At 39.2% G+C, this 144,179-nt stretch overlaps 1 protein-coding gene across 1 annotated transcript; it reads right to left on the bottom strand.

Annotated features, from left to right (window-relative positions):
* Positions 1 to 54,479: 54,479 nt before the first annotated feature.
* On the bottom strand, positions 54,480 to 55,229 carry SPIN4 (spindlin family member 4). The gene has a single exon (XM_068962918.1). The coding sequence runs from the start codon at positions 55,227 to 55,229 to the stop codon at positions 54,480 to 54,482; it is 750 nt and encodes a 249-aa protein (XP_068819019.1).
* Between the last annotated feature and the right edge of the window lie 88,950 nt (positions 55,230 to 144,179).

Genomic DNA, 144,179 nt, shown 5'->3' with positions numbered 1-144,179 from the left:
GGTGCCTGCTGATGTAGCCATACTCATTCTTCACGTTCAAACCACTTGACGGAGCCTCACACCCTCTTACTAATGACCTTTTTCAGCACCTTTCACTTGGCACTCATGGCGGTGGCCTTGGGGATTGCATCCCCACTGACATTGCTAGCATCTAGGGCTAGGGGTGGGTCTCTGCCTCCAAAGGATGCCAGGTGTTTCTGTGCTGCTTTAGAGGAGAAGGGAGCGGCCAACTCTGTGGGAGTGGCTTCTCCCACCTAACTCACTTCTTGCCCTCCTTTTTCAGAGAATCAGAGGGAAATTTGCCCCCCGCCCCCCCCCTCCCCTGCGAGGTAGGAAGGAGGGGAGTGGGGTTCAGGCTGGAGGCAGAAACCTTTCTTTCAGAAGTTTGTTGGTTAGGTCCAAGGGCTCTCTGACTTTAGTCTGAGACTCTTGGAGGGGTCTGTGGCATTCCCAGGGACAATGGGACACAGACCTAACAATGGCTACCACAGGCATGGTGACATCTCAAGGGGTGAGGGTGGGTCCTAGGCGGGGCTCTAGCTAGTGGGCAAGGCAAATGCACTGCCCAAGCCTCCTGCCCCCATGTCACAGCACCTCCTGGTTCATGTTGGAGAGGAGGCACACTTGAAGCTCTAGGGAGGGTTCTTGAACACCCTCTTGCTTGCTTGAGTGAATGTCAGGAGAGGACTCACTTTCCACCCCACTTTCTTGGTTGGGGGGATTCACAGGCTTTTAAGGGCATTCTCTTAATATTGTCTCACAAATTCATGGCCTTTTCCCACTCCTGCTGTGTTTCCTTTGTGCATCTCGCGTTTTGTGTAATGTGAGAGAGATGACAAGTGCATGATTTCAAGACCCACTCGAAGAAACCTACTGTGTTTTTTGTTTGTTTTGTTTTCGTCTTCCTTCAGAGAGATAAAGGAAGGCTGCCAGGCTGAGAATACTAGTACTGACAGGACAGTCACCTCGCTCAGGTTTATACAGACTAGTGTTCAGATTGGGTTGACCTAAAACAGACTGTCAGTTGTTGCTACAACAAAAATGAGTTTACGCCAGATCAGTGAAGAATTGCAATATATGGTCTGCAACTATGGTGAGCCACATGCAAGTCTCCCTAACAGGGAGATGATAACGTTTAAAGAAGGAAAGAGGAAGTTAGAAAGTCTATATTAAGCAATGTGTCCATGGGAGGCTGAGGGTTTGAAGTGTGGTTGTTTTTCATTGACTAAGTCCTGACAGTCTTTCATTGGCTGAGCTCTTGCCATTCAAAAAGAGGAAGTCTTTCTTCTTTCTGTTGGGCTCTCCTGTCACCTCTGAGAGTTCTGCCTTCTGGTCTCCCAACTCTATTTTAATAGAAGTTTCTCTTTACTAATTTTTGCAGTTCTTCCCATTGGTCAAGATCTTTCTCTGAAAACATCACTGATCAAGAGTCAGATTTTTCAGTTTCAACAGTTTTTGCCCTCACCATCAGTGCAAGAAGAACTATCCCTTGGTGTGATATCCCATGTTAGAGTGAAAGTACACAGTTTGCAAGCATAATGAAGTTACATTTGCAAAACAAGGAGGTGTAAGAGGAATAACTCTCAGGCACTTTTTACCTAAAGTTCCTGTTATCAACATCATAGACATTGGAGATCATCTGAAGCATCATGCGACCATCAGACGTTTGGCAGATAAATTTTCAACACACCTAATCTGAATATCTTGGGAAAGCTGTCTTATCAGATATCTTCTATTTCAATTTCAGAAAATCTTTACTTTCAGATCACCAGATGAAGTACAGGTCCAGTCAGGATTGGTTCTTTCATTAGGTGTATCATGTGAGTCTAAGAGACTATTATAATAGTTGGTGGCACAAGGGTTGTTTAGCAGTCGCTGATAGGTGCCTTTCCAGCAAGGTTGAAGAAGGTCCTTCTGGAAGTGTTTCTTCCAGTAGAGGAATTCTCCAGGTTGTAAGATGTGTTGAACTATCAGAGCACCTCTCCTTTTATCAGTCATGGGTCAAAAGAGGCAGGAGACATGTGAATATCATTTGACTATCTCAAAGGGCAAGAGATTATGTGTTCCAAAAGGGGTGGATCTGTGATTCAACAAGCTCAATGAGAAAGCTTTTGGCGAAGATAATTGGAGAGCTTCAACAAATTTTGCTGAGTCTTAAGAAATGTCATTAGTGCATTTGACTAAACCAGAGGACAAAGGGTGGTAAGCACAGTGAAAGTGTTTTAAAGCTAGCCAGAGTAATTGACCAGCAAAATGGGGGCCTCAATCATTCTGAAGTTTGAGAGGAGTTACCAAGATAGGGATAACCTTTTTAAAGAGGACTTTTGTCACAGAAGAGGTAGTAGCCTGTCTGCAAGGGAAGGCTTCAGTCCAATGTGAAAACCTATGTAGATATGACTAAAACATATCTGTGACATGGGGAAAGTTGCAAAGAATCCTATTTCCAGTGTTTAAGTGCTCAGTTAGGCAGTTAAGAATGTCCTAGAGGAGTACAGATAGTCTTCTCTGGGTTGAATTTTGGATACGTGGGACAAGTGTATATTCAAAAATGATATACAGGTAACCCCTCGAGGAGGGCATGGCAACCCACTCCAGTATTCTTGCCTGGATAAATCCATGGACAGTGGATCCTGGCAGGCTGCATTCCACTGAGTCTCTAAGAATCGGACACAGCTGAGTGACTAACACTTTTAGTTTTATGCTGGTGGATAGCTCCTCAGCCCTCAGATCATGGCTTAAATTTTACTTCATCAGATAGGTTTTCTGTTTTCTCTTACTTCCCCATTTAAGTAGGTTTATTCTCCTGTTGCTCTGTCTTGATATGTCATGTACATTTCCTTCATGGAACATTTTGTTCTAGAATTTCCCAGGTGACTCTGTAGTAAAGAATCCACCTGACAGTTCAGAAGATGCAAGAGACACGGGCTCGATCCCAGGGGTAGGAAGATCTTCTGGAGTAGGAAATGGCAATCCACTCCAGTATTCTTGCCTGGAAAATTCCAGATAAAAAGGATCCTGGTGGGCTACACTCCATGGGGTTTCAAAGAGTCAGATATGAATGAGTACACATACATGTTCATTTGCAGGACAGAAATAGATGAAATATAGCTCAGAAAAAAAATAGAAAAATAAGTGAAATAGTTTTGGTTTCTCAAAAAAATAAATAAAATTGACAAACTCTGAGCTAGATTGACTAATAAAAGAGATGATGCAAATAGCATCAGAAATGAAAGAAGAAACAATACAATTGATAATGCATATATACAAAGGATCATAGTAGACTAAGATTAACAATACATGCATGCTTTTTTGCTCAGTCATGTCTAACTTTTTGCAATACCAGGGACTTCAGCCCGCTAGGCTCCTCTGTCCATGCAGATTCTCCAGGCATGAATACTGGAGTGGGTTGCCATGCCCTCCTCCAGGGGATCTTCCAAACCCAGGGTTTGAGCCCAGATCTCCTGCATTGCAGGTGAATTCTTTACTGTCTGAGCCATCAGAGAAGCCCAGGAATACTCGATTAGGTAGACTGTCCCTTCTCCAGGATATCTTCCATACCCAGGAACTGGACGAATCTGGGTCTACTGCATTGCTGGCAGATTCATATAGTGTTACAAACACAAAATCTACCAAGACTGGAATCATGAAGAAACAGATCATTTGAACAAATTTAAATCTAATAAGGAGATTGGGTTCATAAGGAAATTGCCATGCCCACCCTTACACATACAAAAGACCAGGACTAGGTGGCTTCATTAGTGAATCCTACTAAACTTTAGTAGAATTAACAAATTCTACTCAACAAAAATTAATGATAACGATTCCTGAAAATTGCAGACAAGAGAATTCTGTCAAATTGTCGTGAGGTCAACCTTACTTTGACACAATAGCTGTTGAGGCCAATACAAGATAAAAAAAGTTACACACCTATATCCCTAAGAAATGTACATGCAGATATTCTCAAAAACATTGGCAAATGAAATGCCAAAGCACATTCAAAGACTCTACATCGAGGTCATATGAGATACGCTCCTGAGACTCAAAGATGGCTCATCATACCAGTCTCAATAAATGCTATATACTGCATTGACGAGTGAAAGATAGAAACCATAGCATCACCTCAACAGATGCAGAAGGAAAATCGTCTGTTAAAAATCTACATCCTTTCATAGTAATATCTCTCTACGAACTAAATATAGAAGGAATTAACCTAGACATGAAAAAGGACATATATGGCAACTACACATCCAACACCATACTCAGTGATTCAAATCTAAAAGTTTTCCTCTAAGATCAGAACAAGAAAATGGTGCCCTCCTCACCACTTCTCTTCAATATAGTATCTAAAGTCCCACCCAGAGTATGCAAGCAAGAAAAATAAATAAATAAATTCTGGGACATCACAGCCTACTGCTGCACTTGGTTTCTGGGTGATGGGGAACTTGTCCATTCTTTATGTAAAGTTATAACTGAAACTCAATAAGCTCAAAATGACAAACTGGTTTAGTGTCCAGATACTCAAAAGGCTTTTAAGGCTCTTCAAAGAGCCTGAACTCTGAATGGAACTGAATTTCTGTTATTGCTTTCAGTTCAGTTCAGTTCATCACTCAGTCGTGTCCAACTCATTGTGACCCCATGAATCTCAGCATGCCAGGGCTCCCTGTCCATTACCAACTCCCGGAGTTCACTCAGACTCACGTCCATCGAGTCAGTGATACTATCCAGCCATCTCATCCTCTGTCATCCCCTTCTCCTCCTGCCCCCAATCCCTCTCAGAATCAGAGTGTTTTCCAATGAGTCAACTCTTCACATGAGGTGGCCAAAGTACTAGAGTTTCAGCTTTAGCATCATCCCTTCCAAAGAAAATCCCAGGGCTAATCTACTTCAGAATGGACTGGTTGGAGCTCCTTGCAATCCAAGGGGCTCTCAAGAGTCTTCTCCAACACCACAGTTCAAAAGCATCAATTCTTCGGTGCTCAGCCTTCTTCACAGTCCAACTCTCACATCCATACATGACCACTGGAAAAAAGATAGCCTTGACTAGATGGACCTTTGTTGGCAAAGTAATGTCTCTGCTTTTGAATATGCTATCTAGATTGGTCATAACTTTCCTTCCAAGGAGTAAGTGTCTTTTAATTTCATGGCTGAAGTCACCATCTGCAGTGATTTTGGAGCCCCCCAAAATAAAGTCTGACACTATTTCCACTGTTTCCCCATCTATTTCCCATGAAGTGATGGGACCAGATGCCATGATCTTCATTTTCTGAATATTGAGCTTTAAGCCAACTTTTTCACTCTCCGTTTTCACTTTCATCAAGAGGCTTTATGGTTCCTTGTCACTTTCTGCCATAAGGGTGGTGTCATCTGCATATCTGAGGTTATTGATATTTCTCCCAGCAATCTTGATTCCAGCTTGTGCTTCTTCTAGCCCAGCGTTTCTCATGATGTACTCTGCATATAAGTTAAATAAGCAGGGTGACTAGATACAGCCTTGACGTACTCCTTTTCCTATTTGGAACCAATGTGTTGTTTCATGTCCAGTTCTAACTGTTGCTTCCTGACCTGCATACAGATTTCTCAAGAGGCAGGTCAGGTGGTCTGGTCTTCCCATCTCTTTCAGAATTTTCCACAGTTTTATTGTCATCCACACAGTCAAAGGCTTTGGTATAGTCAATAAAGCTGAAATAGATGTTTTTCTGGATCTCTCTTGCTGTTTTGATGACCCAGTGCATGTTGGGAACTTGATTTCTGGTTCCTCTGCCTTTTCTAAAACCAGCTTGAACATCTGGAAGTTCACAGTTCACATATTGCTGAAGCCTGTCTTGTCTTAGAGAATTTTGAGCATTACTTTACTAGCGTGTGAGATGAGTACAATTGTGTGGTAGTTTGAGCTTTCTTTGGCATTGCCTTTCTTTGGGATTGGAATGAAAACTGACCTTTTCCAGTCCTGTGGCCACTGCTGAGTTTTCCAAATTTGCTGGCATCTTGAGTGCAGCACTTTCACAGCATCATCTTTCAGGATTTGAAATAGCTCAACTGGAATTCCATCACCTCCACTAGCTTTGTTCATAGTGATGCTTTCTAAGGCCCACTTGACTTCACATTCCAGGATGTCTGGCTCTAGATGAGTGATCACACTATCATAATTATCCTGGTCGTGAAGATCTTTTTTTGTACAGTTCTGTATATTCTTGCCACCTCTTCTTGATATCTTCTGCTTCTGTTAGGTCCATACCATTTCTGTCCTTTATCAAGCCCATCTTTTCATGAAATATTCCCTTGGTATCTCTAATTTTCTTGAAGAAATCTCTAGTCTTTCCCATTCTGTTGTTTGCCTGTATTTCTTTGCATTGATCCCTGAGGAAGTCTTTCTTATCTCTTGCTATTCTTTGGAACTCTGCATTCAGATGCTTATATCTTTCCTTTTCTCCTTTGCTTTTCACTTCTCTTCGTTTCACAGCTATTCGTAAGGCCTCCCCAGACAGCCATTTTGGTTTTTTACATTTCTTTTCCATGGGGATGGTCTTGATCCCTGTCTCCTGTACAATGTCACGAACCTCAGTTCATAGTTCATCAGGCACTCTATATATCAGATCTAGGCCCTTAAATCTATTTCTCACTTCCACTGTATATTCATAAGGGATTTGATTTAGGTCATACCTGAATGGTCTAGAGGTTTTCCCTACTTTCTTCAATTTAAGTCTGAATTTGGCAATAAGGAGTTCATGATCTGAGCCACAGTCAGCTCCTGGTCTTGTTTTTGTTGACTGTATAGAACTTCTCCATCTTTGGCTGCAAAGAATATAATCAATCTGATTTCAGTGTTGACTATCTGGTGATATCCATGTGTAGAGTCTTCTCTTGTGTTGTTGGAAGAGGATGTTTGCTATGACCAGTGCATTTTCTTGGAAAAACTCTTATTAGTCTTTGCCCTGCTTCATTCTGTATTCCAAAGCCAAATTTGCCTGTTATCCAGGTGTTTTTTGACTTCCTACTTTTGCATTCCAGTCCCCCAAAATGAAAAGAACATCTTTTTTGGGTGTTAGCTCTAAAAGGTCTTGTAGGTCTTCACAGAACCGTTCAACTTCAGCTTCTTCAGCGTTACTGGTTGGGGCATAGAGTTTGATATTGAATGGTTTGCCTTGGAAATGAACAGAGATCATTCTGTAATTTTTGAGATTGCATCCAAGTACTGCATTTCAGACTCTTTTGTTGACCATGATGGCTATTCGATTTCTTCTAAGGGATTCCTGCTTGCAGTAGTAGGTATAATGGTCATCTGAGTTAAATTCACCCATTTGAGTCCATTTTAGTTCACTGGTTCCTAGAATGTTGAGGTTCCCTCTTGCCATCTCTTGTTTGACCACTTCCAATTTGCCTTGATTCATGGACCTGGCATTCCAGGTTCCCATGCAATATTGCTCTTTATAGCATCGGACCTTGTTTCTATCACCAGTCACATCCACAACTGGGTATTGTTTTTGCTTTGGCTCCATCTCTTCATTCTTTCTGGAGTTATGTCTCCACTGATCTCCAGTAGCATATTAGGCCCCTACTGACCTGGTGAGTTCCTCTTTCAGTATCCTATCATTTTGCTTTTTCATACTGTTCATGGGGTTCTCAAGGCAAGAATACTGAAGTGGTTTGCCATTCCCTTCTCCAGTGGACCACATTCTGTCAGACCTCTCCACCATGACCCGCCCATCTTGGGTGGCCTCACGGTCATTGCTTAGTTTAATTGAGCTAGGCAAGGCTGTGGTCCTAGTGTGATTGGATTGACTCATTTTCTGAGTATGGTTTCAGTGTCTCTGCCCTCTGATGCGCTCTTGCAACACCTACCATCTTACTTGGATTTCTCTTGGACGTGGAGTATCTCTTCACGGCTGCTCCAACAAACACAGTCACTGCTCCTTACCTTGGACAAGGGGTATCTCCTCACCGCTGCCCCTCCTGACCTTGAACGTGGAATAGCTCCTCTAGGCCCTCCTGTGCCCACACATCCACTGCTCCTTGGACGTGGGGTTGCTCCTCCTGGCCACTACCCCGGCCTCAGAATGGGGTAGCTCCTCCCAGCTGCTACCCTGACCTCGGTCTGGGGTAGCTCCTCTCTGCCGTTCCTGCACCATCAGTCTGGCACTCTCAGCTGCTGCCCCTGACCTCAGATATGGGGTAACTCTTTTTGGCTATCGCTGCTCAGGCATGGGGTCCTCCCAGCTTCTGCCCCTGACCTCGGACATGGGGTAGTTCCTATTGGCCGTGCTAAGTGCTCTGGTTGCAGCCACAAGGGCTAAGTGCTTTACTAGTGCCTAAAGCCCTTAAGTTTACTAATGGGCAAAATCTTACTGTACTGACTTCTCATGATGTAAGTGGAATCTTAAACTTAACATTTAGATGACGGAGAGTTGGCTTCTTTAATATTAGTCATTGTTATATAACTCAAATGTCAGCTTTTAAACATATATTATGGAAACTCTAGGAACTGATTCTTGTTCCAGCCTCTGAGTCAAATAAGCCACTGTTTGAGCCAGGAAGAGAGGTCCTGATAAAGACATTGGGACCTGGGGAGCAATCTCTCAAGCTCCTCTGGGAAGGCCCTTTCCAGGTTATTTTCTTCCCCCATGGCTTTCAAAGTGCCAGGAATTAATCAGTGGGTGTACCAAAACTCAGGTTAAAATGTGACATCCTGACCCCTCAGGCTAAGCCATGCCATTTTAAAGTCTTTATTCTCTATGCTTTTACTCTTCACTTTTCAGATGGGACTGATAATCTATATGTGCCTGCTTCTGCTCACTCCAGAAATCCTGAGTCTGTCATTTGACTGTCAAGCCAACGCCTTCCCATCCTGGGCTCATTCCTAAGCCACATACCACAGTTGGTCTAATTACTGGTTGTATGGAGCCCTCCGCTCCTAATTAGTTGAAGGCTTCCTGTAGTGGGCATCTCCACTTAAGGGAAATGACTTTCTCCAAGTCTGTGACTACCTTTCACAACAATCATATGTGATGCTTCTTCTTAATCTGATGACATCTAACAATCCTAAAATAGACAGCTGTAACACTTTGTACCTTAACTATGGACATAACATGACTTTTAACTTTGATTATACTTTGTTTAACAACTATTTTGCTGCACATACAAAGACAAATGGGTCTAGATCTGATGATTTGTTTTATTTTATTTTTAATTGAAATTTTTATTTTTACTTTATTTTATTTACAATACTGTATTGGTTTTGGCATACATTGACATGAATCTGCCAGGGGTGTACATGAGCTCCCAAACATGAACCCCCCTCCCACCTCCCACCCCACATCATCCCTCCGGATCATCCCTGTACACTAGCCCCAAGCATCCTGCATCCTGCATCGAACATAGACTGGTGATTCGTTTCTTACATGATAGTATACATGTTTCAATGCCATTCTCCCAAATCATCCCACCCTCTCCCTCTCCCTCTGAGTCCAAAAGTCTGCTCTACAAATCTGTGTCTCTTTTGCTGTCTTGCATACAGGGTCATCATTACCATCTTTCTAAATTCCATATATATGTGTTAGTATACTGTATTGATGTTTTTCTTTCTGGCTTACTTCACTCTGTATAATCGGCTCCAGTTTCATCCATCTCATTAGAACTGATTCAAGTGTATTCTTTTTAATGGCTGAGTAATACTCCATTGTGTATATGTACCACAGCTTTCTTATCCATTCATCTGCTGATGGACATCTAGGTTGTTTCCATGTCCTGGCTATTATAAACAGTGCTGTGATGAACATTGGGGTACATGTGTCTCTTTCTATTCTGGTTTTCTCGGTGTGTATGCCCAGCAGCAGGATTGCAAATTTTATTTGCAATCTTTTAAGGAATCTCCACACTGTTCTCCATAGTGGCTGTACTAGTTTGCATTCCCACCAACAGTGTAGAAGGGTTCCCTTTTCTCCACACCCTCTCCAGCATTTATTGCTTGCAGATTTTTGGATCACAGCCATTCTGACTGGTGTGAAGTGGTACCTCATTGTGGTTTTGATTTGCATTTCTCTAATAATGAGTGACATTGAGCATCTTTTCATTTGTTTGTTAGCCATCCGTATGTCTTCTTTGGAGAAATGTCTATTTAGTTCTTTGGCCCATTTTTTGATTGGGTTTATTTTTCTGCAATTGAGTTGCATAAGTTGCTTGTATATTTTTAAGAGTAGTTGTTTGTCAGTTGTTTCATTTGCTACTATTTTCTCCCATTCAGAAGGCTGTCTTTTCACCTTGCTTATATTTTCCTTTGTTGTGCAGAAGCTTTTAATTTTAATTAGATCCCATTTGTTTATTTTTGCTTTTATTTCCAGTATTCTGGGAGGTGGGTCATAGAGGATCCTGCTGTGATTTATGTCGGAGTGTGTTTTGCCTATGTTCTCCTCTAGGAGTTTCATAGTTTCTAGTCTTATGTTTGGATCTTTAATCCATTTTGAGTTTATTTTTGTGTGTGGTGTTAGAAAGTGATCTAGTTTCATTCTTTTACAAGTGGTTGACCAGTTTTCTCAGCACCACTTGTTAAAGAGATTGTCTTTACTCCATTGTATACTCTTGCCCCCTTTGTCAAAGATAAGGTGTCCATATGTGTGTGGATTTATCTCTGGGCTTTCTGTTTTGTTCCATTGATCTATATTTCTGTCTTTGTGCCAGTACCAGACTGTCTTGATGACTGTGGATTTGTAGTAGAGCCTGAAGTCAAGCAGGTTGATTCCTCCAGTTCCATTCTTCTTTCTCAAGATTGCTTTGGCTATTCGAGGTTTTTTTGTATTTCCATACAAGTCTTGAATTATTCGTTCTAGTTCTGTCAAAAATACCGTTGGTAGCTTGATAGGGATTGCATTGAATCTGTAGATTGCTTTGGGTAGTATACTCATTTTCACTACATTGATTCTTCCAATCCATGAACATGGTATATTTCTCCATCTATTAGTGTCCTCTTTGATTTCTTTCATCAGTGTTTTATAGTTTTCTATAGATAGGTCTTTAGTTTCTTTAGGAAGATATATTCCTAAGTGTTTTATTCTTTTCGTTTCAATGGTGAATGGAATTGTTTCCTTAATTTCTTTTTCTACTTTCTAATTATTAGTATATAGGAATGCAAGGGATTTATGTGTGTTGATTTTATATCCTGCAACTTTACTATATTCATTGATTAGCTCTAGTAATTTTCTGGTGGAGTCTTTAGGGTTTTCTTTGTAGAGGATCATGTCATCTGCAAATAGTGAGAGTATTACTTCTTCTTTTCCAATCTGGATTCCTTTTATTTCTTTTTCTGCTCTGATTTCTGTGGCCAAAACTTCCAGAACTATGTTGAATAGTAGCGGTGAAAGTGGTCACCCTTGTCTTTTTCTTGACTTTAGGGGAAATGGTTTCAATTTTTCACCATTGAGGATAATGTTTGCTGTGAGTTTGTCATATATAGCTTTTATTATGTTTAGCTATGTTCCTTCTATTCCTGCTTCCTGGAGAGTTTTTATCATAAATGGATGTTGAATTTTGTCAAAGGCCTTCTCTGCATCTATTGAGATAATCATATGGCTTTTATTTTTCAATTAGTTAATGTGGTAAATTACATTGATTGATTTGCAAATATTTAAGAATCCTTGCATCCCTGGGATAAAGCCCACTTGGTCATAGTGTAAGATCTTTTTAATGTATTGTTGGATTCTGATTGCTAGAATTTTGTTGAGGATTTTTGCATCTATGTTCATCAGTGATATTGGCCTGTAGTTTTCTTTTTTTGTGGCATCTTTGTCAGGTTTTAGTATTAGGGTGATGGTGGCCTCATAGAATGAGTTTGGAAGTTTACCTTCGTCTGCAATTTTCTGGAAGAGTTTGAGTAGGATAGGTGTTACCTCTTCTCTAAATTTTTGGTAGAATTCAGCTGTTAAGCCATCTGGACCTGGGCTTTTGTTTGCTGGAAGAGTTCTGTTTACAGTTTCAATTTCTGTGCTTATGATTGGTCTGATAATATTTTCTATTTCTTCCTGGTTCAGTTTTGGAAAGTTGTACTTTTCTAAGAATTTGTCCATTTCTTCCACGTTGTCCATTTTATTGGCGTATAATTGCCGATAGTAGTCTCTTATGATCCTTTGTATTTCTGTGTTGTCTGTTGTGATCTCTCCATTTTCATTTCTAATTTTACTGATTGATTTTTCTCCCATTGTTTCTTGCTAAGTCTGGCTAATGTTTTGTCAATTTTATTTATCCTTTCAAAGAACCAGCTTTTGGCTTTGTTGATTTTTGCTATGGTCTCTCTTGTTTCTTTTGCATTTATTTCTGCCCTAATTTTTAAGATTTCTTTCCTTCTACTAACCCTGGGGTTCTTCATTTCTTCCTTTTCTAGTTGCTTTAGTTGTAGAGTTAGGTTATTTATTAGACTTTTTCTTGTTTCTTGAGGTATGCCTGTATTGCTATGAACTTTCCTCTTAGCACTGCTTTTATAGTGTCCCACAGGTTTCGGGTTGTTGTGTTTTCATTTTCATTAGTTTCTATGCATACTTTGATTTCTTTTTTTTGATTTCTTCTGTGATTTGTTGTTTATTCAGAAGCATGTTGTTCAGCCTCCATATGTTGGAATTTTTAATAGTTTTTCTTCTGTAATTGAGATCTAATCTTAATTCATTATGGTCAGAAAAGATGCATGGAATGATTTCGATTTTTTTAATTTAACAAGGTTAGATTTATGGCCCAGGATGTGATCTGTCTTGGAGAAGGTTCCGTGTGCACTTGAGAAAAAGGTGAAATTCATTGTTTTGGGGTGAAGTGTCCTATAGATATCAGTTAGGTCTAACTGGTCTATTGTATCATTTAAAGTTTGTGTTTCTTTGTTTATTTTCTGATTAGTTGATCTGTCCATAGGTGTGAGTGGAGTATTAAAGTCTCCCACTATTATTGTGTTATTGTTAATTTCCCCTTTCATACTTGTTAGCATTTGTCTTACATATTGCGGTGCTCCTATGTTGGGTGCATATATATTTATAATTGTTATATCTTCTTCCTGGATTGATCCTCTGATCATTATGTAGTGGCCTTCTCTGTCTCTTTTCACAGCCTTTGTTTTAAAGTCTATTTTATTGGATATGAGTATTGCCACTCCTGTTTTCTTTTGGCCTCCATTTGCATGGAATATGTTTTTCCAGCCCTTCACTTTCAGTCTGTATGTGTCCCTTGTTTTGAGGTGGGTTTCTTGTAGACAGCATATATAGGGGTCTTGTTTTTGTATCCATTCAGCCAGTCTTTGCCTTTTGGTTGGGGCATTCAACCCATTTACGTTTAAGGTAATTATTGATAAGTATGATCCCGTTGCCATTTACTTTACTGTTTTGGGTTCGAGTTTATACACCCTTTTTGTGTTTCCTGTCTAGAGAATATCCTTTGGCATTTGTTGGCGAGCTGGTTTGGTGGTGATGAATTCTCTCAGCTTGTGCTTGTCTGTAAAGCTTTTGATTTCTCCTTCATATTTGAATGAGATCCTTGCTGGGTACAGTAATCTGGGCTGTAGGTTATTTTCTTTCATCACTTTAAGTATGTCTGGCCATTCCCTCTGGGCCTGAAAATTTTCTATTGAAAGAACAGCTGTTATCCTTATGGGAATCCCCTTGTGTGTTATTTGTTGTTTTTCCCTTGCTGCTTTTAATATTTGTTCTTTGTGTTTGATCTTTGTTAATTTGATTAATATGTGTCTTGGGGTGTTTCGCCTTGGGTTTATCCTATTTGGAACTCTCTGGGTTTCGTGGACTTGGGTGATTATTTCCTTCCCCATTGTAGGGAAGTTTTCAACTATTATCTCCTCAAGGATTTTCTCATGGTCTTTCTTTTTGTCTTCTTCTTCTGGGACTCCTATAATTCGAATGTTCAAGCATTTCATATTGTCCTGTAGGTCTCTGAGTTTGTCCTCATTTCTTTTAATTTGTTTTTCTTTTTTCCTCTCTGATTCATTTATTTCTATCATTCTATCTTCTATTTCACTAATCCTATCTTTTGCCTCCATTATTCTACTATTTGTTGCCACCAGAGTGTTTCTGATCTCATTTATTTCATATTCATTTTATATTGACTTTTTTAAAATTTCTTCTAGGTCCTTGTTAAACCTTTCTTGCATCTTCTCAATGCTTGTCTCCAGGCTATTTATCTGTGATTCCATTTTTATTTCAAGATTTTGGATCATTTTCACTATCAATATTTGGAATTCTTTCTCAGGTAGATTCCCTATCTCTTCCTCTTTTGTTTGGTTTGGTGGGCATTTCTCCTGTTCCTTTACCTGCTGAGTATTCCTCTGTCTCTTCATCTTGGTTATATTGCTGCGTTTGGGGTGGCCTGTCTATATTCTGGTAATTTGTGGAGTTCTCTTTATTATGGAGTTTCCTCACTATGGGTGGGGTTGTATCAGTGGCTTGTCAAGGTTTCTTGGTTAGGGAGGCTTGTGTTGGAGTTCTGGTGGGTGGAGCTGGATTTCTTCTCTCTGGAGTGCAATGTAGTGACCAGTAATGGGTTATGAGACGTCAGTGGTTTTGGAGTAACTTTGAGCTGCCTGTATATTGAAGCTCAGGGGTGTGTTCCTATGTTGCTGGAGAATTTGCATGGTATGTCTTGCTCTGGAACTTCTTCACCCTTGGGTGGAGCTTGGTTTCAGTGTAGGTATGGAGGCATTTGATGAGCTCCTATCAATTAATGTTCCCTGGATTCAGGAGTTCTCGGGTGTTCTCAGGATTTGGACTTAAGCCTCCTGCTTCTGGTTTTCAGTTTTATTTTTACAGTAGCCTCAAGACTTCTCCATCTATACAGCACTGATGATAAAACATCTTGGTTAAAGATGAAAAGTTTCTCCACATTGAGGGACACCCAGAGAGGTTCACTGAGTTACATGGAGAAGAGTAGCGGGAGGGGATAGTTAGAGGTGACTGGAACGAGATGAGGTGGGATCAAAAGAGGAGAGAGCAAGCTAGCCAGTAATCACTTCCTTAGGTGCTCTCCACAGTCTGGACCACTCAGAGGTATTCACGGAGTTATACATGGAAGAGGAGAGGAAGGAAGTAGACAGAGGTGGCCAGGAGGGTAAAAGAGGGAAATGAAAAGGAGAGAGACAGATCCAGCCAGTAACCAGTTCCTTAAGTGTTCTCCCCTGTGTGGAACACACAGAGATTCACAGAGTTGGGTAGAGAAGAGAAAGGGGAGAGAAGAGACAGAGGCCACCTGGTGGAGAAAAAGGAGAGTCCAAAGGAGGAGAGAGTGGTCAAGACAGTAATCTCACTCTCAAGTAAAATTGGGTAGTGAAGTTTGGGTTTTTAAATGTACAAAATTGACAACAAAAACCAAAAAGCAAAGATTAAAAATCTAAAGTAGAGGTTGTATTTTCAAAAACACAATATTAAAGAAAAGAAGAAGAAGAAAGGAAAAACAACAATAACAACAACAACAAAAAACAAAGCCACAAGAATTATTAAAAAACAACAACAACCACACAAAGACTATATATGGTGTTTGCTTTAAAAAATAGGGGTTTTTTTGAAAAGTAATAGTAGGTTATAGAAATAAAAATTAAAGGAGAAATAGAGGACTTAACAATTTTAAAAAGTTAGAAAAAAAAGAAGAAAAAGAAAAAAAAAACAACCACACAACAACATCAACAAAAGACAAAAAACAACAAAAAAAGGAAAACAAAACAAAACAAAAGAATGATTGTAAAAATAGTAAAGATATATCTGACCCTTTCTCTGGTGTTGTGGGCAGTGTGGGGTCAGTTCCAAGGCGGTTCTCTTTGTTTATCTTCTTCTGTTTGCTGGTCTCTTCAGTGTCTGATTTCTGTCCTGACACAGGGCAGGTGGTGGGGGACACATGTTTGTGTTTTTTTTTTAGGCTCACTTGTTCAGTCGTGCTGTGGGGAGGGAGAGATGCTGCAAACAAATAACTCTGTCGTGTGCACGCAGTGTCTCAGCCCCGCTGGGCCTGCCCCTGCTTGCAGTGCACAAACCACTCAGGCTCTATGTTGCTCCACTGGGAACCATCTGAGGCCGGCCCTAGGCTGCATGCACCTCCCCGGTCTAAGCCGCTCAGTTTTGGTGCTCAGGTAGCCTTCAGAGGTGCAGATTCGGTTGGGACTGCATTTTGTGCCCTTCCCAGAACCGAGTAGCTCAGGTGTTTGGTGAGCGCGGTCGCTGCAACTTGTCGCCTTTCCCGTCTCTGCTGCTCAGTTTTCTGGGTGTACCTCTGGCACCCCTTGTGAGGTGAATGCTGACTGTCCAGAACCCCCAGAAGTCTTAGCAAAGAAGCCTGATTGCAGTTTGGTAGGTAAAAATCTCTCCAGGGCTGCGATTGCCCCCTTCCAGCCCTTACGGCTCTGGCTGCCTGTCACCGGCGGAGGATGGTCTGCAGCCAGCTAGTTCTGTTCTGCCCTTTGTTCTGTGTGCGGTCCTGGCAGTGTCTTATGTTCGAGCTTTTCGCGTGGTAGCTATCCCACAGTCTGGTTTGCTAGCCCAAGTTAGTTCGTTCTGGTTACATGCCGGGTGTTCCTGCCCGATTCTTAAAAGCGCTGCAGCCCACACCTCCCGCACCTCTCTGCCCTGCCCCCACTTGCTAGTGGCGGATGCAGGCATTTGCACTGCTTTTCCGCTGAGGGAGTTACTGTTGGGCTTGTAATCTGTTGGTTTAAATTATTTATTTATTTTTCCTTCCTGTTATGTTGCCCTCTGTGTTTCCAAGGCTCGCCACAGACTCGGCAGGGAGAGTGTTTCCTGGTGTTTGGAAACTTCTCTTCTTAAGCTCCCCTTCCTGGGATGGGATTCCCTTCCCAGGGTGGAGCTCCCTCCCCACCTCCTTTGTCTCTTTTTTCATCTTTTATATTTTTTCCTACCTGTTTTTGAAGTTAATGATCTGCTTTTCTGGGTGCCTGATGTCCTCTGCCAGCATTCAGAAGTTGTTTTATGGAGTTTGCTCAGCGTTGAAATGTTCTTTTGATGAATTTGTCAGGGAGAAAGTGGTCTCCCCATCCTATTCCTCTGCCATCTTAGGACCGCCCTAGATCTGATGATTTTTTACCTGATGTTTATCAAATATGGGGTGAGGTCATATGGCTAACTCCTGAAAATAGACACCTAACATCTAGTGCTATGCTGGAAACAAAAAGAGCCTCCCCAGAAGTTAGCTGACAGCTTAATTATAATGACTAGAACAAATTAGGGGTTTTGCCTCAAGAAATATGCAATTTAATCATTCCTGTGTTTTGTAACCCCAGTTCAGGTCTTCCTTTTGCCTGGCCAAGCATTGATTGGGACTGGATCCCTCAGTCATGCTTGCTTGCTCCAAACAAGACCTACTGTATATGTGGCTGTTACCTATAGGTGTGGCTTCCCCCTGGCTGGATAGGGAGTTGTACCCTGGGTCTAGCTTTTATTCATGGCTTCATATTTTCAGAGATTCCAAAGAAGCCTGCTAATTTGCCACACCTTTGAACTCATTGGATAAGGCCTGTATTTCACTGGTATGATTACTTGGCAGCAATGTTCATTCCCTCTCCCAGAAATACAGATGTTATGCTACAAGTTGATGTCCTGACTAACTACTCAACAAGCCTTACAAGATTCTCAAAAAGCTATTTCAGCCCTTAAGTTAAATTAAGTCGCTTGCTCAGTCGTGTCCGACTCTTTGCGACCCCATGGACTGTAGCCCACTAGGCTCCTCCGTCCATGGGATTTTCCAGGCAAGAATACTGGAGTGGGTTGCCATTTCCTTCTCCAGGGGATCTTCCCGACCCAGGGATCGAACCCAGGTCTCCTGCATTGCAGGCAGATGCTTTAACCTCTGAGCCACCAGGGAAGCCCATTTCAGCCCTTAATGCTGAACAAATACAAATTAGAAGGGTGTATTACAAACAGACTGGCCTTAGACATTGTAACAGCCAAACAAGGTGGAACTTGTGTCATTATTCATACTAAAGTGTGTACATATATACTAGATACGAGCATTAATGTTACACATTTTACTAAACACATGAACATGATAATTCAGGCTATGGATACTCCTAAAGCCTCATTCGCTTCACTTTGGGAGATGCCAACTAGTTCCCCATGGTGGAAAGCTATCTTAATTGTAATAATTCTGACTGTTGTTTTTGCTGTTTGCTCCACGTATCTGTAAATTTCTGGCTGGATTTGTTTCTAGCCACATGAAACCTTTTAAGCTACAAATGGTTATCCAAACTCCAACCAGCACCACAGCTTCCTCCAACTGCTACTTGGGGCCTCTGGATGAGAGACCCTCAACCTGAGGGTTAGGAGAATATGTTCCCTTACCAATTTAGGGATGATGCCCCTTATCAGCTTGGAAGCACTTATGGAATGAGAATGCCACCCATTTCCCGAGGCAACATAATTCTCCTAAAATTTGGGGGGGAGGATGAGAGGGTAACAAGTAGGAAGTTCTGAGGACTCCAAGCAGAAGGAGAAAGTAAATTGCAAGTGGCAGACTTTTTTCCCCTTCTCTGTTGACAAAACCTGTTCTTCCTAAGACTAACCCCCCCCCTTTTTTTTTTCTTTTCTCAAACCTTGGGCTGATAATGGCTCAACAAAACAGTATTCATGCCAATTGTTTTATGGCCAGGGGATTACACACCTTGTGCCATCCTATCTGAAAAATGCATATTGTGGGAGAGGGGCCTGGTGAAACTCTATCAGCCATGAGATGTTTCTCCTATCTGATTAGCAGCTCACTAACAGACCTAAAATTCAATGTTAAAAACTAGAACGTGGGCACTCTTTCTGTCCCCTTCCGATTTCTATGTCAGAATCTTTCCTTATCTCTATTATACTTTAATAAAACTAGGCTATACAAAAATTCCAACTAGTCAAGCCTCAATTCTGACAGATCAGAATCCTCTCTCCCACAGGTCACAAATTCTGGCATAACACACGGTTCACAGCAGCGACCTCTCACTACCATGGTGATGGTGATGTCTCAAGGCAGTGGATCCTAGGTGGGAATTGAGCTGGAGTACAGGACAAATGCACTTTGCCCTGAGCTCCTGTAGTGACACCACAGTACCTGCTGGTTCATGGTGAAAAAGAGGCAGACTTGTTCTAGTGAGGGGTCTTGAACAACGTCATGCTTGCCTCAGTGAACGTGAGGAGAGAACACATTCGTCCTTGGTTGGGGAGATTCACAGCCCTTTAAGGACACACTCTCAGTTCAGTTCAGTTCGTTCACTCAGTCGTGTCTGACTCCTTGTGACCCCATGGACTACAGCAAATCAGGCCTCCCTGTCCATTGCCAAATTCCGGAGCCTACCCAAACTCACGTCCATTGAGTCGGTGTTGCCATCCAACCATCTCATCCTGTCATCACCTTCTTCTACCACATTCAATCTTTCCCAGCATCAGGGTCTCTTCAAATGAGACAGCTTTTCGCATCAGGTGGCCAAAGTATTCAGCTTCAAAATATTCAGCTGATGTTGAGTTTCAGCTTCAACATCAGTCCTTCAGATTCAGGACTGATTTCCTTTAGGATGGACTGGTTGGATCTCCTTTCAGTCCAAGGAACTCTCAAGTCTTCTCCAACAACACACTTTAAGAACATCAATTATTTGGTACTCAGAATTCTTTACAGCCCAACTCTCACATCCAAACATGACTACTGGAAAAACCATAGCCTTGATTAGACAAAGTAATGTTTGAAAAAGTAATGTTTCTGCTTTTTAATATGCTGCCTGGGATGGTCATAAGTTTTTTTCCAAGGAGTAAGCGTCTTTTAATTTCATGGCTGCAGTCACCATGTGCAGTGATTTTGGAGGCCCACAAAATAAAGTCTGTCACTGTTTCCCCATCTTTCCATGAAGTGATGGAACCAAAAGCCATGATCTTCATTTTCTGAATGTTGAGCTTTAAACCAACTTTTTCACTCTGCTCTTTCACTTTCATCAAGAGGCTCTTTAGTTCTTCTTCACTTTCTGCCATAAGAGTAGTGTCATCTGCATATCTGAGGTTATTGATATTTCTTCTGGCAACCTTGATTACAGCTTGTGCTTCATCCAGCCAAACATTTCTCATAATGTACTCTGCATATAAGTTAAATAAGCAGGGTGACAATATACAACCTTAACATACTCCCTTTCCTATTTGGAACCAGTCTTGTTCCATGTTCAGTTCTAACTGTTGCTTCCTGACCTGAATATAGGTTTCTCAAGAGGCAAGTCAGGTGGTCTGGTATTCCCATTTCTCTCAGAATTTTTCACAGTTTATTGTGATCCACACAGTCAAAGGCTTTGGCATAGTCAATAAAGCAGAAATAGATGTTTTTCTGGAGCTCTCTTGCTTTTTTGATGATCCAGCGGGTGTTGGCAACTTGATCTCTGGTTCCTCTGCCTTTTATAAAGCCAGGTTGAACATCTGGAAGTTCACAGTTCACATATTGCTGAAGCCTAGCTTGGAGAATTTTGATCATTACTTCACTAGCATGTAAGATGAGTGCAATTGTGCAGTAGTTTGAGCATTCTTTGGCATTGCCTTTCTTTGGGATTGGAATGAAAACTGACCTTTTCCAGTCCTGTGGCCACTGCTGAGTTTTCCAAATTTGCTGGCAAAGTGAGTGCAGCACTTTCACAGCATCACCTTTTAGGATTTGGAATAGCTCAGTTGGAATTCCATCACCTCCACTAGCTTTGTTCTCCATGAGCTTCCTAAGGCCCACTTGACTTCGCATTCCAACATGTCTGGCTCTAAGTGAATGATCATACCATCGTGATTATCTAGGTTGTGAAGATCTTTTTTATATAGTTCTTTTGTGTATTCTTGCCACCTCTTCTTAATATCTTCTGCTTCTGTTAGGTCCGTACCATTTCTGTCATTTATTCAGCCCATCTTTGCATGAAATGTTCCCTTGGTATCTCTAATTTTCTTGAAGAGATCTCTGCTGCTGCTGCTGCTACTAAGTCGCTTCAGTCGTGTCCGACTTTGTGCGACCCCATAGACAGCAGCCGAGCAGGCTCCCCCGTCCCTGGGATTCTCCAGGCAAGAACACTGGAGTGGGTTGCCATTTCTTTCTCCAATGCATGAAAGTGAAAAGTGAAAGTGAAGTCGTTTGGTCATGTCCAACTCTTCATGATCCCATGGACTGCAGCCTACCAGGCTCCTCCATCCATGGGATTTTCCAGGCAAGAGTACTGGAGTGGAGTGCCATTTCCTTCTCCAGAAGAGTTCTCTAGTCTACAATTCTATCGTTTTCCTCTATGTCTTTGCACTGATCACTGAGGAAAGCTTTCTTGTCTCTCTTTGCGGAGTTCTTGCCGAGCTAGAAGAGGAAGTCTTTCTTCTTCCTGTTGGGCTCTAATTTAATTTCTGAGTGCTCTGCCTCCTGGACTCCCAATACTATTTCAATGGTAATTTCTCTTTATTAATTTTTACACTTCTCCCTTTTTATTGAGGTCTTTCTCTGAAAACATCACTGATCAAGAGTCAGATTTTCCAGCTTCAGCTGCTTTCCTGATCCTCCCCCAGTGCCAGTAAAGACCTTAGTTAGAGTGAAAGTGCATAGTTTGGAAACATATTGAAGTCACATTAAAGTAAGTGGAGGGGTAAGAGGAGAACTCTCAGGTATTTTTTATCTAAAGTTCATGCCGTCAAGTTCATAGAGAGTCCTTCTAGAAGTATTTCTTCCAAAAAAGGAAATCTCCAGGTTGCAAGATGTGTTGAAATATCATGGCACCTCTCTTTTTATCAGTTGTTGGTCAAAGAGGCAGGAGCAAAGTGGCCTTCCCGTGACTACCTCAAAGGGCAAAGGTTCATGTGTTCCAAAGGGGGTGGATCTGTCTTTCAGAAGGACCAATGGTGATGCTTTTGACCAACGTAATTGGAAGGCTTCTACAAATTTTGCCAACTGAGTCTTAATATCTGTCATTAGTGCATTTGTCTTAACCAGAGGACTGAGAGGTATAAACACAGTGAAAATATTGTAAAACTAGCCGAAGTAATTGACTACTAAAATGGCTGCCTCGATCATTATGAAATTTGAGAAGAGTTTCCTAGATAGGGATAAACTTTTCCAAAAGCACTTTAGCCACAGAAGAGGCAGTAGCCTGTCTGCAAATGAAGGCTTCAGTCCATTGTGAAAATATACTGACTATGACTAAAACGTATGTATGAGGTGGAGGAAGTTGTAAGGATTCCTATTTCCAGTGCCTGAATGCTCCATTAAGCAGTTTAAAATGTCCAGGACGAGTACAGATGGTCTTCTCTGGGTTGTACTTTGTACAAGTGGGACAAGTGTATATTCAAAGAAGATATACAGGCAATCCCCTGGAGGAGAGCATGGCAACCCACTCCAGTATTCTTGCCTGGAAAACTCCACATACTAAGGAGATTGCAAGGCTATAGACCATTGGGTGGTATAGAGTCAGATAAGACTGAGCACACATGCATATTCATTTTCAGAACGGAAAAAAATGAAATAGAGACTAGAAAAACAATAGTAAAATCAATGAAAGAAAATATACTCTTTCTCTTTCTCAAGAAAATAAACAAAATTGACAAACTCTCAGCTAGGCTCACTAATAAAAGAAGAGAGATGATACAAATAAATAAAATCAGAAATGAAAGAAGAGGAAACACTGATAAAGATGGCGGAGGAATAGGACGGGAAGACCACTTTCTCCCTCACAAATTCCTCAAAAGAACATTTCAACGCTGAGCAAACTCCACAAAACAACTTCTGTAGGCTGGAAGAGGACATCAGGCAACCAGAAAAGCAGACCATTGTCTTCAAAAACAGATTTTTAACCTTTGCTCTTAGGTTTTTGTTGTCAATTTTGTACATTTAAAAACCCAAACTTCACTACCCAAGTTTACCTGAGAGCGAGATTACTGGCTTGACAACTCTCTTCTCCTTTGGACTCTCCTTTTTCTCCACCAGGTGGCCTCTGTCTCTTTTCTCCCCTATCTCTTCTCTATCCAACTCTGTGAATCTCTGTGTGTTCCAGACAGTGGAGAACACCTAAGGAACTGGTTACTGGCAGGATTTGTCTCTCTCCTTCTCATTCCTCTCTCTTATCCTCCTGGTCACCTCTGTCTACTTCCTCCCTCTCCTCTTCCCCATATAACTCCATAAATACCTCTGAGCGGGCCAGACTATAGAGCGCACATAAGGAAGTGACTACTGGCTAGCTTGTTCTCTCCTCTTTTGATCTCACCGCATCTCATTCCAGTTACCTCTAACTACCCCCTCCATCTTCTCTTCTCCTTGTAACTCAGTGAACCTCTCTGGGTGTCCCTCAATGTGGAGAAACTTTTCATCTTTAACCTAGATGTTTTATCATCAGTGCTGTATAGATGGAGAAGTCTAGAGGCTACTGTAAAAACAAAACTGAAGACCAGAAGAGGGAGGCTTAAAACCAAAGCCTGAAAACATTAGAGAACTCTTGAATTCAGGGAACATTAAGCAATAGGAGCTCATCAAATGCCTTCATACCTACACTGAAACCAAGCTCCACCCAAGGGCCAACAAGTTCCAAAACAAGACATACCACTCAAATTCTCCAGCAACACAGGAACACTCCCCTGAGCTTCAATATACAGGCAGCTCAAAATTATTCCAAAACCTTTGATGTCTCATAACCCATTACTGGTCACTCCACTGCACTCCAGAGAGAAGAAATCCAGCTCCACCCACCAGAACTCCAACACAAGCCTCTCTAACCAAGAAACCTTGACAAGCCACTGATAGAACCCCACCCACAGTGAGGAAGCTCCATAATAAAGAGAACTCCACAAATTACCAGAATATAAAAAGACCACCCCAAACGCAGCAATATAACCAAGATGAAGAGACAGAGGAATACTCAGCAGGTAAAGGAACAGGAGAGTTGCCCACCAAACCAAACAAAAGAGGAAGAGATAGGGAATCTACCTGAGAAGGAATTCCGAATATTGATAGTGAAAATGATCCAAAATCTTGAAATCAAAATGGAATCACAGATAAATAGCCTAGAGACAAGGATTGAGAAGATGCAAGAAAGGTTTAACAAGGACCTAGAAGAAATTAAAAAAAGTCAAAATATAATGAATAATGCAATAAATGAGATCAGAAACACTCTGGAGGCAACAAATAGTAGAATAATGGAGGCAGAAGATAGGATTAGTGAAATAGAAGATAGAATGGTAGAAATAAATGAATCAGAGAGGAAACAAGAAAAACGAATTAAAAGAAACGAGGACAATCTCAGAGACCTCCAGGACAATATGAAACGTTCCAACATTCGAATTATAGGAGTCCCAGAAGAAGAAGACAGAGAGAAAGATCATGAGAAAATCCTTGAGGAGATAATAGTTGAAAACTTCCCTACAATGGGGAAGGAAATAATCACCCAAGTCCACAAAACCCAGAGAGTTCCAAATAGGATAAACCCAAGGCGAAACACCCCAAGACACATATTAATTAAATTAACAAAGGTCAAACACAAAGAACAAATATTAAAAGCAGCAAGGGAAAAACAACAAATAACACACAAGGGGATTCCCATAAGGATAACAGCTAATCTTTCAATAGAAACTCTTCAGGCCAGGAGGGAATGGCAAGACATACTTAAAGTGATGAAAGACAATAACCTACAGCCCAGATTACTGTACCCAGCAAGGATCTCATTCAAATACGAAGGAGAAATCAAAAGCTTTACAGACAAGCAAAAGCTGAGAGAATTCAGCACCAACAAACCAGCTCTCCAACAAATTCTAAAGGATATTCTCTAGACAGGAAACACAAAGAGTGTATAAACACGAACCCAAAACAATAAAGTAAATGGTAACTGGATCATACTTATCAATAATTACCTTAAACGTAAATGGGTTGAACGCCCCAACTAAAAGGCAAAGACTGGCCGAATGGATACAAGAACAAGACCCCTAGATATGCTGCTTACAAGAGACCCACATCAAAACAAGGGACACATACAGACTGAAAGTGAAGGGCTGGAAAAAGATATACCACGCAAATAGAGACCAAAAGAAAGCAGGAGTGGCCATACTCATATCTGATAAAATAGACTTTAAAACAAAAGCTGTGAAAAGAGACATAGAAGGCCACTACATAATGATCAAAGGATCAATCCAAGAAGAAGATATAACAATTATAAATATATATGCACCCAATATAGGAGCACCGCAATATGTAAGACAAATGCTAACAAGTATGAAAGGGGAAATCAACAATAACACAATAATAGTGGGAGACTTTAATGCCCCACTCACACCTATGGACAGATCAACTAAACAGAAAATTAACAAAGAAACGCAAACCTTAATGATACATTAGATCAATTAGACCTAATTGATATCTATAGGACATTTCACCCCAAAACAATGAATTTCACCTTTTTTTCAAGTGCTCATGGAACCTTCTCCAGGATAGATCACATCCTGGGCCATAAATCTAAACCTGATAAATTCAAAAAAATTGAAATCATTCCAAGCATCTTTTCTGACCATAATGCATTAAGATTAGATCTCAATTACAGGAGAAAAACTACTAAAAATTCCAACATATGGAGGTTGAACAACACACTTCTGAATAACCAACAAATCACAGAAGAAATCAAAAAAGAAATCAAAATATGCATAGAAACGAATGATAATTAAAACACAACAACCCAAAACCTGTGGGACACTATAAAAGCAGTGCTAAGAGGAAAGTTCATAGCAATACAGGCATACCTCAAGAAACAAGAAAAAAGTCAAATAAATAACCTAACTCTACAACTAAAGCAACTAGAAAAGGAAGAATTGGAGAACCCCAGAGTTAGTAGAAGGAAAGAAATCTTAAAAATTAGGGCAGAAATAAATGCTAAAGAAACAAAAGAGACCATAGCAAAAATCAACAAGGCCAAAAGCTGGTTCTTTGAAAGGATAAATAAAATTGACAAACCACTAGCCAGACTCATCAAGAAGCAAAGAGAGAAAAATCAAATCAATAAAATTAGAAATGAAAATGGAGAGATCACAACAGACAACACAGAAATACAAAGGATCATAGAGACTACTATCAGCAGTTGTATGCCAATAAAATGGACAACGTGGAAGAAATGGACAAATTCTTAGAAAAGTACAATTTTCCAAAACTGAACCAGGAAGAAATAGAAAATCTTAACAGACCCATCACAAGCACGGAAATTGAAACTGTAATCAGAAATCTTCCAGCAAACAAAAGCCCAGGTCCAGACAGCTTCACAGCTGAATTCTACCAAAAATTTCGAGAAGAGCTAACACCTATCCTACTCAAACTCTTCCAGAAAATTGCAGAGGAAGGTAAACTTCCAAACTCATTCTATGAGGCCACCATCACCCTAATACCAAAACCTGACAAAGATGTCACAAAAAAAGAAAACTACAGGCCAATATCACTGATGAACATAGATGCAAAAATCCTCAACAAAATTCTAGCAATCAGAATCCAATAACACATTAAAAAGATCATACACCATGACCAAGTGGGCTTCATCCCAGGGATGCAAGGATTCTTCAATATCTGCAAATCAATCAATGTAATTCACCACATTAACAAATTGAAAAATAAAAGCCATATGATTATCTCAATAGATGCAGAGAAGGCCTTTGACAAAATTCAACATCCATTTATGATAAAAACTCTCCAGAAAGCAGGAATAGAAGGAACATACCTCAACATAATAAAAGCTATATATGACAAACCCACAGCAAACACTATCCTCAATGGTGAAAAATTGAAAGCATTTCCCCTAAAGTCAGGAACAAGACAAGGGTGTCCACTTTCACCGCTACTATTCAACATAGTTCTGGAAGTTTTGGCCACAGCAATCAGAGCAGAAAAAGAAATAAAAGGAATCCAAATTGGAAAAGAAGAAGTAAAACTCTCACTGTTTGCAGATGACATGATCCTCTGCATGGAAAACCCTAAAGACTCCACCAGTAAATTACTAGAGCTCATCAATGAATATAGTAAAGTTGCAGGATATAAAATCAACACACAGAAATCCCTTGCATTCCTATACACTAATAATGAGAAAGTAGAAAAAGAAATAAAGGAAACAATTCCATTCACCATTGCAATGAAAAGAATAACATACTTAGGAATATATCTACCTAAAGAAACTAAAGACCTATATATAGAAAACTATAAAACACTGATGAAAGAAATCAAAGAGGACACTAATAGATGGAGAAATATACCTTGTTCATGGATTGGAAGAATCAATATAGTGAACATGAGTATACTACCCAAAGCAATTTACAAATTCAATGCAATCCCTATCAAGCTACCAGCCATATTTTTCACAGAACTAGAACAGATAATTTCAAGATTTGTATGGAAATACAAAAAACCTCGAATTGCCAAAGCAATCTTGAGAAAGAAGAATGGAACTGGAGGGATCAACTTGCCTGACTTCAGGCTCTACTACAAAGCCACAGTCATCAAAACAGTATGGTACTGGCACAAAGACAGACATATAGATCAATGGAACAAAATAGAAAGCCCTGAGATAAATCCACACACATATGGACACCTTATCTTTGACAAAGGAGGCAAGAATATACAATGGAGTAAAGACAATCTCTTTAACAAGTGGTGCTGGGAAAACTGGTCAACCACTTGTAAAAGAATGAAACTAGATCACTTTCTAACACCGCACACAAAAATAAACTCAAAATGGATTAAAGATCTAAATGTAAGACCAGAAACTATAAAACTCCTAGAGGAGAACATAGGCAAAACACTCTCCGACATAAATCACAGCAGGATCCTCTATGATCCACCTCCCAGAACACTGGAAATAAAAGCAAAAATAAACAAATGGGATCTAATTAAAATTAAAAGCTTCTGCACAACAAAGGAAAATATAAGCAAGGTGAAAAGACAGCCTTCAGAATGGGAGAAAATAATAGCAAATGAAGCAACTGACAAACAATTAATCTCAAAAATATACAAGCAACTTATGCAGCTCAATTCCAGAAAAATAAACGACCCAATCAAAAAATGGGCCAAAGAACTAAATAGACATTTCTCCAAAGAAGACATACGGATGGCTAACAAACACATGAAAAGATGCTCAACATCACTCATTATCAGAGAAATGCAAATCAAAACCACAATGAGGTACCACTTCACACCAGTCAGAATGGCTGCGATCCAAAAATCTGCAAGCAATAAATGCTGGATTGGGTGTGGAGAAAAGGGAGCCCTCCTACACTGTTGGTGGGAATGCAAACTAGTACAGCCACTATGGAGAACAGTGTGGAGATTCCTTAAAAAATTGCAAATAGAACTACCTTATGACCCAGCAATCCCACTGCTGGGCATACACACCGAGGAAACCAGAATTAAAGAGACACATGTACCCCAATGTTCATCACAGCACTGTTTATAATAGCCAGGACATGGAAACAACCTAGATGTCCATCAGCAGATGAATGGATAAGAAAGCTGTGGTACATATACACAATGGAGTATTACTCAGCCGTTAAAAAGAATTCATTTGAATCAGTTCTGATGAGATGGGTGAAACTGGAGCCGATTATACAGAGTGAAGTAAGCCAGAAAGAAAAACACCAATACAGTATACTAACACATATATATGGAATTTAGAAAGATAGCAATGACGACCCTGTATGCAAAACAGGAAAAAAGACACAGCTGTGTATAACGGACTTTTGGACTCAGAGGGAGAGGGAGAGGGTGGGATGATTTGGGAGAATGGCATTCTATCATGTATACTATCATGTAAGAATTGAATCGCCAGTCTATGTCTGACGCAGGATACAGCATGCTTGGAGCTGGTGCATGGGGATGACCCAGAGAGATGTTATGGGGAGGGATGTGGGAGGGGGGTTCATGTTTGGGAACACATGTAAGAATTAAAGATTTTAAAATTAAAAAAAAAAAAAGTAAATACAACAGACCATAGTTGACTAAGTTGAACAATGTGTGTGGTGTGCTAAGTCACTCAGTCATGTCCAAGTCTTTGTAATGCAATTGGGTGCCACCCATCAGGCTCCTCTGTCCATGGGTATTCTTCAGATAAGAATACTGGAATGGGTTGCCATGCACTATTCCAGGGGATCTTCCCAACCCAGGGATCGAACCCAAGTCTCCCACATTGCATGTGGATTCTTCACAAACTGAGCTACCAGGGAAGTCCAATATGAATAATAAATGCCAACAAACTTAATAATCTAGTGAAAATCATATAGTGTTACAAATATATAATCTACCAAGACTGGAATCATGAAGAAATAGAACATCTGAATAGATTTAAATCTAGTAAGGACAATGAATCCATAATGAATATTCCACATCCACCTTTGCACACACACATGAAAGCCTAGGACTAGGTGGCTTCATTAGTTAATTCTACTAAATATTTAGTGGAATCAGTGAATTATACTCAACAAAAAATAAAGATAAACCTTCCTAAAAATTGAAGAGAAGAGAATTCTGCTAAAATTATCCTGAAGTCAACCTTCCCCTGACAAAATAGGTGATGAGGCCAATACAAAAAAAGAAAAAATGTTGCATACCAATATCCCAAGAAGTGTACATGCAAATATCCTCAAAAATATTGGCAAACCAAATTCAACTGCACATTCAAAGAATGTACATCGAGATCATGTGAAATGCACCTGTGGGATGCATGTACAGATCTCAATGATAGCAATACACTGCACTGACAGAATAAAGAATAGAAATCATAGCATCATGTCAAAAGGTGTAGAAGAAACATCTGTTAATATTCTACATCTTTTAAAATAATAACTCTCAACCAATTAAGTATAGAGGTAATGAATCAAGACATGAAAAAGGCCATAGATAACAGCTACACATCCAACACCATACTCATTGATGCAAATTTAAAAGCTTTTCCCCTAAGATCAGATCAAGAAAAAGGTAACCTCCTCACAATTTCTGTTCAATGTAGTATTAAAAGTCCCATCTGGAACAACTAGGCAAGAAAAATAAATAAATTGGGAAGGAAGAAGTAAAACTGCCTCTGTTTGTAAATGACATGAGAATCTATATAGAAAATCCTGAAGACTAAGTCCAAAATATATCAACTAACATAGAAATTCAATAAGTTGCAGATTAAAAACAACAACATGGAATAATCAGTCCCATTCTACACTAAATATGAAAAATATGAAAGAGAAACTAAGAAAGTAACTCCAGAATTTCCCTGTTGGCTCAGCGGTAAAGAATCTCCCTGTCAATGCAGAGGTAGGTTTGATCCCTGGTCCAGGAAGATTCCACATGCTGTGGAGCCACTATGCCTATGCAATGGAACTATTGAATTTGTGCTCTAGAGCCTGGGAACCACAGTTGCTGAACACATGTGCCCTAGAGCCTATGATCTGCAACAAGAGAAGCTACTTCGATGAGAAGCCTGTGCACCAACTATAGAAGAGCCCATGCAACAATGAAGACCCAGCAGAGCCATGAATAAATAAATAAAATTATTTTTAAAATGTATCTCAATTTACAATACAGGCAAAACAATAAAATTTTTAGGAATGAATCTAATCAAGTAACTGAAATACTGTTCATTGAAAATAAGTGGGAAAGGACATATATAAATTGAAAGTTTTCTTGTATACTTAGATTGGAATAATTAATAATGTTAAGATGTCTGTACTATCTAAAACCACCTACAGAATCAATGCAATCCTTATCAAAATACCAATGGCAATTTTCAAAGAAATTTTTAAAAAATCTTAAAATTCACATGGAACCACACACACAAACAAAAGAATGGCCAAAGAAAACTTAAGAAAGAATTACAAATTTAGTCATCACACTCCATGATTTCAAACTATTTTACGATGCTATAGTAATCAAAACAGAATGGTACTGGCAAAATTGAAAGAGACACGTGTACCCCAATGTTCATCGCAGCACTGTTTATAATAGCCAGGACATGGAAACAACCTAGATGTCCATCAGCAGATGAATGGATAAGAAAGCTGTGGTACATATACACAATGGAGTATTACTCAGCCGTTAAAAAGAATACATTTGAATGAGTTCTAATGAGGTGGATGAAACTGGAGCTGATTATACAGAGTGAAGTAAGCCAGAAAGAAAAACACCAATACAGTATACTAACACATATATATGGAATTTAGAAAGATGGCAATGATAACCCTGTATGTGAGACAGCAAAAGAGACACAGATGTATAGAATGGACTTTTGGACTCTGAGAGAGAGGGAGAAGGTGGGATGATTTGGGAGAGTGGCACTGAAACATGTATACTATCATGTAAGAAATGAAGCGCCAGTCTATGTTCAATACAGGATACAGGATGCTTGGGGCTGGTGCACGGGGATGATCCAGAGAGATGATATGAGGTGGGAGGTGGGAGGGGGGTTCAGGATTGGGAACTCATGTACACCCGTGGCAGATTCACGTCAGTGTATGGCAAAACCAATACAGTATTGTAAAGCAAAATAAAGTAAAAATAAACATTTTAAAAAATAAAAAAAATAAAAATAAACATTCATAAAATGAAAAAAAAAAAAAAAGACACGTAGACCAAAGGAACGAAATAGAGAATCCAGAAATAAACCCAACTGATCCTTGAAAAGTGCATGAAGAACACACAATGGGGAAATGGTTACTTTTTAATAAATGATTTTTGGAAAACTGGATATATGAATGCAAAATAATTACACCAGACCCCTACATTATCCTACTGATAGAAATTAACTTGAAATGGATTAAAGAGGTATATGTAAGACCTGAAACTGTAAAACTGCTGAGAAAGCACAGGGGAAATTCTCTTTGACATTATTCTCTTGTTTTGCTTTCTATTTCTTTTTTTTTTAATTGAAGAATAGCTGGTTAACGCTATTATACTATTTTCACATGTACAACACAGTGATTCAATATTTAGATATTATACTCCATACAAACTAATAAATATATATGTATATATCATTATATTATATATAGGAAGAGAAGCGGATGACAGAGGATGAGATAGTTGGATGGCATTATCAACAGAATGGGCATGAGTTCAAGCAAACTCCAGGAAATAGTGAAGGACAGGGAAGCCTGGCCTGCTGCATCTATCATGACTTAGTGACTGTACAAAAACAACAACTAGGACTTCCAAAAATATATTGATACTAGTGATGAGAGGGGCACTCTTCTTGATCCTGATCTTCAAGGAAATGCTTTCAATTTTTCACCATTGGGAATAATTGTTGCTGTGTATTTCTCATATATGGCTTTAATTATGTTGATGTAGATTCCTTCTATGCCCTTTTTCTGAAGATTTTTTTTTAATAGAGGGGTGTTGAATTTTTTCAAAAGCTATTTTCTGCATCTGTTGAGATTATCATATATTTTTATCTTTGAATTTGCTAACATGGTGTAGCAGATTGACTTATTTGCATATGTTGAATAATCCTTACATTCGTGAGATAAATCCCACTTGATCGTGGTGTAGGATCATTTTAATGTGTTGTTGGATTTTGTTTGCTACTATTTTGTTGAGGACTTTTGCATTTATGATCATCAGTGATATTGGCCTGTAATGATCTTTTAATGTGTTAAATCAGTCTGGATTTGGTATCAGGGTGATGGTGGTCTCAGAAAGATTTTGGGAATGTTCCTCCTTCTGAAAATCTTTAAAAGTGTTTGAGAAAAAAATAGATGTTATCTCTTTTCTAAATGTTTGATAGAATTAGCCTGTGAAGTCATCTGGTCTGGGGCTTCTGACTGTTGGAAGATTTTTGAGCATAGTATTTATTTCAGTCCTTGTGATTGGTCTGTTCATAATTTTTATTTCTTCCTGATTCAGTCTTGGAAGGTTTCACTTTTCTAATAATTTTTTCATTACTCCAGGTTGTCCATTTTATTAGTATATAGCTTCACATAGTAGTCTCTTATGACCCATTGTATTTCTGCATTGTCTCTTGTAACTTCTCCTTTTTCATCTCTAACTTTATTGATATGAGTCTTCAACATTTTTTTTTTAATTAGTGAGTCAGGATAATGGTTTGTCAAATTTGTTTATCCTCTCAATGAACCAGCTTTTAGTTTTATTGAATTTTGCTACTGCTTTCTTTGCCTTTATTGCATTTATTTTTGCTCTAATTATTATGATTTCTTTCCACCTAATAATGTGCTGTGTTTTGTTGTTGTTGTTCCTCTTCTCGTTGTATTTAGTTTAGGTCTAAGATTAGATTGCTTATTTTATATTTTTTTCTTTTTTCTTGAGGTGTAACTGTATTGTTGTATACTTTTTTCTTAGAAGTGCTTTTGCTGCATTGGGTGTGATTTAGGTTGTTGTACTTTCATTGTCATTTCTTTCTAGGTATTTTTTTTTTTAATTTCCTCTTTGATTTCTTGAATAATCACATGGTTACTTAGAAGTATATTGTTTAACCTCCATATGTTTCTTTTTTTTCAGTCTTTTTCCCCCCACAATTGCTAAACTCATAGCATTGTAGTCAGAAAAGATGACTGATACAATTTCAATTTTCTTAAATTGACTGATACTTGATTAATGACTCAGGATGTGATCAATCCTTGAGAATATTCTGTGTGCTCTTGAGAAGGCTATACATTTCACTGCTTTTGGATAGAATGTCTAATAGATATCAATTAGGTCTGGTCTAATGTTACATTTAAGGCTTGCATTTCCTTATTAATTTTCTGTCTGGATGATCTGTCCGCTGGTTTAAATGAGGTGTTGAAGTCATCCACTCTTAATTTGTTACTGTTTTAGCTTTTTATATTTCTTAGCATTTGCCATATGTATTGAGGTACATAAATATTTACAATTGTTTTTTCTTCTTGTCGAATGGTCTATTGATTATTGTGTTGTGTCCTTCATGTTTCTTGTAATATTCTTTATTATAAGTCTGTTTAGTCTCATATGAGGGTTACTGCTCTTGCTTTTATTTTTTATTTTTTATTTCTGTTTCCATGAATATCTTTTTCTGTCCCTTCACTTCCACTCTGTGTCGATCTGAAGTGGTCTCTTGTTAACAGCATATATATGAGTCTTGTTTTTGCATTTTTTCAGATAGTCTGTGTCTTTCAGTTGGAGATTTAATCTATTTACTTTTAAGATTATTATTATTATTATTATTATTATAAAAGTCCTGCTCAAAATTCTCCAAGCCAGGCTTCAGCAATACATGAACTGTGAATTTCCAGATGTTCAAGTTGGTTTTAGAAAAGGCAGAGGAGCCAGAGATCAAGTTGCCAACATCTGCTGGATCATCAAAAAGGCAAGAGAGTTCCAGAAAAACATCTATTTCCACTTTTTTGACTATGGCAAAGCGTTTGACTGTGTAGATCACAATAAACTGTGGAAAATTCTGAAAGAGATGAAACTAGCAGACCATCTGACCTGCCTCTTGATAAACCTGTATGCAGGTCTGGAAGCAACAGTTAGAACTGGATATGGAACAACAGACTGGTTCCAAATAGGAAAAGGAGTGTGTCATGGCTGTATATTGTCACCCTGCTTATTTAGCTTATATGCAGAATACATCATGAGAAATGCTGGGCTGGAGGAAGCACAAGCTGGAATCAAGATTGCTGGTAGAAATATCAATAACCTCAGAGATGAAGATGACACCACCCTTATGGCAGAAAGTGAAGAAGAACTAAAGAACCTCTTGATGAAAGTGAAAGAGGAGAGCGAAAAAGTTGGCTTAAAGGTCAACATTCAGAAAACGAAGATCATGGCATCTGGTCCCATCACTTCATGGCAAATAGATGGGGAAACAGTGGAAACAGTAGCTGACTTTATATTTCTGGGCTCCAAGATCATTGCAGATAGTGATTGCAGCCATGAAATTAAAAGACGCTTACTCCTTGGAAGGAAAGTTATGACCAACTTAGATAGCATATTGAAAAGCAGAGACATTACTTTGCCGACTAAGGTCCGTCTAGTCAAGGCTATGGTTTTTCCAGTAGTCATGTATGGATGTGAGAGTTGGGCTATAAAGAAACCTGAGCACTGAAGAATTGATGCTTTTGAACTGTGGTGTTGGAGAAGACCCTTGAGAGTCCCTTGGACTGCAAGGAGATCCAACCAGTCCATCCTAAAGGAGATCAGTCCTGGTTAGTCATTGGAAGGACTGATGTTGAAGCTTAATCTCCAATATTTGGCCACCTGATGCGAAGAGCTGACTCATTGGAAAAGACTGTGATGCTAGGAAAGATTGAGGGCAGGAGGAGAAGGGGATGACAGAGGATGAGACGGTTGGATGGCATCACTGACTCAATGTACATGGATTTGGGTAGACTCCGGGGGTTGGTGATGGACAGGGAAGCCTGGTGTGCTGTGGTTCATGGGGTCACAAAGAGTCAGACACGACTGAGCTACTGAATTGCACTGAACTGATGGAAGATAAACAATGTGTTTCTCAATAACCAAATCTTTGAAGAAATCAAAAAGAAAATCAAAATATGCATAGAAACAAATGAAAATGAAAACACAACAACCCAAAACCTATGGGATTCAGTAAAAGCTGTGCTAAGGGGAAGATTCATAGCAATACAATTTTCCCTCAAGAAACAAAAGAAAAATCAAATAAATAGCCTAACTTTACACCTAAACCAACTAGGAAAAAAAGAAATGAAGAACCCCAGGGTTATAGAAAGAAATAAATCATAAAAACTAGGGTTTAAATAAATGACAAAGAAACAAAGCAGACTATAGCAAATAACAACAAAATTAAAAGGTGTTTCTTTGAGAAGATACATAAAATAGACAAATCATGAGTCAGAGGCACCAATAAAATAAGAGAGAAGAGTCAAATCAACAAAATTAGAAATGCAAACTGAGAAATCACAACAGACAACATAGAAATATAAAGGATCATAAGAGACTAGTATCAGCAACTATATGCCAATAAAATGGACAACTTGGAAGAAATGAATGAATTCTTAGAAAAGTATAACCTTCCAAAACTGAACCAAGAAGAACTAGAAAATCGTAATAAACCCATCATAAGCATGGAAATTGAAACTGTATTAAAAAATCTTCCAACAAACAAAAGCCCAGGACCAGATGGCTTCACAGCTGAATTCTACCAAAAATTTACAGAAGACCTAACACCTGTCCTACTCAAACTCTTCCAGAAAATTTCAGAGGAATGTAAACTCTCAAATTCATTCAAAGAGGCCAACATGACCCTAATACCAAAACAAACAAAGATGCCACACAAAAAAGGAAACTACAGGCCAATATCACTGATGAACATAGATGCAATAATCTTCAACAAAATTCTAGCAAACAGAATCCAACAGCATAGTAAAAATATTATACACCATGACCAAGTGGGCTTTATTCCAGGGATGCAAGGATTGTTCAATATTCACAAATCAGTCAATGTGATACACTACATTAACAAATTGAAAGATAAAAACCATATGATTATCTCAATGGATGCAGAGAAAGCCTTTGACAAAGTTCAACATCCATTTATGACTAAAAAAAAAAAAAAACCTCCAGTAATCAGGTATAGAAGGATCATACCTCAATATAATAAAAGCCATATGTGATAAACCCACAGCAAACATTATCCTCAATGGTGAAAATTTGAAAGTGTTTCCCCTAAAGTCAGGAAAAAGACATGGGTGCCCACTCTCACCACTACCATTCAACAAAGTTTTTGAAGTTTTCCCCATAGCAATCAGGAGAGAAAAATAAATAAGAGGAATCCAGATTGGAAAAGAAGAAGTAAAACTCTCACTGTTTGCAGATGACATGATCCTCTACATAGAAAACCCTAAAGACTCCACCAGAAAATTACTAGAGCTAATCAATGAATATAGTAAATTTGCTGGTTATAAAATTAATACCAAGAAATCCCTTGCATTCCTATACACTAACATTGAGAAAACAGAAAGAGAAATTAAGGAAACAATCTCATTCACCATTGCAACGAAAAGAATAAAATACTTAGGAATAAATCTACCTTAAGAAACAAAAGACCTATATATAGAAAATCATAAAACACAAATTAAAGAAATCAAAGATGACACAAATAGATGGAGAAATATACCATGTTCATGGATTGGAAGAACCAATATAGTGAAAATGGGTATACTACCCAAAACAATCTACAGATTCAATGGAATCCCTATAAAACTATCAACAGTTTTTTTTTTTTTTCAGAGAACTAGAACAAATAATTTCACAATGTGTATGGAAATACAAAAAAAAAAAAAAAAAAACAAACCTCGACTGGCCAAAGCAATCTTGAGAAAGAAGAATGGAACTGGAGAAATCAACCTGCCTGATGTTAGACTATACTACAAAGCTACAGTCATCAAGACAGTATGGTACTGGCACAAAGACAAAAATAAGATCCATGGAAGAAAACAGAAATGCCAGAGATAAATCCATGCACCTATGGACCTTACCTTTGACAAAGGAGGCAAGAATATGCAATGGAGAGAATATAATCTGTTTAACAAGTGGTGATGGGAAAACTGATCAATCGCCTGTGGAAGAATGAAACTGGAACACTTTCTAACACCATACACAGAAACAAACTCAAAACGGATAAAAGATCTAAATGTAAGACCAGAAACTATAAAACTCCTAGAGGAGAACATAGGCAAAACACTCTCTTACATAAATCATAGCAAGATTCTCTATGAACCACCTCCCTGAGTAATGCAAATAAAAGCAAAAATAATCAGATAGGACCTAATTAAACTTAAAAACTTTTGGAATCTGTGGGAGAAAGTGAGGGTGGGATGATTTGAAAGAATAGCATTGAAGCATGTATATTACCATATGTGAAATAGATTACCAGTTCAAGTTTGATGCATGAAACAGGGCCCTCAAACCCAGTGCACTGAGACAACCCAAAGGTATGGGATGGGGAGGGAGGTGGGAGGGGGCTTTGGAGTGGGGGACGCCTGTACACCAGTGGCTGATTCATGTCAATGTATAGCAAAAACCACTACAATATTTACAGTAATTAGCCTCCAATTAAAATAAATTAATTTTAAAATAATTAGATAAATAAAAACTCCTGAGTCTCAACAAAAATAATAACAATGAAAACAACCATAACAAGAGAGAAGAAAAAAGATAGAAAACAAGAACAACAAAAACAATAAAAGGAAAGAAAATGGAACCAAAAATAGAATAAATCAAGACATAAAAATAATAGTAGATGTTTTCCTAGAGTCTGAGCTTTCAGTGTCTTTGCCCCCTCCTCCCTGTGAGTAGAAGGCCCTCCAATGCTGAACTTGGCTGTGGGGACAGCTCAGATTCTAATCTGTTCCTGTACCCATGTGTGCTTGCTTCAAATGTCCACAGCTGCCAGAGATATAGCTATTTCTTTTGTGGGAACAGTCATTGTCACTTTATAGGTTCCGTAGACATAGAGTCCTCCTAGCTGATAGTGTGAATTTAATCTGCCGCTTGTGCAGCTGATGGGAAAGTTTTCAATCCTCTAAATTAGTCATTCTGATCCTGGAGCTAAACTGTGGTTTTATCTCCACCTCTGCATACAGGCCATCCACAGACATCTGTTCCTGAGTTTGCCCTGGAGGACTTGGGGCTGGCCCAGTGAGTACAAACCATGTAGGTGGCACAGCTGCTTAGATCATGGGGACCACATCAGCATCAAATGCACAGGAAAGACAGCGACTATGAGTGCAAGAGATATGGCTCTATTAATAGCCTTTTTCCAGGAAACTTTTCTAGCCTCCAGTAGCAGACTCTCAAAGGGTACCCTTTGCTTGTCTCTTTCTCAGGGCTGCAGGCATGCACTGAGCAGCCCTGGCTGGTCTTTTTCTATTGCCCAAAGATAGGCCTGACTTGTCATTATCTATTGCTTAGCTGCCAGTGCTTGTTTTGGGAGAGAGAGGCTACAGTGTTCACTTCACCCCTTGCATGTGACTCAACAGTAGTGCACTGCTTCCCTGGCCACCTATACTTCCTCCAAATGTGTTCTCTACTCTAGATTTCTTCTCTCCCATTCCCTCAGGCTGTCTCCTTGCAGTCAACAGCAGTTCTAGCCCTGGGATTTCTCTCCAATACTCACTCTCCAGCCTCCAGCCCCCATGCACACTGGTGGACACATGTCCCTGTTTGTAGTATGTAGGGCTGCAGCACAGATTTTCAGTGTGGTTCTCACTCTATTCAGACCATCAGAGATCAGTTGCTTCACCAACCTCCAACAATCTCAAACACCTTCCTTCTGTCCCAACTGATTCCCCCAGATGTGGGACTCTCTCCCTGGCTTCAGCTTCCCAATATCCAGATGCAGGTCTGGTCTTACTTGTTCTCATCCCCCTTCTACTTTTTTTTCTTTCATCCTACTCATCTATGGGTGGATCTGTGTAATCCTTTCCATTGGTCAAAGACTCCTGCTAGTATTTAGCCAGTGTTCTATGAGAACGATTGCATCTGTAGACGTATTCTTGATACATCTATGGAGAGAGATTCACTCCTTTTCCATCTATTCCTCCACCATCTTCACTCCTCTGTTTCTTAAATTCTCTATGTATTTGCCATTTGATTTAGAAGACAGAAGTATAAAACACTAATTACAAATGTATGCAAATGGACATGACATATATGCATGTAAAGATGTCATTTGTGAAAACAACAACATGCTGGAGGGCAGTTATTTAGGAGCAGTGTCCTCATATGTTGTTGAAGCTAAACTGGAATTAATTTAATGTTTGTTAATAAATTAAGGAGGTAATTGTAATCATTCAGATAACCACTAAGGAAATAACTAAAAGGATGTGCAGAGTAGGAAATGAGAGAAGAATCGAAATGGCATAATTAGGAAAAAATTAGTCAAACAAAACAGGAGACAGTGCTGGAAAAATTAAAGAATAATGCATAACAGAAGAGAAATGCTTGCTTTCAGCATTTCTACTGAGCATTGTACTAAAAGTTCTACTCAGTTAAGTTAGACAAGAAAAATAAATGTGGCATCTGAATTGAAAAGTGAAAGTAATTTATATTTTAGATGACATAAGCTGGATGTAGAAAACTTCAAAGAATCCATGAGAAAGCTACTAGAGGTATTTTAAAAATACAAAAAAAAAAGTAAACTACCACAGGTTCAGCACACAAAAAATCTGGTTTAATATCTGAAACACATAAAGAAATGTTAAAATTTAACAACAAAAAGAAATAATAATTAAAAGTGAGCAAAGATGCATATAGGCACTTCACCAAAGAAGATACACAAATAATCAATAAGCACAAAAATGTTCAACCTTCTTAGTCATTAGGAACATGCAAACCAAAACCAAAATGAATTTCATGCTTACAAAAATCATTTCACACTGAAAGATGACTATAATAGAAAAAAAAAAGAAAAGTGTTCACTGTTCATGAGAATATGGAAAAATTTCAATCCTCATACATTACTGGTGAGGATGTAAAACACCCATTATAAACAAGTTGACAGTTCCTCAAACAGCTAAATGTAGAATTACTATATGACCTTGCCATTCCATTCTTAGGTATATATCAACAGAATTGAAAACAGGTACATGTATGGCAATATACATTGTAGCATTATTCACAGTAACCAAAAGGTGGAACTAACCCAAGTCTCCATCAACAAATAAATGGATAAACAAAATGTCATGTGTGTATACACACACACACACACACACACACCTATATAATATATATGGGTGTGTAGTGTGTGTTATTACTTGAGGGATATTATTTAACCATAAATAGGCAGATATAGGGGGCTTCCCTGGTGGTTCAGGTGGTAAAGAATCCATCTGCAATGCAGGACACCCCGGCTCAATTCCTTGATTGGGAAGATCCCACGGAGAAGGGATAAGCTACCCATTCCAGTAGTCTTAGGCTACCCTGGTGGCTCAGATGGTGAATAATCTGCCTGTGAGAAGATTCGGTTGGGAAGATCTCTGGGAGGAGGGCATTGCAACCCACTACAGTATTACTGCCTGGAGAATCCACATGGACAGGGTCACAAAGAGTCAGACATGACTGAGTGACGAAGCACAGCTCAGCACTGGTATAAATAGGAATGAAGTTCTGATACATATAAGATACTTATAAACATGCCCTTTGAAATCAGATTTGTTGTTGTTGTTGTTGTTTTTCAGTCATTAAGTCATGTACAATTCTTTGCGACCCTATGGACTACAGGACAAAAGACTTCCCTGTCCAGCACTCTATCCTATAATTTGCTCAAACTCATGTCCAGTGGGTTGGTGATGCCATCCAAACATCTCATTCTCCTCTTGTTGCTTTCTCCTCTTTCTCTAAATGTTTCACAGCATCAGGGTCTCTTCTCTCGAGTCAGCTCTTTACATCAGGTGGCCAAAGTATTGAACCTTCAGTTTCAGCATCATTCCTTACAATGAATATTCAGGATTGATTTACTCTTTGTTTGTTTGTTTTATTTTTGAAAAATTATATTTTGAAATAAATTTTTAGGAACAGAAATGTTGGCAAAATATCATTACCCCTGAAAATAAATGTTAATACTTTACCTAGCCATAGAAACCATGAAATTAACATTGCTAATATGAATGTCTAAATTCATATAACAGATTGATTATATATATATATATATAATTTTATTATATATATAAAACAGATTAATATCACAGATTGATTATATTCTTTGCAGCAAAAGATGGAGAAGCTGTATACAGTCAGCAAAAACAAGACCAGGAGCTGACTGTGGCTCAGATTATGAATTCCTTATTGTCAAATTCAGACTTAAATTGAAGAAAGTAGGGAAACTCACTAGGTATGACCTAAATCAAATCCCTAATGATTATACAGTGGAAATGAGAAATAAATTCAAGGGATTCGATCTGATAGACAAGAACTGAAGAACTATGGACGGAAGTTTGTGACATTGTGCATGAGACAAGGATCAAGAGAGTCCCCAAGAAAAATAAATGCAAAAAAACAAAATGACTGTCTTAGGAGGCCTTACAGAGAGCTGTGAAAAGAAGAGAAGCAAAAAGCAAAGCAGAAAAGGAAAGATATACCCATTTGAATGTAGAGTTCCAAAGAATAGCAAGGAGAGATAAGAAAGCCTTCCTCAGCGATCAATGCAAAGAAATAGAGGAAAACATACGGATGGGAAAGACTAGAGATCTCTTCAAGAAAATTAGAGATACCAAGAGAAAATTTCATTCAAAGATGGGCACAATAATGGACAGAAATGGTATGAACCTAACAGAAGTAGAAGATATTAAGGAGAGGCAGCAAAAATACACAGAATGACTATACAGAAAAGACCTACACAACCTAGATAATTAAGATGGTATGGTCACTCGCCCAGAGCCAGACATTGTGGAATGCAAAGTCAAGTGGGCCTTAGGAAGCATCACTATGAACAAAGCTAGTGGAGGTGATGGAATTCCAGTTGAGTTGTTTCAAATCAACAAGTGATGCTGTGAAAGTGCTGCACTCAATATGTCAGCAAATTTGGAAAACTCAGCAGTGGCCACAGGAATGGAAAACGTCAATTTTCATTCCAATCCCAAAGAAAGGCAATGCCAAAGAACGCTCAAACTACTGCACAATTGCACTCATTTCACACGCTAGTAAAGTAATGCTCAAAATTCTCCAAGGCAGGCTTCAACAATATGTGAACTGTGAACTTCCAGATGTTCAAGCTGGTTTTAGAAAAGGCAGAGGAATCAGAGATCAAATTGCCAACATCCACTGGATCACCGAAAAAGCAAGAGAGTTCCAGAAAAACATCTATTTCTGCTTTGTTGACCATGTCAAAGCCTTTACTGTGTGGATCACAATAAACTGTGGAAAATTCTGAAAGAGATGGGAATACAAGACCGCCTGACCTGACTCTTGAAAAATCTGTGCGCAGGTCAGGAAGCAACAATTAGAACTGAACACGAAACAATAAACTGGTTCCAAATAGGAAAAGGAGTACGTCAAGGCTGCATATTGTCACCCTGCCTATTAACTTATATGCAGAGTACATTATGAGAAACGCAGGACTGGAAGAAGCACAGGCTGGCATCAAGATTGCTGGGAGAAATATCAATAACCTCAGATATGCAGATGACATCACCCTTATGGCAGAAAGTGAAGAAAAACTAAAAAGCCTCTTGATGAAAGTGAAAGAGGAGAGTGAAAAAGTTGGCTTAAAGCTCAACATTCAGAAAACTAAGATTATGGCATCCAGTCCCATCACTTCATGGCAAATAAATGGGGAAACAGTGGAAACAGTGGCTGACTTTTTTTTTGGGGGGGGGGCTCCAAAATCACTGCAGATAGTGATTGCAGCCTTTAAATTAAAAGACACTTACTCCTTGGAAAGAAAGTTATGACCAACCTAGATAGCATATTCAAAAGCAGAGACATTACTTTGCCAACAAAGGTCCATCTAGTCAAGGCCATGGTTTTTCCTGTGGTCATGTATGGATGTGAGAGTTGGACTTAAAGAGAGCTGAGCACCGAATAATTGATGCTTTTGAACTGTGGTGTTGGAGAAGACTCTTGAGAGTTCCTTGGACTGCAAGGAGATCAAACCAGTCCATCCTAAAGGAGATCAGTCCTGGGTGTTCATTGGCAGGACTGATGTTGAAGCTGAAACTCCAATACTTTGGCCACCTGATGTGAAGAGCTGACTCATTTGAAAATACCATGATGCTGGTAAAGATAAAGGGCAGTAGGAGAAGGGGATGACAGAGGATGAAATGGTTGGGTGACATCACCGACTCAATGAACATGAATTTGGGAAAACTCTTGGAGTTGGTGATGGACAGGGAGGTCTGGTGTGCTGTGATTCATGGGGTCGCAGAGACACGACTGAGCAACTGAACTGAACTGAACTATGAATGTGATTATTAGTGCTATTAATTTCTTTACTGGTTTGATCTTGCTGTCCAACGGAGTCTTAAGAGTCATCTTTAGCATCACAGTTTGAAAGCATTGATTGTTTGGTTCTCAGCCTACTTTATGGTCCAACTGTCACAACTGTCCATGACTACTGGAAATATCATAGCTTTGACTATACAGACATTTGTCATCAAAGAGATATCACTGCTTTTTAATATGCTGTCTAGGTTTGTCATAGCTTTTCTTCCAAGATGCAAGTGTCTTTTAATTTCACATAGCTGCAGTCACTTTCTGCAGTGACTTTGGAGCCCATGAAAATAAAATATGCCACTGTTACCATTTTTTAACCATCTATTTGCCACGAAGTGATGGGACTGGATGCCAATGTTTTAGCTTTTTGAATGTTGAGTGTTAAGCCAACTTCTTCACTCTCATCTTTCACTTTCATCAAGAGGCTCTTTAGTTCCTCTTTGCTTTCTGCCTTTAGAGTGATATCAGCTGCATATCTGAGGTTGTTGATATATTTTCCCAGAAATTTTGATTCGAGCTTGTGCATCATCCAGCCCAGCATTTTGCATGATGTACTCTGCATATAACTTAAATAAACAGGGTGAGAATATATAGCTTTGGCATACTTCTTTCCCAATTTGGAACCAGTTCATTTTTCTATGTCCAGTTCTAACTGTTGCTTCTTGCCCTGCATACAGGTTTCACAGGAGGTAGGTAAGGTGGCCTGGTACTCCCATGTCTTGAAGAATTTTCCACTGTTTATTGGGATCCATACAGTCAAAGGCTTTGGAATAGTGAATGAAGCAGAAGTAGATTTTTTTTTTCTGGATTTCTCTTTATTTTTCTATCATCCAACAGATGTTGGCAATTTGACCTCTGGTTCCTTTGCCCTTTCTAAATCCAGGTTGTACATCTGGAAGTTCTCAGTTCATGTACTGAGCAGGATGCCTAGCTTGAAGGGTTTTTAGCATGACCTTGCTAGCATGTGAAATGAGTGCAATTGTACAATAGTTTGAACATTATTTGACATTGACCTTCTTTGGGATTAGAATGATAACTGATTTTTTCAAGCCCTGTAGCCATTGCTGAGTTTTCCAAATTTGCTGGCATACTGATTGCAACACTTTAACAGCATCATTTTAGGATTTTGAAAAGCTCAGCTGGAATTCCATCACCTCCATTAACTTTGTTCCTAATAAAGCTTTCTGAAGCTTACTTGATTTCACAGTCCAGGATGTCTTGCTCTTGTTGCGTGACCACACCATTGTGGTTATACAGGTCATTAACATTTTTTTATACAGTTCTGTGTATTCTTGCCACCTGTTCTTAATATCTTCTGCTTCTGTGAGGTCCTTGCCATTTTTGTTCTTTATTGTGCCAATCTTTGCATGAGATATTCCCTTGGTATCTCTAATTTTCTTGGGGAGTTCTCTAATCTTTCCCATTTTATTTATTTCTCTCTACTTCTTGGTATTGTTACTTAAGAAGGCTTTCTCATCTCCCCTTGTTACTCTTTGGAACTCTGTCTTCAGATAGGTATATCATTCCCTTTCTCCTTTTCTTTTTGCTTCTTTTCTCAGGTATTCGTTAGTTCTGCTAGACATCCATTTTGCCTTCTTGCATTTCTATTTCTTGAGAATATTTTGGTTATTGCCTCTTGTACAATGTTACAAATCATCCATATATCTTCAGGCACACTGTCTATCAGATATAATCTTTTGAATATATTTGTCACCTATGCTGTATAATCACAAGCGATTTGATTTAGGTCATACCTGAATGGTCTAAAGGTTTTCGCTACTTATTTCAATTTATGTTTGAATTTTGAAATATGGAGTTGATGATCTGAGGAACTGTCAGCTTCAGGTATTGAGTTTGCTGATTGTATAGAGTTCTCCATCATTGGCTTCAAGGAATATAATCAATCTGATTTCAGTATTGAACATCTGGTGATGTTCTTGTGTAGAGTCATCTCTTGCATTGTTGAAAGAGGGTGTTTGCTATGACCAGAGTGTTCTCTTGGCTAAACTCCATTAGCCTTTGCCCTACTTCATTTTATACAGCAAGGCCAAACTTTCTTGTTACTCCAGGTATCTCTTGACTTCCTACTTTTGCATTTCAATCCCCTATGATGAAAAGATATCTTCTAGAAGGTCTTGTAGGTCTTCATAGAACTGTTCAACTTCAGCTTCTTCAGCATTAGTGGTTGGGGCATAGAGTTAGATTACTGTAATGTTGAATGGTTTGCCTGGGAAATGAAGATTATTCTGTTGTTTTTGAGATGTCACCCAAGTACTCCATTTCAGACAATTTTTTTTTTAACTGTGAAGACTCCTTCATTTCTTCTAAGGGATTATTGCCATCAGTTATAGATGTAATGATTATTTGAATTAAAGTCACCCATTCCCGTCCATTTTAGATCACTGATTCCTAAGATGTCAGTACTCATTCTTGCCATCTGCTGTTTGACCAGAGCAGATGATAAAGGACAAATATTGTATGATTCTAGTTGTATGAAACATGTAGAATAGGAAAATGCATACAGCAGAAAATGTATTAGAGCTTATCAGTAGCTGTGGTGAGAGGATAATAGGGTATTAAGTGTTGAGTGGTTACAGAGTTTCTGTTTGGGGATGTTAAAGAAAAAATTTGGAAACAGTGATGAAGGCTACATATTTGTGTGAGTTGTGTAATTAATGTCATTGAATTGTGCATAAAATGATTAAAATAGGAAATTTTGTGATATATATATATATATATATATATATATATATATATATATATATATGCTGCGAAGTTGCTTCAGTCATGTCTGATTCTGTGAGACCCCATAGACGGCAGCCCACCAGGCTCCCCCGTCCCTGGGATTCTCTAGGCAAGAACACTGGAGCAGGTTGCCATTTCGTTCTTCAATGCATGAAAGTGAAAAGTGGAAGTGAAGTCACTCAGTCGTGTCCAACTCTTAGCGATCCCATGGACTGCAGCCTACCAGACTCCTCCATCCATGGGATTTTCCAGGCAAGAGTACTGGAGTGGGGTGCCACTGCCTTCTCCAATATATATAAAACTGAAACCAAAAAGTCTTCAATCTTTAAAAAGAAAAGATACGCCTACATATCCATTGAAATCCTTAAAATGTTTAATAAAACTGGCAAGGATATGGAGCAACTGGAACTCTCAAACTTGGCTGTGTATGTATAAAATTGTTAAAGTACTTTGGAAAGTGGTGTGCTAGTGTATATAAAAGTTATACATCCATTTGTGATACAACATAGCCATTTTACACATGGAAAAAATATGACTGCATAAATACTTGCACAAAAACACTCGAAGATTCTTATCCTTAGAACTTAGGTGTTCTTTTACCTAATGAAAACCTGAAATAATCTAAATATCCAATAATGGGAAATAAACAAATAGTGATATATTTATATAATGTGTTAGTTGTTCAGTCATGTCCAACTCTTGGACATATATAGACCATGAGGTTCCTTTGTCCTTGGGATTCTCCAGGCAAGAATACTGGAATGGGTTACCTTTCCCTTCTTCAGGGGACCTTCTTGACCCAGGCACTGAACCTGGGTCTCCTGCATTGCAGACAGATTCTTTACCATCTGAGCCACCAGGGAAGCCCATTTATGGGATATTATAAAATCAAAAGGGGACTTCCTTGGTGGTCCATTGGATAAGAATGAACCTGCCAATTCAAGGGATATGGGTTCAATCCCTAGTCTGGGAAGATTCCACGTGCCACAGATCAACTAAGTCTGAGTGCCACAACTTCTGAGAGCACACTCTAGAGTTCATAAGCAACAACTACTAAGCCCCCATGCCATAATTACTGAAGCCAGTATGCTCAAGTGTCAGTGAGCTGCAACTACTGAGCCTGTGTACTGCAACTACTGAAGCCTGTGGGCACCTAGAACCTTTGCTCCACAAAAGAAACCACCTCACTGAGAAGTCCGTGTACTGCAATGAAGAGTATCCTGTGCTGGACACAACCAGAGAAAGCCTGCACAAAGCAAGGAAGACCCAGCACAGCCAAAACTAAATAAATAAATACAAACAAATCACTGATGTCTGCTTCAACATAATTTCAAGGACATAAGTGCTCAGTGCAAGGAGCCAGACTCAGTACTATACTATATATGTATTATTCCATTTATATAAGGTCTAAAGCAGGCAAAATAAATCTTTAGTAGAAAAAGATAAGAAAAGGAACTTGTCAGATAATGGCAAGTAAGTGATTATGACTAGACATTGGGAATTTTCTGAGATTATGGAAATATTGTTCATGTTACAGGTTACACAGGTATATTCATGTGTCTAAAGTCAGAGAATTATACACTGAAGATCTTTATGATCATGTAATTATATTGTACATTAATAAAATATATATAATTTCCTCTGTCAAGAGTATGCAATCATCAATGAGATACTCCTTTACTTGCTGAGATGGTTAATTTTAATGTGGCAACTTGACTGGACTACCCAGATATCTGGTAAAACATTACCTGGGTGTTTCTTTGAAGGAATTTATGGAAGAAACTAGTATTTGAAGTGATAGACTGAGTAATGAAGATTACCATCATCAATGGTGTTGGGAAATATCCAATTTATTGAGGCCCTTAATAGAACAAAGAAGAGGATGGACAAATTTGTTCTTTGCCTGAGTTGGGACATCCATCTTCTTCCCATCAGACATTGATACTGTGGTTTCCAAGCCTTCAAACTTGGTCTGTGACTTATACGTTTGGCTCCCTGTTCCTTTGGCCTTCATACTGAGCACTGAAGAACTGATGGTGAATTGTGGTGTTGGAGAAGACTCTTGAGAATCCCTTGGACTGCAAGGAGATCCAACCAGTCCATCCTAAAGGAAATCAGTCTGGAATATTCATTGGAAGGACTGATGCTGAAGATGAAACGACAATACTTGGCCACCTGATGCAAAGAACTGACTCATTTGAAAAGACACTGATGTTGGGAAAGATTGCAGGTGGGAAAAGGGGCTGAAAGAGGATGAGATAGTTTGATGGTATCACTGACTCAATGGGCATGAGTTTGAGTGGACTCCTGGAGCTGTGATGGACAGGGAGATCTGGTGTACTGCAGTTCATGGGGTTGCAAGGAGTCGGACACGACTGAGCAACTGAAATGAACTGAACTGAACTGATAAGATTGTACATGGATCTGGCCCCTGACGAACTTTCTGATCTCATCTCCCATTCTCCTCCTTGTTCACTTCCAATCTGGCCACAGTAGGCTGCTTTCTCAAACCTCCAGGCACGTTACATCTCAAGGCACCAGCAATGTGATTTGCTCCTTCATTTTATTCAGCGTGTGTGCCTGCCTATTTGCTTCAGTCATGTCTGACTCTTTGCGACCCAATGGACTACAGCCTGTCAGGCTCTTCTGTCTATGGGATTCTCCAGGCAAGAATACTGGAGTGGATTGCCATGCCTTTCTCCAGGGGATCTTCCCAACCTAAGGACTGAACCCGTGTCTCTTATGTGTACCTGCACTGGCAACCAGGTTCTTTACCACTACCACTACCTGTGAAGCCCCCTCAATTTATTCAGGTGTTTACTCAAATGTTGTCTGTTCTGAGAGGATTTCTCTATCCATATATATAGAATAGTATGCCCAATACCCTACACTGTTTCTTTACTTACTCTGCTGCTGCTGCTGCTGCTGCTAAGTCGCTTCAGTTGTGTCCGACTCTGTGCGACCCCATAGACAGCAGCCGAGCAGGCTCCCCCGTCCCTGGGATTCTCCAGGCAAGAACACTGGAGTGGGTTGCCATTTCCTTCTCCAATGCATTAAAGTGAAAAGTGAAAGTAAAGTCACTCAGTCGTGCCCGACTCTTAGCAACCCCATGGACTGCAGCCTACCAGGCTCCTTCGTCCACGGGATTTTCCAGGCAAGAGTACTGGAGTAAGTTGCCATTGCCTTCTCTGTTACTTACTCTGCTTTACTTTTTTTCAAACCCATCATCACAATCTGATGTACCTATAAGGTGTGTTGGGGGAATCTGTCTCCTCTCAGCATGATGAAAACTAAAAGCACTATTGAAGGAAGGATTTTTTTCTGGCTATTTCCCTCTTCTATACCTGTCATAACTATTTTGTGGTCCTGCCTCTAATTTAGTGTCAGAATTTGAGAGAACTCTGCTATCAACAAGGAAGAATTAAAGACCTGATTCTAGACTGTTGGTCCAAGAAGAAGGGAATGACAGTCTGTCTCTTCCCAATAGAATGTATGTAAGTTTCAAGAGAATAGAGTTTTTATTCACTGTCTGGTCAAGGTTGAGCCTCCCTCTGACTCAAAGCAAGCAGGTATGATATCAATTTTATCATGAAATAATCTGAAATTTAGTTCTAGTTGAGGAGGCCAGAAAGTTAGGGGATAAATACATAGATGGTGAACACAGAATTCTACATTGAATTTTTTTTTCTATCTTCTTCCCACTAAGATGTAGTTCCATATTTTGCTCACTGCTGTATACTTAACTTCTAAAACAGAGTTAGACCCAGAGTGAAAATTTGATCTGACTAAAAAGTTGTGGGATATTTCCAAATCATGATGAGATAATATAAGTCCTAAAGGTCAGGGGTATAAGGGTGGTCATGGATGTCTTCTATCTCCCTTTAAAATAACAATGATTTTGTTTAGACTGTTCACTGCTCTGTTTCCAGGTTCTAGGCCAGGGCTGAGCCTCACTCTTTTACTATATGTTAAAAGTCCAATGTCATCATGGAATAATACAATGTTTGGTTCAGGACTTGGGGCCAAGTGAGAGAGCAGGGGCTAGGAAACAACATTATATATCTAAAATGTATATATAGTTGTATTTTTTGTTGCAGTCTAAAGACAAACTATATAGTTTGTCACTTAGTACATATTCACTCACCTAAACCTTTAATGAAATTTATTACACTCTTTTTATGTTGTTTGGTAGTATTTTGTGCCCACCTTACATCTTGTTATTTGCCTGAAGGTTACTTGAAAGATAAAAGACCATGTGTTAAAGGAAGCTTTTTGTTTCGTCCACTGCTTTCTCCAAAACTCTTTAAACAGCTCCAGGATTGGGGGCAGCCCTAATTCTGAGTGTCAGAAAGTAGGGTAGCTCCAATATTATCATGGAAAAATATAAGGTCTATTTGTAATCTTGAGGTCAGTGGTGGGTGGTGGATAGCTGCCTCACTACAGTCAGGATAAAATGTCCTTGAGAGGTGAAATTTTGTCTTTTTTAGTCAATTGCCAGTGCTGTGGCTAGGGCCAAGCCTGGGTATCAGGAGTGGCAAAAGTACCTCGAACAGAAACTTGCATTCTAAGGTCAGTGTTACTGTTATTTTTGAAGTTGCAATTCATTTCCCAATTGGAAACAAAAAGAAGATTCATACAACAAAAACTAAAAGAAATTTCACATAATTTAAAGTTTACTATTCATGTTGAATTTTTTTAAACACAGAAATCAATACTATTATCAACTATGGCATATTTTCAATAAATTATAAAACATAAGCAAGATTCCTGCTAAATTCATGATAGTGTCTCTCTCTGCAGAGGAAGGAAACTTTATATTTTGCAAATATGCCAAATGTTGACATTTGCTAATTCTAAGTGAAAGTAAATAGATGTTTCTTATGTCTTTCATACTTTCCATACTATGTTTTCATTTTTCAAAATAAAATTCAAAGAGAATTTAAAACAGTCAGAGATGGTTTTATTACAATGTTTTCAAAACTGAACATATCTAAGATATATGCATATACAACACACAAAGACATAAAGCATCTGAATAATACAAGCAAGAAGCCTGTAATAGAAAAAACTTTAAATTTTGTATTTCAGAGTAATATACATTCCTTTATAACAGAAAGCTTGAATAAACCAATTATCATTGAAGACATAAAAAAGTGGATTAAAGATCTACCACTGAAATTGTCACCAGGATTAGACTGTTTTTATAGCTCATTACTAGCTTGTTTTTAAAGAATAAATAATTCTAGGGCTATTTAAACTACTCCAGGACACAGAAAAATGGTTGAAAAATTGTAATTTCATTTTTTAAAGCTAGCACAATTTTAATAACAAAACTTGTAAAATACAATTTCACTTTGAAATGTAAATACAATACTAAATAAAATATTAATTAATAATATCGAGCAATATATCAGATGATTATTACACCATGATTATTATACCAAGTGGGATTTATTCCAGATACACAAATTTGGTTCAATATCAAATACCTACCACTCTAATTTATTATACCAACAAATTAAAGGGAAAAAAATCATACTATTTTATCAATAGACACTGAAAAATATTTGATAAACTTCAGGAGCCACTTTTAGTAATAATGTTAAGTGAAACAGGAAAAGATGAAATTCCCTAAACATGTTAATGGTTAATGACTATTTACCAATAACCAACAGCAAATGTCATATTAATAGAGAATACTAAAGACAAATCCATGAAAATTAAGAACCAGACAGGCATGTCTGTCATAATCATTATTCAACATTTTTTTTGAGAATCCAGATAATGTAATAATAATTAATATAAACATTGTAAGAAATAAAATGATCTTTATTTGCAGGTGAGATGATTGTATATCTAAAAAGTCCCAAATATTCTATTTAAAAGACCCAGTATAATTCAGAGGACTTTGTAAGATGAAAATAGAAGGAAAATAACTCTAGTTTGTATATATTTCCAAAAATACAAATGAGGAGGAAGATACATTTCAAAATGTGACAAAAACTGCAAAAATATTTAGAGATAAATTTAATCATACGTGATGAACCTATATGAAGAACATTACAAAAATACAACCAAAAGATTTTAATGATGTACCAAAATTCTCAAGTGTTTACAATTAATATTACTATTAAAATCATCCTCTAATAGAAATGCAGAAATGTAATACAGTTTTAAGACATCACACTTTTTTTAAAAAGTGGAAAGAATGCTGACAATTTCATATGAAAGAATGAATGTCTAGGACAAATTACATAAAAGGAAAAAAAAAACAACTAGTGACAGGGGACTTGCTTTACCAAAGTCCAAAGTTTATGGTCAAGCTAGTACAATTAAAATAATGTGATACTGGCTCAGAAACTGGAAAATGGGTGATTTATTTAATAAATGTGATAGCATAACCAAGTATACAACGTGAACAAAATGTGTAGTTGGACATCTATCTTATGCCATACACAAAAATAAATTCCTGATGGATCACATAGTTATTAGTGACACGTTGAGGGGGCTTTAATGTGGAAAGAATGTAGGTAAATATTTGTATGACTAAGGGTGGGAGCATTCAGCTGAAAAAGACAAGAAACATAAAAGCTTAAAAGGAGATAGGAATCTATCTAAATTAAAAAAAAATGTACAGTAAAAAAGAGATATCAATAAAGTCAATATTAATGATAGAAAGGAGAAAATCATAACACATGTGGGCTACAACTGACTAATAAGTACCATATAGAAAATATATTTAGAATTACTACAGATTTATAAGGAAAAGACCAACTATTTGATAGAAAATGAGCAAAAGTTAGAATTAGCAATCACAAAAAGTCCAAACAGTAAAAGATAAAAACAAAACACTCATTGAGTTTGTCAAATAAAGAGACAATGCTATGTAATTTTTCACCATTCAGGTTTGCAAATGCCAAAATGTGCTGCTGTAGGAGATGCTGGAAAATGATCACTTTCATTTTGGATGGCAATTTTGTAGTAATTCTTAAAATTAAATATACACCTACCTAGCAGTCCAATTTCTGGGAAGCTACTCTATAGAAATAAAAGCACCAGTATGTATTGTAGCAGTGCTATGGTGGAAAAAAAGAAAATAACTTAAAAGACCATCAAAAATGTAATGGTACATAAATTGTATCATTTTGGTAAATAAGTATGTACTGTGTATGCAGCTGTTAGAAAGAAGGAAGACAAGGAGAAATAGAAGGAAAAGGGAAATGAGTCATTCATTTAACAAATGTGATGGTACAATCAGGCATTCAATATAAGTACAATGCATAGTTGGACCTCTGTCTTATACCATATACAGAAATAAATTCCAGGGGGAGATGGAAAAGAGACAAAGGCATGGGAGAGATAGAGAGATATCTGTAGTTACTGACCAGAAGGATATGTTAAGTGAGAAAAGCAATTACAGAGAAATAATGTGGCTTGCTGTTTCTGTAGAAAGGACAACAAATTTCCTTTAGGAAAATGGAGAAAACATGGAAAGATATAAATTATCTTCTTAACATTTGTTACCTGGGGAGAAAAAAAAAATGGTAAGGCAGAGAATGGAGGAGGGGAAGATATAGTGTGTATACACCATTTATTTTTCTTTATCTAGTTTTCCATTGTTGAAATTTTATGAATATTTTTCAATTTTCTATTAGCAACTTATTTAAAAATTTTATTACAGAACAAGGTAATATAAAAAGTACCAAAGTATACCTGGGGAAAAACTGTGGAACTAGTCAATGTAAATTTGGTGCACAGTAATTAATAACTTCTTTAACCTCTGGCACCAAAACTGTTCTCAAAAGTTCACACAACATATTTTACATTTAATAGTTCCACAACTTCTGCAATAGTATAATGATTCTTTAGGGTGTTTTCACCAAACCATAGACATAAATGTGAATATCATCATCAAACTTAATGAAGTAAACAGATGGCTTGGCCACAACTTGGTGGATGAAAATGCCGGTTCTCGTGGACCCATCATCTTTGGCGTGCTCCACCTGCTTGCCCACAAGGCTGTCGACAACTTCTCCAGGCTCCCGTTCTGCTGCAGGGAAATAGTAGTTGGAATCTGGAATGATGCGCAGGTCACCATCTTTGTAGTCATCCAGCAGTGTGTACATATAAAGGACTGGATCTTTCTCATAGGTGATGTAAAACCAAGTGTCCATCACAGGAGCTCGCGCCAGGACCATGCCCTTCCATTCATCTTTCGTACCGTGCTCACCCTCAAACACATGACCTACGGCCTTGCCAATCAGGGAATCTGCCAGGCGCGAATCAATGCGAGGAGTTGGCACTCTCTCAGGAAGGATCTCTAGCGCTAAAACTCTCTTATCTCGGTGCAGTTCTAGCCCATACACACTATCTTTGCCATCATATTTGATGATGTAGAGAGTGGGCTTCACGGAAACCTGCTCAAGCACGGTGCCTTTCCACTGCTCCACAGGCTCGTTGCCTTCCTTCCAGCCGTGTTGAATGCGGCAGCCAACGATATTCCTACGGGTGAGGAAAGTGGGCTTGCGCCGCTGCTTCCTGTGGGTGTGCCTTTTCTTCATCAGGTATGCGGACACACCATCTACACCCATTGGAGGCACTGTTGGGGGCGACATGGCTAGGGTTTAAGGAGGCTCAGCAACGTTGCCACTTGCTAGATTGAACTAACAAAAAGTCAACACTATCCAGTATGAGATCCTTTTTTCGTGATCTCCCAAAAAAGACAGATCCTGTCCTGTCCGTTCTCCTCCTTTCCCGAAAGGCAAGACTCTCACTAAGGCTTGGCAGAAACGCTCTAAATCTGGGCACTAAAACAGAGGGGGCCTCTTGACAGTATTCTCTCCCGCTCCGGAGAGGTATCTGCAAGCAGTGGCGGTTGCCGCTGGAGATGGCGGGCTTGCGTGTGTTGTCCGCGCCTTGAGCCCGCCCCGAGTCCCAACCCTAAGTCCCCAGAATTGACCACTTAGCTGTTATCGATGGTGCGATGGATGCGGAACGGAGACGGAGGAGAGGACGGGAAAGAGATAAGAGGATGGCTGCAGCGCCAAAGTCGCCGGTGGCGGCGGTTCTTTGAGAAATCCGTGCGGCCTCGGTTTAGCAATGTTTCTCTGCTCGGCCTAACTCTGGCGCCAGGGTTTTTGCCGCTTCGGGAACCCGACCCCTCAGAGCCCGCCAGAGCCTCAGCCTCGGCCCCGCCCCCGCCATTCCGCCTTCCGCTCAGCCAGCAGCAGCAGCAGCAGCAGCAGCAGGGCGGGTTAGTGCTCACACTGCTTTCGTCCACACAGTCTCAGGCTCTCACTCGTTCATTTCCTCACGCGCCCCCCGACTGCTTCCCTCAAACCCAAGCCAGACTGTCTGGCTCCCCTCCTCCTACTCTCTGGCCGTCTGTCACCCACTACCCTCCTCCACAGCCTCTCCATCTGCTTTCTATCTTCCAGGAATTCCTCACAAAGCTTTTTTAAAAAATAATATTCAACATACACATAGATTTTGTCCATACAATTTTTTTTTTTTTAGGATAAGTAAATGCTGTTGTACAGTCCACCATCTTGATCCAAAATTTCCTTTATATTTTCTACTTGGTCAATCATGATAATGCTTTTTTATGTATGGTTTTCTGAATGCAAAATAAATGTACTAACACTGTGGAGATTTTCTGAAATTCAGTGAAATAAAAACCGACACTAACCTTAATCTTACCATCTAGATATATGCCAAAATGTTAACACTTCTGATATCTCAATAAATCTATGCTTGTATTTCACAAAATTGGGAGCAACTTTCATATCTTTACAGCTTCTTTTTAAATTCATATCATGAACTTTCCCCAGAGTTATTAAATACTCTGGAAACATTTTTTTTAATTGTTCCATAATGTTCCTTTGTAAAGATCTTCTGTTATTTATCTTAAATATTCTGAAAATGAATAAAGCTAGCTTATCCTCATATATGTATTTACTGAGCTAGTATAAACAATTTTTTTCAAAGAATATTTAATGACATGGAGATCTATATATAAGAACAATGCGTGAAAAAGCAGGATGTTGAAGCAGAATTGTGACCCCCAATTTTGTAGAGAAAGAAAAAAAATAAGTTTTTGTAGTACGTATTTGCAGTTTTTTCTGATTATAAAATTACTACATGTTCATATGGAAAATATGAAAACTAGAAAAGAAAGTATTCATAATTTCACCTATTTCAAGTCAAAGGTCTGTTATCAGGATTAAATGAGAATGTCTGCATGTCTATTCCTATATACAATTTACAAGATGGCAATATAAACCAGGGAAATATAGACTCCTCATTCTCATTCTTCTACTCTTTACTGGCGAGAAGAGAAGGTCTCATATCATTATGGGTTAAAAAGGCCATAATTCTTCTAGAAATGTAGGAAAACAGGAAAGAGAGGCAAAGCAGAAATTCAGGCTGCCTCCACATTTTATTACCTTCCAAGATAGGGAAATAATAGCTGATTGGGCAGAATATGTGTGGAATTTTTACTTCCCGGTGTTTCTCAAGCTAAAGGCTTTGGAGTTGTGATAACTTTCCAATATTATAACATAAGAAAGCAGGAAAACTATACACACTAAAAGGTATTTCCAAGCTCTCTAGAATTGCATAGTTATGTACACACACATATACAACTTACACAGTGAAAGTCAGAAGGTCAGTATGTGTAAATGTCATGTCATTATGTTCCACAAATAATGCCCCCCCTAAATAATTCCCCAAACCAATATGTGCCAAGTTATTTTTCCTTAGAAGAATGGGTGACAGGTGGGAGAAGATCATCTACCAAGCACACAAATTCAGGACAAACAGTTAAATCAAGCTCTTTGGTTATATACCTTAATAGAATTCTTGCTCACAATCTTACAGAGTAACCCAAAGAGACAAATAGTTCCTAATATCCCTTCTTCTCTAAAACTATGAGTCTGATGTTTCAATCATTCCCTAGCATTATAGATTCAGTAAGCCTCACTACATTAAGATATAATGTTTACTTTGTATGTCTGCCCATTAGACTACAAATCCACTCAAGAAAGAACTTTCATCTTTTATCTCAAATGCCTTACTCAGAGTAGGTATTCAAAAAGTATTTGTTAAATGAATAATAAGTGGTTTCAACTGCCTTGCTACAGTCCAAAGAAGTCCTTCAAAATGAAACAAGTAGTCTTACCCAAGCTTCTGAAGATTGCAGTTCTGATGATTTAAAATCTCCTAGGATAGCTTTATCTCTTCAAAACACTCATATTACTAATGCTATAAATATGTGTCTGTAAGTCTGAAAATGATAAGGAGAACACCATAAAATGCAACATGGGCGTACCTTGGGGATATTGTGGGTTCATTTGCAGACCACTCCAATAAAATGAATATTTCAATAAATGAAGTCACAATTATTTTTTGTTCCTCAATGCATGTAAACATTATGTTTAGCTATAGTACTGAATATTAAGTGTGAAATAAATAACATGATGTTTAAAAATCCAAGATATGTCGTTAATTGAAAATATTAACCATCATATAATCCTTTAAAGTTCACAATCTTTTTTGCTGGTGGAGGATTTTGCCTCCATGTTGATGGCTGCTGACTTATCAGGGTGGTGGGTGCTGAAGGTTGAAGGCTGGAGGAGCTATGCAATTTCTTAAAATATGATAACAGTGTAGACTGCTATATCCATTGACTCTTTTCACAAATGATTTCCCAGTGGCATGCAGTGCTATTTGATAGCATTTTACCCACAATAGAACTTGTTTCAAAATTGGAGTTAATCCTCTTAAACCTGCTGCTCCTTTATCAACTAAGTTTATGCAATATTCTAAATACTTTGTTGCCATTTCAATAATCTTCACAGCATCTTAGCCAGGAGTAGACACCACCTCCAAAAACAACTTTCTTTGTTCATTTGTAAGAATCAACTGCTCATTCATTTAAGTTTTATTATGTTCAGTTCAGTTTAGTCACTCAGTCGTGTCCAACTCTTTGCAGCCCCATGAATCACAGCACGCCAGGCCTCCCTGTCCATCACCAACTCCTGGAGTTGACTCAGACTCACGTCCATCGAGTCAGTGATGCCATCCAGCCATCTCATCCTCTGTCGTCCCCTTCTCCTCCTGCTCCCAATCCCTCCCAGCATCAGAGTCTTTTCCAATGAGTCAACACTTTGCATGAGGTGGCCAAAGTACTGGAGCTTCAGCTTTAGCATCATTCCTTCCAAAGAAATCCCAGGGCTGATCTCCTTCAGAATGGACTGGTTAAATCTCCTTGCAGTCCAAGGGACTCTCAAGAGTCTTCTCCAACACCAAAGCATCAATTCTTCGGTGCTCAACCTTCTTCACAGTCCCACTCTCACATCCATACATGACCACAGGAAAAACCATAGCCTTGACTAGACAGACCTTTGTCGTCAAAGTAATGTCTCTGCTTTTGAATATGCTATCTAGGTTGGTCATAACTTTTCTTCCAAGGAGTAAGCGTCTTTTAATTTCATGGCTGCAATCACCATCTGCAGTGATTTTGGAGCCCCAAAAAATAAAGTCTGACACTGTTTCCACTGTTTCCCCATCTATTTCCCATGAAGTGATGGGACCGGATGCCATGATCTTCGTTTTCTGAATGTTGAGCTTTAAGACAACCTTTTCACTGTCTTCTTTCACTTTCATCAAGAGGCTTTTTAGCTCCTCTTCACTTTCTGCTATAAGGGTGGTGTCATCTGCATATCTGAGGTTATTGATATTTCTCCCAGAAATCTTGATTCCAGCTTGGGCTTTATGTACTCTGCATGTAAGTTAAATAAGCAGGGTGACAGTTATACAGCCTTGACGTATTCCTTTTCCTATTTGGAACCAGTCTGTTGTTCCATGTCCAGTTCTAACTGTTGCTTCCTGACCTGCATATAGGTTTCTCAAGAGGCAGGTCAGATGGTCTGGTATTCCCATCTCTTTCAGAATTTTCCACAGTTTATTGTGATTCACTCAGTCAAAGGCTTTGACATAGTCAATAAGGCAGAAATAGATGTTTTTCTGGAACTCTCTTGCTTTTTCCATGATCCAGGGGATGTTGGCAATTTGCTCTCTGGTTCGTCTGCCTTTTCTGAAACCAGCTTGAACATCTGGAAGTTCACAGTTCACATACTGCTGAAGCTTGGCTTGGAGAATTTTGAGCATTACTTTACTAGCGTGTGAGATGAGTGCAATTGTGCAATAGATAAATCTTAAGGGCCCTAGAATCTGCTGAATAGTATAAGAACATTTTCTTCCACTTAAATTCACCAGCTGCATTAGCCCCTAACAAGAGAGTCAGCCAGTACTTCAAATATGTGAAGCCAGGCATCAACTTCTCTTTTTTAGCTATGAAAGTCCTAGAGGGCATCTTCTTTCAATAAAAGACAGCTATGTTTACATTGAAAATCTCTTGTTTAGTGTAGTTACCTTCACTGATTATCTTAGCTAGATTTTCTGGTAAAACTTGCTACAGCTTCTGCATCAGCACTTGCTGTTTCACCTTGCACTTTGATGTTTTGGAGATGGTTTCTTTCCTTAAACCTCATGAACCAATCTCTGCTAGCTTCAAACTTTTCTTCTGCAGCTTCCTCACCTCTCTCAGTCTTAATAAAAATGAAGAGTTAGGGCCTTGCTCTAGGTTAGGCTAATGTTGTGGTTGGTTTTATCTTTTATCCCAAACATTAAAACTTGCTCTGTATCAGAAATAAGACTGCTTTGATTTCTTATCATTTGTGTGTTCACTGGAGTACTACTTTTAATTCCTTGAAGAACTTTTTTCTTTCCATTCACAGTGTAGCTGTTTGGCCCAATAATGCCTAGCTTTTGGTCCATCTTGCCTCTTGACATGCTTTCTTCACTAAGATTAATCATTTCCAGCTTTTGATTTAAAGTGAGAGACATGTCTCTTCTTTTCACTCGAAAATTTAGAGGCCATTGTAGGGTTATTAACTAGCTTATTCAATATTGTCATATCACAGGGAAGAGGCAGGAGGGAGCAGCTAGTTGGTGAAGCTGTCCGAACACACACAACATTTATCCATTAAGTTTGTTATCTTATAGGGATGCTGTTTGTGGTGCCCCAAAACAATTACAATAACAACATTAAATATCACTGTTGCCAGAACACCATAACAGATATAATAATAATGAAAAAGTTAAAAATATTGCAAGAATTATAAAAACATAACATAAAAATATAAAGTGAGCAAATGCTATTGGAAAAGTGGTGCCAAATAGGTACTTGAAATGGGGTTGCCACAAACCTTCAATTTGTAAAAAATACAATACATGTGGAGCACAATAAAGGGAAACTCATTAGAACAAGGTATGCCTGTATGGGGATAACTATAACATCTACCTCAAGGTGTAGCTATTGGATTAAATAAGAACAATGCAAATAAATTTCTTGGTATCTGAACTGTCATGGCAAGTACTTGTATAGCCTCTTAATTAACCATTCCCTAAAACAAGCCCTTTTTTTCTTATCAGTTCTGTCTATAAACCACCTGGCTCATGCTCCACATCTGAACCTTTGCTCTATTTCACACTCAAGCTTTCTTAGTCAAGGCCAAACTGCATCAAAGAGACACTGTTGTGGGGTTTTGTTCCTTATAGTTGGTTTCAAAGCAATCTTTCAAATGGTAGAAGGTTCTGGAAGCCAAAACTTTGGATAAATAAAATAAACTGTTGAGGAACTTCCCTGGTGGTCCAGTAGTTAAGAATCCACCTGACAATGTAGGGACATGGGTTCGATCCCTGATCTGGGGAGATCCCACATGCTGCAGAGCAACTAAATCCATGAACTAAACCCATGAATGTGGAGCAACTGAGCCCTAGTGCTGCAGCTACTGAAAGTTGAATATCTACAACCTGTGCACCACTACAAGAGAAGCCACCACAAAGGGAAGCCCACACACTGCAAGAGCGGGTAGCCCCCACTCGCCACAACTAGAGAAAACCCCTGCACAGCAATGAAGACTCAACACAGCCAAGAATAGAATAAATGAAACTGAAAACCACTCAGGCATATCCGACTCTTTGTGACCTTATGGACTATACAGCCCATAGAATTCTCCAGGCCAGAATACTGGAGTGGGTAGCATTTCCCTTCAGGGGATCTTCCCAACCCAGGGATCAAACCCAGGTCTCCTGCATTGCAAGTGGATTCTTTACCAGCTGAGCCACAAGGGAAGGCCAAGAATACTGGAGTGGGTAGCCCTATCCTTTCTCCAGTGGATTTTCCCAACCTCAGAATAGAACTGGGGTCTCCTGCATTACAGGTGGATTCTTTACCAACTGAGCTATCAGGGAAGCTCGTAAAATAAATAAATACAATTTAAAACATTGAGAATAAATTTGGGAGATACAGTGATAATTTAAAACTAGAAGGGATATAGATATAAGCATAAATATTAATTCCATTGTACAAGGCAGATTATAATACATACTATGAAAGATACAAGTTAAGCCCTGGGGACTAAAAGGAGGTAGTGATTTCTTACTGCTGGGGAGATTGGAAGACAACTTGAAATGGTAAAACAAAAGGAAGAAATTCAGTAGGTGATAGTATAGTGAGATCTATTTAGCCTAAGCAGAAAAGAGCTAAAGACACAGAGATATGCCTGGGCATAAGACAGTTAAAATATTGGTAACCAACTCCAGTACTCTTGCCTGGAAAATCCTATGGACGGAGGAGCCTGGTAGGCTGCAGTCCATGGGGTCATGAAGAGTCGGACACGACTGAGTGACTTCACTTTCACTTTTCACTTTCATGCAATGGAAAAGGAAATGGCAACCCACTCCAGTGTTCTTGCCTGGAGAATCCCAGGGACAGGGAAGCCTGGTGGGCTGCCGTCTATGAGGTCGCACAGAGTCGGACATGACTGAAGTGATTTAGCAGCAGCAGCAGCTTGTGGTTGGAGCACAGAGTGTGCCAGGATAAGGAATTGGATATGTGGTGGGAAACAAGATCAACAGCCTCAAATGCAGGGAGGGACTTGGCATTCTATCCACTACTGGGTGGGAGAAGATGATGTTCCAGTTCTTCTGATAGTGTAGTTTTGGCAGGTTCAAGTAGAGCGTTGATCTTCCATACCCTACTGGGCAGAAGCAGGCAGTTTCTCCCCAAACAGGCAGTACTTCCCTCTCAGAGTAGTATTAAGTGATATGATATCGAGAACATAGCTTATCTTCCACCCTCCACTCGCTATGCTATGCTATGATTTTCTTCCCCGGAGTAGTGTCAGTGATAAGCTGTTAGTCCAGAGTCATCTGGTGGTATGAGGTAGTGCTAGTGACATCTATGCTATAACCTCTCCTAACCATCCCCTCATGTCAACTCAGCAGCAATGAGACTAAACAGTGTAGAGTAAGGCAGGCCTAGTCAGAACTCAAGTTCCCCAAACTCATTGTATCATTGAAACCTAGTAAGGAGTTGAGCTGCCATGCACAACCACTATTCAGTGAAGCTGAGCGAGGAGAATAAGATGGGAATAAATGGTACTCAGCTCTCCCTACATCTTTGGTGTTAGTGAAGCTCAGTAGTCAGATAAGCCTCTACTCTGACTTGGAGGCAATGAGATGGCATGAGTCATTACACATCTTTCATCATTAAGGCATTGGAGATCTAAGAAGGGAGCTAAACTTTTATCTATCCAACCCATGTGCAGTGAGACAGTTTGAGTCACTGCTCCACTTTTGCAAAGGTAGCCCCATAAGAAGAAAGAAACTAAACATGTGCATACATCGAACCCTCTAGCTACATAACAGGGGGATAATCTGATAAAGAAAAGTCAAATAGAAGGGAGTTTCATAGTATAATAAGAAAAATGATAAGGATGCAAAGAAAATCATAAACAACAAAATCACAACTTGAATGAGACAATACACCTAATAATGCTGAAACCAAGATAAGTCAAATGTTGAAATTATCTGAAATAGATTTTAAAGCATTAAAATGCTTTTAATATATAATTTTGAATTATCTTGAAACAGATGTAAAAAATTGAAAATATCAGCTAAGAAATACAAGGTATAAAAAGGAACTAAATGAAAATTTTAGAATTGAAAAATGAAATAACAAGAATAAAAATCTCAATTGAATAAAAATCAATGTAAGACTAGAAAGATCAAAAGATAGAATCAACAAACGAGGTTAGATAAATAGAATTTACCCCATGTAAATAACAGAGAGAAAATAGACCAAGATAGACTCAGGAATTTTGTGAGACAATAACAAAAGAGCTAACATTTACAATTGTTTTAAAAGAAATGGCATTCATATATATATATATATATATATATATATATATATATATATATATATTTCAATGCATGTACAAAGTCTGTATACTGAAAATTAAAAATGTTAATGAAAGAAGTTAAAAAGTCACCTAAGGAAATGGAAGGATATGCTACATTTACAAATTAGAAGACTCAGCTTAATAAAGATGTCAACTCTCTCCAAATCAATCTATAAATTTAATGCAATTTCTATAAAAAATGAGTAAAGTTTTTCATAGAAATATACAGAATTCTTCTTAGATTTATATGGACATGCACAGTATCAAGAAAATCTAAAATTTTGAAATAGAACTATATAGATTTAATAGAAAGAATCATTCCATATTGAAGTTGAATAGCTGCACTAATCAAGGAAGTGTGGTGCTTACAGACCAATAGACAAATAGATAAATGAAACAGAGGGAGAACTAAGAAACTGGCTCACACAATTACATCCATCTGATTTTCAACACATATTCAAAAGCAATTCAATGGAGAAAGGATAGCCATTTGAAAAATACTGCTGGGGGAATTGAACATCCTGAAGCATGCATGCACACACACAAAAACATACATAAATGTACAGGACCTACACAGAAACTTCTTATTTTATACAAAAATTAACTTGAAATGAAAAACTGACTAAAATGTAAACTGGAAAGTTCTAAAATGTTTACAAAAACAAACGAACAAAAAACTTTGGCACCTAGTACAAGCAGAAAAATTCTTATACTTGACATCAAAAGTAGGATTCTTCATAGGAACAATTGGTAAATTTGACCTCATTAAATTAAATAAAAATATGTTCTATGAAACACTCTATTAAAAGGATGAATATACAAGCTACAGAAAGGAAGAAAATCTTTGTAAATTAAACAAGTAACAAAAGTCTTGTATCTCAAAATCATAAAGTAATTTTTTTTCTTCAACAATAAAATAGCCAATAATCCAATCAGAAAATGGTAAAAGACATGAACAAACATTTCCATAAAGGATATACGCTCAGCAAATAAGCACAAGAAATCATTCACCATTAGGAAAATATCAATTATGATCATAATAAAATAACATTACACATCTATCAGAGGAGGCAAAATTTTAAAAATAGTGACTATAAAAAATGTTGGGCAGGTCGCAGAGAAACAAGTTATTTTTTTTTAATTTTATTTATTTATTTTTTAAATTTTACTTTATTTTACTTTACAATACTGTATTGGTTTTGCCATACATCAACATGAATCTGTCACGGGTGTACATGAGTTCCCAATCCTGAACCCCCCTCCCATCTCCCTCCCCTTATCATCTCTCTGGGTCATCCCAGTGCACCAGCCCCAAGCATCCTGTATCCTGCATCAAATCTAGATTGGCGATTCATTTTTTACATGATATTACACACGTTTCAATGCCATTCTCCCAAATCATCCCACCCTCTCCCTCTCCCACAGAGTCCAAAATGCTGTTCTATACATCTGTGTCTCTTTTGCTCTCTTACATACAAGGGTTATCATTACTATCTTTCTAAATTCCCTATATTTGCATTAGTATGCTGTATTGGTGTTTTTCTTTCTGACTTACTTCACTGTGTATAACAGGCTCCAGTTTCATCCACCTCATTAGAACTGATTCAAATGTATTCCTTTTAATAGCTGAGTAATATTTCACTGTGTATAGGTACCACAGCTTTCTTATCCATTCGTCTGCTGATGGACATCTAGGTTGCTTCCATATCCTAGCTATTGTAAATACTGCTGTGATGAATGGAAAAGGCGATGGCACCCCACTCCAGTAATCTTGCCTGGAAAATCCCATGTACGGAAGAGCCTGTTGGGCTGTGGTCTATGGGGTCATGCAGAGTTGGACATGACTGAAGTGACTTAGCAGCAGCAGCAGCAGCAGCTGTTATGAATATTGCAGTACATGTGTCTCTTTCAATTCTGGTTTCCTCGGTGTGTATGCCCAGCAGTGGGATTGCTGGGTCATATGGAGGTTCTATTTCCAGCTTTTTAAGGAATCTCCACACTGTTCTCTAAAGTGGCTGTACTAGTTTGCATTCTCACCAACAGTGTAAGAGGGTTCCCTTTTCTCTGCACCCTGTCCAGCATTTATGGTTTGTAGACTTTCTGAGAGCAGCCATTCTGACCAGCATGAGATGGTACCACATTGTGGTTTTGATTTGCATTTCTCTGGCAATGAGTGATGTTGAGCATCTTTTCATGTTTGTTAGCCATCTGCATGTTTTCTTTGGAAAAATGTCTGTTTAGTTCTTTGGCCCATTTTTTTTATTGGATCATTTATTTTTCTGGAATTGAGCTGCATGATGTGCTTGTATATATTTGAGATTAATTCTTTGTCAGTTGCTTTGTTTGCTATTGTTTTCTCCCATTCTGAAGGCTGTCTTTTCACCTTGCTTATAGGTTCCTTCGTTGTGCAAAAGCTTTTAAGTTTAATTAGATCTCATTTTTTTACTTTCACTTTTGTTTCTATTACTCTGGGAGGTGGTTCATAGATGATCCTGCTGTGATTTATGTCAGAGAGTGTTTTGCCTATGTTCTCCTCTAGGAGTTTTATAGTTTCTTGGCATACATTTAGATCTTTAATCCATTTTGAGTTTATTTTTGTGTATGGTGTTAGAAAGTGTTCTAATTTCTTTCTTTTACAAGTGGTTGACCAGTTTTCCCAGCACCACTTGTTAAAGAGATTGTCTTTTCTCCATTGTATATTCTTGCCTCCTTTGTCAAAGATAAGGTGTCCATAGGTGCATGGATTTATCTCTGGGCTTTCGATTTTGTTCCATTGATTTATATTTCTGTTTTTGTGCCAATACCATACTGTCTTGAGGACTGTAGCTTTTTAATATAGTCTGAAGTCAGGCAGGCTGATTCTTCCAGTTCCATTCTTCTTTCTCAAGATTGCTTTGGCTATTCAAGGTTTTTTTTTTTAAATTTCCACACAAATTGTGAAATTATTTGTTCTAGTTCCCTGAAAAATACCATTGGTAGCTTGATAGGGATTGCATTGAATCTACAGAATGCTTTGGGTAGTATAATCATTTTCACTATGTTGTTTCTTCCAATCCATGAGCATGGTATATTTCCGCATCTATTTGTATCATCTTTGATTTCTTTCATCAGTGCTTTATAGTTTTCTTATACATAGGTCTTTTGTTTCTTTAGTTAGATTTATTCCTATTTTATTCTTTTCATTGCAATGGTGAATGGAATTGTTTCCCTAATTTCTCTTTCTCTTTTCTCCTTGTTAGTGTATAGGAATGCAAGGGATTTCTGTGTGTTGATTTTATATCCTGCAACTTTACTATATTCATTGATTAGCTCTAGTAATTCTCTGGTGGAGTCTTTAGGGTTTTCTATGTAGAAGATCATGTCATCTGCAAACAGTGAGAGTTTTACTTCTTCTTTTCCAATTTGGATTCCTTTTATTTCTTTTTCTGCTCTGATTGCTGTGGCTAAAACTTCCAAAACTATGTTGAATAGTAGCAGTGAAAGTGGGCACTCTTGTCTTGTTACTGACTTTAGGAGAAATGCTTTCAATTTTTCACCATTGAGGATAATGTTTGCTGTGGGTTTGTCATATATAGCTTTTATTATGTTGAGGTATGTTCCTTCTATTCCTACTTTCTGAAGGGTTTTTTTTTTTAATCATAAATGGATGTTGAATTTTGTCAAAGGCTTTCTCTGCATTTATTGAGATAATCATATGGCTTTTATTTTTCAATATGTTAACGTGGTGTATTACATTGATTGATTTGTGGATATTGAAGAATACTTGCATCCTTGGGATAAAGCCCACTTGGTCATGGTGTGTGATCTTTTTAATGTATTGTTGGATTATGATTGCTAGAATGTTGTTAAGAATTTTTGCATCTATGTTCATCAGTGATATTGGCCTGTAGTTTTCTTTTTTTGTGGCATCTTTGTCAGGTTTTGGTATTAGGGTGATGGTGGCCTCATAGAATGAGTTTGAAAGTTTACCTTCCTCTGCAATTTTCTGGAAGAGTTTGAGTAGGATAGGTGTTAGCTCTTCTAGAAATTTTTGGTAGAATTCAGCTGTGAAGCCGTCTGGAAAGAGACGCATGTACCCCAATGTTCATTGCAGCACTGTTTATAATAGCCAGGACATGGAAGCAACCTACATGTCCATCAGCAGATGAATGGATAAGAAAGCTGTGGTACATATACACAATGGAGTATTACTCAGCCATTAAAAAGAATAGATTCAAATCAGTTCTAATGAGGTGGATGAAACTGGAGCCTATTATACAGAGTGAAGTAAGCCAGAAAGAAAAACACCAATACAGTATACTAATGCATATATGTGGAATTTAGAAAGATGGTAACGATAACCCTGTATGCAAGGGAGCAAAAGAGACACAGATGTATAGAACAGTCTTTTTGACTCTGTGGGAGAGGGAGAGGGTGGGATGATTTGGGAGAATGGCATTGAAACATGTATAATATTATATAAGAAACAAATTGCCAGTCCAGGTTCAATACAGAATACAGGATGCTTGGGACTGGTGCACTGGGATGACCCAGATGGATGGTATGAGGAGGGAAGAGGGAGAGGGGTTCAGAGTGGGGAACACATGTACACCCGTGGTGGATTCATGTTGATATATGGCAAAACCAATAAAATATTGTAATTAGCCTCCAATTAAAATAAATAAATTTAAAATTTAAAAAAAGAGTTCAAGTAGGATAGGTTTTAGCTCTTGTCTAAATTTTTGGTAGAATTCACTTTTCAAGCCATTTGGTCCTTGGCTTTTGTTTGTTAGAAGAATTTTGTTTATACTTTTGTTTTCTGTGCTTGTGATGGCTTTCTGAAGATTTTCTATTTCTTCCTGGTTCAGTTTTGGAAGGTTACAGTTTTCTAAGATTTCATCCATTTCTTCCAAGTCGTCCATTTTATTGTCATAAGTTGCTGATAGTAGTCTCTTATGATCCTTTATATTTCAGTCTTGTCTGTTGTGATTTCTCCATTTTCATTTCTAATTTTGTTTATTTGATTCTTCTCCCTTTTTTTCTTGATGTGTCTGGGTAATCATTTGTCTATTCTATTTATCTTCTCAAAGAACCAGATTTCACTTTTGTTGACTTTTGCTATAGTCTCTTTTGTTTCTTTTTCATACACTTCTGCCCTAGTTTTTATGATTTCTTTCCTTCTACTAATTCTGGGGTTCTACATTTCTTCTTTTTCTTGTTGCTTTAGGTGTAAAGTTGGTTCCTTATTTGATTTTTCCCTTGTTTTTTTGAGTAAGTTCATTTACTATGAACCTTCCCCTTGCACTGCTTTTACTGAATCCCATAGGGTTTGGGTTGTTGTGTCTTCATTTTCATTCATTTATTTTATTTTTAAATATAAATTTATTTATTTTAATTGGAGATTAATTACTTTAAAATATTAATGAGGTGGATGAAACTGGAGCCTATAATACAGAGTGAAGTAAGCCAGAAATAAAAAACACCAATACAGTATACTAACACATTTTCATTCATTTCTATGCATATTTTTATTTCTTTTTTGATTCCCTCTGTGATTACTTGGTTATTCAGAAGTGTGTTGTTTAGCCTCCATATGTTTGTATTGTTAATATTTTCTTTCCTGAGGTTGGCATTTAATCTTACTGCATATTGATCAGAAAAGATGCTTGGAATGATTTCATTTTTTTTTTTTTAATTTACCAAGGCTAGATTTATGGCCCAGGATATGACCTATTCTAAAGAAGGTACCATGTGAACTTGAGAAAAAGGTGAATTTCACTGTTTTGGGGTGAAATGTCCTATAGATATAAATTAGGTCTAACTGGCCCATTGCATCATTTAAAGTTTATGTTTACTAGCTAATTTTCTGTTTAGTTGATCTATCCATAGGTGTAAGTGGGGTATTAAAGTCTCCCACTATTATTGTGTTATTGTTAATTTCCCCTTTCATACTTGTTAGCATTTGCCTCACATATTGTGGTGCTCCTACATTGGGTGCATATATATTTTTAATTGTTATATCTTCTTCTTGGATTGATCCTTGATCATTATGTAGTGCTTTTGTCTCTTTTCACGGCCTTTATTTCAAAGTCTATTTTATCTGATATAAGTATTGCTACTCCTGCTTCCTTTTGGTCTCCATTTGGATGAAATATTTTTTTCCAGCCCTTCACTTTCAGTCTGTATGTGTCCCTTGGTTTGAGGTGGGTCTCTTTTGACACCATACATAGGGGTCTTGTGTTTGTATCCATTCAGCCAGACTTTGTCTTTTGGTTGGGGCATTCAACCCATTTATATTTAAGGTACTTATTGATAAGTATGATCTTGTTGCCATTTACTTTGTTGTTTTGGGCTCGAGTTTATAAACCTTTTTTGTGTTTCTTGCCTAGAGAAGAATCTTTAGTATTTGTTGAGGAGTAGGTTTTGTGGTACTGAATTCTCTCAGCTTTTGCTTGTCTGTAAAGCTTTTGATTTCTCCTTCATATTTGAATGAGACCCTTGCTGGGTACAGTAATCTGGGTTGTAGATTTTTCTCTTTCATCACTTTAAGTATGTCCTGCCATTCCCTTCTGACCTGAAGAGTTTCTATTGAAAGATCAGCTGTTATCCTTATGGAAATCCCCTTTTGTGTTATTTGTTGTTTTTCCCTTGCTGCTTTTAATATTTGTTCTTTGTGTTTTACCTTTATTAATTTGTTTAATATGTGTCTTGGGGTGTTTTGCCTTGTGTTTATCCTGCTTGGGACTCTCTGGGTTTCTTGGACTTGGTTGGCTATTTCCTTTCCCATTTTAGGGACGTTTTCAACTATTATCTCCTCAAGTATTTTCTCACTGCCTTTCTTTCTGTCTTCTTCTTCTGGGACTCCTATGATTCGAATGTTGGGGCATTTGACATTGTCCCAGAGGTCTCTGAATTTGTCCTCATTTTTTAAAATTCTTTTTTCTTTTCCCCTCTCTGTTTCATATATTTCCATCATTCTATCTTCCACAACACTTACTTTATCTTCTGCCACATTTATTCTACTGTTGGTTCCGTCCAGAGTGCTTTTGATATCAGTTATTGCATTATTCTTTATAGATTGACTCTTTTATTTCTTCTAGGACCTTGTTAAACATTTCTTGCATCTTCTCATCCTTGTCTCCAGTCTATTTATCTGTAACTCCACTTTGTTTTCAAGATTTTGGATCATCTTTACTATTATTATTCTGAATTCTCTTTCCGGTAGACTCCCTATCTCTCTTCCACTTCTGTTTCATTTGGTGGACATTTATCATATTCCTTTGCCTGCTGAATATTTCTCTGCCTTTTCATTTTGTTTAGATTGCTGTGTTTGGGATGGCCTTTCTGTATGCTGTAAATTTGTGGTTCCTCTTTATTGTGGAGGTTCCTCCTTGTGGGTGGGGCTGAAAGATTGGCTTGTCAAGGTTTCCTTGTTAAGGAAGCTTGCATTGGTGTTCTGGTGGGTGGAGCTGGGTCTCTTCTCTCTGGAGTGCAATGAAGTGTCCAGTAGTGAGTTTTGAGGTGTCTGTGGGTTTGGTGTGACTTTTGGCCAGCTGTATTTTAATGCTCAGGGCTATGTTCCTGCATTGCTGGAGAATTAGCATGGTAAGTCTTGCTCTGGGACTTGTTGGCTCTTGGGTGGAGCTTGGTTTCAGTGTAGGTATGGAGGCTTTTGGATGAGCTGTTATCAATTAATGTTCCCTGGAGTCAGGGGTTTTCTGGTGTTCTTAACTTTTGGATTTAAGCCTTCTGCCTCTGGCTTTCAGTATTATTCTTACAGTAGCCTCAAGACTTCGTGCATACAGCACCGATGATAAAATATTTAGGTCAATGGTTAAAAGGCTCTCCACAGTGAGGGACACCCAGAGGGGTTTACAGAATTACATGGAGAAGAGAAGAGGGAGGAGGGAGATAGAGGCGATCAGGAGGAGAAGAGGGGAAATCAAAACGGGAGAGAGCAATCTAGCCAGTAACCAATTTCCTATTTGCTCTCCACAGTCTGGAACACTCAGAGAGGTTCACGGAGTTACATAGAGAAGAGAAGAGGGAGGAAGGAGATGAAGGTGACCAGGAGGAGAAGAGGGGGAGTCAAAAGGAGAGAAACCAGTCTAGCCAGTAATCAGTTCCCTAAGCGTTCTCCACAGCCCAGAACACCCAAAGAGATTCACAGAGTTAAATAGAGAAGAGAAGAGAAGAGAAGAGAAGAGAAGAGAAGGGGGATGGAAGAGATAGAGGTGACCTCAGGGAGAAAAAGGAGAGTCAAAAGGGGAGAGATCAATCAAGCCAACAATCACATTCCTAAGTAAAAATGGGAACTGAAGATTTGATTTTTAAAGTTACAAAATTGATAACAAATACCAAAAAGCAAACATTACAAATCTAGAGTAATAGTTAGACTCTCAAAAATACAATATTAAAAATACATAACAAAATCACAAAATTATAAAAAATATAGAAATGAAATTTATATAAATAGGTTTTAAAAATAGAGTCTTTTTTTGCAAGGTAATAGTAGGTTATAAAAATGAAAATTAAAGGAATAATAAAGAACTTAAAATTTTCAAAAATTAAACAAATTAAGAAATGATAATAGTAAAATATATATAGGAATTTCTCTGGAACTGTTGAGGGCAGTGTGGGGTCAGTTCAGTTTCAGATAGTTCATTGCTCCAGCTTATACTTCTCAAGTTCTATAAGCCCCTTCCAATGTAGTCGATGTTAAACACAGGGTTTTATCTGTTGCACATGTCACTTTCAAAGTGGTTCCCTCTTCTTTGTTTATTTTGGCTTCTTCTCTTTGAAAGTCTCTTCAGTGTCTAATTTCTGCCCTGACATAATGAGGTGAAGGTGGTCACTTATTTAGGCTCACTTCTTCAGTTGTGCTGTGTTAATGGAGGAACACTGCAAACAAATATTCCTGGCTTGTGTGAGGCATGCTCACAGTGTATGGACCACACTAGGTTTGCCCCAGCTTTTCCATCTACACTGCTCAGGCTCCAGGTTGCTCTGCAGGAGTACTGTTCAAAGTGGGCCCTGGGTTTCATGCACTTCCCAGGTCTAAGCTGCTCAGGTTTGGGTTCTCGGGTACTCCACAAAGGCACAGAGTCGTTTGGGCCTGTGTTTTGTGCCCTTCCCATGTCCGAGAAGCCCAGGTGACCAGGTGCCTGGTGAGCACACTGTCTCCTGCTTAGGACTTGAACTCACGTGGCTGGGACTCAAGCCTAGCCAAAACCCTGCTTGGGACTTGAACCCACATGAGTGGGACTTGAACTCAGCCAAAACCTTGCTTGGAACTTGAACCTACGTGGCTGGGACTCAAATCTAGCCAAAACCCATGGTACCTGGTTTCAGGATCTAACGAAGCTCAGGTTCTTGATGTCTCATCACAGAAATAATTCAGTGAGAGACAAAGTGGTGGTTAAGAATTGGATTTATTCAGATACAGAGAGAAGCTCACTCCACAGAGTGTGGCCATCACAGGTGGCAAATGTGACCCTGAAATTTGGTGTGGTTAGTTTTTATAGGCTGGGTAATTTAACATGCTAATGAGTGGAAGGATTATTTCAGCTATTTTGGGGAAAGGGCAGAGATTTCCAAGATATGGGCCACTGCCCATTTCTTGGTCCTTTAACAATGCTTTGGAGCTGTCGTGGCACCTTTGGGTATGTCATTTCACTTGCTGATTGAGGATCAAGGTCTAGTCTTGTCTGCCATCTTGGCCCCATTTGATTCTAATTGGTTTTATGCTGTGTCCTTGGGCCATATCATTCTTTCAAAAGTTGTGCCCTGCCCCTTTCCTGCCTGTTACAGTATGTATACTAGTGACAAGGTGATTTTGGAGTTCTAACCTGAAAGTAAGCAAGATAGCCGAGTAGAAGGAAATGTGCTCATTTTCTCCTGAGAGAACTCCAAAATTTCAACTCACTGCTGAACAACCATTGACAGGAGAATGTTGGATCCCACCGAAAAAGATATTGCTTGTCCAAGGGCAAAGGAGCCATCCCAGCAAGATGGTAGGAGAGGAGAAATCATGTTTATAATCAAACCTCACATCTGCTAGAGATGCTTGAAGGGCTCAAACAAAACCTTGGTTCCACCAGGACTCAGAGACCCCCACAGAGATTGAGCCAGACCTCCTTTTGAGTGTTTGAGTGTCTCCTGTGGAGGCACAGGTAAGCAGTGGCCTTCCATGAGGGCAGGGGCTCTGACTTCAGGAGACCTGGATCACACAGTGTGTGGCATAAGCCTTCTTGGAGGAGGTCACCATTAGAGCCACCAAAGAGCCACTGATCAGATGACCCACAAACTGTAGAACAATTATACCAAAGAAATTCTCAAAGTGTTAAGAAAGTTCTAGGACCAAAAACAGGTCTCACAACCTGGGGATCTGGCAAAGAGACTGAGAAACCCCAGGGAATTTTACTTTGGAGGCCAGTGGGATTTAATTACAGAACTTTCACAGGGCTAGGGAAACAAACAGGTGGAGGGAACAAACAAAACATTGTGTGTACCAGGAGCCAGGAGAAAAGAACAGTGCCCCCATAAGAGACTGAGCCATGCTTGCCTGTGAGTGTTAGGAGTCTCTGGCAGAGGTGTGGGTTGACAGTGGCCTGCTGCAGGGTCAGGGGACTTAAAACAAGAGTGCATGCACAAGTCCTATTGAAGGAAGTTGCCATTATCTGCATTACCATTAACATAGTTTGGCCTTAGTCCAAACAACAAAGACAGAACAGAGTCCTGCCAATCAAAAAAAAAATTGCACTAAAGATTTATTGAGCATGACCCTGGGATGTGAAGCACTGGAGTGGCAAATGCGTGTCACTGGAGCGACTGTGAAGAGATATCCCATGTTCATGAACAGAGAGGCCACAGCAAGATGGTAGGATGTGGAGAGGTGGCTGCACGGTGCTGGAGCGACTTTCAAATCTTAAAAGATGATGATATGAAAGTACTACACTTAATATGCCAGCAAATTTGGAAAACTCAGCAGTGTTCACAGGACTGGAAAAGGTCAGTTTTCATTCCAATCTCAAAGAAACGTTATGCCAAAGAATACTCAAACTACCACACGATTGCACTAATCTCACATGCTAGCAAAGTAATGCTTAAAATTCTCCAAGCCAGGCTTCAGCAGTACATGAAACGTAAATTTCCATATGGTCAGGTTGGATGTAGAAAAGGAAGAGGAACCAGACAGCAAATTGCCAACATCTGTTGAATCAACAAAAAAGCAAGAGAGTTCCAGAAAAATATCTATTTTCTTTATTGACTATGCCAAAGCCTTGACTGTGTGGATCACAAAAAACTGTGGAAAATTCTTCAAGAGATGAGAATACCAGACCACCTTACCTGCTTCCTGAGAAATCTGTATGCAGGTGAAAAAGCAACAGTTAGAACTGAGCATGGGATAATGGACTAGTTCCAAATCAGGAAAAGAGTATGTCAAGGCTGTATATTGCCACTCTGCATATTTAACTTATATGCAGAGTACATCATGAGAAACGCTGGGCTGGATGAAGCACAACCTGGAATCAAGATTGCCGGGAGAAATATCAATAACCCCAGACATGCAGATGACACCACACTTATGGCAGAAAGTGAAGAAGAACTAAAGAGTCTCTTGATGAAAGTGAAAGAAGAGAGTGAAAAGTTTGGCTTAAAGCTCAACATTCAGAAAATGAAGACCATGGCATCTGGTCCCATCACTTCATGGCAAATAGATGGGGAAACAATGGAAGCAGTGAGAGACTTCATTTTTTTTGGGGGGGGGGGCTCCTAAATCACTGCAGATGGTGATTGCAGCCATAAAATTAAAAGACACTTGCTCCTTGGAAAAGAAGTTATGACCAATATAGACAGTATATTAAAAAGAAGAGACAATACTTTGTCAAACATTACTTTGTCTAGTCAAAGCTATGGTTTTTCTAGTAGTCAGGTATGGATGTGAGATTTGGACTATAAAGAATGCTGAAGGTGGAAGAATTGATGCTTTTGAACTATGGTGTTGGAAAAAACTCTTTGAGTCCCTTGGACTGCAAGAAGATCCAACCAGTCCATCTTAATGGAAGTCAGTCCTGAAAATTCACTGGAAGGACTGATGCTGAAGCTGAAACTCCAATACTTTGGTCACCTGATGTGAAGAACTGACTTGTTGGAAAAGATTCTGATGCTGGGAAAGATTGAGGGCAGGAGGAGAAGGGGATGACAGAGGAGGAGATGGTTGGATGGCATCACCAGCTCAGTGGACATGAGTTTAAGTAAACTCCTGGAGTTGGTGATGGACAGGGAGGCCTAGCATACTGCAGTCCATGGGATTGCAAAGAGTTAGACATGACTGAGCGACTGAACTGAACTGAACTGAATTGAGCATGGCCCCGCCCATCAGAACAAGTCAGTCTCTCCCATTAGGAAGCTTCCATAAGCCTCTTATCCTACCTATCACATGGCAAACAGAATGAAAAGCACAGTCACAGAAGAACAACCAAACTGCTCACACAGAACACAGGCATGTCTACCTCAATGAAGCTATGAACCATGCCATGTAAGGCTACCCAAGATGGACAGGTCAGAGTGAAGAATTCTGACAAAATGTGGTCCACTAGAAAAAGGAATGGCAAACCACTTCAGCGTTCTTGCCTTGAGAAGTCCATGAACAGTATGAAAAGGCAAAAAGATATAATGCTGAAAGATGAACTCAAGTCAGTAGGTGTGCAGTCTTCTCCTGGAAAAGATTGGAGAAAACTCTATAAAGAATGAAGAGACAGAGCCAAAATAAAAACAACAGTTGTGGATGTGACTGCTTATGGAAGTAAAGTACAATGTTGTAAAAAACAATATTGCATAGGAACCTGGAATGTTAGGTCCATGGAATTAAAGTAAATTGGAAGTGGTCAAACAGGTGGTGGCAAGAGGGAACATGGACATTTTAGGAATCAGTGAACTAAAATGGACTGTAATGGGCAAATTTATTTCAGATGACCATTATATCTACTAGGTGGGCAAGAATCCCTTAGAAGAAAAAGAGTAGCCATCATCGTCAAAAAATGAGTATGAAATTCAGTACTTGGGTACAATCTCAAAAATGACAGAATGATCTCTGTTCATTTCCAATGCAAACCATTCAATATCACAGTAATCCAAGCCTATGCCTCAACCAGTAATGCTGAAGAAGCTTAAGTTCAATGGTTCTAGGAAGACCTACAAGATGACTTCAAGACCTACAAGACCTTCAGGAACTAACACTAAAAAGACCTGTCCTCTTTGTCATAGGGAACTGGAAAAGTAGGAAGTCAGGAGATACCTGGAGTAACAGACAAGTTTGGCCTTGGAGTACAAAATGAAGAAGAGCCAAGGCTAACAGAGTTTTGCCAAGAGAATGCACAGGTCATAGCAAACAACAATTTCCAACAACACAAGAAACGACTACACAAGGACATCACCAAGCACAGATGGTCAATGGTCAATACTGAAATCAGTTTGATTATATTCTTTGTAGCCAAAGATGGTGAAGCTCTGTAAGGTCAGCAGAAACAAGACAGAGAGCTGACTGTGGCTCACATCACAAACTCCTTATTGTAAAATTCAGATTTAAATTGAAAAAAATTAGGGAAAACCACTAGGCCATTCAGGTATGACCTAAGTAAAATCTCTTATGACTATACAGTGGAAGGGAGAAATAGATTTAAGGGACTAGATCTAATAGACAGGGATTCAAGGGATTAGTTTTGATTGAGTGCATGAAGAACTATGGATGGAGATTTGTGACATTGTACAGGAGGGAGTGTTCCAGACCTTGCCCAAGGAAAAGAAATGCAAAAAGGCAAAATGGTTGTCTGAGGAGGGCTTACAAATATCTGAGAACAAAGAGAATCTAAAAGTAAAGGAAGAAAGAAAGATATTCCCATCTGAATGCAGAGTTCCAAAGAATAGCAAGGAGAGATAAGAAAGACTTCCTAAGTGAAAAGTGCAAAGAAACAGAGGAAAACAATAGAATGGGAAAGACTAGAGATCGCTTCAAGAAAATTAGAGATACCAATGGAATGTTTCATGCAAAGATGGGAACAATAAAGGACAAAAATGGTATGGACCTACAAGAAGCAGAAGATATCAAGAAGAGGTGGCAAGAATACACAGAAGAACTATACAAAAAATATACTAATGACCTAGGTAACCATGATGGTGTGATCACACACCTAGAGCCAGACTTCCCAGAGTGCAAAGTCAAGTGGGCCTTAGGAAGCATCACTATGAACAAACCTAGTGGAGGTGGTGGAATTCCAGCTGAGCTATTTCAAATCCTAAAAGATGATGCTGTGAATGTGCTGCACTCAGTATGCCAGCAAATTTGGAAAAGTCAGCAGTGGCCATAGGAGTGGAAAAAGTTAGTTTTCCTTCAAATCCCAAAGAAAGGAAATGCCAAAGAATGTTCAAACTAACACACAATTGCACTCATCACACATACTACTAAAGTAATGCTCAAAATTCTCCTATCGAGGCTTCAACAGTACATGAACTGAGAACTTCGAGATGTTCAAGCTGGATTTAGAAAAGGCAGAGGAAGCAGAGATCAAATTCCCAATATCTGTGGGATCATAAAAAGGCATTAAAGTTCCAGAAAAAAACATCTACATTATGCTTTATTGACTACACCAAAGACTTTGACTGTGTGGATCACCACAAACTGTGGAATAGTCTTCAAGAGATGGGAGTACCAGACCACCTTATCTGCCTCATGAGAAACCTGTATTCAGGTTAAGAAGAAACAGTTAGAACCAGACATGCAACAACAGACTGGTTCCAAATAGGGAAATAAGTACATTTAAGGCAGTATACTTATTTAACTCTGCTATACTTATTCAACTCACTCTGCTTATTTAACTTCTTTGCAGAGTACATTATGTGAAATGCCAGGCTGTATGAATTTCAGGCTGTAATTAAGATTGCCAGGAGAGATATGAATAACCTCAGATACACAGATGCTGCCACCATTATGGCAGAGAGTGAAGAACTAAAGACCTTCTTGATGAAAGTGAAAGAAGAGACTGAAAAAGCTGGATTAAACTCAACATTCAAAAAATAAGATCATGGCATCTGTTCCCATCACTTCATGGCAAACAGATGAGGAAACACTGGAAACAGTGACAGACTTTATTTTCTTGGGCTCTGAAATCACTGCAGATGGGGACTGCAGCCATGAAATTAAAAGATGCATGCTCTTTTGAAGAAAAACTGTGACCAACATAGACAGCATATTAAAAAACAGAGACAATACTTTGCTGACAAAAGTCCACAAGTCAAAGCTACAGTTTTCCCAGTAGTCATGTATGGATGTGAGAGTTAGACTATAAAGAAAGCTGAGCACTGAAGAATTGATGCTTTTGAACTGTGGTGTTGGAGAAGACACTTGAGAGTCCCTTGGACAGCAAGGAGAGGCAACCAGTCCATCCTAGAGGAAATCAATCCTGAGTACTCATTGGAAGGACCGATGCTGAAGCTGAAACTCCAATACTTTGGCCACCTGATGCGAAGAACTCACTCATTGGAAAAGACCTTGATGCTGGGAAAGATTGAGGGCAGGAGGAGAAGTTGATGACAGAGTATGAGATGGTTGTATGGCATCACTGACTCGATGGAAATTAGTTTAGGCAAGCTCTGTGAGTTGCTGATGAACAGGGAAGCCTGGCATGCTGCAGTCCATGGGGTCACAAAATGTCAGAAATGACTGAGTGACTGAACTGAACTGACCTGAACTGAACTTGGCATTAAAATTTGGGCATTACCCTTTTTATGGGAAAATAACATCCTCTAATTTTCATTAGATTATCACTTCATGGGAAATAGATGGGGAAACAGTGGAAACAGTGGCTGACTTTGTTTTTCTGGGCTTCAAAATCACTGCAGATGATGATTGCAGCCATGAAATTAAAAAATGCTTACCCCTCGGAAGGAAAGTTATGACCAACCTAGACAGCATATTAAAAAGCAGAGACATTACTTTACTGACAAAGATCTTATCCTGTAACCAAAAAAATCTCTGTTTATGCTTATGTATTTGAAATCAGAGAGCAAGCGACTGTTATCTGAAACACTAGCTCAGTAGTCAAAATCACCAATGGAGGTCAACAGTGCGAGCTGAGGAATTTGATCAGATATTGAAGATGATTAAATTTAAAAGATGGAGACTCTCACTAAATTAGAAGGATTCTTCTTACAACTAGACTAGGTAGACCAACAACAGCGCTCAAGTATGAGACCTAGTATAAAAGAGGGCTTAGTGGAGCTTGTCTAAAGTTTGTAAAAATGTCTTTTTCACAGTTCCCCCAGCAATTTATAAATAAAACAAATCACCCTAAGTTTTGAATTTGGGATTTTGAGGGTAAAATGGGAGAAATTTTACCATGTGTTGTTGTTGTTCAGTTGCTCAGTTGTGTCTAAATATTCATTGGAAGGACTGATGCTGAAGCTGAAACTCCAATACTTTGGCCACTTCATGCGAAGAGTTGATTCATTGGAAAAGACTCTGATGCTGGGAGCGATTGGGGGCAGGAGGTGAATGGGACGACAGAGGATGAGATGGCTGGATGGCATCACTGACTCAATGGACATGAATTTTCTACTGAGTTGGCTCTTTGCATTAGATGGCCAACGTATTGGAGCTTCAACTTCAGCATCAGTTCTTTCAATGAATATTCAGGATTGATTTCCTTTATGATTGACTCGTTTGATCTCCTTGCAGTCCAATGGACTCTCAATAGTTTTCTCCAATACCACAGTTCAAAAGCATCAATTCTTCAATGCTCAGCCTTCTTTATGGTCCAACTCTCATATCTATACATGACTACTGGAAAAATCATAGCTTTGACTATACAGACCTCTGCTTAGTATGTTTTATTATAATTTTGCATATTTCCCTGCCTTTTCTAACCAACTTGAACATCTGGAAGTTCATGGTTCTATTGTGACCCCATGGACTGTAGCCCATCAGGCTCCTCTGTCTTTGGGATTTCCCAGGCAAGAATATTGGAGTGCATTGCCATTTCCTTCTCCATGGGATCTTCCCGACTCAGCAATTGAACCCATGTTTCCTACATTTAGCAAGTGGATTCTTTACCACTGAGCCACCAGGGAAGCCCACAATGGAATATTACTCAGCATAAAAGACAAATGAAATATTATCATTTGCAGCAACATGGATGGCCCTAAGAATGTTATGCATATTGAACTAAGTCAGAGAAAGATGAATATTATATAGTATCACCTATATGTAGAACTTAAAATTTAATACAAATGAAAACTATATACAAAATAGACTCACAGACATTGAAAACAAATTTATGGTTACCATATGGAAGAGGGAGGCAGAAAGAGACAAATTAGGAGTATGGGATTAACAGATGTTAATTGCTATAAGTTCAGTTCAGTCGATCAGTCATGTCCAACTCTTTGTGACCCCATGAATCACAGCATGACAGGCCTCCCTGTCCATCACCAACTCCCGGAGTTCACTCAAACTCATGTTCATCGAGTTCGTGATGTCATCCAGCCATCTCATTCTCTGTCGTACCCTTCTGCTCCTGCCCCCAATCCCTCCCAGCATCAGGGTTTTTTCCAATGAGTGAACTCTTCGCATGAGGTGGCCAAAGTACTGGAGTTTCAGCTTCAGCATCAGCCCTTCCAATGAACACCCAGGACTGATCTTTAGGATGGACTGGTTGGATCTCCTTGCAGACCAAGGGACTCTCAAGAGTCTTCTTCAACACCAGTTCAAAAGCATCAATTCTTTGGCTCTCAGCTTTCTTGACAGTCCAACTCTCACATCCATACATGACCACTGGGAAAACCATAGCCTTGACTAGACGGACCTTTGTCGGCAAAGTAATGTCTCTGCTTTTGAATATGCTATCTAGGTTAGTCATAACTTTTCTTCCAAGGAGTAAGAGTCTTTTAATTTCATTGCTGCAATCACCATCTGCAGTGATTTTGGAGACCCAAAAAATAAAGACTGAGATTGTTTCCACTGTTTCCACATCTATTTCCCATGAGGTGATGGGACCAGATGCCATGATCTTCGTTTTCTGAATGTTGAGCTTTAAAACAATTTTTTCACTGTCTTCTTTCACTTTCATCAAGAGGCTGTTTAGTTCCTCTTCACTTTCTGCCATAAGGGTGGTGTCATCTGTATATCTGAGGGTATTGATATTTCTCCCAGAAATCTTGATTCCAGCTTGTGCTTCTTCCAGCCCATGATGTATTCTGCATATAAGTTAAATAAGCAGGGTGACTAGATACAGCCTTGCCATACTCCTTTTCCTATTTGGAACCACTTTGTTGTTCCATGTCCAGTTCTAGCTGTTACTTCCTGACCTGCACATAGATTTCTCAAGAGGCAGATCAGGTGGTCTGGTATTCCCATCTCTTTCAGATTTTTCCACAGTTTATTGTAATCCACACAGTCAAAGGCTTTGGCATAGTCAATAAAGCAGAAATATATATTTTTCTGGAACTCTCTTCCTTTTTTGATATTTCAGCGGACGTTGGCAATTTGATCTCTGATTCCTCTGCCTTTTCTAAAACCAGCGTGACCATCTGGAAGTTCACGGTTCACGTACTGCTGAAGCCTGGTTTGGAGAATTTTGAGCATTACTTTCCTAGCGTGTGAGATGAGTACAATTGTGTGGTAATTTGAGCATTGCCTTTGTCATTGCCTTTCTTTGGGATTGGAATGAAAACAGACCTTTTCCAGTCCTGTGGCCACTGCTGAGTTTTCCAAATTTGCTGGCATCTTGAGTTCAGCACTTTCACAGCATCATCTTTCAGGATTTGAAATAGCTCAACTGAAATTCCATCACTTCCACTAGCTTTGATCATAATGATGCTTTCTATGGCCCAATTGACTTCCCATTCCAGGATGTCGGGCTCTAGGTGAGTGATCACACCATCATGATTATCTGGATCATCAATCTTTTTTTGTACAGTTCTTCTGTGTATTCCTGCCACCTCTTCTTAATATCTTCTGCTTTTGTTATATCCATACCATTTCTGTCCTTTGTTGAGCCCATTTTTGCATGAAATGTTCCCTTAGTATCTCTAATTTTCTTGAAGAGATCTTTAGTCTTTCCCATTATGTTGTTTTCATCTATTTCTTTTCATTGGTCGCTGATGAAGGCTTTCTTATCTCTCCTTGCTATTCTTTGGATCTCTGCATTCAGATACTTATATCTTTCCTTTTCTCCTTTGCTTTTCGCTTCTCTTCTTTTCACAGCTATTTGTAAGGCCTCCTCAGACAGCCATTTTGCTTTTTTGCATTTCCTTTCCATGGAGATGGTCTTGATCCCTGTCTCCTGTACAGTGTCACAAACCTCTGTCGGTAGTTTATCAGGCACTCTGTCTATCAAATCTAGTCCTTTAAATCTATTTCTCATTTCCACTGTAGAATCATAAGGGATTTGATTTAGGTCACACCTGAATGGTCTAGTGGTTTTCCCTACTTTCTTCAATTTAAGTCTGAATTTGGCAATAAGGTGTTCATGATCTAAGCCACAGTCCACTTCCAGTCTTGTTTTTGCTGACTGTACAGAGTTTCTCCATCTCTGGCTGCAAAGAATATAATCAATCTGATTTTGATGTTGACCATCTGGTGATGTCTATGTGTAGAGTCTTTTCTTGTGTTGTTGGAAGAAGGTGTTTGCAATGTCCAGTGCATTCTCTTGGCAAAACTCTATTAGCCTTTGCCCTGCTTCATTCCATACTCCATGGCCAAATTTGCCTGTTACTCCGGGTGTTTCTTGACTTCCTACTTTTGCATTCCAGTCCCCTATAATGAAAAAGACGTCTTTTTTGGGTGTTAGTTCTAAAAGGTCTTGTAGGTTTTCATAGAACCTTTCAACTTCAGCTTCTTCAGCGTTACCACTTGGGGCATAGACTTGGATTGCCGTGATATTGAATGGTTTGCCTTGGAAACGAACAGAGATCATTCTGTCGTTTTTGAGATAGCATCCAAGTACTGCATTTTGGACTCTTGTGACCATGATGCCTACTCCATTTCTTCTAAGGGATTCCTGCCCACAGTAATAGATATAATGGTCATCTGAGTTAAATTCACCCATTCCAGTCCATTTTATTTTGATGATTCATAGAATGTCAACGTTCCCTCTTGCCATCTCCTCTTTGACCACTTCCAATTTTCCTTGATTCATGGACCTGACGTTCCAGGTTCCTATGCAATATTGCCCTTTACAGCATTGGACCTTGCTTCTGTCACCAGTCACATCCACAGCTGGGTATTGTTTTTGCTTTAGCTCCATCCTTTCATTCTTTCTGGAGTTATTTCTCCACTGATCTCCAGTAGCATATTGGGTACCTACCGACCCAGGGAGTTCCCCTTTCACTATCTTATCATTTTGCCTTTTCATACTGTTCATGGCGTTCTCAAGGCAAGAATACTGAAGTGGTCTGTTCATTTCCTTCTCCAGTGGACCACATTCTGTCAGACCTCTCCACCATGACCCTCCTATCTTGGGTGGCCCCACACGGCATGGCTTAGTTTCTTTGAGTTATACAATGCTGTGGTCTGTGTGATCAGATTGGCTAGTTTTCTGTGATTATGGTTTCAGTGCATCTGCCCTCCGATGCCCTCTTGCAACACCTACCATCTTGCTTGGGTTTCTCTTACCTTGGTCGTGGGGTATCTCTTCACGGCTGTTCCAGCAAAGCGTAGCCTCTGTTCCTTATCTTGGAGGAGGGGTATCTCCTCACCACCGCCCCTCCTGATCTTCAAGGCAGAGTGGCTCCTCTCGGCCCTCCTCTGCCCACGTAGCCACTGCTCCTTGGACGTGGGGTTGCTCCTGTAGTTATCAGATAGCCTCAAAAAAATTTCTTATAACCAATTGGCATTCCACATGTAAATTAATACTTATCTATATAAAGTTACAACTTTGAAGAAAAAAAGTGAAAGAGTCACTCTGTTGTGTATGACTCTTTGTGACCCCATGGACTATAGCCTACCAGGCTCCTCAGTCCATGGAATTTTCCAGGCAAGAATATGGAAGTGGGTTGCCATTGCCTTCTTTAGGGTATCTTCCCAACCTGAGGATTGAACCTGGGTCTCCTGCATTCCAGGCAGATTCATTGCCATCTGAGCCACCAGGGAAGCCCACACATAGCTTTGGAACATTTTATTAACAATTATGATGATCTAGGCTGCTGGGGTCCAGCCCCAGCAGGGTCCAGGGATGCCCTCAGGGGAGACAGCATCAGCGAGAGAGATTTAGAGAGAGACAAAGAAAGAATGTTGCAGATAAGAAAATAGAGGAGAGAAAGAGGTTGATATTCCTTGGTTTATGCACAAAGCCAATAAAGCCCCAGCACGGGTCTTGCTCTGTTAACGTAGGCCACAGCGCCCTCTTGATAGGGAGAAGGTGCAGAGCACCTTCTTGAGAGGGTCTTAGAAGCCCAGGCAGGAAAGTGAACTCAGAGAGCCTCTGCGCTCCGAGGGATCAGCCTGAAAAAGAAAGGGAAAGAGAGAAAGAAAGAACGACACAGGGTGACCAAGCTTCAGTGAGCAAGGCCCGCAATTTTATTTTCAAAGGAAACTTTTATACCTTGACTTGTACATAGAGAGAAATGAAAGATGCAAAGTCATGCAGAGTCAGCCCAAACATTACATCTGTTTTGTCTTTATCGAAACCAGGATTTTTTCTGCATACCTTTCCCATAAACAATATTGTGTACATTATCTTCTGGCCTTGGAGGCCTGTGGACATTTTATGACCCTCTTTTGATAAGGGCTGCTCAACCAGAAAACTTATTTTCCCGTGAAGTGCTTTTTCTTTATATTTCTAATTTGTGTCAGCCTCAGAAAGTATTAAACAGAGTTACATTCTCAGGGAGCAAAGGTGCAGTGAGTTACAACAAAGAAAGAATCAATTAGCTCAAAGGTCTGATGTGGGTAATTCCAAGCCTACTGCTTGTTTTTCTTACATTCCAACTATGCTAACTAATGCACTCCCAGGTGCACAATGGATAAAGGATATGGGAACTTGGCAGCAAGCATTGACTCTACAATGAAATCCTACACCAGCACTATTCTAATAGTTTTTAACTCTTAGAAAGGCTCTATATTTTTAGAATATTTTAGGTTTTCTGTGTCTCTAATGGTTGGGAGTCTGTGAACAATCATATGCGTAGCTGCAAGAGTCTGGATAAACCTGCCAAGCAAGCTAGAATGCCAACAGAGGGGGTTTGAATTGAAATATTCCTTTCCTGCCCAAGAGACTTATCAACTAGAGCCCTAAACTGATTGTTTCCAGAGAAAGGTGGTCGGGGATAGCCCCCTGTTAATGTCAGAAGAGTTGGTGAAAGGCGCAAAATAGTAAGACAGATTCTGGTTTTGGGGTAGATGCTTGAGCAGGTCCAGGGGGTCCCTCGAGTCCTGATCTGCCTTGCTCGTCAGGTCTTTTCCACACGACCTTGTCATGGGTGGGATCTCCCGTGCTGGCTCCCAGCACTAGGCCTTCTAAACGGAGAAGGCAACGGCACCCCACTCCAATACTGTTGCCTGGAAAATCCCATAGATGGATGAGCCTGGTAGGCTGCAGTCCATGGGGTCGCTAAGAGTTAGACACGACTGAGCGACTTCACTTTGACTTTTCACTTTCCTGCATTGGAGAAGGAAATGGCAACCCACTCCAGTGTTCTTGCCTGGAGAATCCCAGGGACAGGGGAGCCTGGTGCGCTCTATGGGGTCGCACAGAGTCGGACGCGACTGAAGTGATGCAGCAGCAGAAGCAGGCCTTCTAAAATGACCCCAAGAAATAAGCTTCCTGGGGAAACAGAACAAAGATTTTTGACAAGGGCACACTATCTATTTAAGAGACTTTTAGGCACCCAGGAAGCGAGTGAATAATATGATTTCTGTAAAACATCAACAAAGTCTTTTCTGACTTCTCTGGGATATATTTTAGGTAGTTGAACAACTGAATAAGTTAACCGCAGGAAGACTCAATTGGATTTTTAAACTCAAGATTTCTTCAATCTCTCTTTGAGCTTTCCTAAAGAAACAAATGAGTAACAATTTGCCAAATGTTACTGCAAGAATGGGAGCCCAAGATTGGAATATATATCTTATACCTTAAGAGGGTGGTATTTGTCTAAACAAACAAACAAAAAAACAGCAACAAAAATTATACTTTCTACCCCTTGGAGGAGAGCATGGCAACCCACCAGTATTCTTGCCTGGAGAATCTCCATGGACAGAGGAGCCTGGAAGACTGTGGTCATGGGGTCACAAAGACTTGAACACAACTGAGCGACTAAGCACAGCACAGCACAGCACATGCTTCTGAACAAAACCTCATTAACTCACAGTCTAGTCTGAAATCAACTTGAGGGCAATTTCCCTTCAATTGGTGTATACCATTTCAATTCTGAAAGAGTGTACAGATGTATTGATCAGGGTTCAGAAACACAATCAATTAGGTCATGCAGTTGTAGAGGTTGTGTCCCACAGTCTGCTGTCTGGAAGCTGGATATCCAGAAAAGCCTATGGTATAGCTCCTCTTGTAGTCCAAAGGCCTGAGAACTAGGGGAAATGATAGCATAAGTATCAGTCCAGAGGCAAGAGAAAACCAATGCCCCAATTCAAGCATGAAGGCAATAAGGGAATTAATCTTACCTCCTTCCACATGTTGTTCTATTCAGGATCTCAATAGATAGATTGATGCTTACCCACACTGGGGAGGACAATCTACTTCACTGAGTCTACCAATTAAAATATTAACCTCATCTGTAAACATCCTGGCAGAAACACCCAGAAATAATGTTTAATCAGGGCATCTTGTAGCTCAATCAAGTTGACAAGTAAAATTAGCCATCACAGCTGAGGCCTATTTTAAATCTAGAGTTTTGTCTAGGCTTGCTTTCACAGTGTGATTTTGGAAATCACTTAGCTTTTCTAGTCATCAGTTTTCTCACCTATAAAATCAGTGGAGTGGATTGGATAATTTTCATCTCTTTGGTTTCTATAATTCTGTGACTCTGAGATCAGTTTTTCCTAGACCAAACTGTGGTGTCCCAAGGATGAAAGAATAGGAAAACAAAAACAAAGAAGGCTTTGGAATGCAGGAACAGAAAAACTGGACCCTTATCCTTCCCTCCCCCATGTTGTGACTATTAATGGATTTCAGGTGTTCCTGAGGAGTACAACCTGTCTCCCTTCCTACCTCATGGGGAGAAAGTATTTGCCTTACTCTTCCCCCACCCAGTATACGTGCCTCATGCAATCAGCAAATGACCCACAAGACCCCTATCCCACTCCTTGTACCCTGCGTATAAAAATGGACTAAAGACCCCTGTTCAACGTCGGATCTCCCTTGAGCTGGCCCGCTGTTCTAACAGCATCTCCCACTCTAATAGACTTTATTCTCTTCTCATTCTGCCTCATGTCTGGAAATTCTTTTCCAACCCCTGCATGGACCATGACATTTTTGGTGGTCCATATGGGGACTTGGGGTCTCTTTCCCCACCTCCTCGCTTCTCCTTTCTCATAAGGACCCTGTGCAAACAGGCGAGTGCTTTGGAAGCAACTAAGGAACTCTGGCCAGAGTTACCCTCTAGTGTGTTCCAAAGGCCCCCACTGCTCACTGCTCCAATAGCTGTTGGCCGAATGGGTAAGGGTCTTTCCTTTTTCTTCTTTCCAACTGAGGTCTAGGCCAACTAATTTTGTGAGCATGAGTCAGGCACTTAAAAGCCATTAGGGAGCCTGTCACATGAAGACTCCCATGTGAGGGTAAGGGGAACATGGAATGGATCAGGCCACAAGGGCATCCACCCCCAGCATGGCAACTTCTGTGCATCGTGTCAGGCACATAGTGTTTGAAGCAAAACATAGAATCCATTGTCCCCTGACCATTGCCTCCCTGATAGGATTATAAGGCAGATTTCTCAGCATATCTTCCCTGTCACTTTCATTCCTTTCCATTTTGGTCTGGATTGATTTTTGGGAGCCTTGGTGTTGCTCCTGAGCCATCCCAGGAGTGCCTTCAATGTTTCAGGGAATAGCAGAATGGTGAGTCACCCAGTTGGTCCTGGGAATCTCTTTCTCTGCCCGGATCACATGGTGCCTTAGGCACGTAGTTCTCAGGGATCACCTCTAACTGTTAGACATGACTGTTTGGAAAGTCAGCCATTTTGTGCTATTAGTCACACGGAGATATCACTGGAACAAAAGGGATGCCTTTCTGTTGGCTGGTGACTCAGTACTCCCTTCTATGGTATGTAGGCTAAGAGTGAGTTCTGGTACATCCTGGGAGCCTTTCTCAGACTCACTCCTTGGCTATATTTTCAGGAACTGGAAAAATTTGACCCTACAAAAGGCCTGGTCCCAATACAAACTGGGGAAACCCCCCCAAAAAAAATGCTTCTGAATGGCACACTCAGTTCAGTTCAGTCACTCAGTCATGTCCAACTCTTTGCGACCCCATGAATTGCAGCACACCAGGCCTCCCTGTCCATCACCAATTCCCAGAGTTCACTCAAACTCACATCCATCGAGTTGGTGAGGCCATCCAGCCACCTCATCCTCTGTCGTCCCCTTCTCCTCCTGCCCCCAATCCCTCCCAGCATCAGGGTCTTTTCCAATGAGTCAACTCTACACATGAGGTGGCCAAAGTATTGGAGTTTCAGCTTCAGCATCAGTCCTTCCAATGAACACCCAAGACTGATCTCCTTTAGGATGGACTGGTTGGATCTCCTTGCAGTCCAAGGGACTCTCAAGAGTTTTCTCCAACACCACAGTTCAAAAGCATCAATTCTTCAGTGCTCAGCTTTCTTCACAGCCCAACTTTCACATCCATACATGACCACTGGAAAAACCATGGCTTTGACTAGACGGACCTTTGTTGGTAAAGTAATGTCTCTGGTTTGAACATGCTATCTAGGTTGGTCATAACTTTCCTTCCAAGGAGTAAGCGTCTTTTAATTTCATGGCTGCAGTCACCATCTGCAGTGATTTTGGAGCCCCCCAAAATAAAGTCTGACACTGTTTCCACTGTTTCCCCCTCTATCTGCCATGAAGTGATGGGACCAGATGCCATGATCCTAGTTTTCTGAATGTTGAGCTTTACGCTAACTTTTTCACTCTCCTCTTTCACTTTCATCAATAGGCTTTTTAGTTCCTCTTCACTTTCTGCCATAAGGGTGGTGTCATCTGCATATAGTTGGTAATACTGTATTACATAATTGAAAGTTACTAAAAGAGATGTGAAGAACAGACTTTTGGACTATGTGGGAGAAGTCGAGGGTGGGGTGATATGAAAGAATAGCATTGAAACATGTATATTATCATAGAATGGATGAGCAGTGCAAGTTCAATACATGAAGCTGGGCACTCAAAGCTGGTGCTCTGGGATAACCCAGAGGGATGAGCTGGGGTAGCAGGTGGGAGGGGGGTTCAGGATGGGGGACACATGTACACCCATGGCTGATTTATGTTGATGTATGGCAAAAGCGACCACAGTATTATAAGTTAATTAGCCTCCAATTAGAATAAATGAATAAATTTTAGAAAAAGAAATCTTCATCACAAGAAAAAAATATTTCAACTATGTATGGTGATGGATTTTAACTAGACTTATTGTGGTGATTATTTTGCATTATATACAAATATTGAATTATTATGATGTACACCGAAATTAATGTAGTGTTATAATATCCTAATTATAACTCAAGAACAACAAAATTTTCACAAAACACACACAATTCACTTTTCAAAATTACTACATCAATAATAATAATAAGAATACTTAACACTTATATAACAGACATTATTCTCTTTTCTAATTACATTTTAGATAATATACAGTATTCTATACGTTTCAGGTATACAGTATAGTGATTCAGTACTTTTAAAGATTATGAAATGATCACCACAGTAAGACTACTTACCCTCCATCATCATACAAAATTGTTACAGTATCACTGATTATGTTACATTCCCTTAACATTTATTTTATGGTTGGAAGTTTGTATCTCTTACTCTCTTTCACCTATGTCTTCCATTCCCCTAAACTCCAGCCCTCTGGCAATTACCAGATGGTTCACTATCTATGAGTCTGTTTTCTTGCACATTTGCTTTGATTTATATATTCCACATATAAATGAAATTATATAGTATCTGTTTCTCAATCTTTGCTATACTTCACTTAGCATGGTTTCCTCAAGCTCCATCCATATTGTTGCAAATAACAAGGTGTCATTCTTCTTTATGGCTTATTAATATTCCTTCACATGTACATAATGTATCCTCTTTATCCATTCATCTATGAATGGACACTTAGATTGCTTCCACACCTTGGATATTGAAAGTAGTGCTGTAACAAACATCAGTTCAGTTCAGTTGCTCAGTCATGTTTGGGTCTTTGCGACTCCATGAACTGCAGCACGCCAGGCCTCCCTGTCCATCACCAACTCCCAGAGATCACCCAAACTCAGGTCTATTGAGTCGGTGATGCCATCCAACCATCTCCCATCCCTTCATTCTTTGTGGAGTTATTTCTCTGCTGATCTCCAGTAGCATATTGGGCACCTACAAACCTGGGGAGTTCCTCTTTCAGTGTCCTATCTTTTTCCCTTTTCATACTGTTCATAGGGTTCTCAATGCAAGAATACTGAAGTGGTTTGCCATTCCTTTCTCCAGTAATAAACATAGGGATAAATATATCTTTTTGAAATAGTGTTTTCACTTTATTCAGATAAATGCTCAAAAGTAGAATTCCTGGATCATATGGTAGTTCTGGGCTCTTAAAAGAAATTCAGGCTTTATAAGGGATCAAATAGAATGTACTCCAAAGGGTGTTATGCATACCCTGCCAAAATTCCAGTCCTGGTACATCATCCCTCTGCAACTTGAAAACTAGTGGTGGGCTGCCCTGTCACACTTCAGATCCCTTGATTAATGGTTCTGAGAGCATAGGCTATAAGAGGTAGCAGAAATGGGAAAGTGGCCTGGATTTGGCTTATGCTCTTATTGTGGAGTATTTCAAGAAAATGAATGCATTCTTTGAGATAGATTGGAATGGAAGATGTATACCAGCTGTGGGAGTGAGCACACTTCAGTACTACCTGACCTCTCTCTTGTCTTTGTATCATACCCTGACATTCAGGAAAGAAGGGATACCATGATGCTAGCATGGTTTCCAGGTGCTTTGTTAACAAAGGTAGCTCTCTTGGGGTTAGCTCAGTTCTTTCTAAATGGCATGGCTGGCATGTGGGCAAGAAACTAGCAGAGTGGTACTGGACTTTGTGCTCATTTCAATACCACACTTGAAATGAGCACAGATTGCCTTTCTTTTCTGTTCAAGTTGGGAGGTGTATGCAGCTCTTCATATGTAAGATCACATATTTATTCGCTCACCAAGGAAACTATATTTGGTCACAAAGAAAGCTAAGGGCTTCCCTGATGGCTCAGTGGTAAAGAATCTACTTGTCAACGCAGGAGATGGGGAATCAGTCCCTGGGTCAGGAAGATCTCCTGGAGGTGGAAATGGCAATCCACTCCAGTATTTTTGCCTCGAAAATCCCATGGACAGAGGAGCCTGGCGAGCTATGGTCCATGGGGCCACAAAGAGTTGGACATGACTGAAGTGACTGAGCACACATTAGTACATGGTAGTTCTATTTTTTGAAGAACTGTCATACTGTTTTCCATAATGATTTCACTAACATATGTTCCAACCACCAGTACTCAAGGGCTCCCTTTTCTCCTTATCCTCACCAACACTTGCTGTTACTTGTCTTTTTGATGACAGTCATTCTGATAGGTATGAAGTGATATCTCACTGGGTTCTGACTTGCATTTCCCTGATAATTAGTGATGTTGAGCAAATTTTCACATGCTTGTTGGTCGTCTCTATGTCTTCTTTGGAAAAAAAAATATCTATATAGGTTCCTCTGCTGATTTTTAATTGGGCTTTTTTTTGATACTAAGTTGTATTATATCCTTATTTATTTTAGATATCAACCTTTTATTGTATATATTATTTACACATCATCTCCTATTCAGTAGATTGTTTTTTTAGTCCTCTGATGGTATCCTTCACTGATGTACAAAATCTTTTGAGGTTAATAGTCCTATTTGCATATTTTTTGCTTTTGTTGCTTTGTCTGAGAACACCTTGATAAAAAATTACTTATAAGAGTGATTTCAAAGAGGTTACTGACTATATTTTCTTACAAATTTTTTTATGATTTCATAGTTTTACATATAAGTCTTTAATCTATTTTGAATTTACTTTTGTTTAAGGTATAAGAAAGATGTCTAGTTGCATATAGCTGTTCAGTTTTCCCAACACCATTTGTTGAAGATTATCCTTTCCCTATTGCATATCTTTGTCTCCTTTCTCCTAGATTAACTGATCATATTTATTGTTGCTGTTCAGTTTCTCAGCCGTGTATGAGTTTTTGCGACCCCATGGACTGCAGCATACCACGCTTCCCTGTCCTTCATTATCTCTCATATTTGGCTCAAACTTTTGTCCACTGAGTTGATGATGCCATCCAAACATTTCATTATCTCTCGCCCACTTCTCCTCATGCCCTCAATCTTTCCCAGCATCAAGGTCTTTTCCAGTGAGTTGGCTCTTCACATCAGGTGGCCAAAAACGTATTGGCACTTCAGCATCAGTCCTTCCAATGAATATTCAGAACTGACTTCCTTTAAGATTGACTGGTTTGATCTCCTTGCTGTCCAAAGGACACTCAAAAGTCTCCAGCACCACAGTTTGAAAGTATGAATTCTTCGGTGCTCAGCCTTGTTTATGGTCCAACTCTCATATCCATACATGACTAGTAGACAAACTATAGTTTTGACTACAAGCCTTTGTTGGCAAAGTAAATGCCTCTGATTTTTAATACACTGTCTAGGTTTGCCATAGCTTTTCTTCCAAGGAGAAAGTGTATTTTAGTTTCATGGCTGCAGTAATCATCTGCAGTGATCTTGGAGCCCAAGAAAATAAAGTCTGTCACTGTTTCCATTTTCCCCCTTCTATTTGCCATGAAGTGATGGGACTGGAAGACATGATCTTAGTTTTTTTGAATGTTGAATTTTAAGCCAGCTTTTTCACACTGCTTTAATTTAAATCTTCATCCAGAGGCTCTTTAGTTCCTGTTTACTTTCTACCATTAGGGTGATGTCATCTGCATATCTGAGGTTATTAATATTTCTCTTGTCAGTCTTGAGCCCAGCTTATGATTCATCCAGCTCAGCATTGCACATGATGTACTCTGAATATGAATTAACTGACCATGTAAACATGGGTTTATTTCTGGACTCTATTCTGTTTCATTGATCTATGTGTCTGTTTTTTTGCCAGTATTATACTGTTTCAACTGCTATAGCTTTTTAAGATAATCTCAGTCTGAGAGCATGATACCTAAAACTTTGTTCTTTTTTCTCAATATTTCTTTGGATATTCAGGATCTTTTATGGTTTCATATACATTGTAGGATTATTTTTTCTAGTTCTGTGAAAAATGCCATAGGTATTTTGATAAAGGCTGCATTGAATCTGTAGTTTACTTTGGGTTATTATTGTTTAGTCACTCAGTTGTGTCCAACTCTGTGCAACCCCATGGACTGTAGCCTACCAGGCTCCTCTGTCCATGGGATTCTCCAGGCAAGAATACTGGAGTGGGTTGCCATTTCCTTCTCCAGTGCTAATATGGACATTTTGATATTGATTCTTCCAATCAATGAACACAGTATATCTTTCCATTTATGTGTGTTGTTTTCAATATCTCTTCTCAACATCTTATAGTTTTCAGAGTACTGGTCTTTCATCTCTTTTGTTACACTTATTCCTAAGTATTTTATTGTGTCTGGTGCAATTGTAAAAGGGATTATTTTCTTCATTTCTCTTTCTGATAGTTTATTAGTGTATAGAAATACAACAGATTTCTATATATAAATTTTGTATCCTTTAACTTACTTAATTCAAAAAGTAACTGTAGTCCTTTATCTTTCAAAATCACTGCATCAGTAATAATAATAACAACAATAAAATAATTAACATTTATGTAACATTTATACCAATTGAGACACTGTTATAAGTGCCTTATACACATTAACTAATTTTATACTCATGATGAGCCTAGAATGTAGATGTAATATTTTATACCCATTTCACAGATGAGGAAACTTTGATTAACTACATATTTGGGACTGGAAATTGACAAAGTGAGACTGGAACATCACTTCATATCAGAAAGAAAAAAATTGTCAAAAACTACCAGGGAAATGTCATAAGAACTTGAGGGCCAATCTAAAGAGGTCCCCAGTGGTCAATTACCTAGCAATTAGAATTAAATAAGGATAATAACAAAGGTCCATCTAGTCAAGGCTATGGTTTTTACAGTGGTCATGTATGGATGTGAGAGTTGGACTGTGAAGAAAGCTGAGCATCGAAGAATTGATGCATTTGAACTGTGGTGTTGGAGAAGACTCTTGAGAGTCCCTTGGACTGAAAGGAGATCCAACCAGTCCATCCTAAAGGAGATCTGTCCTGGGTTTTCATTGGAAGGACTGATGTTGAAGCTGAAACTCTGATACTTTGGCCACCTCATGCGAAGAGCTGACACATTGGAAAAGACCCTGATGCTGGGAGGGATTGGGGGCAGGAGGAGAACGGGACGACAGAGGATGAGATGGCTGGATGGCATCACCTACTCGATGGACATGAGTTTGAGTGAATTCCAGGAGTTGATGATGAACAGGGAGGCCTGGTGTGGTGTGATTCATAGGGTCGCAAAGAGTTGGACATGACTGAGCGACTGAACTGAAGGATAATAATCACCATAGATCTAAAATTTTTCAAACATGATTGCATCAATGAATTCATAATCACAAATTAAAACATTCATTGGTGAGGACGATATCAAGATGGGATAGGAATAGGATGTGCAGCTTACCTTTCCCCCCCAAAAATTAAAAATACATCTACAAGTGGAATGATTCACACAGAACAGCTACTGAACAGCAACAAAAGACCTTAGACTTCCCAAAAGATAGAAACCTCCACATAATTGGAAAGGAAAAAAAAATAAAGAAGGAATAGAGACAGGACCTGTGCCTTAGGGAGGGAGTTCTGAAGGAGGAAAGTTTCCCACCTCCTGAGACATTCCTTCACCAGCAGAAAGATCAGATTGAATGGAGGGGAAGCTTCAGATACCAGGAGAAGACTGTAGCAACTAGTTTGTGGAAGGCAAAATGGAAAGTAACCTGCATGGAAGATTGGCAATGCACTCCCCAGCCTGAGGCACTCATCTGTTGGTATGAAGGGGGCTGGGTGCGAAAGCTCAGGCATCAGAGAAAAGGCCCAGAGAGAAGACTGAGGTTGGCTACACAGAACTGGCCTGAAGAAGCTGGGCTGTGGAAACTGAAGGTGTACCAGGAACAAGCCTTGGCACAACAGAAAATTAAGGTGCCATTATTGAGGGATGCATGAGGAGAGATATGGAACCAACATAAGAGGGTTTTTTCCAATGAGTACTCCCAGACAACAGGAATTCTGGGGGTGGACACAAGTTGCTGCCACCATTATGAACTCCAGAGGAAAACGTGGACTGCTGCTAATAAGACCTGCAAGTAGATGGGAAGCCTTACCCATGCTGTCTCAGCAGTATGCAAATAGCACCCGCCCCCAGTAAATCTGCAAGCAGGTACAAGGCCCTGCCACCACTATCCCAGAAGGGTCCAGATAGCACATATGCTTAGGAAACCCTCTTAACAAGTGAGAAACCTTGCCCCCAATCTTCATGGAAGGCACAGATTTCAGATTCCACTCATCCTTAGGAAACCCATGAGCAGGTGCCAAGTCCAGCCTTAACTCTCCCAGGAGGATGGGGATAGTACCTGCCTCTAGGAAATCTGTGAAGAGGTGCCAGGACAGCCTGTCCCTGCTGTCCTGGGAAGGGTGCAGAGAAAATGGCAAAACCAATACAATATTGTAAAGTAATTAACCTCCAATTAAAATAAATCAATTTATATTAAAAATATAAAAAAAGAAATGAACAAAGAAAAACTACAAAAACAATTGGAAGATAAAGACTGGAATGGCAATAATTACATACTTATCAATAATTACTTTAAATGTCAATGGATAAATCCTCCAATCAAAAGATATACAGTAGCAGAATGGATAAAAAAACAAGAACCTAAAATATGCTGCCCCAAAGAGACTCACTTCAGGGTGAAAGACACACACTCACTCACTGTTTCCCCATTTATTTGTCATGTAGTGATGGGACCAGATGTCATGATCTTAGTTTTCTGAATGTGAGTTTTAAGCCAGCTTTTTCACTCTTCTCTTTCACTTTCATCAAGAGGCTCTTTAGTTCTTCTTCATTTTCTCCCATAATGGTGGTGTCATCTGTGTATCTAAGGTTATTGATACTTCTCCTGGCAATCTTGATTCCAGCTTGTGATTCATCCAGCCTGGCATTTCGCATAATGTACTCTGCATATAAGTTAAATAAGCAGGGTGATAATATACAGCCTTGGCGTACATACTCCTTTTTCAATTTTGAACCAGTCTGTTATTCCATGTCCAGTTTTAACTGTTGCTTCTTGACCTGCATACAGATTTTTCAGGAGGCAGGTCAGGTGATTTGATATTCCCATCTCTTTGAGAATTTTACAGTTTGTTGTGGAAAACAATCAACTGATAAGGAGGGAACATATCTCAACCTAATAAAAGCCATCTCCAGAAATTCCATAGTCAACATAATACTCAATGGTGAAAAGCTGAAAGAAATCTTTCTCAAACCAAAAAGAAACTGGATATATACAATTCCATTAACTTAAGATGATACCCTACTACCTTAACACAAAAAGGCCTTTTCCAAGACACATAATCTTGAAACTGTCAAAAGTCAATGCAAAGATTAAAGGAATCCAGGGCAAAAAATCATAACTTAAAAGAACTCCAGTAGTTTATCAGAAGATTTCTCAACAGAAACTCTACAGGCCTGGAAGAGTGGAAGGACATTCTCAAAGTACAAAAACATAAAAACTGTCAGCCAAACCAAGAATATTCTATCCAGAAAAGTTATCACATAGTATGTAGAAATAAGTCTTTCCTAGACAAACAAGGCTGAGGGAATTCATCCACACTAACTCTTCCTTACAAGAAATGTTGAAAGAAGCTCTTCTATCTGAAATGAAAAGGGAAAAGTACACAACAGTTTACATACAGTTATAAATGGACAGAAATAATCAGAAAATTGCTACTCTATATCAGAATAGATTGTTAAATAGTTAATAACATCACAAAGGTTAAACTGAAAAAAAGTTGCAAAAATAATTCTAGCTCCTTCAATATTTTATCAAAGTAACAACATATAAACGGACAATTTGAGACACCAAAACCTTAATGCTCTCAGCAGAAAAGGGGCTTTCCAAGTGGTGCAGTAACTGAGCACACACACAGCAGAAAAAGGATACTGTGTCTATGAGACCTCTTAAAGAAACAAAACATAAAGCTAGAGCAAAGACATAAAACACAAACTAGAGGATGTGAGAAAAACGTCAGAAAACTGCTAAACTAAAATTTAGGCAGGCAAAACACAAAAGAAAAGAAAAAAATGAAGAAATAAGAAAACAAAAAATTAAAATGGACGTATGGAAACCTCATTTATCAATAATTATTCAAAATATAAATAATTTTAATTAACCAATCAAAAGACAGAGTGTGGAAGTGTTCCTAAGATGGCAGAAGAATAGGACAGGGAGGCCACTTTCTCCCCCACAAATTCACCATTTAGATGTGAATCAACTTCCACAAAAACAATTCTGAACACTGGCAGTGGACACCAGAAACCAAGAAAGGCAGCCCAATCTCTTCAAAAGGAGGTAGGATAAAATATAAAAGATGAAAACAGAGACAAAGGATTTTGGGAGAGAGACCCAACCTGGGGAAGGAGTCATGAAGGAGGAGAGGTTTCCACCCAATAGGAAACATTCTCACAGGCATGCCAGTGGGGAGCTTTGGAATCTCTGAGGGCAACATAACTGGTAAAAACAAACAAACAAACAAACAAAAATGAAACAAACAAACAAGAAAGAAAACAGAATTTGTGCCTAATTGCAACTACCAGAGGAGAAGCAGCACAGATGCTCTTGTCTGCCATCAGTGAGTGAAGACTGGGCAGGGAGGCATAGGCTGATTCACCAGTCCTTAGGGTAAGGACCAAGCTTGAATGCCCTGTGGACAATTTGGGGGGGGGGGGCTTATGTAATATAGCAATCCAAACTGCAGGATCTACAGAAAGACAAAAGAAAAAAGGACCTTTCCAGTAAGAAGGTGCTAACACCACATGGTGACCCCTGGTGCACTCAGATAACAAAAGACTGTGCCCTAGTGAATACCAAAAGAGAGCAAGTCCACTGCCACTTAGGGCCCTCCCTCTTTGGAGGCAGAGAGGCAGGTGTGTGACAGCCAGAGTTGGAAGGCAAGGGGCTGGTGCAATCTCAGCCCCAGAGACTGCAACTTCCACCAAACTGGGAGTAAGCTGCCAGTTGCTAACCATGCCTTTCTGGGATCCTGGATGGTTCACATCAGCCAGGAGTGTCACAGACTGAGATCAGCTCCGCAGAGGAGACACACGGCACACCTGGGGCTGTGTCCTTGTGTTGCAACAAGGAAACCAAGTGGCTAGGACTGGGGAGATGAATAAGATGCACAGACCACCTGGGAAAGTGCACTTGCCAAGTTTCTGGTTACCTGAGCAGCTTGGAACTGGGAAAAGCATAAAACACACAGCCCATCTGGGTCTGTGCCCTTATAGAGCACTCAAGAGCCTGAGAGGCTTAGACCTGTGAAGTGCATGAAACACAGGGCCCACTTGGGACAGTGCTATAGCAAAGCACCCTGGAGCCTGAGCAGTGTGGACCTGGGAAGTATATGCTGTCTTGCGCTGTGGAAAACCCCATGTGGTCCATCGACTGTGTGCACTCCCCATACATGCCAGGGATATATATATATATATATATTTTTTTTTTTTTTTGCAGTGTCCCTCCCTCTCCACAGCACAACTGAACGAGTGAACGTGAATAAGTGGCCACTTTTGTCCTCTCGTGTCAGGGAGGAAGTTAGACACTGAAGAGACTTGCAAACAAAGGAGGCCAAAATAAAGAAGGGAGAATGGCCCCAGAAGTGACAGGTGCAACAGATTAAAACCCTGCAGTTCTATTGAGACTATGGATTTGAGGGGCAACTATAGACAATGAGAACAAGTACAAGCCAGAACAAGGGACTACCTGACACTGAACTGACCCCACACTGCACAAAACAGCTCCAGAGAAACTCCTAGGTGTATTTTTACTATTAAGTTTTTTTTTTTAATTTAGTTATTTCTTGCTCATTTAACTTTCATTTTTATAGCCCACTATTACATTTCTAAAAAAAAATAAAAAGCCTTTAAAAAATGAATTCCATGTACATATTTTTTAAGATTGTCTGATTGATTTTGTTTCACATTTTATATTGAATTTGTGAGAGTCTGACTTCTATTTTGGGTTTTTAACTTTTGCTTTTTGATATTTGTTATCAATTTTGTACCTTTAAGAGTCTAATCTTCAATACCTATTTTCATTTAGGAATTTGATTGCTGGCGTGATTGCTCTCTCCCCTTTTGACCCTCCATTTTCTCCTCTGGTCACCTCTATCTCCTACCCTCCTCTTCTCTTCTCTGTTTGCCTCTGTAAATCTCTCTGTGTGTTCTAGGCTGTGAAGAATACTTAAGGATTTGATTATTGGATTTATTGCTCTCTCCCATTTTGACTCTCCCTTTTCTCCTCCTGGTCACTTATATCCCCTTCCTCCCTTTTCTCTTCTCTTCTCTATATAATTCTATGAATCTCTCTGCATGTTCCTGGCTGTGGAGAGTTGTTTCACCATTAGCTTAGGGGTTTTATCTTCTGTGCTGTATGGATGGAGAAGTCTTGAGGCTATTGTAAGAGGAGGGCCAAAACCCAGACGCAGGAGGATCAACTCCAGAATTTTAGAACATCAGAGAACGCTTGACTCCAGGGAACATTAATAGACAAGAGCACACCCAAAAGTCTCCATGCCTACTCTGAAATCAAGCTCCACTCAAGAGCCAGAAATGTCCAGTGCAAGACATGCCACACTAGGTCTCCAGCAAAACAGGAACACAACACTGAACATTAAAAGCTGGGCTGCCCAAAACCATACAAAACCCATAGACACCCCCAAACTCCCTACTGGACACTTCATTGCAGTCCAGAGAGAAGAGATCCAGCTTCAATCACCAGAACCCAGACACAAGTTCCCCCAGCTAGGAAACATTGACAAGCCACTGTTCTGACCCCACCCACAGGGAGCGGACTTCACAATTAAGAGGAACCATGCACTTCTAGTTTGCAGAAAGGGCACACCAAATACAGCAATCTAAACAAAATGAAAAGGCAGAGAAACATCCATAATTTGAAGGAACATGATAAAAACCTACCAAACCAAACCAAAGAGGAGGAGGGACGGAGTCTAACTGAAAAAAAGATTTCATAAAGATGATCTGAAACCTTGGAAACAAAATGAAATTACAGAAAATAGGCTAGATACAAGGATTGAAAAAATGCAAGAAATGCTTAAAAAGGACTTAGAAGAAATAAAGAAGAGTCACTTAATACTGAATAATGCAATAACTGAGATTAAAAACAATCTGGAGGGAAACAGAAGTAGAACAACTGAGATAGAAGAGAGAATAAGTAAGGTGGAAGGAAGAATGGTGGGAATAAATGAAATGGAGAGAAAAAAGAAAATAAAAGAAATGAGGACAACCTCAGAGACTTCTGGAACAATGATAAACACCCCAACATTCAAATCATAGTTGTCCCAGAAGGAGAAGACAAAAAGAAAAGGCATGAGAAAATACTTGAGAAGATAGTAGTTGAAAACTTCCCTAAAATGGGGAAGGAAAAACCCACCCAAGTCCAAGAAACTCACAGAGAACCAAACAGGATAAATCAAGGTGAAACACCCCAAGAAACATTTTAATCAAACTAACAAAAATTAAACACAAAGAGCAAATATTAAAAGCAGCAAGGGAAAAGCAACAAATAATATGCAAGGGGATTCCCATAAGGATAACAGCTGATCTTTAAATAGAAATTCTTCAGGACAGAAGAGAATGGCAGGACATATAGTGATGAAAGAGAAAAAGCTACAACCAAGATTACTATACCCAGCAAGGACCTCATTCATATATGAAGGAGAAACACAAAGTTTGCAGACAAGCAAAGGCTGAGAGAATTAAGCACCATCGAACCAGTTCTTCAAAAAATGCTAAAGGATCTTCTCTAGACAGCAGAAACAGAAAAGGTTTATAAAAATGAACCCAAAACAACAAAGTAAATGGTAACAAGATCATAACCTTCCTGTTGATGTCCTTATAAATAATAACTTTAAATGTAAATGGTTTAAATGTTCCATCAAAAGACAAAGACTTGTCCTATGAATACAAAAACAAGACCCGCATATATGCTGTCTAAAAGAGACCCACTCCTAATCTAAGGACAAACACAGACTGAAAGGAAAGGCTGGAAAAAAATATTACATGCAAATTGAGATTTAAAAAAAGCAGGAGTAGCAATGCTCATATGGGATAAAATAGACTTTGAAATAAAGACCATGATAAGAAACAAAGAAGGACACTACAAATAATCAAAAGATCAATCCAAGAAGAAGATATAACAATTATAAATATATAAGCACCCAACATAGGAGCACCTCAATATGCAAGGCAAATACTAACAAGTATGAAATGGGAAATTAACAGTAACACAGTAATAGTGAGGGACTTTAAGATCCCACTCACAGCTATGGATAGATCAAACAAACTGAAAATTAACAAGGAAACATAACGTTTAAATGATACATTGGACCAGTTAGAACTAATAGATATCTACAGGGCATTTCTATAATGTAAAGAAATTGAGGAAAACAATAGAATGGGAAAGACTAGACATCACTTCAAGAAAAGTAGAGATACCAAGTCAAAATTTCATGCAAAGATGGCCACAATAAAGTACAGAAATGGTATGGTTTTAAGAGGAGCAGAAGATATTAAGAAAAGGTGACAAAAATACACAGGAGAACTACACAAAAAAGATTTTAAATACACAGATACCCACTATGGTGTGACCACTCATCTAGAATCAGACATCCTGGAGTCTGAAGTCAAGAGGGCCTTAGGAAGTAACACTATGAAAAAATCCAGTGGAGGTGATGAAATTCCAGTTGAGCTATTCAAATACTAAAAGATGATGGTGTTATTAAAGTGCTGTACTCAATATGCAAGCCAATTTGGAAAACTTAGCAGTGGCCAAAGGACAGGAAAAGGTCAGTTTGCATTCCAATACCAAAGAAAGGCAATGCCAAAGAATGCTCAAACTATCTCACAATTGCACTCATTTCACACACTAGCAAAGCAATGCTCAAAATTCTCCAAGTGAGGCTTCAACAGAATGGGAACTGAGAACTTCCAGATGTTCAAGCTGGATTTTGGAAAGACAGAGGAACCAGAGATCAAATTGCCAACATCCATTAGGTCATAGAAAAAGCAAGAGAATTCCAGAAAAAAAAAAAAAACATTAACTTCTGCTTTATTGACTATGCCAAAACCTTTGATTGTGTGGATCACAACAGACTGTAGAAAATCCTTAAAAAGATGGGACTACCAGACCACCTTACCTGCCTCCTGAGAAACTTGTAGGCAGGTCAAGAAGTAACAATTACAACTGGACATGGGACAATGGACTGGTTACAAATTGGGAAAGGAGTATGTCAAGGCTGTATCTGGTCACCCTGCTTATTTAACTTATATGCAGAGTGCATCATGTTAAATTCCAGGCTGGATGAAACAAAAGCTGGAATCAAGATTGCCGGGAGAAATATCAATAATCACAGATATGCAGATGACACCACCCTTATGGCAGAAAGTGAAGAGGAACTGAGCAGGCTCCTGATGAAAGTGACAGAGGAGAGTGAAAAGGCTGGCTTAAACCTTAACATTCAATAAATGAAAATCATGGCATCTGGTCCCATCAGTTCAGTTCAGTTCAGTTCAGTTGCTCAGTCGTGTCCGACTCTTTGCAACCCCAGGAATCGCAGCATGCCAGGCCTCCCTGTCCATCACCAACTCCTGGAGTTCACTCAGACTCATGCCCATCGAGTCTGTGATGCCATCCAGCCATCATCCTCTGTAGTCCCCTTCTCCTCCTGCCCTCAGTCCTTTCCAACATCAGAGTCTTTTCCAATGAGTCAACTCTTCGCATGAGGTGGCCAAAGTACTGGAGTTTCAGCTTTAGCATCATTCCTTCCAAAGAAATCAGAGGGCTGATCTCCTTCAGAATGGACTGGTTGGATCTCCTTGCAGTCCAAGGGACTCTCAAGAGTCTTCTCCAACACCGCAGTTCAAAAGCATCGATTCTTCAGCACTCAGCCTTCTTCACAGTCCAACTCTCACATCCATACATGACTACTGGAAAAACCATAACCTTGACTAGATGGACCTTAGTCAGCAAAGTAACGTCTCTGCTTTTGAATATGCTATCTAGGTTGGTCATAACTTTCCTTCCAAGGAGTAAGCGTCTTTTAATTTCATGGCTGCAGTCACCATCTGCAGTGATTTTGGAGCCCCCCAAAATAAAGTCTGACACTGTTTCCACTGTTTCCCCATCTATTTCCCAAGAAGTGATGGGACCAGATGCCATGATCTTCGTTTTCTGAATGTTGAGCTTTAAGCCAACTTTTTCACTCTCCTCTTTTACTTTCATCAAGAGGCTTTTTAGTTCTTCTTCACTTTCTGCCATAAGGGTGGTGTCATCTGCATATCTGATGTTATTGATATTTCTCCCGGCAATCTTGATTCCAGCTTGGGCTTTATCTAGTCCAGCATTTCTCTTGATGAACTCTGCATATAAATCAAATAACCAGGGTGACAGTATATAGCTTTTAGGTACTCCTTTCCCAGTTTTGAACCACTCTGTTGTTCCATGTCCAGTTCTTACTGTTGGTTCTTGACTTGCATACAGATTTCTCAGGAGGCAGGTAAGGTGATCTGGTATTCCCTTCTGTTTAAGAATTCTCCATAGTATTTTGTGACCCACACAGTCAAAGGTTTTGACATAGTCAATAAAGCAGAAATAGATGTTTTTCTGGAACTCTCTTCCTTTTGCTATGATCCAACGGATGTTAGTAATTTGATCTCTGGTTCCTCTGACTTTCCTAAATCCAGCTTGAACATCTGGAAGTTCATGGTTCACATACTGTTGAAGCCTGGCTTGGAGAATTTTGAGCATTACTTTACTAGCATGTGAGATGAGGCAGTTGTGCAGTAGTTTGAACCTTTCTTTGGGATTGGAATGAAAACTGACCTTTTTCAGTCCTGTGGCCACTGCTGGGTTTTCCAAGTTTGCTGGCATATTGAGCACAGCACTTTCACAGCATCATCTTTTAGGATTTGAAATAGCTCAACTGGAATTCCATCACCTCCACTAGCTTTGTTCATAGTGATGCTTCCTAAGGCCCACTTGACTTTCCATTCCAGGATGTCTGGCTCTAGGTGAGTGATCACACTGTCATTATTATCTGGGTCGTGAAGATATTTTTTGTATAGTTGTTTGTATTTTTGCCACTTCTTAATATCTTCTGCTTTTGTTAGGTCCGTGTATGATCACTTACCTGATTATCCAGGCAGTGTTCTCATCATGGAAGCTTGGGGTCATGGTAGGCCACAGAAATGACTTTCTAAGTTGGCGTGGAAATCATCACCATTTTTAGATCCTCCAGCAATGCATCATTCCAGCTATAGGATATTCTTCATTTGTAGGCAGAGTTTTTACTGAGGGAAAAAAACAGTCTAAAATTTAATCCTTTCGTGTCTAATCATGCTTTTGACTGCCTCTTCCTTTCTCTCCTTCAATAAGAGTATCTTCCCAAGATCACATACTCTACCACTCTTATCATGGCTTGTCTTCTATCATCCCTCATTTCCCTAGACCACTTCCTCCTCAAAAGGCCACAGTGTTCATGTTGAGGTTTGACATAAAACAGCAAAGTTCTGAAAAGCAATTAGCCTTCAATTGAAAATATAAATAGTCTTTTTTAAAACAGACCACAATTTTCAAGTGAAATTAGAAATATTTGTTGAGCACAAAAATGCATCCTGTATACTGAGATGAAAGTGTGATGACGAAAAAACTCAGTGCTAGCTTATATTGCTTTATCAGACCAGTTCATGGACTGGAAGTTAATTCATGATGATTACTCACTCAGCATTATTTTTATTCTATGGCAATAATAATATTAAAAATGCTAACTCATCATTGTTTTAATTTACTTTCAAGTGAACAGCTGGTTCCATGACACTCTCACTTAAGAGTCACTCACACAAGAAGGTCTGAGAAGCAAAGTGGGGTGGGGATTAAATCACAACAAAACATGGGCAATAGCTTAACTTTGAACATTTACAACCTAAACATTATCCAGTGATTCCACAAAAAACAATTTTCACTTATCCACTTCTTCTGTAAGCTCCATTCTTGCACCTTCTTTCATGGCCCCATTTGTCGCTTCTAGATGTTTTGCTTCTCCTTTTTCTAGGTACATTTGCCTCAAGCCACCCACCACACATACAACACACACTCTCACCTCTACTGCTCCACATCCATTTTAAGTTAGGCTCTGCACCTTCTTCTACACAGACTGATTAATGGGATCTGCTAAACAGTGGACAATCTATTTCAGTTCCACACTGTAGAAGCACAAAAGAAGCAGCAGAGGCCTTAAATATTTAATACCATGCTTCTCCTTTTCCCCAGTATTCTCGGAGAGAGGAAGAGATCAATAAAGATACTTATTTCCACACTGATGTGAATTATGGCACTCACTATAGAAGATAAAGCAATCATAGTATATTATTTTAACATGTTTTTCTCTCTGTATCACACAATCACATATATACTCATTAGCTACAATGAAGATATATACTTTCATATCTTAAGAAAATAACTAAATCATGTTATTGTAAAATATAATTTTTAAAAAGATAATTCTGCACAAGCTGAACTTATGAACAGCACCAAATTAACTGATATGAAACACACACACATATATTTGTGCAGTTGTAATCATGACACAAGGATGATCATGGTATCCTGTTGCAGAGCAATAAGTTATTACCCAATCTTGTTTTTCCATAAAGAGAAAAAAAAAAAACAGAAACAAAAAACGTACATGTAGGTATGTCCATAAAATTTATATCCAAAATTCTCATGGTTGGATCTTTTGTAACATAAGATTCCTTCCAAAATACTGTATTGTACGATCTCCTGTCTGGAATGATTTTAATTATTAATAAATATTCAGATAAATTAATACATTCTTAGAAGCTTGAGTATGTTGCCAAATTATTATTTGGCAAATACCATGAGGGCAAAGAGATCAAACCAGTCAATACTAAAGGAAATCAACCCTAAATATTCATTGGAAGGACTGATGCTAAAGCTGAAACTCCAGTACTTTGGCCACCTGATGCGAAGAGTCAACTCACTGGTAAATACCTTGATGCTGGGAAAGATTGAGGGCATGAGGAGAAAGGGGCAACAAAGGATGAGATGGTTGGATGGTATCACTGACTCAATGGTCATGAGTTTGAGCAAACTGCAGAAGATAGTGAAGGACAGGGAAGTCTGGCTGCAGTCCATGGGGTCTCAATGAGTCAAACACGAATGAGTGACTGAATAACAGCAAATGTGCCACATATTGCATTAGTGTTCCATATTATTTTCTACCCCTCCCTATGTAAGGATTATACTTTCCTACTCTATTGATATCAAGTTTGATATTTACATATTCCATGTCTATGGTTTAAGAGACATCTTTTCATAGTTATTTCCTTCCTTTTCATTGTACAATAAGAACAGCTGGTATCAGATAAGGGCTTCTCCTCCAACCTAGATTTTAGAATGAAAATAATAGAGTAATCCCACAACCAACAAATAACATGAACAATAAACAGTTCTTTGTTGTTATTGTAAGCTATTGAATTCTTATGGCTGCTTTCTTCTCAAAGCATAAACTAGCAGAAACTGATAGATCATAGTAACTTATTTTAGAATGTATTTTGGAATTACATCTTACACTCAAATTAACTCCTGAAAGAAATTTCAAACTGTTTAAGTTGAAGTTTGAAATAATTACAAATTCTATTGATGTGGGGGGGAAAGAGAGTGAACTTGCAGCCAAATTACAGCTTCAGACCACTAGGAAAAGACCTTCTACCAACCTAAATTCATGAAGTGCATGCCTGTGAGGTATATTGGAGTCACTAACCTAAAGGAGTTAGAATATAGAAGCTCAAATTTCACTGTGAACTCTTTAACAAAATATTCTGTGGGTCATACTTAACTTGTAAAGCATCATGATACCCTCTAACTGGAGTGAAATTGTTCTGTATTCCAATTTAATGACAGAAACATTAAAGATAATGTTTATTAACATCTTGTAAAAAATCTTGCTTGAGGAAATAAGTAATTAACGGTATTAGGCAATAATAATAGTAATGTGTTGCTACAATCATAGTATACTTACATAACAGTAAGCCTTTATAAACAGGCTTAACATCTGTGAAGACTGACGATAATGTGGTGGCTATAAGAACTTCACAATTTGTAAAGGGTAGCTTTTGCAAAAATAGAGTGTTTACTCATTTCATTCTTAAGTTTCATATTACAAGCCTATGACAAGATGTTAAAAGAACAAGTCTTATTCAGAAGGAAAACTTAGTGAATAGATTTGCCTACTCTGAAAAAAATCTCAAGCTTGACTTTTTCAAAATTATATTTTAATTACAAAAGTAATACATAGTGTAAAAAGCAATACTAAGTACATACATAAAAAGCAAAAGTCTCATTTCCCCTCCCCCTAGTCAGAATTCCACCCTCAGAGGCAATCACTTTTAAAAGTTTGGAATATACTACATGCTGCTGCTGCTGCTGCTATGTCGTTTCTGTTGTAACCAACTCTGTGTGACCCCATAGACAGCAGCCCACCAGGCTCCCGCATCCCTGGGATTCTCCAGGCAAGAACACTGGAGTGAGTTGCCATTTCCTTCTCCAACTCATGAAAGTGAAAAGGGAAAGTGAAATCACTCAGTCGTGTCTGACTCTTTGTGACCCCATGAACTGTAGTTTACCAGGCTCCTCTGTCCATGGGATTTTCCAGGCAAGAGTACTGGAGTGGGGTGGCATCACCTTCTCCGAATATACTACACACACACACATACAAATACCCACACATCTATAAATAACAAGCTTTTTCCTTCTTAAACTATGCATTTTATTCAATTATTTGCTTTCTTTACTAATCTTTTTTTAACAGAGCTACCTTTCCCTATCAGTATATCCAGATCCTCCTTCATTGCTTCTCAAAATTGCATAGTATTATACTGTGAATACCTCCATAATGTATTTGACTATAACCTGTTGGTAAGCACTTAGGCTTTACAATGTTTTTCTTTTATTAATACCAACCATGCTGCACTGAGTATTCTTATACATTATCAATTTAGAATATTGCAAACAAAATTTCCAGAAGTAATGGCTATTAAATCCCAAACAAGATCAAATAATTTGGTGTCCTTGCTCAAATGGGAGAAAAATGCATGAAGACACCTACATGAGTACTCTTTGGTAGCACCATTAGCTTGGTGATGGTGATGAGGTGATAATGATAACTCATATTTAGTGAGTATCCATATGCCACACACTTTACACTTTTTAACTTATTTACTTATCACAAAACCCTGAAGTTAGCCACCATGATATCTTCTTAATTCTAAGGTTCATATCTTTTAGTGTTCTATCACCTCTGAAATCAAAACTTGCATCACTTTATTTGGAAGTGATTTTTCTGCCATTGTGGCACAAATTGTAATAGCATACCCTACTGTCGATTGGATTTGATAATATACAATATTGTCCTTATTTCATAGATGAGAAAACTGAAGCTCTGAGGACTGAAGTACCTTATTCAACATCAGACAGGTAGTAAATGGGAGAGATGGAATTCTTACCCAGGTAATCTGACTTGAATCTGTGCTTTTAAATGCTCTTCCTAGAGTGCAAGACAGTGGAACAAATGTTGAGCAACAGTCCACCACACACACACAGACCACAACTTAATACTGTTTGCAACTGTCTAGTGGATTTAGAGATGACTTTTATTTACTAATACTCTTCCATAATTTTCCAGTTTTCTACCTTGAGCTAGTTTTCTTTAAATTTATGGAAAATCCTGTACAGTCATAAAAAAGTAGAGAGAATAATAATAATGAACTCCTCCATGTTCCCATCATCCAGCTTCAATAATTTTCAATCCATCTTTTCCCTAATCCATTCAGTTCAGTTCAGTCGCTCAGTCGCGTCCAACTCTTTGCGACCCCATGAATCGCAGCACGCCAGGCCTCCCTGTCCATCACCAACTCACGGAGTTCACTCAGACTCACATTCATCGAGTCAGTGATGCCATCCAGCCATCTCATCCTCTGTCGTCCCCTTCGCCTCCTGCCCCCAATCCCTCCCAGTATCAGAGTCTTTTCCAATGAGTCAACTCTTCACATGAGGTGGCCAAAATACTGGAGTTTCAGCTTTAGCATCATTCCTTTCAAAGAACACTGAGGGCTGATCTCCTTCAGAATGGATTGGTTGGATCTCCTTGCAGTTCAAGGGACTCTCAAGAGTCTTCTCCAACACCACAGTTCAAAAGCATCAATTCTTTGGCACTCAGCCTTCTTCACAGTCCAACTTTAACATCCATACATGACTACTGGAGAAACCATTGCCTTGACTAGATGGACCTTAGTTGGCTAAGTAATGTCTCTGCTTTTGAATATACTATCTAGGTTGGTCATAACTTTTCTTCCAAGGAGTAAGCGTCTTTTAACTTCATGGCTGCAGTCACCATCTCCAGTGATTTTGGAGCCCAAAAAAATAAAGTCTGACACTGTTTCCACTGTTTCCCCATCTATTTCCCATGAAGTGATGGGACCAGATGCCATGATCTTTGTTTTCTGAATGTTGAGCTTTAAGCCAACTTTTTCACTCTCCACTTTCACTTTCATCAAGAGACTTTTTAGTTCCTCTTCACTTTCTGCCTTAACGGTGGTGTCATCTGCATATCTGAGGTTATTGATATTTCTCCCTACAATCCTGATTCCAGCTTGTGTTTCTTCCAGTCTAGCGTTTCTCATGACGTACTCTGCATAGAAGTTAAGTAAGCAGGGTGACAATATACAGCCTTGACGTACTCCTTTTCCTATTTGGAACCAATCTGCTGTTCCATGTCCATTTCTAACTGTTGCTTCCTGACCTGCATACAGATTTCTCAAGAGGCAGGTCAGGTGGTCTGGTATTCCCACCTCTTGAAGAATTTTCCACAGTTTATTGCGATCCACACAGTCAAAGGTTTTGGCATAGTCAATAAAGCAGAAATAGATGTTTTTCTGGAACTCTCTTGCTTCTTCGATGATACAGCGGATGTTGACAATTTGATCTCTGGTTCCTCTCCCTTTTCTAAAACCAGCTTGAACATCAGGCAGTTCACGGTTCACGTATTGCTGAAGCCTGGCTTGGAGAATTTTGAGCATTACTTTACTGGCATGTGAGATGAGTGCAATTGTGTGGTAGTTTGAGCATTCTTTGGCATTGCCTTTCTTTGGGATTGGAATGAAAACTGACCTTTTCCAATCCTGTGGCCACTGCTGAGTTTTCCAAATTTGCTGGCATAGTGAGTGTAGCACTTTGACAGCATCATCTTTCAGGATTTGAAATCCATTTGTCAATACCAATTATTTTCAGGAAAATCCCAAATACCATATTATTCCATATGTAAGTATATCTGAATTAATCCTTAAGGACAAAGATTATTTTTAAAGCATAGCCATGATCCTATTATTACACAGAAAAATAACAATTTCTTAAGATCATAAAGTATTCAGTGTCCAGATATCCTTAATTGCTACTACAAATAACACGGCAATGAACACATTGTATGTATGTATGTGAGTATGTTTATATTTCTATTAGTAATTATGTTACATAAATTCCTCAACTAGTATTTCTAGGCCATCAAGTAACAGTTTTCAAATTTATTACTTACACCAAATTGTGTAATGCAAAATTGTTTTACTAATTTATACTCAACAATACTGTTGTTGAACGTGTTTTCACAAACCTGCACAATGCTAGGGAAAAACTACCTTTTTCTGTCCTTGTCAATCTTAACATGCTATCTTGCCTTATCATGTGTGTTTATTACTGAAATTAATTGACTTTTCAAATGATTACTGGCTATATGTGAATAGTTTTTTCTGATTCTTTGCCCATTTTTCCATAATTTTAATAGCTCTTTGTACCTAACAGAAAGGTTAACATTGAATTGGCTCAGGCGCCCAACGACTTACATTAGAAAGCAGGTTCTAGAGCAACGAAAACGTGTAAAAAAGAAAAAAAAAAAAAAAGAGGAGGAAATAGGGAGTGGAGAGGACCAGCAAAACAGGACCCACCTGTTTCAGAGTCCTCCCACCTCACTGGCCCTGATCCTTGCTTCCATGTCTCATTTCCCCACCCTTACTACCCCTTGAGGCATTTTGGTCAAGTCAACATCCCTCTGTATGAAAGAAGATAAGGAACTGTGTTCAACCTCTTCTTCCTTTACTGACTCACACCAGGTATTCAAATACAATTTACTGCACAGTCGCTGTTATCTGGCTGTCCGCCATGCTCCACTTAGCCAAAGTCTTCAACCTTGGCCACAGAATCTAAACTTTTTTGTAGGTTCTAGCCTGCCCAGATGGCCTGGCCAGTGTCCTTAGCAGCGCAGTGTCATCCACTAGCCTGTCACCGGCACTTGCTCCAACAACACCCACTGGAAATGCAGACTCCAGGTCAGATCAGATTATGTGCTTGTGTCCCAGGCAATGGCTCCACACTCCCAGATGTAATCCATCCCAAGTTATGTGCAGAGTGCTTCCCAGAACTACAGCTCAAACAGCCACCGCCAGCAAAATGTAGCAGTAACCTGCTGGAAGTCTTGTCTATTTCTATGATATTAAACTGGGGATTATGAAGAAAGGAATTGGACATTTCACCAAGAGCTATGGATAGCTCTGTGTTCTTAGGATTCTTAGAATGAGTGTTATTTTGTAATTAAATCAACAAAAGGAAAATAAATCATAATGAATAAGTAAAAATGAATTATGTATAGAGGAAAAACCCTATGATTACTCTACCCAATGTAGCTTTAGAAATATGCAATTTTTTTAAAGAGAGGTTATGACAATATACAAACTTCGGTTCAGACTTCAAACAAGAAGAATCTTCACAAGAGGGAGTTTGAAAAGTCTTCTATTACTGTTAAACGTCCTATCTGAGCACTCCTATCACAAAGACAAAGCTGCTGTGTGTTGCATGTATGTCAGAGTTAACCAAAACCAAGAACCCCTGTGATCAGTAACTATTTCAAGTCCCTAAAAAAGAAATAATGAAAGCCATGCAGATTAAAAAATAAATAAATAAATAAGAGACTCAGGTTTTTCAGGAAGATTTTGCACAGGGACTCTGAAGTCAAGCTACTTTGGTTAGAATTCGGATCTACTTTTACAGTTCAGTTCAGTTCAGTTGAGTCACTCAGTGCTGTCCAGCTCTTTGTGACCCCATAAACTGCAGCACACCAGGCCTCCCTGTCCATCACCAACTCCCGGAGTTCACTCAAACTCATGTCCATCGAGTCGGTGATGCCATCCAGCCATCTCATCCTCTGTCATCCCCTTCTCCTGCCCTCAATCTTTCCCAGCATTAGGGTCTTTTCCAATGAGTCAACTCTTCGCATGAGGTGGCCAAAGTATTGGAGTTTCAGCTTCAACATCAGCCCTTCCAATGAACACCCAGGACTGATCTCCTTTAGAATGGACTGGTTGGATCTCCTTGCAATCCAAGGGACTCTTAAGAGTCTTTTCTAACACCACAGTTCAAAAGCATCAATTCTTCAGCACTCAGTTTTCTTTATAGTCCAACTCTCACATCCATACCTGACCACTGGAAAAACCATAGCCTTGACTAGATGGATCTTTGTTGACAAAGTAACTTCTCTGCTTTTGAATATGCTATCTAGGTTGGTCATAACTTTCCTTTCAAGGAGTAAGCATCTGTTAATTTCATGGCTGCAATCACCATCTGCAGTGATTTGGGAGCCCAGAAAAAGAAAGTCAGACACTGTTTCCCCATCTATTTGCCATGAAGTGATGGGACCAGATGCCATGATCTTAGTTTTCTGAATGTTGAGCTTTAAGCCAACTTTTTGAGTCTCCTCTTTCACTTTCATCAGGAGGCTCTTTAGGTCTTCCTCACACTCTACCATATGGGTTGTGTCATCTGCATATCTGAAGTTATTGATATTTCTCCTGGCAATCTTGATTCCAGCTTGTGGTTCCTCCAGCCCAGCATTGCTCTTACATGACCTTTTACAAGTTACTTTATCTGTGCCTCAGTTTCTTTAACTGTTAATTGCTTGTTATAAAAGTTAAACAAATTAATATTTATGAGACATTTAAAGCAATGTCAGGCAAGTGAGAAGCCCTATGTTTGTTAAAATAAATAGGTAAAATGTGGAACAGAGAAAGTCAAAATGTGCCAGAATAGACCTATTAGCCATACTTAGTAAAAGGAACCACATGAGTAAACTGTTCACTGAGATCATTGTTATGGATTCAACAAATCATTTTGGCATTCACACGAAGATTAGAGATGACCAACTGTGCTAGTACCAGATGGGACCCACCTGTGCATTGAAATCAAAGTTTGGTACTGACGATGGGTTAAACCAAGTAACCAGCCTCACTTATACAGCTAAGCTGTGTGATATGTTGATATAGTTCATATTTCTCATCTCAGAAGCTTATGCTGCTCTATAAAAAAGTAACAGATATGCCATGAACATTCCTTCTTAGATGGCTGAATGGTTTTTTCCAGCTCGCTACTCACCCTTCTTTGGGATACAGTGACAATCATTTAGCTAAAGTAAATCAGGGTAATTAATAAGAAAATGTTCTCCTAATATAAAAAGGCTCCATCATTGGCTCAAAGGAAGTAGGGTCTCAGTTTGGTAATCACATGCTAGGAAAGAGGGTAGCCCATGAGGTCTACACTGTACAATATAGTAACCACTGGCCAGAAGTCACTATTTATTTTTTTTGTTATAATTCTCTTTTTTAATATTAGTTCAGTTCAGTTCTGTCGCTCAGTCGTGTCTGACTCTTTGCGACCCCGTGAATCACAGCAGGCCAGGCCTCTCTGTCCTTCACCATCTCCCGGAGTTCACTCAGACTCATGTCCATCAAGTCCATGATGTCATCCAGCCATCTCATCCTTGGTCGTCCCCTTCTCCTCCTGCCCCCAATCCCTCCCAGCATCAGGGTCTTTTCCAATGAGTCAACTCTTCACATGAGGTGGCCAAAGTACTGGAGCTTCAGCTTTAGCATCATTCCTTCCAAAGAAATCCCAGGGCTGATCTCCTTCAGAATGGACTGGTTGGATCTCCTTGCAGTCCAAGGGACTCTCAAGAGTCTTCTCCAACACCACCGTTCAAAAGCATCAATTCTTTGGCACTCAGCCTTCTTCATAGTCCAACTCTCACATCCATACATGACCACAGGAAAAACCATAGCCTTAATTAGACGGACCTTAGTCGGCAAAGTAATGTCTCTGCTTTTGAATATACTATCTAGTTTGGTCATAACTTTTCTTCCAAGGAGTAAGCGTCTTTTAACTTCATGGCTGCAGTCACCATCTCCAGTGATTTTGGAGCCCCCCAAAATAAAGTCTGACACTGTTTCTACTATTTCCCCATCTATTTCCCATGAAGTGATGGGACTGGATGCCATGATCTTCGTTTTCTGAATGTTGAGCTTTAAGCCAACTTTTTCACTCTCCTCTTTCACTTTCATCAAGAGGCTTTCTAGCTCCTCTTCACTTTCTGCCATAAGGGTGGTGTCATCTGCATATCTGAGGTTATTGATATTTCTCCCTGCAATCCTGATTCCAGCTTGTGTTTCTTCCAGTCCAGCGTTTCTCATGATGTACTCTGCATATAAGTTAAATAAGCAAGGTGACAATATACAGCCTTGACGTACTCCTGTTTCTATTTGGAACCAGTCTATTGTTCCATGTCCAGTTCTAACTGTTGCTTCCTGACCTGCATACAGATTTCTCTAAAGGCAGGTTAGGTGGTCTGATATTCCCATCTCTTTCAGAATTTTCCACAGTTTATGGTGATCCACACAGTCAAAGGCTTTGGCATAGTCAATAAAGGAGAAATAGATGTTTTTCTGGAACTCTCTTGCTTTTTCGATGATCCAGTGGATGCTGGCAATTTGATCTCTGGTTCCTCTGCCTTTTCTAAAACCAGCTTGACCATCAGGGAGTTCACAGTTCATGTATTTATTTTAATTGGAGGCTAATTACTTTACAATGTTGTAGTGGTTTTGCCATACATTGACATGAATCCACCACGGGTGTACATGTGTTCCTCTTCTTGAACACCCGTCCCACCTCCCTCCCCATCCCATCCCTCTGGGTCATCCCAGTGCACCAGCGCTGAGCATCCTGTCTCATGCATTGAACCTGGACTGGCAATTCGTTTCACATATGATAATACACATATTTCAATGTGATTCTCCCAAATCATCCCACCCTCACCCTCTCCCACAGAGTCCAAAAGGCTGTTCTATACATTTGTGTCTCTTTTGCTGTCTTACATATAGGGTTATTATTACCATCTTTCTAAATTCCATGTATATGCATTAGTATACTATATTGGTGTTTTTCTTTCTGGCTTACTTCACTCTGTATAATAGGCTTCAGTTTCATCCACCTCATTAGAACTGATTCACATGTATTCTTTTTAATGGCTGAGTAATATTACATTGTGTATATGTACCATGGCTTTCTCATACATTCGTCTGTTCATAGACATCTAGGTTTCTTCCATGTCCTGGTTATTATAAACAGTGCTGTGATGAATATTGGTCTACACGTGTCTCTTTCAATTCTGGTTTCCTCAGTGTGTATGCCCAGCAGTGGGATTGCTGGGTCGTATGGCAGTTCTATTTCCAGTTTTTTAAGGAATCTCCACACTGTTCTCTACAGTGGCTGTACTAGTTTGCATTCCCACCAACAGTGTAGGAGGGTTCCCTTTTCTCCACACCCTCTCCAGCATTTATTGCTTGCAGATTTTTGGATTGCAGACAGTTTGACTGGTGTGAAGTGGTACCTCATTGTGGTTTTGATTTCTCCAAAGAAGACATACAGATGGCTAACAAACACATGAAAAGATGGTCAACATCACTCATTATCAGAAGTGACTGTTTAGCATTTGAAATATAACTAGTTCAAATTGGGATGGGACTTAAGTATGAAATATACACCAGATTTTTTAGGCTAGTTACAGAAACATTAACTATTTAATTCATAACTTGCTTTTTTATACTGATTATATGTTAGAGTGATAATAATTTAGGTATAGTAGATTAAATAAAAATATCACTAAATTAAATTTATTTATTGCACTTTTAATACATGACTGTTGGAAAATTTTAAGTTGCAAATGTGGTTCATTTTATATTTTTGCTGGACAATACAGCTTTACCAACTAAGTTTATTTAAATCTGGATATTATAAACTAAACCTATACAGTCAACAAAAACATGATCAGGAGCTGAATTTGGCTCAGATCATGAACTCCTTATTGAAAAATTCACACTTAAATTGAAGAATGTAATGAAAATCAGTAAGCCATTCAGGTGTAACCTAAATCAAATCCCTTATGATTATACAGTGGAAGTGAAAAATAGATTCAAGGGATTAGATCTGATAGAGTTCCTGAAGAACTAAGAAGGGAGATTCATAACATTGTACAGGAGGTGGTGATTAAAACCATTTCCAAGAAAAAGAAATCCAAAAAGGCAAAATAGTTGTTTGAGGAGGCCTTACAAATAGCTGAGAAAAGAAGAGAACCAAAAGGAAAAGGAAAAAGGAAAGATATATCCATCTGAATGCAAAGTTTCAAAGAATAGCAAAGAGAGATAAGAAAGCCTTGCTAAGTAACCAATGCAAAGAAATGGAGGAAAATATCGAATGGGGAAGTCTAGTGATCTCAAGAAAATTAGAGATACTCAGGGAACATTTCATGCAAAGATGGGCACAACAAGAACAGAAACATTACTGACCTAATGTTTGGACCTAACCTAAGCAGAAAATATTAAGAGGTGGCAAGAATACACAAAAGAACTATACAAAAGAGATTGTAATGACCCAAATAACCATGATGGTGTGATCACTCACCTAGAGCCAGATAATTTGGAATGTGAAGTTAAGTGGACCTTAGGATGTGTTACTATGGACAAAGCAAGTGGAGGTGATGGAATTCCAGCTGAGCTATTTCAAATCTTAAAATGATACTGTTAAAGTGTTGTACTCAATATGCCAGCGAATTTGGAAAACTGAGCAGTGGCCACAGGACTGGAAAAGGTCAGTTCTCATTCCAATCCCAAAGAAAGGCAATGCCAAGGAATGTTCAAACCACCACACAATTGCACTCATTTCACATGCTAGCAAAGTAATGCCCCAAATTTCCCAAGCTTGGCTTCAATAGTACATGGGCCAAGAACTTTGAGATGTTCAAGCTGGATTTAGAAAAGGCAGAGGAAACAGAAATCAAATTGCCAATATCTGTTATATCATAGAAAACTCAAGGGAATTCCAGAAAAACATACACTTCTGCCTTATTGACTACACCAAAGCTTTTTACTGTGTGGATCACAACAAACTGTGGGAAATTCTTAACAAGATAGGAATACCAGACCACCTTATCTGACTCTCGAGAAACTTCAATTTAGGTCAAAAAGCAGCAGTTAGAACAGGACATGGAACAACGGACTGATTCCAAATTGAGAAAGGAGTGCATCAAGGCTGTATAATGTCACCCTGTTTATTTAACTTATATGCAGAGTGCATCATGTGAAATGCTGGGTTGGATGAAGCACAAGCTGGAATCAAGATTGCTGGGACAAATATCAATAACCTCAGATATGCAGATGACATCACTCAAGGCAGAAACTGAAGAAGAACTAAAGAGCCTTTTGATGAAAGTGAAAGAGAAGAGTGAAAAAGCTGGCTTAAATCTCATGTTCAAAAAACTAAGATCATAGCACCTGGTCCCATCACTTCATGACAAATAGATGGGGAAAAAATGAAAAGAGTAATAGACTTTATTTCCTTAGGCTCCAAAATCACTGCAGATAGGCACTGCAGCCATGAAAATAAAAGACACTTGCTCCTTGGAAGAAAAACTATAACCAAACTAAACAGCATTTTTTCCCTTTTATTTATTTATTTTAGCAATAAAGTATTTGTATTTTTATTTAAGATAAGCACAATATTTAAGACATAGTTCTATTGTACATTTAATAGACCACAGTAGAGTGTTAGCTTAACTTTTTAAAAATAAATTTATTCATTTTAATTGTAGGCTAATTACTTTACAATATTGTACTGGTTTTGCCATACACTTCTATGAATCAACCATGAGTGTACATGTGTTCCCCATCCTGAACCCCCCTCCCACCTCCCTCCCTATATCATCCCTCTGGGTCATCCCAGTGAACCAGCCCCTAGCACCCTGTCCTGTGCATCAAAACTGCACTGGTGATCCTTTTCGTGTATGATAATATACATGTTTCAGTGCCATTCTCACAAATCATCCCATCCTTGCCCTCTCCCAGAGTCCAAAAGACTGTTGTATACATCTGTTTCTCTTTTGCTATCTTGCACATAGGGTCATCGTTGCTATCTTTATAATTCCACATATATGTGTTAGTATACTGTATTGATGTTTTTCTTTCTGGCCTACTTCACTCTGTTTAATAGGCTTCAGTTTCATCCACCTCATTAGAACTGATTCAAATCTATTCATTTTAATGGCCGAGTAATATTTCAGTGTGTGTATTTACCACAGCTTTTTTATCCATTCATTTGCTGATGGACATCTAGGTTCCTTACATGTCCTGGCTATTATAAACAGTGCAGCGATGAACATTAGGGTACCTGTGTCTCTTTCAATTCTGGTTTCCTCGGTGTGTGTGCCCAACAGTGGGATTGTTGGGTCATAAGGCAGTTCTATTTTCAGTTTTTTTAAGGAATCTCCACACTGTTCTCCATAGGGCTGTACTAGTTTGCATTCCCACCAACAGTGTAAGAGGGTTCCCTTTTCTCCACACCCTCTCCAGCATTTATTGCTTGTAGACTTTTGGATAGTAGCCATTCTGAGCGGCATGAAATGGTACCTCATTATGGTTTTGATTTGCATTTCTCTGATAATGAGTGATGTTGAGCATCTTTTCATGTTCTTGTTAGCCGTCTGTATGTCTTCTTTGGAGAAATGTCTGTTTAGTTCTTTGGCCCATTTTTTGACTGGGTCGTTATTTTTTCTGGAATTGAGCTGCAAGAGTTGCTTGTATATTTTCTGAGATTAATTCTTTGTCAAATGCTTCGTTTGCTATTATTTTCTCCCATTCTGAAGGCTGTCTTTTCACCTTGCTTATAGTTTCCTTCATTGTGCAAAAGCTTTTAAGGTTAATTAGGTCCCATTTGGGTTTTTTTTTGATATAAATTTATTTATTTTAATTGGAGGTTAATTACTTTACAATATTGTATTTGTTTTGCCATACACCAACATGAATCTGCCCCAGGTATACACGTGTTCCCCACTCTGAACCCCCCTCCCTCCTTCCACCCCATACCATCCCTCTGGGTAGTCCCAGTGCACCAGCCCCAAGGATCCAGTATCATGCATCAGACCTGGACTGGTGATTCGTTTCATATATGATATTACACATGTTTCAATTTCATTCTCCCAAATCATCTGACCCTGTCCCTCTCCCACAGAGTCCAAAAGACTGTTCTATACATGTGTGTCTCTTTTGCTGTCTGGCATACAGGGTTATCATTACCATCTTTCTAAAGTCCGTATATATGCAGAGTATACTGTATTGGTATTTTTCTTTCTGGCTTACTTCACTCTGTATAATAGGTTCCGGTATCATCCACCTCATTAGAACTGATTCAAATGTATTCTTTCTAATGGCTGAGTAATACTCCATTGTGTATATGTACCAGAGCTTTCTCATACATTCATCTGCTCATGGACATCTAGGTTGCTTCCATGTCCTGGCTACTATAAACAGTGCTGCGATGAACATTAGGGTACCTGTGTCTCTTTCAATTCTGATTTCCTCAGTGTGTATACCCAGCAGTGGGATTGTTGAGTCATGAGGCAGTTCTATTTCCAGCTTTTTAAGGAATCTCCACACTGTTCTCCATAGTGGCTGTACTAGTTTGCATTCCCATTGACAGTGTAAGAGGCTTCCCTTTTCTCCACACCCTCTCCAGCATTTATTGCTTATAGACTTTTGGATAGTAGCCATTCTGACTGGGGTGAAATGGTACCTCATTGTGGTTTTGATTTGCATTTCTCTGATAATGAGTGATGTTGAGTATCTTTTGTGTTTGTTAGCTATTGGTATGTCCTCTTTGGATAAATGTCTATTTAGTTCTTTGGCCCATTTTTTGATTGGGTCATTTATTTTTCTGGAATTCAGCTGCAGGAGTTGCTTGTATATTTTTTGAGATTAGTTGTTTGTCAGTTGCTTCATTTGCTATTATTTTCTCCCATTCTGAAGGCTGTCTTTTCACCTTACTTATAGTTTCCTTTGTTGTGCAGAAGCTTTTAAGTTTAATTAGGTCCCATTTGTTTATTTTTGCTTTTATTTCCAATATTCTGGGAGGTGGGTCATAGAGGATTCTGCTGTGATTTATGTCGTTGAGTGTTTTGCCTATGTTCTCCTCTAGGAGTTTTATAGTTTCTGGTCTTACATTTAGATCTTTAATCCGTTTTGATTTTATTTTTGTGTATGGTGTTAGAAAGTGTTCTAGTTTCATTCTTTTACAAGTGGTTCATCAGTTTCCCCAGCACCACTTGTTAAAGAGATTGTCTTTAATCCATTGTGTATTCTTGCCTCCTTTGTTAAAGATAAGGTGTCCATAGGTGCATGGATTAATCTCTGGGCTTTCTATTTTGTCCCATTGATCTATATTTCTGTCTTTGTGCCAGTACCAGACTGTCTTGATGACTGTGGCTTTGTGGTAGAGCCTGAAGTCAGGCAGGTTGATTCCTCCAGTTCCATTCTTCTTTCTCAAGATGGTTTTGGCTATCCGAGGTTTTTTGTATTTCCGTACAAATTGTGAAATTATTTGTTCTAGCTCTGTGAAAAATACCGTTGGTAGCTTGATAGGGACTGCATTGAATCTGTAGATTGCTTTGGGTAGTATACTCATTTTCACTATATTGATTCTTCTGATCCATGAACATGGTATATTTCTCCATCTATTAGTGTCTTTTTTGATTTCTTTTACCAGTGTTCTGTATATAGGTCTTTAGTTTCTTTAGGAAGATATATTACTAAGTATTTTATTCTTTTTGTTGCAATGGTGAATGGAATTGTTTCTTTAATTTCTCTTTCTATTTTCTCATTACTAGTTAATAGGAATGCAAGGGATTTCTGTGTGTTGATTTTATATCCTTCAACTTTACTATATTCATTGATTAGCTCTAGTAATTTTCTGGTGGAGTCTTTAGGGTTTTCTATGTAGAAGATCATGTCATCTTGCAAACAGTGAGAGTTTTACTTCTTCTTTTCCAGTTTGGATTCCTTTTATTTCTTTTTCTGCTCTGATTGCTGTGGCCAAAACTTCCAGAACTATGTTGAATAGTAGCAGTGAAAGTGGGCACCCTTGTCTTGTTCCTGACTTTAGGGGAAATGCTTTCAATTTTTCACCATTGAGGATGATGTTTGCTGTGGGTTTGTCATAGATAGCGTTTATTATGTTGAGTTATGTTCCTTCTATTCCTGCTTTCTGGAGAGGTTTTTTTTTTTTTTTAATCATAAATGGATATTGAACTTTGTCAAAGGCTTTCTCTGCATCTATTGAGATAATCATATGGCTTTTATTTTTCAATTTGTTAATGTGGTGTATTACATTGATTCATTTGTGGATATTGAAGAATCCTTGCATCCCTGGGATGAAGCCCACTTGGTCATGGTGTATGATCTTTTTAATGTGTTGTTGGATTCTGATTGCTAGAATTTTGTTAAGGATTTTTACATCTATGTTCATCAGTGATATTGGCCTGTAGTTTTCTTTTTTTGTGGCATCTTTGTCAGGTTTTGGTATTAGGGTGATGGTGGCCTCATAGAACGAGTTTGGAAGTTTACCTTCCTCTGCAATTTTCTGGAAGAGTTTGAGTAGGATAGGTGTTAGGTCTTCTCGAAATTTTTGGTAGAACTCAGCTGTGAAGCCGTCTGGACCTGGGCTTTTGTTTGCTGGAAGAGTTCTGATTACAGTTCAATTTCCATACTTGTGATGAGTCTGTTAAGATTTTCTATTTCTTCCTGGTTCAGTTTTGGAAAGTTGTACTTTTCTAAGAATTTGTCCATTTCTTCCACGTTGTCCACTTTATTGGCATATAATTGCTGATAGTAGTCTCTTATGATCCTTTGTATTTCTGTGTTGTCTGTTGTGATCTCTTCATTTTCATTTCTAATTTTATTGATTTGATTTTTCTCCCTTTGTTTCTTGATGAGTCTGGCTAATGGTTTGTCAATTTTATTTATCCTCTCAAAGAACCAGCTTTTGGCTTTGTTGAGTTTTTCTATGGTCTCTCTTGTTTCTTTTGCATTTATTTCTGCCCTAATTTTTAAGATTTCTTTCCTTCCACTAACCCTGGGGTTCTTCATTTCTTCCTTTTCTAGTTGCTTTAGGTGTAGAGTTAGGTTATTTATTAGACTTTTTCTTGTTTCTTGATGTATGCCTGTATCGCTATGAACTTTCCCCTTAGCACTTCTTTTACACTGTCCCACAGATTTTGAGTTGTTGCACTTTCATTTTCATTCATTTCTATGTATATTTTTATTTCTTTTTTGATTTCTTCTGTAATTTGTTGGTCATTCAGCAGCGTGTTGCTCATCCTCCATATGTTGGAATTTTTAATAGTTTTTCTTCTGTAATTGAGTTCTAATCTTAATGCATTATGGTCAGAAAAGATTCTTGAAATGATTTCAATTTGTTTGAATTTACCAAAGCTAGTTTTAAGCCCAGGATGTATTCTATCCTGGAGAAGGTTCCGTGTGTGCTTGAGAAAAAGGTGAAATTCATTGTTTTGGGGTGAAATGTCCTATAGATGTCAATTAGGTCTATCTGGTCTATTTTATCATTTAAAGTTTGTGTTTCCTTGTTAATTTTCTGTGTAGTTGATCTATCCATAGGTGTGAGTGGAGTATTATAGTCTCCCACTATTATTGTGTTATTGTTAATTTCCCCTTTCATACTTGTTAGCATTTGTCTTGCATACTGTGGTGCTCCTATGTTGGGTGCATATATATTTATAATTGTTATATCTTCTTCTTGGATTGATCCTTTGATCATTATGTAGTGTCCTTCTTTGTCTCTTTTCACAGCCTTTGTTTTAAAGTCTATTTTATCTGATATGAGTTTGGCTACTCCTGCTTTCTTCTGGTCTCTATTTTCTTTCTTTTTTTTTTTTTAAGGTGATCAAAGCTGATTTTATTTTTTTATTTTTTATTTATTTATTTTTTTACTTTATTTTACTTTACAATACTGTATTGGTTTCGACATACATTGACCTGAATCCACCACGGGTGCATATGCGATCCCAATCCCATTGCCATTTACTTTATTATTTTGGGTTTGAGTTTATACACCCTTTTTGTGTTTCCTGTCTAGAGAATATCCTTTAGGATTTGTTGGAGAGCTGTTTTCGTGGTGCTGAATACTCTCAGCTTTTGCTTGTTTGTAAAGCTTTTGATTTCTCTTTCATATTTGAATGAGATCCTTGCTGGGTACAGTAATCTGGGCCGTAGGTTGTTTTCTTTCATCACTTTAAGTATGTCTTCCCATTCCCTCCTGGCCTGAAGAGTTTCTACTGTAAGATCAGCTGCTATCCTTTTGGGAATCCCCTTGTGTGTTATTTGTTTTTTTTTTTTTTTTTTCCCCTTGCTGCTTTTACTGTTTTTTCTTTGTCTTTGATCTTTGTTAATTTGGTTAATATGTGTCTTCGGGTGTTTTGCCTTGGGTTTATCCTGTTTGGGACTCTCTGGTTTTCTTGGACTTGGGTGATTATTTCCTTCCCATTTTAGGGAAGTTTTCAACTATTATCTCCTCAAGTATTTTCCCATGGTCTTTATTTTTGTCTTCATCTTCTGGGACTCCTATTATTCTAATGTTGGAGTGTTTATAATTTCCTGGATGTCTCTGAGATTGTCCTCATTTCTTCTAATTCGTTTTTCTTTTTTTTTTTCTCTCTGATTCATTTATTTCTACCATTCTATTGTCTACTTCACTAATCCTATCTTCTGCCTCTGTTATTCTACTATTTGTTACCTCTGGAGTGTTTTTGATCTCATTTATTGCATTATTCATTATATATTGACTCTCTTTTTATTTCTTCTAGGTCCTTGTTAAACCTTTTTTGCATCTTCTCAATCCTTGTCTCCAGGGTATTTATCTGTGATTCCATTTTGATTTCAAGATTTTGGATCATTTTTACTATCATTATTTGGAATTCTTTATCAGATGGATTCCCTATCTATTCCTTTTTGTTTGGTTTGGTGGGCATTTATCCTGTTCCTTTACCTGCTGGTTATTCCTCTGTCTCATCTTCTTGTTTATATTTCTGAGTTTGGGGTGTCCTTTCTGTATTCTGGCAGTTTGTGGAATTCTCTTTATTGTGGAGTTTCCTAGCTGTGGGTGGAGTTGTACAGTTGGCTTGTCAAGGTTTCTTGGTTAGGGAAGCTGGTGTCAGTGTTTTGATGGGTGGAGCTGTATTTCTTCTCTCTGGAGTGCAATGAAGTGTCCAGTAATGAGTTATGAGTTATCAATGATTTTGGACTAACTTTGGGAAGCCTGTATATTGAAGTTCAGGGCTGTGTTCCTGTGTTGCTGGAGAATTTGTGTAGTATGTCTTGCTCTGGAACTTGTTGGCTTTTGGGTGGTGCTTGGTTTTAGTGTAGGTATGGAAGCATTGGATGAGCTCCTGTCAATAAGGGTCCCTGGAGTCAGGAGTTCTCTGGTGTTCTCAAGATTTGGACTTAAGCCTCCTGCTTCTGGTTTTAAGTCTTATTTTTACAGTAGTCTCAAGACATTTCCTTCTATACAGCACCATTGATAAAACATCTAGGTTAAAGATGAAAAGTTTCTCCACAGTGAGGGACATCCAGAGAGGTTCACAGAGTTACAAGGAGAAGAGAAGAGGGAGGAAGGAGTTAGTGGTGACCCGAATGAGATGAGATGGAGTCAAAAGAGGAGAGAGCAAGCTAGCCAGTAATCACTTCCTTATGTGCACTCCACAACTGGACCACTCAGAGATGTTCATGGAGTTATACAGAGAAGAGAAGAGGGAGGAAGGAGACAGAGGTGGCCAGAAGGATAAAAGGGGGGAATCAAAAGGAGAGAGACAGATCTAGCCAGTGATCAGTTCCCTAAGTGTTCTCCACCGTCTGGAACTCACAGAGATTCACAGAGTTGGATAGAGAAAAGAAGAGTGAGGGAGGAGACAAAGGCGACCTGGTGGAGCAAAAGGAGTGTCCAAAGGGGGAGAGAGCAGACAAGCCAGTAATCTCGCTCCCAAGTAGAAATGGGTACTGAAAAATGGGTTCTTAAAGGTACAAAATTGATAAGAAATACCAAAAAGCAAAGATTAAAAATCTAGAGTTTGGATATTCACAGTATTAAAGAAAAGAAGAAAAAAAGAAAGAAAAAAAAGTCACAAAAATTATGAAATATATATATATATATATATATATATATATATATATATATATATATGAAGTTTGCTTTAAAAAATAGGGTCTTTTTTTGCAAAGTAATAGTAGGTTATAAAAGTGAAAATTAAAGGAGTTATAGAGGACTTAAGAATTTAAAAAAAAAGAATGATCGTAAAAATAGTAAAAATTTATCTAGGACTTTCTCTGGTGTTGTTGTGGGTATTGTGGGGTCAGATCGTTTTTGGATAGTTCCTTGGTCTGGCTTATATTTCTCAAGATCTATAGGCCCCTTCCTATGTAATCCATACTAATGAAAGGGTTTTAATCTACTGCACCTGTCACTTCCACGGCAGTTCCCTCTGTATTATCTTCCTCTGTTTGCTGGTCTCTTCAGTGTCTGATTTCTGCCCTGACACAAAGGGGGCGGTGGTGAACACTTTTTTAAGGGTCACTTGTTCAGTCGCGCTGTGGGGAGGGAGGGACACTGCAAAAAACACTGGCATGTGCTCGCAGTGCCTCAGCCACACTGGGCCTGCCCCTGCTCATGGCGCATGTGCCCTCCCTGCCCACACTGCTCAGGCTCTAGTTTGCTCTGCCGGGGACCGTCCAAGGCTGGCCCTGGGCTGCATGCACCTCCCAGGTCTAAGTCGCTCAGCTTCAGGCACTTGGGTAGTCCTCAGAGGCGCAGACTCGGTTGGGCCTGCATTTTGTGCCTTTCTCAGGTCCGAGCAGCTCAGGTGATGAGGTGTTTGGTGAGCATGGTCACTGGGACTTATCGCCTCCCCCATCCCTGACACTTGGTTTTCTGGGTATACAACCAGCGTTCCTTTTCTGGCAGATGTTGACTGTCCAGAACCCCAAGAAGTGTTGGTTAGCAAATAAACCTGCTTGCAGTTTTGTAGAAAATGTCTCTCTGGGGCCACGATTGCCCCCTTCTGGCTCTGGCTGCCTGTCACCAGAGGGGGATGGTCTGCAGCCGGCTAGTTCTGCTCAGTACTTTGTTCTGTGTGCAGGGCTGGTGGTGTCTTAGGGCTTTTCACATGGTAGCTATCCCACAGTCTGGTTTGCTAGCCCAAGTTAGTTCACTCAGATTGCCATCAGGGAATTCAGGCCAGATCCTTACTCTAAGCAATGCAGCCCCGTGCCTCCCTGCCCAGCCCCCACTTGCTAGTGGTGGGTGCAGGCATCTGTGCTGCTTCTCTACTGGGGGATTTACTGTTGGGCACATAATCTGTGGGTTTTAAATATTTATTTATTTTTCCTCCTTCTTATGTTGCCCTCTGTGCTTCCAAGGCTTGCCACAGACTCGGCAGTGAGAGTGTTTCCTGGTGTTTGGAAACCTCTCTTTTTAAGACTCCCTTCCAGGGATGGAGCTCTGTCCCTACCTCTTTTGTCTCTTTTTCTGTCTTGTATTTTTTCCTACCTCCTTTCGAAGACAATGGGCTGCTTTTCTGGTTGCCTGATGTCCTCTGCCGGCATTCAGAAGTTGTTTTGTGGAATTTACTCAGCATTTAAATGTTCTTTTGATGAATTTGTGGGGGAGAAAGTGGCCTCCCCGTCCTATTCCTCCGCCATCTTAGGACCCCCATTTGTTTATTTTTGCTTTTATTTCCATTACTCTGGGAGGGGACTCATAGGGGATCCTGCTGTGATTCATGTCAGAGAGTTAAACAGTATATTTAAAAGCAGAGAGATTACTTTGCTGACATAGGTCCATCTAGTCAAGGCTATGGTTTTTCCAGTAGTCATGTATGAATGTGAGAGTTGGACCATAAAAAGCTGAGCACCAAAGAATTGATGCTTTTGAACTGTGGTGTTGGAGAAGCCTCTTAAGAGTCCCTTGGACTGCAAGGATATCAAATCAGTCAATCCTAAAGGAAATCAGTCCTGAATATTCATTGGAGGGACTGATGCTAAAGCTGAAGCTCCAATATTTCGGCCACCTGATGTGCAGAACTGACTCATTGTAAAAGAACCTGATGCTGGGAAAGATTAAAGGCAGGAGAAGGGGACGAGAGAGGATGAGATGGTTGGATGGCATCACCGACTCAATGGACATGAGTTTGAGTAAGCGCCAGGCATTGATGATAGACAGGGAGGCCTGGTGTCCATGGGGTCACAGAGAGTTGGACAGGATTGAGCGACTGAACTGTCATTTTGGTATGTTGACACGAGCCACTAGGTGGCAGTGGTGTCACAATCATCATTGTGCCTTAGTGCTGGTTAGTGGTTTATTAGTGCTGAAGCACTTGCCATTTTTGATAGCATTATTTTTAAATGTGTGTGCTGCTGAAATAGATCCCACTAATTCTCAATTTTAGTTTGATTGTGGCTGGGATGGTTTCAGTAGCTGTACTGGAAGAATCTCTAATGGTAAAATGTGGGCTGGTTGCCTGAAAATCTGAGAGGAGGGAGTTCTCAGCACATGTCCACAGATAACAAACTCAAATATGCCAAAAAGTCATGCATTTTTAACCATAACTGCATTCTTCTAAATGGGACATTGACATCCTCTAGGTGCATATCTTCTAGGTGCCATGATACTCACCTGGATCTAATAGACATGGAATAGTGGCAACAGGAACTCTGGCTTAAGAATTAGCACACAATGAATGCTATTTGTCGGGCCAAGCAGGTAACTTATCTTCAACCCGCCTATGTTTCAGAATCAGGGAGCAGTATACTAATTCCACTGTCATAATGATTTAGATAGGTTGAGCAGGGAGGTAATATTCCATTCTTAATCCAGAGAAAGCAGACAAGGCCCTAATTCCCTGGCCTGAATGGCAGTATAGTGGGGTTCAGCAGTGATTCGAGTTCCTACCCCTGTTCAACAGAAGGAAGACTTAAGATGGTATGGAACTGTCTATGTGGTACTATATTCCTCCCCTTCCCTGAATAAGTAGATGCAGCAGAGAACAGAGCTTCCCACACAACCTGCAGCAATGAGAGGAGAAAAATGGTTTGAGTCAGGGTTAATAAGCACATCATTTCCACTACCACATTTTACCCTAGAGAAAGGCCCTGTGGGAGCTGGAACATCTATCACCAGCAGCAGCAAGACTGAACAAGATGGCATGTATCAGGTCTAATCATCAATCCACTCCCCATTCCTGGGTGAGAGCAAGGCTTAGTAAGGAGTATAACTGCCACCCTCATCCAGGAACAGAGACTAAATCAGGTGACACAAAGTAGGGCTAGTTGGCAATCCAGTTATCCTTCACACTTAGGTGTGATTAGAGTTGAACAGGGAGTTGAATCTCCACCCTCATTTAGCATCAAAGAGGTAACAGAAAGTGGTGAGAGGTAAGGCTAATGAGTCGTATGTTTCTCTCCCACCTCCTGAGATCCTTGATGCCCAATGAGGAGCTGAGCTAATGACCCCACCCTATAGCAATACGGTGATAGTAGTTTGTCTTCTGCTTCCCAATTCCCTGATGTCAATGGGCCTCCCCACTTGGAGGCAATAAGGCAATTCAAGTCACTGCTCTGTTTTCATTGGCAGGTATAAACAGGGCAGAAGGATTGACAATCTCTAAACCCATCTATCACCAATGCAATGGCATGAGTTTGAGTAAGCTTCAGGGAGTTGGTGATGGACAGGGAAGCCTGGCGTACTGCAGTCCATGGGGTCACAAAGAGTCGGACATGACTGAACGACTGAACTGAACTGAAACCCATTCATCTTTAGCAAGGCAGTGTGAGTCAGCAGTTTCCATTTGCTTAGATATTGTCAGGAGAACCTATAAAGGAGCTGAACATACAAATCCACATGGAACTGTGCAACAGGAAAAATGACTGCTTAAAAAATATATTAAGTAAGATATGGATTCTCATAATATCCAAAATATCTAGAATAGAGAAAAAGTTACTGAACACACCAAGATTCAGTTTTCTCACAACTGAATGAAAAAATACATTCAGCAGACACCAATACTGAGATAATGGAGATGTTAGATATCTGGAAGAGATTTTAAAGTAGCAGTCATACGCAGGATACAGCATGATTGGGGCTGGTGCATGGGGATCACCCACAGAGATGTTATGGGGAGGGAGGTGGGAGGGGGTTTCATGTTTGGGAACACATGTAAGAATTATAGATTTTAAAATTTAATAAAAAAAAAAAAGGGACAGGTGGGAGACATTTGGAATACACTGAAGAGGAGGAATCAAGATTTCTGGGAGAAATATCAATAACCTCAGATATGTAGATGACACCACCCTTATGGCAGGAAGTGAAGAGGAACTAAAAAGCCTCTTGATAAAAGTGAAAGAGGAGGGTGAAAAAGTTGGCTTAAAGCTCAACATTCAGAAAACAAAGATCATGGCATCTGGTGCCATCACTTCGTGGGAAATAGATGGGGAAACAGTGGAAACAATGTCAGACTTTATTTTGGGGGGCTCCAAAAAAAAAAAAAAAAAAAGTAGCAGTCATAAAAACAGTTCAGCAAGCAATTGCAATCTTGAAACAAAACTATAGAAAATATATCTCCCTTGTTGTGCTGAAGCTTTTAATTTTAATTAGATCCCTTTTGCTTATTTTTGCTTTTATTTCCAGTATTCTGGGAGGTGGATCATAGAGGACCCTGCTGTGATTTATGTCGGAGAGTGTTTTGCCTATGTTCTCCTCTAGGAGTTTTATAGTTTCTGGTCTTACGTTTAGATCTTTAATCCATTTTGAGTTTATTTTTGTGTGTGGTGTTAGAAAGTGATCTAGTTTCATTCTTTTACAAGTGATTGACCAGTTTTCCCAGCACCACTTGTTAAAGAGATTGTCTTTTCTCCATTGTATATTCTTGCCTCCTTTGTCAAAGATAAGGTGTCCATAGGTGTGTGGATTTATCTCTGGGCTTTCTATTTTGTTCCATTGATCTATATTTCTGTCTTTGTGCCAGTACCATACTGTCTTGATGACTGTGGCTTTGTAGTAGACCCTGAAGTCAGGCAAGTTGATTCCTCCAGTTCCATACTTCTTTCTCAAGATTGCTTTGGCTATTTGAGGTTTTTTGTATTTCCATACAAATTGTGAAATTATTTGTTCTAGCTCTGTGAAAAATACCACTAGTAGCTTGATAGGGATTGCATTGAATCTGTAGATTGCTTTGGGTAGTATACTCATTTTCACTATATTGATTCTTTCGATCCATGAACATGGTATATTTCTCCATCTATTAGTGTCCTCTTTGATTTCTTTCTTCAGTGTTTTATAGTTTTCTATAGATAGGTCTTTAGTTTCTTTAGGTAGATACATTCCTAAGTATTTTATTCTTTCCGTTGCAATGGTGAATGGAATTGTTTCCTTCATTTCTTTTTCTGCTTTCTCATTATTAGTGTATAGGAATGCAAAGGATTTCTGTGTGTTGAGCAAGGTGAAAAGACAGCCTTCGGAATGGGAGAGAATAATAGCAAATGAAGCAACTGACAAATAACTAATCTCAAAAATATACAAGCAACTTATGCAGCTCAATTCCAGAAAAATAAACAACCCAATCAAAAAATGGGCCAAAGAACTAAATAGACATTTCTCCAAAGAAGACATACGGATGGCTAACAAACACATGAAAAGATGCTCAACATCACTCATTCTCGGAAAAATGCAAATCAAGACCACAATGAGGTACCATTTCACACCAGTCAGAATGGCTGCGATCCAAAAGTCTGCAAGCAATAAATGCTGGAGAGGGTGTGGAGAAAAGGGAAGCCTCTTACACTGTTGGTGGGAATGCAAACTAGTACAGCCACTATGAAGAACAGTGTGGTGATTCCTTAAAATATTGCAAATAGAACTGCCATGTGACCCAACAATCCCACTGCTGGGCATACACACCGAGGAAACCAGAATTGAAAGAGACACATGTACCCCAATGTTCATTGCAGCACTGTTTATAATAGCCAGGACATGGAAACAACCTAGATGTCCATCAGCAGATGAATGGATAAGAAAGCTGTGGTACATATACACAATGGAGTATTACTCAGCCATTAAAAAGAATACATTTGAATCAGTTCTAATGAAGTGGATGAAACTAGAGCTGATTATACAGAGTGAAGTAAGCCAGAAAGAAAAACACCAATACAGTATACTAACACATATATATGGAATTTAGAAAGATGGTAATGATAACCCTGTACGTGAGACAGCACAAGAGACACAGATGTATAGAACACACTTTTGGACTCTGAGGGAGAGGATGGGATGATTTGTGAGAATGGCACTGAAACATGTATACTATCATGTAAGAAACTAATCTCCAGTCTATGTTCAATACAGGATACAGGATGCTTGGGGCTGGTGCACGGGGATGTTCCAGAGAGGTGATATGGGGTGGGAGGTGGGAGAGGCATTCAGGATTGAGAACTCATGTACACCCCTGGCAGATTCATGTCAATGTATGGCAAAACAAATACAGTATTGTAAAGTAAAATAAAGTAAAAATAAAAATTTAAAAAAAAAATGAAAGAAAATATCTCTCCCAAATGGAAGACTTAAAAAAAAAAAAACATAAAGAGCTATAGACCTGAAAAATTTAATAAGCAAAAATAACAACTTAATGGGTAGGCTCTAACATTTATGACATCAGAGTACCAGAAGAATGGAAGAAAGGGCTGGGGCCAAAAAGCTTATAAAATAATAATGGCTGATATTTTTCTAAGTTTGAAAGATGTAATACTACAGATGAAAGAACTGAATGGACCCCTAAGAAGATAAAGCTCTCCACACTAAGATACATCATAATCACACGTTAGAAAACTAAAGACCAGAGTACCATCAGCAAGATGACAGAATAGGAGGCCCTGGACTGTTCTTCCCCACCACAGACAGATAAATTCCCTTTGTGACACCCTTTGTGATAAATCCAGACACTGGATGAAAGGCCCTTGTATCCAACATGATTATCAAATCAGCTGCATCAAAAATCTGTGGCACTTTTTCACCATAATCCTTCCTTGTGACATAGTGCCACACCGTTGGAAGGAAAATTCAAGCTCTCAACTTCTCCCTGGGGCTAGAAGAAGACTGGACCATATGTCTAATATTCTCATTTTCCAGGAGGCTCCCCGAGGGACTGTTTTCTTTCTTTCCTGCACCTGAGCACTGAAAGAGAGGACCTAGGTTGGAAGCCAGTGAAAACAAAAGTGAAAGTTTAAACTAGTATACCCTCATGGGTCATAGCCAGTCCCCCTTCTTAGTACAGATCAAGTGAGCAAAACCTTGAAATCCAAACTTTTCCTTTGAGAAAAAAAGAGTTAAAGTGTTTGTTCAATGTTCTGATTTTTTTGGCAGGGATGCCTAAAGGACTGGCTTGGGTATCAACTGTCTCATAGTGCTGTTCAGACCTGGCATACTTTAAATTCCTGGGGACCACTGAACACAGAGAAAATGGGTTGAACTAGTACACACTGCAAGAACCTAAAACCTGACTCAATGCAACATAACTGAGAAAATTCATAGCTTCTAGCTTCTCCCTGAGCAGAGAAAGAAAAGACTAAAACATGTCCAATGTTCAGACTTTTTGAAGAACTGCTGAAGTGCCTGTTTTACCTGTCTCAGAGAGTCTGTGAAATCATACTTGCATTCCAGGTAAAATCCCACTTGGTTATGGTTTATAATCCTTTACCATGTGCTGTTGAATTTGGTTTGTCTAGTATTTCATGATGATTTTTGCTTCTATGATAAGAAATACTGGCCTGTGGTTTTCTCTTCTTGTAGAGCCTGTGGATTTGGTAATGAAATAATGCTATTCTTATCAAATTAGTTTGAAAGTATTCCTTCCTCTTCAATTTTTGAAAGATTAAAGAAGTGTTAGAGTTAATTCTTCATTAAATGGTAGAATTAATCAGTGAAACCATGTGTATGTGTGCTTAGTCACTCAATCATGTCTGACTCTTTGTGACCCCATGGACTGTTGCCCATCAGGCTCCTCCATCCACGGGATTATCTAGGTAAGAATACTGGAGTGGGTTGTCATTTTCTTTTCCAGGAAATCTTCCTAACCCGGAGATTGAACCTGTGTTTCCTGTGTCTCCTGCATCGGCAAGTGGATTTTTTACCACTGAGCCACCTTGGAAACCATGTAGATCGGGACTTTTCTTTGTTGGGAGGTTATTAATCACTAATTTAATCTCCTCACTCTTTAAAAGCCAATTCAACTTTTCTGTTAATTTATGATTCAGTCTTGGTAAACTGTATGTTGGTTCAACATATGAAAATCAATTCATGTGATACATTCCAATAAAATACTAAGGATAAAATTACATAATAATCTCAGTTCAGTTCAGTTCTGCTCTTTTCTGCTAAGTAGCTTCAGTCATGTCTGACTCTTTGTGACTCTATGAACTATAGCCTGCCAGACTCCTCTGTTCATGGGATTCTCCAGGCAAGAATACTGGAGTCGGTTGACATGCCCTCCTCCTTACTCAGGGATCTAACCTGTGTCTCTTAAGTCTCTTGCATTTGCAAGCAGGGTCTTTACCACTAACTTCACAAAAATAATTTGACAAAATTAAAACTATTTCATGATAAAAGCATTCAACAAACTAGGAATAAAAGTAAATGAACTCAATATGATAAAGGACAGATATAAAAAGTGCACAACTGACATCAGATGCAACAAAGAAAAAGTGAAAGCTTTTCCTCTAAGATCAAAAGCTACTCAAGGTACCTACTGTCACCACTTCTATTCAATATCTACACTGAATCATGATGTCATGATTGTATACATCAGTTCAGTTCAGTAGCTCAGTCAGCCATGTCCGACTCTCTGCAACCTCATGGACCGCAGCACGCCAGGCTTCCCTGTCCATCACCAACTCCCAGAGCTTACTCACACTCATGTCCATAGAGTCGGTGATGCCATCCAACCATCTAATTCTCTGTCGTCCCCTTCTCCTCCTGCCTTCAGTCTTTCCCAGCATCAGGGTCTTTTCCAATGAGTCAGTTCTTTGCATCAGGTGGCCAAAGTATTGGAGTAGAAAACCCTGAAGACTACACGTGTGTGCATGCACATACACACAGACAAAACCCAAAACTATTAGAACTAATACAGGAACTCAGTAAAGATGCAGGTTATAAAAGAATAGATAATAATTAGTTATGTTTGTATACAGTAATAACAACAAAAAATCCTAAAAGGAAATTAATTTAAAAATTAAAAAAAATGACACTCACAAAAACATAAAAACATTTAAACTAAGAATAAACTTAACCGAAGAGGCAAAAGAGTTGTATACTGAAAACTATAAAGCATTGATAAAAGAAATTAAAGACATAGCAGACTGAGTTGCCACATGTAGCAGTGCCCAGGTGAAATACTGGAACATCTACAGAGCCAAGATGGTAGTGCAGTCTAACCAGGGAACTCAGCAGGCCACAGGCCTTGGATACCAAACAAAGAGCTTTGCTGGTATTTGAGCCTGACACTCTTCACAGGCAAGTGAGCAAATTTATAATACTCACCACTACTTAGTGTGACTCCTGATCTGATAGCCTGGTCAAAGCACCTGGGCTGCTGCTTAACCCAGCAGCACTTGAGCAGAGAGCCTATCCAGAGGTGTTGCCTGTCTCCCAAGCAAAGCCAATGCCATCTTCAAGCCAAACAAAGCACCTTCTCATTATTAGAACCGGTTCTCTTTCTCTCCTCAGGCAGAAGAGCTAATTTATAACCCTGTCTATTACTCTTGTAATAGTAGCTCTTGGCACTTCCCAACCAGGAAACCTGGCCTAAACATTCAGGAAGCTGCTTAACCCAGCAGCGCTTGAGCAGCGAGCCTTGCTAGTAGTCATGTACATCTGCAGAGCCAGGATACAGTTGTTTGGCTAGGAAACTTGACATACAATTCTATTTGTTTCAGGACTCCAGTTTTGCTAGCCTTGTAACTGATTTTGCTGCTTTGCTTAGGCAGGGAACCTAATTCATAGCTATGCTCAGTGTAACTCCTGGCCTCTACCAATAAGGAAGCTTGGCCTAAGCACCTGAGAAGCTGCTTGGCTTAGCAATACTTGAGTGGAGAGCTTTGCACGTGGCTCTTCCCATAATCACAATATTAAATGAAAAAAGTCAATGAAGAGTACAATTCCCTCCAAAGATGATTTCAGAAATGAAGGAAAAACTAATATTTTAACAAACAAAAACTGAGGGAATTCCTCACCACTGGACCTGTTGTACAAGAAATGCTGAAGAAATTCTTCAAGTGGAAGTAAAAAGATGTTAATTAACATAGTAAAAACATATGAAGGTAATGTAAAACTCACAGTTAGTGGGATATATATATATATATATATATATATATATGTATATGTATATAACACATATATATTCAAAGTCAGACTCCCTAATATGATAATGGTACATTATTCATTCCCTACTCTAGTTTAAAATGTAAAAAGGATTAAAATTTGCAAAAACTATAATAAATTGGTTAAATGACAAACCTTATAAAAATCTATGTAAATTGTAACATTAGTGATCAAAAAACTACTTGGGAGGAGAAGAAAAGGTACAAAGTCTAGGAATGCTATCAAAGTATAGTTGTTTAAAACAGTGTGCTTTGCTTATCATGTGCTGCTGCAGATGCTGATTTTCAGCACCCATGGAAGGAGTTCAGAGTGGACAGCAGAAATGAGGCACTTTGTGCTCATAGGAAAAACTGGCAAGACAGGTCTTGATAGTTGGATATTTTCAGGAGCAGATTTTATGAGCCCAATTCTTGTATCTCCTCATATCTAGAAAAGCACTAAAATCCTTCATGATGATGACAGTTCCTCATGGCTAGCAGAAAACTTCATAAGACTAACAAAATCCTTGGGGGAAAAAATATGTGCTTGGTTGCATGTACTCTCCCTTCACCAAAATCACATATATACTGTCCTTTCCTCCTACCTCTTTGGAGCAGTTTCTCAGAGCAATCTGAGGTACTGTCTCCCAGGCTGCAGTCCTCATTTTGCCCCAAATAAAATTTACCTCATAACTCTCACAATGTACTTTTTTTTAAGTCAACAGTATGAAGCTAGAGATCAATAACAGAGGAAAACAAAAACTCATGTGTATGTGGAAATTGAACAACACACCTTCTGAACAAGCAGTGGGTTAAGGAAGAAAGTAAAGGGAAGATTTAAAAAGTATCTTGAGACAAATTAAAATGGAAACAAAACAATCCAAAATTTATAGGATAAAATAAAAGCAGTTCTAATAGGAAAATGTATAGCTATAAACACATACACCAAGAAAACAGATCTAAAAATAGCCTAACTCTACACAGTAATGAACTAAAATAAAAACAAAGCCCAAATTTAGCAGAAGAAAGAAAATAATAAAGATTAGATAAAAATATTAAGAAATGTAATAGAGAACAAGAAAACAGAAAATTAACAAGAGTTTGCCTTTGAAGAAATAAAAAGAAAAAAGGAAAAAACAAACCCACAAACCTTGAACTAATAACGGAAAAAAAGAGAGCCCAAAATAACAATAAATAAAAGATGAGCTATCAAAACTGATACCTCAAAGAAGCTACTGTGAATAACTTTACACCAAGGAACTAGACAACCCAGAAGAAATGGAAAATTCTTGAAAACATACACACTATCCAGATTTTATCAGGAAGAAACAGAAAAACCAAAATGATCATTAATAGTAAGGAGATTGAATCAGTAATCAGAAACCTCTTAACAAAGAAATTCTACTACCAGGTGGTTTCTGTAGTTAACTACCAAAAATTGAAAGAATTATCACTATCCCTCTCACTACTAGGTTCCAAATCTGCATTTCACAGCCTATTGTCCCAGAGTATCCTTGTCCATTCCACTCCCCGCTCCCAATCTGGCTCCCACTATGTACCAAGAGCACTTGGTCACTTTTCACACGGAGCCAATGCCTCAGGCCACTTCACTCGGGGTGGTGCTGAAATTGTGGCCCGTCTCTGTACCCCACTACCACCTGGGCACTTCAGGAAATCCCACAGCAGCACCAGTGCATGGAGCTTTCAGGTGGGTCCCCGCCTACCATTCCTTCCACTTCTCACAGCACCAGCGACCCCTTCTGGTCCCCTCCTTTCTCCCCCTCACTGGGACTGACAATCAGCTGTGGCTGCAGGCGTGGTCAGTACACTACCTGCTGGTAATCACGGCTTAGCGGAGGGCCAGGCCACCTGGGGCAGCCAAGGTTGGCCCCTCCGTGATCCACTCATACTCCTGTGCAAGGGTTGGCCTTTTCAAGGCGGGACCCAGTTCATCCCCTGTGGTTGTCTAACTTGGCCCTAACCTTGGAGTAAAGGCATCCTTGTAGAGCTGTGAGTGAAAGTCTGCTTCAACCTGTCATTTGTGACCTCTTTAGAGATTTGTACACCCTCCTTCCTAAGCGATGTGATCTCAGATAGAAAAGTATCTGTGTATATTGTATATTCTCCTGCCTACCTCTTCTCCAACCACATACTCGCTCACCTTTTTGGCTTTCTCTCTGTTCCTACAACACACAGGGTTGATTCACTTCAGGACATCGCACTTGCTGTTCCCTCTGGCTGGAACACTTTCTGTAGATTTCTTTTAACTCCTAGGTGTTCTACCTGTATTTCAGTTCCCTTCCCATATGTCGACATCAGAGGCTTCCCAGACTGTTCTAGCCAAAGGAGCACACTTGCACTGCAAACGTAATGTCTTTTCCTGCTTAAATTTCTTCATGACAGTTATCACTTCCAGACCTTATCTGTCTGTTCTCTGCCACCAAGAATGTTGGATCCTTAAAGGCAGAGACTTTATAAGTTTTGCTCTTGCTGTATCCAGAGAACCTGCATCTGGTACAAAGCAGTGTTTGGTAGTATATTAAATTGTATCAAAGAACAATCATTGGCATGAAGGAAAATAAAGACCCAACACCAAATGATAGAGATAAACTACTTACTTTGGGTTGATAGTTTCATTGACAACCTTACTGTTTATGAGTTGTGAAAAACCTGAGTTAAATCTCCTTTCCTCTCTATAATTGAAGATTATATTCAAAAAATATCAATTGCAATAGTAGAAGCTATTTTAATTGGTACTCTTCTGCAGTCTTCCAGTACTGCTTTATTGTTTTTGTTTACCTTGTCTTTGAGATTTTCTTTTTCAGGCAAGTAAATATGTGTTTCCTTTTATTTTGCTAAGAAAGTATGTTAAATCTTTTCTTTTAAATCAATTAATCTCTGACAGGAGAAGGCAATGGCACCCCACTCCAGTACTCTTGCCTGGGAGATCCCATGGATGGAGGAGCCTGGTAGGCTGCAGTCCATGGGGTCGCGAAGAGTCGGACACGACTGAGCAACTTCACTTTCTCTTTTCACTTTCATGCACTGGAGAAGGAAATGGCAACCCACTCCAGTGTTCTTGCCTGGAGAATCCCAGGGACAGGGGAGCCTGGTGGGCTGCAGTCTATGGGGTCGCACAGAGTCAGACACGACTGAAGTGACTTAGCAGCAACTTAGCAATATCTGACAAAGGAGGCAAGGCTACACAATGTTGGAAAGACAGTTTCTTCAACAAATGGTGCTGGGAAAACTGGGCAGTGACATGTAAATTAGTAAAATTGGATCATTCTTTGATTCCCTACACAAAAACAAGCTCAGTTCAGTTGAGTTCAGTCATTCAGTCGTGTCCAACTCTTTGCAACCCCATGAACCGCAGCACACCAGGCCTCCCTGTACATAACCAACTCCCAGAGGTTACCCAAACTCATGTCCATTGAGTCAGTGATGCCATCTAACTATCTCATACTCTGTGGTCCCCTTCTCCTTCTGCCTTCAATATTTCCCAGCATCAGGGTCTTTTCCAATGAGTCAGCTCTTCATATCAGCTGGCCAAAGTACTGGAGTTTCAGCTTCAACATCAGTCCTGCCAATTAACACTCAGGGCTGATTTCCTTTAGGATGGATTGGTTGGATCTCCTTGCAGTCCAAGGGACTCTCAAGTCTTCTCCAACACCACAGTTCAAAAGCATCAATTCTTTGGTACTCAGCTTTCTTTATAGTCCAACTGTCACATCCATACACAACTACTGGAAAAGTCACAGCCTTGACTAGTCTGACCTTTGTTGGCAAAGTAATGTCTGCTTTTGAATATGCTATCTAGGTTGGTCATAACTTTCCTTCCAAGGAGTAAACATCTTTTAATTTCATGGTTACAATCACCATCTGCAGTGATTTTGGAGCCCCCAAAAATAAAGTCTGACACTGTTTCCACATCTATTTCCCATGAAGTGATGGGACTAGATGCCATGATCTTAGTTTTCTGAATGTTAAGCTTTAATTCAACTTTTTCACTCTACACTTTCACTTTCATCAAGAGGCTTTTTAGTTCCTCTTCACTTTCTGCCATAAGGGTGGTGTCATTTGCATATCTGAGGTTATTGATATGCCGTCTAGGTGGGTCATAACTTTCCTTCCAAGGAGTAAGCGTCTTTTAATTTCATGGCTGCAATCACCATCTGTAGCGATTTTGGAGCCCAAAAAATAAAGTCAGTCACTGTTTCCACTGCTGTCCCATCTATTTGCCATGAAGTGATGGGACCAGATGTCATGATCTTAGTTTTCTGAATGTTGAGCTTTAAGCCAACATTTTCACTCTCCTCTTTCACTTTCATCAAGAGGCTTTTTGGTTCTTCTTCACTTTCTGCCATAAGGGTGGTGTCATCTGCATATCTGAGGTTATTGATATTTCTTCCGGGAAACTTGATTCAGCTTGTCCTTCATCCAGCCCAGCATTTCTCATGATGTAATCTGCATATAAGTTGAATAAGCAGGGTGACAATACACAGCCTTGATGTACTCCTTTTCCTATTTGGAACCAGTCTGTTTTTCCATGTCCAGTTCTAACTGTTGCTTCCTGACCTGTATACAAATTTCTCAAGAGGCAGGTCAGGTGGTCTGATATTCCCATCTCTTTCAGAATTTTCCACAGGTTTTGGTAATCCACACAGTCAAAGGTTTTGGCATAGTCAATAAAGCAGAGATAGATGTCTTTCTGGAACTGTCTTGCTTTTTCAATAATCCAGCAGGTGTTGGCAATTTGATCTCTGGTTCCTCTTCCTTTACTAAAACTAGCTTGAACATCTGGAAGTTCACAGTTCACGTATTGCTGAAGCCTGGCTTGGAGAATTTTGAGCATTACTTTACTAGCATGTGAAATGAGTGCAATTGTGTGGTAGTTTGAGCATTTTTTGGCATTGTCTTTCTTTGGGATTGGAATGAAAATTGACATTTTCCAATCCTGTGGCCACTGCTGAGTTTTCCAAATTTGTTGACATACTGAGTGCAGAACTTTCACAGCATCATCTTCCAGGATTTGAAATAGCTCAACTGGAATCCCATCACCTCCACTAGCTTTATTCATAGTGATGTTTCCTAAGGCCCACTTGACTTCACATTCCAGGATGTCTTGCTCTAGGAGAATGATCACACCATCATGATTATCTGGGTTTGGGTCATGAAGATCTTTTTGTACAGTTCTTCCGTGTATTCTTGCCACCTCTTCTTAATATCTTCTGCTTCTGTTAGGTCCAGACCATTTCTGTCTTTTATCGAGGTCATTTTTGCATGAAATGTTCTTTTGGTATCTCTAATTTTCTTGAAGAGATCTCTAGTCTTTCTCCTTCTGTTGTTTGCCTCTATTTCTTTGCATTGATCGCTGGGGAAGTCTTTCTTATCCCTCCTTGCTATTCTTTGGAATTCTGAATTCAGATGCTTATATCTTTCCTTTTCTCCTTTGTTTTTCACTTCTCTTCTTTTCACAGCTATTCATAAGGCCTCCTCAGACAGCCATTTTGCTTTTTTTGCATTTCTTTTTCTTGAGGATTGTCTTGATTCCTGTCTCCTGTACAGTGTCACGAACCTCTGTTTGTAGTTTATCAGGCACTCTGTCTATCAGATCTAGCCCCATAAATCTGTTTCTTACTTCCACTGTATAATCATAAGGGATTTGACTTAGATCATATCTGAATGGTCTAGTGGTTTTCCCCACTTTCTTCAATTTAAGTCTGAATTTGGCAATAAGGAGTTCATGATCTGAGCCACAGTCAGCTCCCAGTCTTGTTTTTGTTAACTCTATAGGGCTTCCCCATATTTGGCTGCAAAGAATATAATCAATCTGATTTCGCTGTTGACCATCTGGTGATGTCCATGTGTAGAGTCTTTTCTTGTGTTGTTGGAAGAGGGTGTTTGCTCTGACCAGTGCATTCTCTTGACAAAACTCTATTAGCCTTTGCCCTAATTCGTTCTGTACTCCAAGGCAAAATTTGCCTGTTACTCCAGGTGTTTCTTGACTTCCTACTTTGCATTCCAGTCCCCTATAATGAAAAGGACATCTTTTTTGGGTATTAGTTCTAAAAGTTCTTGTAGGTATTCTTAAATCTGTTCAATTTCAGCTCCTTCAGCATTACTGGTTGGGGCATAGACTTGGATTACCACGATATTGAATGGTTTGTCTTGGAAACGAACAGAGATCATTCTGTCATTTTTGAGATTGCATTCAAGTACTGCATTTGAACTGTTTTGTTGGCTATGATGGCTATTCCATTCTTCTAAAGGATTCCTGCCCACAGGAGTAGATATAATGGTCATCTGAGTTAAATTCACCTAAAAAAAATAAGCTCAATAAAATAAGCTCAAAAAAGATTAAATAAATATGAGACTAGACACTATAAAACTCCTAGAGTAAAACATAGAACACTTTCTGACATAAATTGCAGTAACATCTTTTTCCATCCATCTCCCAGAATAGTGGAAATAAAAACAAAAATAAACAAATGGGACCTCAGTTCACTTCAGCTCAGTTCATTCACTCAGTTGTGTCCGACTCTTTGCAACCCCATTAATCACAGCATGCCAGGCCTCCCTGTCCATCACCAACTCCAGGAGTTCACTCCAACTCATGTCCATCGAATCAATGATGCCATCCAGCCATCTCATCCTCTGTCGTCCCCTTTTCCTCCTGCCCCCAATCCCTCCCAGCATCAGGGTCTTTTCCAATGAGTCAACTCTTCACATGAGGTGGCCAAAGTACTGGAGTTTCAGCTTCAGCATCAGTCCTTCCAATGAACAACCAGAACTGATCTCCTTTAGGATGGACTTACATAAACTCAAAACCTTTTGTATAGAAAAAGAAAAAATAAACAAAACAAAAAGACAACCATAGATTGGGAGAAACTATTTGTAAATGGTATGACTGATAAGGAATCTTATATAAAAGTTACTAACAGTACATGTTACTTAACAACATTAAAACAAACTGCCC

The sequence above is a fragment of the Capricornis sumatraensis genome, chromosome X (genome assembly GCF_032405125.1).
Source record: "Capricornis sumatraensis isolate serow.1 chromosome X, serow.2, whole genome shotgun sequence".
Lineage (NCBI taxonomy): Eukaryota > Metazoa > Chordata > Mammalia > Artiodactyla > Bovidae > Capricornis > Capricornis sumatraensis.
This window is presented reverse-complemented; position numbering and strand designations above follow the sequence as displayed.

What these genes read in the sequence shown, in the direction of transcription:
- SPIN4 (XM_068962918.1), bottom strand. Translation starts at nt 55,229, where the DNA reads ATGTCGCCCCCAACAGTGCCTCCAATGGGTGTAGATGGTGTGTCCGCA.